Genomic DNA, 144179 nt, shown 5'->3' on the forward strand with positions numbered 1-144179 from the left:
TGGTACTGATAGGAAAAAGACATCAACATATAATTGAAATAATTTATTTACCACTAGAGCACCACAAAAACAGACATACATTGTGTTAAAATACAGCGTAACTGGTCACCAAAATACAAACAACTATTCTTATATTCCATTTTTTTTAAACCATGCCAACCATAAAATTGTACTGCTGCTTAACACATAAAAACTGCTACCCCACACCCATACTACCCCCGATTCCCCCCCACCACCCTCCCCTACCACGGCAATATTTACTTATGGGAAATAAAGACCTTATAGAACCCCCAAATTTTAAAAAAAAAAAAAAGATTCAAGAAATCTTAAAATAGAGAATTTAAAATATAATCAGTGCATTCATGAGGAAAGACAAAATAATACAAAACAAAATGTCATCCTATCTGAGAGGAAAATACCTGCAGAAATAAAAGTGATTTACACAGAATTAATAGAAACGTGGAAGACAAAAAAAAAAAAAATAATCAACAGGCACTCAAATCTGGGATTGGGTTACATCCAACACAAGGGCTGTTTAGCTGGCTTTTCCAGTTTTCAAACTTGCGAATCCAATCCTTCACTTTAATTAATGGTCAGAAAATTCCAAAAAAGAAGTACACCGTATCAAACAACTTCACTTTGGATTCACACCTCACTATGTTGCTGTTTAGGTGCAACTGCAAATATTCCATTGTTTTACCTATTAATTTTTATCTTAAAGCTAAATAAGTGACAGGTGACAAAATGACATAGCCTACAAACCCCAATGTGAGGATACCTCCCCTGCAATGATGTGGCAAATTATTTACGAAAGCAAAGTAAACTCTAGCCTCAGATTTAGATAACTCTCAATCAGAAGAAAGAAATAATTTTTTGATCATAGGAGAACTTCGCTTGTGCCTTTTCACCTTCAAAAAACACTTATAAAAACCTTAACCTCAGTGAAATAAACAAAATGACTTGTGCTGACCTGGACTTCTTCCCCCCTTTGAAAAATCATCTAAAATGTATATCTTTCAATTTTCCCCTAAACACTAAAAACCTGCTTAAAGGAAGAGAGGTTTCCTATGAACTGTCTACTTTTACCAACAGTAGAATTATGTGAAAAACTCATTAAACCAAGGTAGAGAAAACTTTCTTAACTCAGTTACCAAGATTCTGAGTTTTAATCAGATCCTTAAACTCTTGCTAAAACTAAAACAATTCTATGTATAGATAACATTTCCCGTTTTCCTAACATAGAAGCTTTTTAACGTCTGACTTGATTAGTGATCATGAATGAAGGAAGACCACTGAACTCGAATTTATCCTTTTTGTAAAAGAAAAAAAAAAAGGACAAGTAGGCCCAGGTAGCTTATGTCATAGAAATGGACAATACACAAAGCACAAGTAGAGAAAATACTATAAAAAATGTATTTGTAGTGCAAGTCAAAATATAGGGGCTTTATTCAAAAGTACTGGCCAGCTAAAGGAAACATACAATTGTGAGTGATCATTAAAAAGAGCCCAAATTTAAGTCCAATCTAAATCATAGTTGACATTATTACAGAATATAAAAAATATGGTAAAAATTTACACATTACACATAAAGTAGTTAATGTTTTCATTTAATAGTTTGCAAAGGAGATCTGCAGATGTGTTTTCAATTATGCTGGCTTCTATACCCATCGATTTTAATAATATAGGTATGGTTACATATACCAAAACAAAGGGAAAAACCTAGAGCACAGCCATATAGCAATACTTTAAGGTCCAAAGTTTGATCAGTACATGTCAAAACATTTCAACATTTCACTGGTTTACTACACTGACAAAGAACCATTTATAATTAAAAAGGAAAAAAAAAAATCTTACAGACTTATTCTGACTGAAAGTTTCTTTTATTAACAGGCTTTTTAGTTTTTGGACCTTACAAGAAGCTTCCTTGGGCAGTTGGTACATAACATGTGTTTTCAGGGTCTTTATCTTAATGCAGACTTACTTGGTCATATAATAACTCACTTGGGTTTTCATCCCATTAATATGACCTCTTTTTTTTCTGGCTCGTTTGAGTTCAAGTTCCTTAAGCCATCCATGAGTTTCTGGCAAGGTATTTGGTCTCCACTTTATACACCTGTTTTATTTTCCAAGGGCAATGAAACGTTCATTATATAGTAACACACAATAAATAACTCACTGTTAACTCTAAGAGTAAGACTGGGAAGGGTGCCTATTGCATAGCAATACAGAAAAATCAAGTGAGGCGTGGGATAGGAACGGTACATACAGCAACTCCACTTAATGGAATTTTCCTGTTTTTTGTTGTTGTTGTTGTTGTTTGTTCACATAATTAACACTAACAAATTCTTCCAGTGTTTATTTTTTCCTTAAAAAAACAAAAAGATTTTGCTTCTTGTCTCTCTCACTTACAAAGTAGGTGAAATGTAGAATAAGGCCTTCGACTTTTTTTGTTTCAGATGCCAGTTTTAACAAACAGAACACAGACTTCCGAAGTGTTTGAACTAGTACCGCTTTTTCAAAATTTTTTAACACCGATGAACCAAGGCTCTCTTAGGTTTTCTCGTCACAAACATCATCATTGTCGTCGTTGTCATCATCATCATCATTGTGATTTTCGTCTTGCCAGTTTCCCAAGAATCTTAGCTGCATTTGCAAGACTTCACGATCATATTAGAAAGATGTTCGATCTTGGGGGTTTTGCCGATGTAGTAGAGAATGGTTAGTGGATCTAAATCTTGGGGCACGCAGCAAGGAGATGCAGATGCTTCTGGATTTATGCTATTATATATGCTAAGGATCTGAAAGGACACAGGACAGGAGAGACAGCATAGGGAAAGAGCAGAAAAAAAAAAGGCAATCATTTTTTTTTTTTAAAGAACCATTCCATACTGTTGTCAGTCACAGCACTAAATAAGCAATTTAAATCATTTTTGGTTTATAATTTCCTTTCCTTAACACTAAATTATGGTCAAGTTGTGAAATTGGGATGTGTCCTTAGCAATCACCAAATTCACCCTTTTCCCACACAGAATGCTTTTTTTCATACATCTCAAACAAGTGATTTTATAAAAATCAGATTGGACAAAATTGCTCATTCAGCAGATTTTCCCAATTTTTCCAATTAGTCTTTACTCTGATCACAACTTCCCAGGCCCTTGCAAAACTCGATCCTCTTAGTATTTAGCCTTTTTTATATTCTGCTCTGTAAATGAAGTTGTTTCATGAGTATATATTTTCAATTCCCATCTAGATTAAGAATTCCCTCAAGGTCAGGGATTCTATAGAGTTTGTTTTGTTTCGACCTTATAGCCCTAGCAAGTCTTCACTGGAAAAAAATAAGATTCATGTGCTATGTGAAGAAATGAATAGGTGGATATGTAGAAGAATCAAATGTTTTACTGAAGCTCTCATCAGGGCTTTCATCTACCCCTGGGTATAGAAAAGGACATCTGTCTGCAATGTGAAATCTTCCTATATTAAGTGTCTTCTCAGGCCAATTTAGTGTCACCTAAATATGTATTTAAAAAAGAAAAAGTCTTTTACCATGACTTCATAAATACAACAATGCTAAGAATGACCAAAAAAAAAGCAATTTCTATTCTTAATTATTCACTTTCTCACATTTTACTTAAAACAATCATCATCATCATCATCATCATCAACTGTCCGTTAATCTTCCATGTGATAAATGGTAGCAGCTGAGTTGGAGGAGTGAATAGCAAGCCCTAAACCAGAATGAAGAGAAAGTTCTGTAGTTAATCTTGTACCTTTCACCCCATTCTCTACCAGAGGGGTGTGTGACTTTGACTAATGGAAATATGTAGGTTCCCTGCTGATGATACAGAGACATTTCCAAGGATGCCATTAATGTGTTAGTCAAACAGCAAGTGACCTTTTCCTCGAGATTCACTGCGATTTTTTCAGCCTAAGACAGAAGATCTGTTCAGCACGGCAACACTGACTACTTTATTAAGCTACCTCTGGCTTTTTGGGTAACTGTCCAAACCACATATTTGTGACCATGACAGTTATTCTTCCTCTCTCCTTGAAAAACAAGCATGGTCTCAGCCTTCACACACTCCCTCTGTGTATCAGAGAGGAGAATTATGTTTCTACTTGGCAACGGGGCCTTGCCCACATTACAGCTACTGCTGCCGCAGCCCAGATGAGGCAGCCTGGCCAGAGAGCTCAGACAAAGGGACAGGCATGAGCAAGCTTCCCTCACATGGCCAAGCACATGGTCACCCCGGAGTGCCAAAGTCCACAGGGGAGTCAGGAAAACAGCTGAAGGAAGGGGAGCCATATTTGTCAATTTAAATTCCAGCCTATGCAGGCATTTATAAATAAAAGTACTTCGTATTCCACTAACACATGATTTTTCATATGAACTACAGAGGCATTGTCATAATACAGATTGTCTAACATAATTGATAACCCTGAAACTCTTGAATTCGGCTGAATGCATTATGTGATCTTTTTGGCAGCAGATTCATTTTCCTACCCTGCAGTGAAGGCAATTTTTCTAATGCCTCTTTAATAGGGAGATTTACAGAGGCATAAATAGCAGAAAAGAAACCCCAATGTGTAGCCACATTTTAGGAATTAAACCCACTAAGACAGAGCAAATGGAGGCCTGGTTATAAAACAAGGAGGCCTGCATTCCAAGCATTGTTTTGTCACTAATTTTCTGTTTCATCTTGGGCATCATGTACATGATCTACACCCCAATTTATTTAGAAAACTGAAAGATTTGCACAAGATAACTTATGAAGTCCTTTCCATTTTTAAAACCCTACATTATGAGCCATCAGGAGGAAGCATATGAACAAATATCATTATTACATAGAAAAAATCTTCGCTAATTGGGGCTGGGAGCCTGTAACATGCAGTCTAGGACCTGCCTTCTGAATTAGCCCCCTACCCTCATTGAAGGAACTTGATAAAATAGTCAGATTCTTGTTTGCTTCCGGTTACTGTTCATAAGACTTAGAGATCCCAACTTTCAAGTCATTTTAAAATATATCATCTTTTTGTATTTCATATCAACCCTTGAGTTTGGCATTACTATTTTAATAATTTTTAACGTATACGTTCCCTTTTACTGATAAGAAATCGAGGTTCAGAGAAGTTGAATTACTTTCTAATTGCCATACGCTAGTAAATCACTATGCCAAAGCCATCAACTGAAGTCCCAATGTCCTTTCTAATGTGACAGTACCTGATGGAGGTGATAACAGATCCTTTTATTAGATGGAGTCCTGGGTCCCTTCACACTTCAGCTATATATGACACTGTGTGATATACTGATTGAAAAGGTTTGGTTTTTGTTTTTTGCTACCTATTTATGCTTATAACTTTGAAGAATGGAAACAGAGGCTAAGCGAGGTGGCTTATGCCTGTAATTCTAGCGCTCTGGGAGGCCAAGATGGGAGGATCCCTTGAGGCCAGGAGTTTGAGACCAACCTGAGCAAGAGCGAGACCCCATCACTACAAAAAGTAGAAAAATTAGCCAGTCGTGGTGGCAAATGCCTATAGTCCCAGCTACTCGGGAGGCTGAGGCAGGAGGATCGCTTGAGCCCAAGAGTTTGAGGTTGCTGTGAACTATAATGATACCACTGCACTCTAGCCCAAGCAACAGAGAGACACGCTGTTTCAAAAAACAAAAAGAATGGAGACAGAGAGCAGGCTGGGACTGGAGGAGATGAAGAGAGGTTGGTCAATGGGTACAAAAATATGGTTAGATAGAAGGATTAAGTTCTAGTATTTAATAGCACAGCAGAGTGACTATAGTTAACAATAATTTATGGTGTATTTCAAAATAGCTAGAACAGAAGATCTGAAATGCTGTCAACACAAAGAAATGACAAATGTTTGAGGTGATGAATGACCTAATTACCCTGATTTAACTATTCCATGTTGTATGCCTGTATCAAAATATCACATGTACCCCATAAATATGTACAATGATTATGTATCACTAAAAATTATTTTTTAAAAAAAGAATAGGAAATAAAAATATTAAACAAGACTTCCTTCAGGTTGCCTATGATCTAATCAGGAAGGCGCGACCTATTGTTCCAAATTGATCAGTGTTACCTTCTGATTTCACCTGCAGCCTACATTCTTCCTCCCCATCTGAAAGGATTTCTCCAGCACCCATACATGTGTGAGGGTGAAAGGGCAACAGGCTAATTACAGTTCATTTGGAAATACTACCAGCAGGTGTACACTGGTCACCTGAGAATAAAAGTAGCAAATTGGCCCAGCACGTACCTTACTGTGCTGAGTGTCTGAACTCCATAAATAGGGGCATGCTCCCGCACAGAAGTTAGCATGGTACCCCCTGGGTTCATGTATCCATTTCCAGCCAAGATCTTTCTTGAAATCAATGTATAGTGGACGTAGGCAGCAATTTTCCTGCACATTTCTATTCAAAGTAAATAAAGAAAGAAAGAGCGGTGGAGATTTTAAAGCTGATTTACCAGGCCACCCCATCCCCACCTCACCCCAAACCAGAAAAATGACTCATTCATTTATTCAACAAGCATCTAAGGAGCAAATATCATGAACCAGATCTGAATGGTTTTATTGTAATCTCAAGTGACTTTCATGATGGGGTGTTGGGGTGATTTGCTGGGCTTCCTTCCCTTATCTGCCCTATGCCCTGACTCCCTCGTCTGTGACCTAGAAAGTCAAACCTTTACCCTCAAATGACTAGATACAAGCAGAGAGTGGCTGGGAGAGACCAAAGCCTTTCCAGTCAATGCCAGGCAGGTCTACCATCCAGCCTCTCTTGCCTTTTCAAAGATAACATTAATAAAGGACAATGGCAATTTTCAAAGAATCATTTTACTTTGAGAATAGATCCTTTATTTCACTGCATGTTCCTTTATTTAGAATGAACCAGAGATTAGGAAGTATGCAGTCTTGCTGAGTGCAGCCACTGGCTCTGGCCACCAAAAGCTGCCACTTTACTCATGACCTCTGACACTTTGAGCACTTTACCAGTGAGGACCCTGTGCTGCCCCACAACTCTCAAAATAAAGAAAAAGAGAAACCACACAGGAACATTCACACTCTCCCTCCATGAACTCCTGTGGCAATGGGAAATAAATTCTTCCTGCCTTGTTCTCCTACTTCTCTCACATCCTGTAGCTAAAGACTCGGCAGATGGCATCCTTCTGCTGTCTCATCTCTGCTACTATGAGAGAGGGACAACCATGGGCGCTCAGTAGTGGGGGGAAGGCTTCATATAGATGCTGGGTCTTCCTTAATTAAAGAGATGCCATCACACACCTCCAATAAACTTATATTTGTTCTGGGGAGCAGAGAGCTCATTTTCTTCTTCTGCACCAAGGCACTTCAGAGGGATTTGGGGGAAAAAATCAGGGGGTTAGTTTTCTCCCTTCACAGTTGGTTCATTGCTAAAGAGCTGATACACACAACACAGCAATAACTGTTTTAAGCCTCTGGGAAGAATGAGGTTATGAGATACAAGAGCTCCCCTGTACCATACCTGGCCTTAAACAATGAGCTCCATTCAGGTCATTATGTGATAGAAGAAAAGGAAAAGACAGTACAAGAGTTAACAGATGCAATCACTTTATTTTTACTTCCTTTACCTAAAGCAATAGGCTGCATCCAAAGCACGCTTCTTCCGCCGGTTGGTCTGATGTGACTCAAGTCTGTAGGAGGGCAATAACATTAGCAGGAGATGTGGGGTCTTCCCACTGTTTTTTTTCCTAGTGGACTTTATAGTTTTCTGATCACCACTGGTATATGTGGAGGTGCCATCAATACCTTGAAAAAATGCATTTGGGTAATAAACATTTAGCTTTACCTTCATCAAATATAATCAGCCATATATTTTTTTTTTCTTTTGTATATTGTCACAAATAGCAGTGATGACCACCACGGCAGCATCAGCTAGCTCTAGTCAGTCCCCGTGGAAATTGACATGGCACAACAGGACTACCGCACATGACAGCTAACGCTTCTAAATGGGGCTCTTGTCAGAAGGCAGTTCAGTGTCAAAGGCAGGGCTGTTGGTTATGAAAGTCACTACAGAAGAAGTCTTTGACCTATAGTCCAAGGGCAAGCTAGGTAGTTTATTTTAGTCAATCCTCAGTTTAGGCTGTGCTCAGACCCTCAACAACCGAACACATGGCAATAGATCATGCCTTGTTACCCACTGGTTCACACTCTTCTTAAGACTACTAAACTCAAAAGACTTTTCCTAATGAACATAAACTGAGACTTAGCTAAATTGCAGTGCATTAGGTTCAAGTGAAACAGAAGTCACCCTTACCTAATGCTATTTTGGGAAGCTGTGAAGAAAGGGCTTTTTCATTTATTTTATGGCATCCTCAACACTTTCCTGATTCCATCTGAGATTTAGAAACTTGAGCTCCCCGAAGCATGCTCCAGAGACTGCCAGTTTAAGCATTTAATCTCCACACTCCAGAGAATCCCGACTCGGTTAGAGACTTAAATAAATCTCTAGGCCTCTGGGAGTATTTTTCCATGAGTGAGGGCCACTGTAGCCTTCTGAAAGTGGATGGAGGTCCCGGATGATGTGAGCAGGGCAGGGAAACCAGCTCCCTGACCTGGCATTGCAGTCCCGTGAAGCACCAGCATATGGGCACAGACTTCCCTCTCGCCTCTCCTCATCCAGCGAGTCAGTATCTCATACCTGAAGTGACTTGTACTCTTGGCATCTCCTCATTCTCTCGGCCTTTTACCTAATTCACTTAAAGGTGTGCATGGGGGAAATTAGAACTTTTTAAATGTGTTTATAAACTAGCATAAAAGTCTGATAAGGAAGCCACTTGAACTGTTGGGTACAGGCTAGAAAAGGTGGAATGTTCCAGTACAAGGAAGGTTAGCTATGGAAGCCATGGAACAAGGGGATTCCTTTCCTCTGTGAAATATGGTTGTCAATTCCTGCCATCTGGTTTGGGGGATTATCAATGGATTTCCTTGAATGCATGCCATCTTCTTCTATAATATCAGCATAGATGGAAAGTTGGTTTGCTAAAATGAACAATAAAGGTCTCAATGGACTATTTAATAGTTTAGAGGGTTAATGAGTCAATGTTGACAGAGTCATCACCGGGTATCTTGCAGTATAAACTGGGAATCCATCCCTTTCTTCCAATCCTTTTTCCCTTCATATATCTTTATCCTATCATATCACTGTCCAAACAAATGTCCTCAGGCCTCACCAAACAATCCCATTTTCACATGCAAACCAATTTTATCCCCCATGACATTATCAACATAGGCCCTTCCCTGCCCCATCTCATATGACCAAGTTCAGTTACCTGCAAATCTTGCTTCTAGTTCTTCGCTTTTATTTGGGATGATGTAATTATTCGATGGCACAAAAGTGCAGCAGGGACAGTGTAAACTTATTTTAAATCCCAGGTTCCTGTCTGGAAAACATTAAGTCAAGGAGGTCATTTGTATGTGTGTCTGTACCCTTAAATCTGCAATCAGTTTACAGTAACTTAAAGCTACTGAACATCTAGGGAGGAAAAAAGAGAGTGATCTGTAACCTTTATGGTGAAGCCATTCATGAACGGCATCAGTCACATCAAAGGACAGCCACTCGCCTTCCGCTCTGGTTTTCACGACTTTGCTGTCGATGTAGCGCTGGGTTGGAGATGTCAAATCTTTGGATTTCAGAATCTAGAAGTGGAAAGAGCGAGAGAATAAAGCTCAGTTGGCATACTGACAGCATGACTAAACCAAAACCGTTGACAGTATTCCTATTCATTATCTAAGTTTAGCTCCACTGTAGTATATCCATGCATTGTTGTCGCAATAGCATGGCCACATGCATGAAAACATAACACCAGGCCATTTGCCATGAAAAATAGAGCTACTAAATCAGCTGCATGTTATGATAAAGGTGACAGGAACCATAAAGCCAAGTGCCTAAAAGAAAGTGACAGTAATTATTTTACTTTGCTGATGTAAGCTTTGTAAGATGTCAGCCATAAATTCTATGCTATTAAGTTAATGGTTTTGTTGTTCTGCTTCCCTACGTATTTAATTCGGGGAGCTGGGGTGTGGGGAGGGACAGGAGGAGAAGTCCAGTTCAGAGGACCATGCTCACCCTCCAAGGCTCTGTATTATAAATCTCCTTCTGATAAAGATAGAACGATCCTAACCTTGGTTCCTAAAGCCACTGACATTAAAATATGTGCCATTCCTCAGCTTTTGAGGTAAGCTGGGATTTTTACTCTCAGTGTGACTTGTTGTGATTTATAAAGATGTTCATATCCTGCAGACTAAGAATGAATTTGGGTGGGAGCAGTCTGGCACGGTGTATAGATGAGTGTCTCGAAGCAAAGCAGCCTACACACTGAGACTTTAGAAAGACGCATTTATTTCAAGTAAGTAAAGAGCAACTGTATCATATTCTTACGTTTCTGTAAGTGAACACTTTAGGTCGCTTTTTAAAAATTCTATATTGAGACAATAGTGTTTTATGAACCAAACCACAATCCTAAGTCTCCTAGAGCTATCGTAAATCCCTGTCCAAGCCCTGTATCCTGCCTTTCCTCAGTACTTGGGGGCTCAAGCCCTGTCATTTTATACTGTTCTTCCTGATATTAAGCCTAACTGTTTTGTGGTCATTTTATACATATGAATTTGGTCTCTCCAACAAGTTCATAAACTTCCCCAGGTCAGAGATCCTGTCTTCAATTTGATGTCATTTCAAAGCACAGCACTGAATTGAATGAATGTCTAGTAAATGATCATTTGACTATCTAGATTTATTAACTCTCCTTTAAAGCTTGTACAACAAAAATGCATAATCTTCTCACTGATTTTAAAATGTACTTTCCTTCCGTGTGCACATGATTTGTTTCAGGTAATTTGGCGACAAACACTTCCTGAAATATTTGGCATGATAGTAGACTTTTTTTCTGTATTAAGTACAGAAAAGGAAAGAGATTCATACAACTGGACTCTCAGGGCCCCTTGTGAATTTTAGACAAAGGATATTTTACAGACCCGCTCCTATGGTTCAAAGTACGGCACTAAAAGAAGAGAATGTAGAAGTAATCGGGATTCTATCATAGGTAAGAAATGCTCTTTGTGAATTAAAGAAAGCATTAAATAGACATGACTTGAGGGCTGGGCACTCTGGGTTCTGGGCTTGCCACACACTGTGTCCTTTAATTTAATGCTTAAAACATTTCTGTAGGGCAGATTAAGGAAACTAAAACTCAGGGAGGTTAAGTAACTTTTTCGAGGCCTCCCAGTGAACAAGTATGGAGAGGGGATTCGAAGCAACCCCAAGTCATCTTCCCACTCCAGTGTTGGATTTTTGAAGGCCAAAAAAGTTGTGGGAGTCAGAATTGGATCATGATTCACTCTTAACCCTTTCCAGATGGCAGAACATATCCAACGATAGAGGCAAAGATTTTTAAATAAGATGAAAACAAATATCAGTACAAGATGAAACTGTAATATGGTAGAATGCATACACAGGGAAGGCTGACACAGAGCTATAACTTTAAAGATACAGCTTAACAGCAGTTGATCCTCTGGGAATCAAACCTTGCCTTGAAGATACTCCTAGTTGGGCAAATAAGACATCACTTATCCAATTCAGAATAAATGGTATAATTAACCTAATATGGGATAACAATGATAAAAATAATGGTTGAGAAGAAGTTTTCAGGAATTTCCATCTGCTTCATTGGTTAAAAATTAATAACACTCACAGTACTCATTTTTCTGTCTTTCAGTTCTTCCTCTAGCTGATCTTCTATAATGATGCCATATTACATAATGCTCTACATATCTGCCATGCTCCCAAATAGTGTCTATCTTATTCATCTTCATACAGCTAACCCCTAGACACACTACGTAGAACAAAACATTACCTTCATTGTTGGATTAACTATATATAATACACATGTCGTACATCAAGTGTCTATGACATCTATATACACACATGTATGTATGTATATTCAGTCTCACTGAAGATACAGAATCTTTTAAAAAAAAATCATGACTGTATTAAACCAAATGGGCAGAAAAAACACAGACTATCAAATCTATGGAAATTCTTTACCTTATAGAAAAGGAGTAAATCTAGATCATCTTGCTTTAAAAAGAGACCAAAGGGAAGCAAAGAGACTCTGAAGCTTTTTCTCTATTATCTCACTGCAGCGGTCCGCAAACTTTTTGGCACCAGCGACTGGTTTCATGGAAGACCATTTGGGATGGGGCGGGGGTGGGGGGAGGCAGAGCTCAGGGGGTGCTGTGAGGCCCAGTTCCTAACAGGACGGGTACTGAGCCTAGGCAGGGAAGTTGGGGGGACCACAGCACTAGAGGACTTAGAGATAAGGGCTTTCTCAATCACAGAGCTCTGGTGGGCTCAGACAATGGACAACTTTATACTCTCACATGGGTAAAAGGTCCTGTAGATCTTTTTACCATTTTAACACATTGCCACACTAGAAAAAAAAATTTTTTTTTTCTTGGAGCAACAGTGTTTTATTATAAATATAGAATAAAAACTTCTAAAACAAAACGATCCTTTCAAATTTAATGAAAAATTTGTTATTTTTTTATTGTTTTCTGTGGATGAGTTATATGTAACTTGAAAAATAGTTCACGCAGTCCCAAGGTGAAGAGACTTTGAGTTACCTATGCTTCACGAGGCCCCGGGCTCAACACTAGCATGAGTTAAATACAACTCACATGACAGTTAATGTGTTAAGATTGAAGAACAGGGCACCCATAACCACCCAAGAAAGACAGTTAGTTAGCTACAGAATTCTGAAACAGAGAAGTGACTTCGTCTTGTGGTTTTGTCGTCTCAAACTTTATGGTCAAGGAGTTCTTAAACCCACTGGTTACAATTTAACCCTATTCTTCTTATCCAAGCCTTGCTGGAAACAGGAAACAGCTCCTTTCCATCCCTCAGAGAACGTCCTTCATACTCTTGGAGACTATTATTAAGTCCCCCTCAGTGTGCTTCCTTGCTCTCTCTAAGCTAAATAAACCTGGTTCTCCTTTAGACCATGTTTAGAGGGGCAATTTCGCAAACCTTCAATCACCTGGGTCACTAACAAGGATGATGCTATATAAAAGTATCCTCCTACCACTTCACGGATTTCACTTCAGAACTGTCTAGAAACCCTTCTAATCACATCTCAAAGTTTTGACTCTTAACTTGAAAGGTAGCTTCTTCCTAAGAATAGACACAACCTCCCTGGCTCCCTGTTTATCTCCCGTTTCTCACCCACACTCAAGTGAACTGTAAGCGAAGTCCTGGGAAATCGACCTGCTGCTAGTGTCCGTTAGTATTTTCTTCAACTGAAGAGTTTATATAAAAAGTTTGATCAGATCAGTCAACTTCCCATTCTATTTTAGCCTTTGCCGTCTGCCGTTCTCCAATCTCTGAACAATAAGGGTATTGAATGTTAACGGTTGGGGATATGCAGCTGTTTTTTTTCCCCTAGATCCACCAGTCATTTCCTTCTAAATTTCTTTATACATCTTATTATGGCAAAGATAAGTTGGTTGAATAGTAGAAGCTCTCGTAACAGGGCTCCACTTAACTGGCTGGGTGAACCATATTCAACATTCGTTCCATGCTTTGTGACACGTACTAGCCGATGCCCACAGCACACTGGGGATCCTTGCTGAAACTCACTCTCCAAGCACTTCTGGTCTTACTAGTTGAGCTGTATGCTTAGTAAACATCGATTGTATACATATGAAAACCTGTTTATGACACTTGGACTTGTTACTGCAATTATAAAAGATATTTAAATGGTTAAGAAACTGATGAAATACAGGACTAAAAGAGGACGTTTCTTCTGTTTTTTTTTCTGTAAAAACTAAGTTGAATGTCTTGCAAAGTCTTCATAAAGATGAGTTGCTACAAGAAGGAAATTGTTTTGGAAAACAGTTTGGCAGTTCCTCAAAAAGGTAAACATAAAATTACCATGTGATCCAGAAATTCCAGTCCTAGGTATATACCCCAAAGAACTGAAAATAGGGACTCAAACAGATACTTGTACATCAATGTTCATGGCAACATTATTCACAATAGTCAAAAGGTGGCAGAAACCTGTGTCTACCAACAGATGAATGCATAAACAAAATGTAATATATACATACTGTGGACTATTTCTCAGCCATAAAAAGAATACTATTCTGACACATGCTACAACTTGGATGAACCTTGAAGCCAGTCCCAAAAAGACAAATATCGTATGATTCCACTGACACGAGGTACCTAGAATAGGGAAATTCATAGATAGATAGCAGAATAGAAGTTACCAGAGATTGCGTGTAGAGAGTAATGGGGAGTTATAGTTTAATGGATACAGAGTTTCTGTATGGGATTAAAAAAAAATGTCCTGGAAATGAATAGCAGTGATAGCTGTACAATATCGTGAATGTATTTAATGCCACTGGATTGTATACTTAAAGAATGGTTAAAAGGTAATTTTTATGTTATGTATATTTTACCACGATAAAAAAGTTTTCTAATTTTAGGTGTGAGAGAGATAGCTATAAAAAAGAATATAAAAATCTAGAAGGATCCTGCACTCACATTGCTCAGCAATTGTCCTTAAACTCTTGCTATTTCAAAGAAAGTAAAAATTAGAAATCATAGATGATGTTTGGATGTGGTTTATGTAAAAAATATGACATGGATTGGCAACTGGCAAAGCCATGTCAAAGAAAAGTTCTTGGCCATTCATAAAGAATTCTGCCTCCGCGTGTGAATTTGTGTGTGTGTGTGTGTGTGTGTGTATACATACATACACATATATTTGTTGTAAGTTTAAAAAAATGTAAGGTTTGCATCTTTCTCTCTGTTTCTCTCTCATGTTTATACAATCCCCTGCTTTAACTGATTTTTTTCCTTTAAATAACTGATCAACAATTGAATTAAAAAGGAGGGCTTCTAAAGTATTGAAAATGAGATTTAGCTGTCTCTGGCTTAACAACCACCCACAGTGATGTTTGAATACCAGCTTCATTACTGATATATATACATTATACATAGTATGTGCAAAATACCCACATATCGCCTTTAGCAAGACTCTAAGCTCTTTACTGAATTACAAAACTCCCTACACAAAAGCATCCATTCATTTCTCTGCCTTTGGAAAGCAGCCAACCAGGGAGTGTATAAAGGTGAAAGTCACTGATGTTACCCAATAGTTTGAGGGGGGAAAACAAGTGGAAGTCTAGATGCAAAATTAGAGCCAGAGAAAATCTTAGTCTTAAAAGAATAAAGCTGTAAATCAACTCAGGATTTGGCTTAGACACTAAGAGCGACATCTCTTGCACTCCTATGAGACATTGCAAAGAGTTGTAAGAAAGTATTGAGAATCCAATGTTACTTTCCATATTCAGACATCAACAGACCTACAGGACAACCAAGGGACCAATTCAATCGGAGTTCTTCCAGAGGAAAGGGAATTTAACTATAGGGCTGTAGAGAAAAACGGACACCAGGTTAACTAGTGTGGGCCCATCTTATTTTCAAATGCATTTAGTGCTTTTACTGCTTTAATTGCATTTAATGTTGAACTGTATTTAAATGTGTTAAATGTTTGCAGTGACTCTCAAGAAGTGATTAATAAATGCTGCATCAAACATTCACTCTGCTGGCTCTGAGCATGATTCTCTCAGCTCTGCTTGACCCCGTGTCATTAACTTAAGTATTTTGAAATACTAGCATTGGAAAGGCACTTAGAGGCCATCTGCTTCAACCTGATACAATTCATTCTCTAACAGCTCTCTGTCTAAAGACCTCTCATGACATTGACACCACTGCTTTATGAGAAAGGTCACCACACTTTTGCACAATTCATATTGTTGGGATTTGTCTTTATCTTGAACTTAAAATTTCCATCAATAGTCTTAGCTAATAGTACCACTGTCTCATATTTGTACAGTCATTGCAGATTTTCAAATATTTAAACATTTTTTCCTTTCATGTTCTTTAGTCTTCACCAAATGTCTGTGGAGTAAATATCATGGCCTTGATTATCTACACTCTGTAGCTAAATGAAAAGAAGCCTGAAGCACTTAGATGTGTTACCAAAGCCCTGTAGGAAGAGTGTGGACTACTGTCTTGCCCTCTTAATTACCACTGGAGAAGGCTTTCCAATATTGTATTTTGCTCTCTTGGAGAAGGTGTAAAATTCTTTCTTTTCCATGTCAGATCTCACTCACAAGAGGTGGCTTCTCTCAAATGTTCCCTTTAGGACAAGGTTCAAGGTGCTTCACCATCCTTGTCAAGCCCCTTTTCAATGTCCCTCTTCAAATTAGTTCCTCGACAAACTCCAGATATGGTCTAGCAAAATATGGAGAATATACAGAACGTGTTGAACATGGAGAGGGGAGTAGCTACTGCCACCCTGTTCTGGTCACTACTTTTAATGCAAACTACTTTGGGCAGCAGCCACATCATATATTGAGTCATAGTAAATTTTTTGTAAAGTAAAACCTTTGTTCTTATACACAAACTATTGTTAAGTCAGATTTTCCATGCCAAATCCTTTCTGGAATAAGGTGGAATAAAAAGAAAGAAAGGAAGGAAAGCAAAAAGGGAGGGCAGGTTGGTTTTTCTAGCCCAGTGGTCTCCAGTGTTAGCCTGCATCAGAAACATCTGGAAGGCTCGTTAACGCAGACTGCTGAGCCCTCTCCCCAGAGTTTCTGATTTAATAGGATGAGGTTAAGGCCCAAGAATTTGCATTTCTAACATGTCCCCAGGTGATGCAGAAGCCACTAACCAGGGACAATGCTGAGAACCATTGCTGTAGTCTATGTTTATATAATTCATTCTTTGAACATAAATGCAAATTGCACATGTATATATCTGTTAATTATGAACTTTATTATTCAATCCAGGTTTTAGCCTTTTGGAATCTAAATCTTAAGTTTGCTATTCAAAGTATAAGCTATTCTTCCAAGCTACATAGTACCAAAAACAGTGCATCCGATGTCTTCATCAAGCTGGTGATAACAATGTTATGTATCATAGGGCCAAACCCAGAACTTGTTGCTAGATCCTTAGTTACTTCCTTCCTGCTTGGCCATTTCTTTAATTAACACTCTGTGCTATGCTGTATACAGTAGAAAAAAGTGGAATTTCACTAGTTCAGGTGAGCTATGAGGCCCAGTTTAGGCCAGGAGTCCTGCCTGTCTGGGCCAACTGACAATCCATGCCATTTCTTCAGTGGTCACTTAGGGTTCTTTGAAGAAGCCTAAGGGCTGTGCCAAGTACCTTTGAAAACCATTAGTGTAGTGAAAATGTCCAGAGGCTTTGGAGTCAGATAAACTCAAACTATTGCTCACTGGGTCTATGATTTTCTCATTTAGAAAAAGGGAAACTAAAACCCATCTTGTATGCTTGTTGAGAGCATTAAGTGTCACAGAGTAGGAAAAGCACCAATCACATTGCCTGGTATTCAATAAATGTGAATCATTATTATAATGATGTTCCTTACCTGTTCAAAAACTTTTAGAGGCTTCTAACGTCTCGTGAATAAACTCTAGATGCCTTAGTTTGGTATTTAAGACACAACGTGCTACCAGCCTATCATCCTAGACTCATGCTTCATCCCTGGTAGCCTAATCTACATTTAGATATTTCTCTAAAACCTGTAATATGTATTCCAAACTCTGTCTTTAGATTAGTAACTCTGCCAGAATACCTTCCCCCTTCTATAATTAGATAAATAAATAAATAAATAAAACAGAAAACCCCCCTCCATTCTTCAAATCCAAACTCGAAGTCCAGCTTTTCAATGAAATGCTTACTTTCATGCTAAAGTCAGACTTCTTTCCCCAGTTCCCGTGCAATTACGGGTAGGCTGAGCATGTGGCCCCTTGCACACAGCAGATTCAAGGGGAACCCTGGATGCATGGAAATGTCCATGTCCTCCAATGGGATAATAAGCTTCTAAAAGATAGAGGGAAACATAAACTTATTTACATCTCCACAAACTCTAGGATTCTAGTTTGATGACACTCGTCACTGAAGGAATACATAGTCACTGATTAATTTTGGAGGAATCAGACTCTCTGGGTTGAAATCCTGATAATACCACTACTTTGTCTCAGGCAGACAGATGCACAGAGCACACTCCTGAGAACGTTTCTTGGCTTATCCACAGGAGGAACTGATTCTCCAACAGATCACTCCAACATTCACACTCTGGAAGGCTTTCCTGGACTATGGAGGGGCCTTTTCCCCTTCATGCCAAAAAATAATAATACTAATAACTAGTGGCATTGAAATACTTAATATGATCAGTTAACTTGTTTAGTCTTTCACATATTCATTGAATAATTGCTGAGCATCTTGTATGCAGCTAAGTCCCCATTTATCCATTTGTTTGAATTTCTTTTATAGCTCACTTCCTCTAGTTTAGTTCAACAAACATTAGCACTGGCTGTGAGCAAAGCATTACACTTACATCCCAGGACAATAAGATGGTCCCTGTTCTTAAAGGAGTTCTTTGCATAAGAAGGGAATACAGACATCTAGACAAAAACTTCAAAAGATCTGTTCATGGGGCACAATGAGGTGACAGAGGCAGGACATCTACCCTAGCCCAATGACATCAGGGAAGGTTTCCTGGAGAAAGGAGAGGGTAGAAAAATAACTACAAACATCTGAAAAAACAGCAAGGACACTGGGCATTGAGGGAACACAGGCCAGGTCATAGGGACATGCTGGCTTGTTGGAAAGAAGAACAAATAAATGCACCCTCCTTTCTAAACTCCACATACTTGGATTTGTGGAGAGTTGACAGGCATATTGGTTTCCTAGAACTGCAGTAGCAAAGTACCACGAATTGGATGGCTTAAAACAACACAGATTTATTCTCTCACTGATCTGGAGGCTAGAAGCCTGAAATCAAAGTGTTGGCCAGACCACGTTCTCCCTGAAGCCTCTAGTGGAGGCTCCTTCCTCGCCTCTTCCAGCTCCTGGTGGTTTGCTGGTGATCTTCGGTGCTCCTTGGGGACAGCTGCATGACTTCAATTTCTGCCTTTGTCTTCACATGGCATGGTCCCTGTGTTTTGATGTCTTTACATAGCTGTCTTCTTATAGGAAACACCAGTCATATTGAATTAGAGACACCTCCCCGCCTCCAGGATGACCTCATCTTAACTAATTATATCTGCAATGTCCCTATTTCCAAAGATCTCAGTCTGAGGTACTGGGGATTAGAATTTCAACATTATCTTTTATTGGTGGGTGGAACACGATTCAACTTACCACAGTAGGTGTTCATTAATTATACTGTGTCGAGCATCTTCTAAACGCTGAATCTAACTATGAGGTCCTTCAGCGCAAAGAATGTTCTTTCTCTTTCTTATTGCTACCCTCCCACCCCCCGAGTCTTCTCCACGGCAGCTTACACAATCCCTACTTGGTAAATCGTATTAACCAACAGACTTCATCAGAAAGACACATTTGATCAAGTAACAAATCAGTCCCTGAATAGTAAGTCTTTTATAGTGACAGACAAAACCCACTTCTTGGAATTTTATACACACCCACAAACCCACCACAGAGATTATATATATGAAAAAGGACAGAAAATGCATCAGTGTAAGCAATTTTATACCGCATTTTACACTTTCTGCGTAATATATTTCATTCTGGGGATGAAAACAAGGGAGAGAAAGCAAGAAACAGAATTTCCAAGTCATAGCAAATGGAGCATTCTAGAGAATCCGAACCGGGTAAAATGGCTTTTATGTCACTGAGGCGCAAATGGAGTCCACTCTCCTATTTAACTGCAGCCTGCTTGATCACACTGGGTCACTTCAGGGGTGCCTAGCACACCGACACACTGCATGATTATCCTTCAGAAGTGGCTTAGCAGACCCCGTACTTATCTTGTTTCTGCCATGACCATGTCCTGTAATTGCCATGGCTCCTTTGTAATTGCATCTTTGTAAGAGGTTGTGAGTCATGTGTACCTGGCAAGAGTCTCGCGAGAGCCTGCAGAGTCGGCTCCCGAGGAATACACATCAGCTTCAGAAGAAAGATGCGCATGAAAATGCATTCTCTTTTCAGCTCAGATAGTTACATTATCATGCCCCTGTATTAACTCTTTCTTTTTATGCTACATAGTAGTGTGCAGTGATATGTGCCTATATAACACACACTCATGTGCAATTATGATCAAGTATGGCATACGTAGATCTTTGGTGACCTTTATGGAAATGTCACTGGAGATGCCTTCAGCTAAACACATACACACACACACACACACACACACACACACGCGCGCGTGCACGAAAGTCTCTCCTCTGTGATGAAAACACCTTATAAGTCTCTATTGTTTCCTTCATTTTTTTTTTACCTTCTACAGATGGACCTTTGTGCTGACTGCACATGTGCATAAACAAGTAAATTCATTTCTGCAGGTCTAAGGGATGAAGGAGCCCTTTGTGTGAACGGGAAGTCTTTCAGATGCTGCAGCTCAATCGCATTCATGAGACCATCAGGCATAAATCACACAACAGAGCAGAGGATTCAGCTGGACCAAAGTCACATCAGCTCGGACCAGGAGAGAGATAGGTGCGGTATGACATTTAACAGCAGAATTTGGAGGAAAATGAAGTCAAGACCATAATATCTTTTTCTGGGCTGAATTCCTTCAGTCCCTGAGGCTGCACCATGTAGCCTGCTACTATGGATCTTGACAAGTGTCCAGTTGTTTCCTGCCATGGGAAGGGTGGAAAGAGTCTCCACAACAAGACTGTGAACTCTCTGGGGCTGCATCTTCTGATTTTCTTATTTGATCTCCCTCTTCCAATTCCACTCTGACCTCACACTAACACATGTGTACTTGGGGAATGCACTTCTAACACGCTTTTCCTGCCTCCTGGCACCTGCAACGCATAAAGGCTATAATATAATGTAAGTCCCTACCTATATTCAGCTGAGCACTTTAATTTAGGGCATGTGACTATACAGTAATGGGTCTAAATAAATAAAAGTAATAAATTAATGAGCGAACCTAGTTTTCCTAAAAACAAAAAATTTATGGGTTACCCAAGAATATCAGTTTCATTAATTTATTATATAGCTTTATATTTTCTAACCTACATGGTTATTATCTGCTTCACCAGAATGAGCTCTGAATAAATCACAGAAAATGGGTTGATAAATACATTTCTTCCTTCATAAATATTTAGACAGATATGTTTAAAACAACTGTAGCAGAATTTCCAAATCCAAATAAATGAATGTTTCTGAGAAGAATCCTCTCATGAAGTCACATACTTATTTTAACAGTGTTCCTTGCACTTGGATCTTATTTTGACACTTTTCTTCAATTCATTCAAGAGCATTTATTGAGCACCCACTGTGCACCCGGCACTGTCCCAGGAGTTGGTCTCTAGAGGTGGAGATAAGATCACAAACAGCATAAAGATGGAGCAGGTCAAGCGTGGCAGATGACCAAGAGTCTCAAGGAGAAAAGTGCAGTCGACATTGGGGCCGAGGACATGCTGGGAAGAAGGACCCTGAGATGTTAGGCAGGGTGGCCAGGGAAGGCCTCCCTGAGAGGTGACATTTGAGGAAAGACCTAAAGGAATGAAGGGAGTTGAGCCTTATGGATAGCTGGGAAGAGCATTGTGGGTGGAGGGAACAGCGGCCACAGGCCTCAGGAGGGAGAGGGCGCAGAGCGTTCGAGGAACAGCACAGAGGTCAGCATGGGGGAGCCACATGCTTGAGGGGCAAGTTATGGCTGAGGGGTGGGTGCGGGAGGCACAGGTCAGAGCCAGCGTCATAGGCATGGTAAAGAGTTTAGCTCCTCCTGGAATGAGGTAAGAAGCCATTGTAGGGCTTTAAACAGGGGATTCTGAGCTAACCAACATCTTATCAGGGATCACTCTGACCGCTCTATTGCCAATAGCCTCTAATGGGACCAGGTGGGACAGGGAGACCAGCTAGGAAGCCACCGCCAGAGCCAGAGCCAGAGGTAAGAACTGCTTGGGCCAGGACAGGAGCAGCAGAGATGGGGGTGGTTGGCTTTTGGATATATCATAAAAACTAGAAAGCCAAATGAATTACTTATTTTTCTCTTCTCTAGAACTTTAGCAGTTTCTAAAAATCAGCACTACCTTTTGCAAATCCAGATCTGTCCCCATTGAAGGAATTCTTAAGTAGATGTGATAGGCCTGACCACAGTTCTAGAACAGGAGTTCCAAAGAGTATTCTCAACCCTGCTGCTGGCATCGGGAAATAAACATGCATCCTTCCTTGAAACAGTTTTTGTCCTAGTGGAAGTTACGGAAGAGTTGGCATACTCAACATTTACAACATGATAAAAATGGAATCTTATTAAAAATCAATTCAGGGGCAGGCGCAGTGGCTCACACCTATAATCCTAGCACTCTGGGAGGCTAAGGAGCGAGGCTCGCTTGAGGCTAAAAGTTTGAGACCAGCCTGAGAAAGGGCAAGATCCCAGTCTCTACAAAAAAATAGAAAAATTATCCAGGAGTGGTGGCATGCGCCTGTAGTCCCAGCTACTCGGGAGGCTGAGGCAGGAGGATCGCTTGAGCCCAGGAGCTTGACGTTGCAGTGAGCTAGGCTGACGCCACGGCACTCTAGCCCCATCAATAGAGCAAGACCCAGTCTCGAAAACAAAAACAAAACCAAAACCACAACAACAACAACAACAACAACAACAAATCAATATTCAGGAAGCATATATCAAGACGATTAGTGTGGTGATGGAGCAGGGAGAGGGAGTAATGGGGTGGGGGATGAGATAAAAAGACACCCCCATTGGGGTCAGTCACTCTATAATCATTCTCCAAAAAGAGAAGCAAGGCACAGGGCAGCCCCCAGCCCACCACCGCTGCCCTTACAGTCTTGATAAGGCAAATACACAGCTGTAAAACGGTGACTGCCCCATCACCCTGCTCCGTCCCACTGATGACAGGAAACAGGTCAGACCTCATGCAACCAGAGATGACTGACACCATCATGGAGTGGTTCTATAATCACAGGCCCACTCTAGGGGCAATACGGACCATGTCCCAGATGACAAAAAGAACCCTGATAATAATCTGCTCCTTCTGCATCTAACTCACCAGACACTCAACATATGTGTTCTCCCCACAGTAACTCATTAGACAAGAGCTGCTATCCCATTTCATGATGAAAAACTGAGGCTCAGAGAGAGGAGTGATTTGGAAGACCAGAAAGCTAGTAAGTAAAGAAGGTGGGAGGTGGACCCAGGGCCGACTGGCTGCACCTCTTCCATGCTGACGTGCTCATCAGCAAGCAATAGAGACCACTGCAAGGAGAGGGGGAGGTAAATATTCTTGAAGGAAGTTGAGAAGCAAACTCCGGGCACAGCAACCAAGGACCGAGACTCTGGGGCAACAAGGGGAAGGGATGGCTTTCATTTTGAAGAGATTTCGAGTGTGTCATAAATTGAAGAGAGTGTTCCTTTTAAAGGTTCAAACTCAATACTTTGGAAACTATAATGATAATAATCGTAACTGTTGAGGAGACAGTGTGCTAGGAGTTTGCATTATCTCTACGTCTTGCAAAACCTTTTCCAAGTGCGTGCTTTTATCTGCATTTTACTAACGTGGAAACAGCCTCAGTGACATGACTTCCTCAGACTCCCCAAACGGACAAAGCCATGCCTTGAACTCAACTCCAAAGTCTGTGTTCTTTCTGCTAGGATGGTAACATAGTCACAGGCACAGCCCCCGGGGCCAGGCTGCCTGGGTTCAAATCCTGGCTCTGCCTCTTCCTGGCTTTGTGGCCTGGTCACTGTGGTCCAGTTTCCCCATTTGTAAAATAAGGATAATACTAGTACCCACCCATACCGTTGTTATAAGGATTAAACGAATCCATATACAAAGCATTTAAAATAGTGCCTAGCACACAGTAAACACTGCATGTTTTAGCAATAATTATCAATATTGTTACTGAGTCACATTACAAAAAAAAAAGAACAATAGAATTATTAGTTGCTATTGCATAATCATTAACATTTCTTTGCATACCGTGGGGAAGGACCACTATTCACACTATTTTTGGGGGTGGCCCTGTCTGCTCACGTGGTTAACAGACTCTGGGCAATGTCACAACCTAATGTAAATGATAACAATACATTTTCCTTGTGAGGCGAGCACGCCACTCGATCGGTCTGAAAAAACCTGAGATATTAATAGTCTTGTGCAAACAAAGTGTTTATTATACCTCATGGCTTTCTTTTTTTCTAGGTGGGTTACTATGCCATGTACGTCTCCAATGCGGCGCCGGGGCTAGGATCAGTATTAAGGAGGTTGTATGCTGTAAAATTCTGTACAACAGGAGCACAGTATAACATTTTTTTTTTGCAGTAGCACTTTTTGCAAGTCTAATTTAACAGACAGTCAGTTTTTTTGGCTGACCTCTTTTTATTTTACACCCCCTTGGGCAATATGAGAAATGAAAGCTGAACTCTGTGTGTGTGTGTGTGTGTGTGTGTGTGTGTGTGTGAGAGAGAGAGAGAGAGAGAGAGAGAACACACAAATGCAAGCACACACATGTGTTTAGGGTTAGGAAAAAGGGGCAATTTTCATTAACCCCATTAGTGCTGTGTTCCCTGCTACGATAGGAATCCCACCTTTCAGTTTTCAGCATTAGGATCCCTTAAAAAGTAGGCCTACGCTGTCTACCTTGAACTTTCACTACAAAGCCCCAGGGATGTATGTTTTAAGACCTTTTGCAGAAAGGCAAAATGTCCATTAAATGTAGCTGATGATTCACTCTTTCTTACCAAAATCTTTGCTTACTTATTTTGCTCCATAAACATCAATTCACCCTACCATCCTCAAATCGGAAAAAGCATTTAATATTTACTATACAGCTTGAAGCCAAAAATAAATGGATATAAATGACTTAGGATTTAGCCACTATTTTATACACACACACACACACACACACACACACATATTCTTGCAAATGATCTCCTCTAGAAATGAGATTTCACCACATTTAACAAGCTGGTTACTGTTTAAAAGAAAATTCAGCTAGGCATTAAAACCCAAGTATTAAAGAAAGATGTCAGAGAAAGCAAGAGGATAGATTTTATTTTACAAATGCTCCTCCACTTATGATGGGATTCTGTCCTGATATTGTACATATGGACATAGCCCCATGGTAAGTCCAGGAGCATACTGAATGCTATCACTTTTGCATGATCGTAGTGGAAAAATCATTAAGTCAGGATCATCTGTACTCTAATTTGTCAAAGTTCTGATAGAGTATTCTGTAAAGAGGGGAGTTCCGTTGCCAAGCTAGTGGTGGCTTCCCTGAAGCTGGGTGCCCTAACTCTTTATAAAGAATATGTACAGTGTCAGCGCCATCTAAGGCCACAGTTACAAAATCTAAGGTTTCCTTTAAATCCACTGAGCTTATTCCATCTCAGCACATTGATCTTCCACTGATTAACAGGGACCCCTCAGCAGATTGTACTCCACCAAGCTAGCCAGCACCAACATTTGTGGCCTCACACTCATGTTAGTGCCAAGAGAGAAGGCAAGATTTTAGTGGCTTCTTCCTTCTGCCTCTGTCTCTTTCATTTTTTCAGAGACATGGTCTCACTCTGTCTCCCCAGGCTGCTCTCAAACTCTTGGCCTCAAGTGATCCTCCTGCCTCAGTTTCCCAAAGTGCTGGGATTACAGGTGTGAGCCACCGCACCTGGCTTGGTGGCTTTTCCTCCTGATGCTGTCTGATGTATAAACCTAGTACATCACTCTGCTTCCCCAGGGAGTTGTTTTTGTATGATTTTATTGAGTAGCCTAAAGCTAATAATTTAATCTTTTTTTTTTTTTTTTTGAGACAGAGTCTCACTCTGTTGCCCAGGCTAGAGTGAGTGCCGTGGCGTTAGCCTAGCTCACAGCAACCTCAAACTCCTGAGCTCAAGCGATCCTCCTGTCTCAGCCTCCCAAGTAGCTGGGACTACAGGCATGCACCACCATGCCCGGCTAATTTTTTCTATATATATTTTTAGCTGTCCATATAATTTCTTTCTATTTTTAGTAGAGATGGGGTCTCGCTCTTGCTCAGGCTGGTCTCGAACTCCTGAGCTCAAACGATCCGCCCACCTCGGCCTCCCAGAGTGCTAGGATTACAGGCGTGAGCCACCGCGCCCGGCCTAATAATTTAATCTTAAAAATAACCTGGCAATTGACTTTCATAGGTAACTCAGTGGAGGGCTCTTCCCCTTGGAGGAATCAGAGACATAGAAGGAAGGGAACTAACATACGTTGAATACCCACTCTCCACCTGGCACTTACACATACTGTTTCATTTTACCATCACAATAAACACCAAGTGAATCAGGAAATATTAAGAAAACTTAGGTCACCATGGCCATACCATTGAACCTATGCCCTGAGGCCTCATAAAAGTGAATAGGAAATACAGACGTAGTCACCAAATCCCAGGATATTAGTGCACATATTAAAACACAGTGCAGGTAGTTCTAACATAATACCATGTATACCAACTAACCAAATTCACCCTATCTCAATCTCCTCTATCCAGATATTCCTGCAACAAATATTACTGGGCTCGAAGGAATCTCTTGATTCAGGCAGATGGCTCAGTCCCTTGGAATTATGTGTCTGCCCTCTAAAAGAGCCCAATGAAGATGGCGGGTTGCCCCCAAATTCTCACAACTCCTTCTTTGGCAGGAGTGAGTGCTGAGGCATTTTTCTGGATTTTCCAGATTTTGCTGTAAGAGTTCCTTGGTATATCTCTATGAGTGGAAAGAAACTGCTTATATGCATGTTCCTCCACCAGACCCTGAGTAACTGCAAGGCAGAGGCTGTTTCTGTTCCCCTCTAGATGGCTGGCACCACGGATGGTGCCAACACTAGGAGGTGCTCACCTAGAGTTTGCTGACTGTAACTCTACTTTACATGGTGGGTTAGTGTGGCACGTGGCTGCAAATTCTTTGACACACCTCTTATTGAAATATGGGGTCTGCTTCCTTTGCCTTTAAAGCTGGGCTGCGCTGTAGCTCATTTGATCAATAGAGTAACATGGAAGTGATGCTGTGTCAGTCTGGGCCTAGTTTTTAAGAGAACTGGAAGCTTCTACCTTGGACCCTTGGGCCCCTGAGTCTCCATGTAAGAAATCTGGCTACTCCTCTGGGAAGACCCGGTGCAGACAACTGTGACAATCTGGAGAGGGAGAGGGGCCCAGTGGAGCCCAGCCTTCTAGTCATCCTGCTAAAGCTCTGAGCATATGAGCAAAGTCATCATAGGTCCTCCAGACCAGCCCAACCGCTCTGTGACTGAAGACTATCGGGACCTCCAAATGGCAGCTGAAGGCAAATGGAATGCTAGAGAACAAGCCAAAAATGAGACTCGAGATAAAGAGGCCAGAAGCAGAAGTCAGAAGCCAGGTAGGGAGCCAAGGAGATAAATAGTGGGGTCAACTATAAACAGGGTAAGATTTGGGAAAAGTGTCCACAACAGGCATGGCTTCTATGACTTGATTTTCTGGGCTAACATCACTGTGGTGCACTGGCAAAAAATCTCTAGCCTAAAGGACCATCTGTTGCCGTCAGGATGTGTTCCTCTAGCCTTCTCCTTCTAATTTGGTGCTTCTAACTTTTTGTGGTCCAACTCAGAGGGGTAAAGGGCTGAAGGCTGCCTTTCGGATGCTTTGGCTTCTCTTGTCTTCTCTTGGGGTGTTGAGGGATCTCTTTGACTTGCTTCCTGGACCTTGGCTGTGTTTCAGGAAGTGAAATTGCTGCATAGCTGAGCTCCAGATAGATAAGGAGGTGCTATTCTTCCTTATTTTTCTGCTAGAACTTTCCAGATAGTGAATATGCCCAGGCTTCTCCAACCTAAATGCTTCCATCCTGGGCTGTACCTTTGCCAACTGAGGGACCAATCCATGCAGATCTTGTTACTTGTGTCATGGAGCAGCCAGTGCTGCAGAAATCTCTAAGACGGACACACACACACCAAGAACTCACTAAAGTCCTGTGAGTTACCAGCACCATGGGGCACATCCCTTCCTGGAGATGAGGTTGCCTCTGGGAGGAAGAGAAGTTATCAGTACATCTGCTGGCAGAGGCCAGTCCTCAGAGAACAAGGTCAAGGAGTCACACAATAGCAGTGATTTAGTAGCTCACATTACAGGCAGCAAGACCTAAGAGACCTTGCCTTTGATTTACTGAAGCTGTGTAACTAAAACAGGGCCTAAGAGAACAGCCCATGATGCTATTGTCAGGACAGAAATAAATGTGATTTAATTGGGGAAAAAAAAAAAAGAAAGAAAGAAAAAAAGATGTAGGAGATGCAATCATGTTTGTTTGTTTATTTAAATCACCTTGCAATTTATTTGGCTATGCTTTATCTGGCTTCTTTTTATAGGGACCAGTCATTGCTTTCCCTGCAAATCACTCCACCCTCTGGCCTAGTTTTTCTTATTTCTCTTCTATCCTGGCTGATATGGAAGGACAGAGAAGGGAAAATCTGCTATGAACAGCATAGTACATGGCGAAGAACAGGAGGGACTTGGGACTCAGAGCTGGATTCACATCCCAGCCCTGCCACTGTCTAGCTGTGTGACCCTGGCTAAATTACTTAACTTCTCTGGGATCTGGCACCATTCTCTGTAAAATGGAGAGAGAATATAGCAGTAGAAAGGATACCCCACAGTGCAAATTTCATAGCATCACTGCACCACCTCAAGCACTATTTCTGAAGTGCTTAGCATTGTGTGGTACACATATACAGGCGCCCTCTCTATCTGACACTGCGGGGTGACAGAAGCAATGGAGGTCCCCATTGGTGCCACCCTCACAGTGCTCTCAGAACACGAGTTACGACGTAAAGTTTCCTGTATACGACCCCTGATGGCTAAATTTGACTGGCTTAAAAAAAAAAAAAGATTAAAAAATTTCTAAGTAGCAGTTTTGAGGACTCATTTTAACAAGTAAGAATTAATCTGCACGAACATGCGTAAACTAGTACATTAAAACTACTTTAAAAATGTTAAACTTATTCTTGAGATCCACATACAACACCTATTTGTATGTAATTCTCCATTTTCATGATGAAGACAAGGAAAATTCTTATCCCAATTATCAAAATTTCCAAATAATTAGAATCTCCAACTGGAGGTCTCTTCATACCTACGCCAATTTCTATTTTTTTCTCAAGTAACCCACTTTTTAATCATACTGTCATACATATCTACTTCTTAATATTGGGGTTCCCAGGGGTCTGTCCTCAATCGTCTTAGTCTCCCTCTACACCCTCTCTCTGGAGAGCCACCTCCTCCCAAGTCTCTCCTTACCTCCAGACACTGAGCGCCATGTCCCAGATGCCCCCAACAAGCCGGTTCAAGACTCTGTCTTTGAGCAGTTTGCTCTTTCTGCCAAGAATGACCACCCCTCATCTTGTTTTAACAGATACTTCTTGAGGCCCTGCTCCAATGTCAGGTCTCTGGTGAAATCTCCCTAACTACACCCTACATGCCGGCACACACGGTTCGTAGGACGCGATGAGGTATTTAAGTTGTTTATTTACGTGGCTACCCCTTGCACCAGACTCAAGGCTTTTTGAGCAGTGCTTTCTTGTGCATAAGCATGAGCTGGGAATCTCGTTCAAATGTAGATTCTGATCCAGTAAGTCTGGGATGGGGCCTAAGATTGTGCACCTCTCACAGCTCCTAGATGATGCCGATGCTCCTGCCCTGTAGACCCCACTTGAGTAATAAGCTTTGAAGAACATCTCTGAAATCTCAGTTACTCAGCACTTCATCATCATCGCCACTTTTTTGACACAGCTGCCCACCAACTCTACCAGGAAATGAGCAAGAGGAGATGTCAAGGCTGCTCAAGTCATGGCGGACAGAGGTGGACAGGGGATGTGTGGGTGTGTTGGCGGGGTGGATTGGAGAGACTGGGTAGAATTAGAAAGGAAAGGAAACAGGATGAGGTTAATGAAAAGAGAGGAGGTAGTAAAAAGTGAGAAAGACAGGGAGAGAGAATACAATGGGAAGGAAGAGAAAAGGAAAGAAAAGGAGAAAAGGACAGCCATAGGGTGAGAACAGGAAGGACGGCTCAGGATGGAATCAGGCCTACAGCATCTGACTTTTCAGATTAAGGGCTTGACTTCTGGACTAACCCTCTCCCAAGGCTGGATACTCCAACCATTCATGCCACTCAAGAAGTCTGCTCATAGCTTCAATGCTTCATTCAAAAGTGTTCTTCCTTCCTGGGTGATTAGGAACGAGCTATTACTATAATGGTAGTAACAAATTGGGAATTAGATCATGATTGTGAATGTGTAGAATGGCTGATACCAGCTAAGAAATCGAAGACAGTAGAACTCTCTTACTCTTTCACCTCAACTGCCCATTAAAACCATCCAGATGGAAGTTACCTGATACAGCTCAATCCGTTGTTCATGCACTCTGGCTTTTGGATTCTGCATACGAAAGACTCTGAACTCTGCTTTCACCAAATTGGAAGCATTCTTCTCCATGGCTGAGACGTCAAATCGGACAATTCTGAAGTAGGGTCTGTAGAAAGTGGGCGGGATGGCATCTGTAAAAAGTTAAGGCAATCATTGAAAATGATAAAATCCATTGTGCTCTCAAAAGAGACTGTGAGATAATCCCGAGAAACCATAAGGGAATTATCTACAGAATGATTTAGTTTCCAATGGCCAATTTAATACCATTAACAATTTAACCAGAAAAAAAATTAAAATAAAATAACCATGTGCATTTGGTTATAGGAGTAGCAGAAAATAGAGATTAACAAACCACTTTCAACTCCATTTGAGGACATGCAGTTAACCCTGTCCTTTGAAGGTTGACAGAATGGTGGAAAATCCTGGATGGTTATGAATTGGAACAAGTTTATGACAGTTGATGCCTGGAGAGAGCCATTGGGTTTGCACACACTTTAATCAGATGTGCCAAGAAAATGGTTCCTAATGGCAAGCAGTTTGCCCATGTGTTTTTTTTTTTTCTTGAAAGTTTGGCATCTGAATAATCTTCTTTTATCCAGACTCATGTATTGCATCTTTTTTGGCTTCAATATTTTGTTTTTTCACACACATATGACCAAAGGCACTCCCTAGGCAAGTTATGGTGAGGAAATCTGAATAAACAAAACTATATGCACATACTGGCTATATATACCACATCTAGTCTTAAAATTCATGATTCAGGATAATGTCTGTTGGTGGGAGGTAATCCTAGCTAATGGGGAGAAAGAATCAGCACAGATTCCGTCAGTTCTGAACCACGTAAAATACAGAGTTGCTGATCATTTAACACATTGACCGCCACACTAGAAAAAAATTTCTTTTCCTTGGGGCTACAGTGTTTAATTATGAAAATACAATAAAAACTTTGGAAACAAAATGATCCTTTCTAATGTAATGAAATTATTTGTTATTTTTTATTGTTTTTCTGTGCATGAGTTATATGCAATTAAATCGTCAATATTAACTGTAACAATAAGAACATCAACAAGTAAGGTTTTCACGAACCAACTGCAGGGTTTTGCCCAGGGGGCCACCCATCACGTAACATGTGTGCTACAGCATGGCAGCGTGAGTTGACTGCATACCATGTGGCTCCCAAGGTAAAGAGACGTGTGAGTTACATATGCTGCACGAGGCCCCAGGCTCAAAAGTAGCATGAGTTCAATCCAACTCACATGACAGTGTGTTTAGAGCTCGTAGGTTGCTCAGGGTTTTGCTGCTATTGTTTAGTAATCTGTCTTTCAATACACAACCAAGGCAACACAAAGACCAAAGCAGGTCCTATTCTCTCCCCTGTGCTTTCAAATACAACGTTCACTCACCGAGCACCTGCACTGGGCACACCATGTGTTGTTACAGGTATGTTTTCTACAATCTTCTTCCAAAACCCCCTGCAAACTTTCTTCCCCCCTTCCAGAGTGCTCCACCCACCTCCGGGGGCTGCCTTTCTTGCTACCGTCTCTTTAATTATCTGACTTCATGACAACATAATCATTCGCAGTTGTTTATGTGTCTTTACAAATGTTTTCATTACTTCTACATTATGTTTGTTGATTTTGTTTTCCCCCATGAAATTTTAAGAATCTTGAGGGCAGAGACTGCATCTGCCAGGCCTTTCTTCTCTCCCACATCTCTAGGACAAGGCTCTGCCCACGCGGAGTTTACCAAGTCCCCGCTGTTTGCATAGTTGGTCATCAGCGGGAGTCTTGAAAGACACAGGCATCTGGTTATTGGCAACACTAACTTCTTGTTAAATAAACGAGCCATCTCGCCAATCTTAAAATAGAAATAAATACCTTTCGTGATTTCTTGGGAAATCCATGCCCTGACGATTACACTGAAAAAAAACAAAAATGCTAGGAACACACCAATATTTTCTCATCTTAAGGGCCCTGAATTTTTTCCCTCATGGGGACTTTCCCTCCCATTCCTTTCCCTTTCCCTGTGTACTTGTGACTCTCAGAAAGCAGGCTCGTGGAGAAGTGGGGAATTCTAAGCCATGCCTTGCGCCATGCTGGTTCATGAAGGGACTGCGTGAATGGAGGCTTTGTAGCCCATGAACCAGAAGTCTCAGAAACAAACAAACAAACAAACAAACAACCCCAAAAATCCAAAGCATCCAGGTTTCAGAGACAAGGAAGCATTCATGCAGATGTAATGCTGACCTGCTACACCACCGCTGTGAAGTAGTTAGCGGGCAGTTTTTGGGCCGGCAAACCCTGGTACACGCAGAAAGGTGTTTGGAGCCCCCTAGCATAGCAATTGGAAAAGGTAGCTGCTGAGAAGAAAACAGATCTTTTTCTCTTCTGGAATATGCCCACCCCAAGTGATTGGCAAGGCTGGTACTAGCCTGACGAGCTCAGCGGAAAACAGGGCCATCGGATGCCCAGACAGAGGAGCCCGAGCAGGGCTGGGGCCAGGCGCTCTGGCTTTGCACGTGCATTTGGCCAGAACCTTCCGCAAGCGGATGGCTGCATTCATCTTCACATAGCCTCCGCATTAGACAGCGAAAGCTTCCAACATCCTTTGCAAGAGCATCCTGGAAGAGCAAAGCTAATGTAGTGCGTTTCCTGTCATTAGGAAGAGTAAACATCTCGTTCATTTTTCCTCTTCTTCAGTGGAAACCCCACAGGCCTCTTCCCCGTCCACAAACACGCATCTTTCACACCCACTCGCCTCAATCTCATCCTTCCATCAAGTTTGTAAATAAGTGCTCTGGAGATTTATTTTTATTCTCTTTTGTGTTTATTAAACTTTGAACGATTTTTTTTCCCCTCTTTCTGGTCCTCTGCCCATCCATGCTCTTTCTTTTTATGGCTGCCTCTCGGACCGTGAGGTTAATTTTGTTTCTTCTTCTTCTAAGCAAATCCTCCAATGATCCTGTCCCAGGCTTTTGAGCTTTGAAGGGGCATTTGCAAATATTTACAGGAGTAGCTTGCTAGTTAAGCACAGTTGTTCTGCTCTGCGGCCTATACGTTGGCAAACAGCCCTCCTCCCCCTCTGACTCTTATAACCATTTGGGGCTGTTTATATTTCAACTGCCTGATAACACGAACGTGCATTTGGGGTTCTTGTCTCGTAAGCAGAAGCAGTTCATGCACGAGGTGAAAGGACGGGTGAGCGGCCCCCTCCGGCGACTCTGCTCTGGTCTGGTGACCACAGCAAAGCCCCAGGCCAGGGGGAACCAGCAGCCTTCCCTGTGCTTCTGCTCCGGCACTCAAGAGCAAGTAAAAACTGTTGACCGAAGAACAGACTGCTGCTTGCGAGGGTCGGTGCCAGCTGTCCCCTGCTGTCATCCGCTATGGGTCACAAGCCCCCTGCCTGGCTGAGGAACTTGAGCAATTTGCCAAATGTCTCCTCATTTGGAAAAACAAAAATCGCTGTAAATTGCTCTGGCCTAGTCTGTGACCCAGGCCTTACTTCCTAAATGCATCTAGATGCACCGTACAGGGGACCAAAAGGGGCCCTTCTACGCCCAGCCCGGGACACGGCGGCTCACTCCCTCAGCTCAGGGAGCGCAGGGTAGGTGTTTAATGGCTTGAGCAGCCCTGATCCACCCACTTAGTCTTGGAGGGATGGAGCTTTTTCCTCTGCTTCCTCCAAGAACTCATTTCCCCCTTTGGAATGGGAATTCTCTCTAAAGTCCTCTGTAATTCCCATCCCAGTTCCTGGTCCGTTGCCAGGTGGTCAGGTACTTGCGCTTGACCTCTGCCAGCTTACCCACACTCACATCCTGGCCCGCTCCATCCTCTCGATTTCTGACCTACTTTTTTGGTTCAATCAAATCGATTTTCCTTCAGCCCCGTGGCTCTCACACCAGCCGGCTGATTCGGCTCCTCCCCACGGGCTTTCTCATGCGCCTTCCTTGCAGGGAAAATCTTGCACACAGAAGATTCCAGTATATCATCTAGTGAGTGGTGTCCCCCTCACCACAACCCTGGCCACACATCCCTGCTAAATCATATTTTGGGGAACGGAGGTGGGGAGGAAACCAAGGAAATCTAACTAGTCATTAATTTCCATCAGTGTAGAGAAAGCCCACACACAGCACTTAGTCACATACTACTTTACAAACTTGTATCTGTTACATGTTGACTTGTATCTGTTCCAAATCACTTATTAACTTATTTCATATTATTTTCTCTCTATGTAAGCACCGTGAGCTCAGAAATCTTTCTTTATGAGTTTTTCTCTGGGGCGCAGGGCTGGCTTCACGGCTGTGTGACCAGAGCAGGAGCACAGGGTCCCCATGCTCAGAAAGGCCTCCCACGTGAGTTTAATGCTGTGTGATCACTATCCTGGAATCCTCAATAATTTTATCTTTGAATTTGTGTTTTGTAAGTGAAGCCTTACGGGATAACAGAGCATGCACAGAGGGCTGGGACCCTCGGCTTCTGTGCCGTCCCACCTCCTGTTACCTGTCCACTTCCCCAGGACGCTCCAATGTCCCCAGTCTCACCCAGCCTTCTCTGGCCCACCCTGTGACCACTGTTGTCCTCTGCCCCTGGGCGAGTGGGGTCAGGCACATAACCCGGGCCATTTCAGGGGGCCTGGTGGCAGCTGTTCCTACCCCAAGCTGAGAGTGCCACAGCATGTTCAATGAGCAACACAGGTGGAGCATGGCTCTCACCCACTCTTAATCCAGGTGCCAAGCACATCCCAGAGCGGGACTTGTAATCCTACGACGGGTTGGAGCGGCAGTCCCACAGGAAGGGAGATACCTGCCTCAACGTGGCATCACTCTGGGGGCTGGTGGCAGGGGAACCCCAGCAGCAGGCAGGCTGCATGCTCCAAGTTGCAGGGCAGGGCCCCAGGTGCCTGAGAGAGCCTGTTGTCACTGGTAGTAGGTCCGTGCCCAAGCAAGTACAATATCAAATAGCACATTTAAAAACCCACCATGACAGCTGGAGAAAGAAAGCGAGCCATGGAACAAAGGGAAAAGCTTTATATTTTAGACTTTTCAGCAGTAATTTTTTCTTGCTTTTTGAACAAGAGGCCCCACATTTCCATTTTGAAAAAGGGTTCTGCAAATTCTGTGGCTTGTCCTGCCACAGCCCCATCTAGTTACAGGACCTTAATGCACTGAAGGACCTTCAGGGCTCTCAGAATTCTAATCCCAAATCAACCAGTTCCTAGCTGTGTGGCAACAGGGACATTATCTGTTTCTTCATCTACATAATGAAGTAGATAGTTTCCGACCTCATATGTATTGGACTGTGCTGTTAGGATCACATAAGGAAGGAGATGGAAAGTTGGAGCCCTGGGTCTAGCACAAATTTCCACTCAGTTCCCTCCCTGCCTCTCTTCCCATCTTGCAACAAAGCTGCCAAGCGGTCACTGGGCCTTCCATGAATGCCCCCAGCCCCCAGAGAGCTCTTACTGCCAGACAGGCTTGATGAGGAGACGAGAGAAAGAACAGGAGTAGCTGAGTGTCCTGGGGCAGTTTATAAACGACTCTAAATACTCTAATTCCTCTCCCCCGCAAAGGGAGGAATTACAGTCACCAAAGTTCCCACAGACTCCCCAACACCATCCTTTGCTATTTCACCTGTTTGCCTGACCATCGCAAAAGGGAACAAGAGAATTTTATTTTCCCCCTGAACATCTCTGCATCAAGCAAAAAATTCCACCTCCCACTACAACGCTCATAGTAGGATTACTTAAGAAAAAAAAAGGTTAGTGAAGAAAGGACTTATAACATCACCCACGTGTGACGAGCTATGATACGGAGTGTAGATTTGGAGCCTGCAAGAAATGCCCTAAGGATGTCCAGAGCTCAGCCCCTAGGGAGGGCAGTGCTTCAAACAGCTATCGTTCATTCTCTGTTAGGTTGGTTACACCACAAAATTGGCAGGGAAAAAAAGTGTGTGACATGTTGAAATGCTTGGGCTCGGGACTTCCAGGTATTTGCTGCATTTGCTAAAGCAGTGGTTCCCAAAATGGGGTTCCAGACCTACAGCATCAGCCTCACCTGAGAATCTGTGATAAATACTAATACGAATTATCTACGGGAGTCCGATACACCATCTCGTCAGTTTGAGAACCACTGTGAGAAAGATACCGGTTGACTTCTAGCTGGTGAAACTTGTGCTAGTTAACAACAAGCGGATTAGCAGAGTCGAGGGGATGAGAAGAGACCTTAGTATATTAACAGTAGCTTTCTTGCTTTCAGCACTGACCGGAACCCCCAAGGGAAACCTGGCACTTGGGGTTTCCAAGATAAGCCAGAAAGATCAGTAGTTCAAAGTGAAACACAGAAGGCGTTGGTGTGAAAGGAATCATCAGTGGCCTGGGCGTTTTCTTTGTCCCCTGCCTGGGGTAGTCATCATTTACCTGAACTTCCAATCCAAGCTAGTCCCCCTCCTAGGAGAAAAGTTTCAAAAGGCTTACAAAGCAGTGCCATTTCCTGTGACTGCAGTGGGCACATGGATCCTACGCAGCGATGCTGCTCAAAGACCGGAGGTGCTGGGCTACACTTTAGCAAACTCCTTGGGTGATGCTTATGGACCCTAATGTTTGAGAACCACTGAAATAAAGGACAGAAGAAAAGAAATCCACAAAGAAGGACAGAAAGATCAGGCCTTATACATAGGAAAAAAAAAAAAAAAAAAAGAGTAAGACAGAGAAAAGAGGAAATTGCAGCAACACAAGAGCTATGAAGCTCTGGAAAATGGAAAAACAGAATTTTTCTGTGATTAGCACTAGTGGTCTGCCTGGATTGCACACTTCCATGCACCGGGGAACTTGGAGAATCCCGATGCCTGAGTCAGACCCCCTAAGAGTCTGGTTAATTGGACTGGGGTGGACTTAGTTCTAAGTGCCTCAGATGATTTTCATGCACAGCCAGGACTGAGAACCTCCCCAGTGAAACAAACTGGTAACAGCCTGGAAAAGAGAAGACTTGGGGATACCAAATCCTTTAAGGGATTTTAAATATTTCAGGGGCTTGCATATAGAAAGTTCTTACTTTCTGTGGAGCCAGAGAGTCGTATTTTGGCTCTCTCTATATAAAGAACTTTCTAATAATTTTGAAGAGTGAAGGAAAATCAAGAAACTCACTCTCAAGGTTGTGAGCTCCCCCCTCACCAGAAGAAATCATGTATTAACAAGATTCACTCTGTCTCAAAGGAATCAGGGGCTTCCTGGATCTGGGGGCAGGACGGGCTAGATGGCCTCCCAGCTCACTTCTGGTTCCACAATTACATCATTTTCTCCCCTAAATCCCACTCTGTTAGTTACCTGCTCACGCCCCACCTGCATCAGAATCACCTGGGGGACTCAGTGATATGTTGGTTACTTGGCTCCACCCTAGACCTAGCAGGTGAGTATCGGTGATTCTTTTTCACATTCAAGTTTAAGAACTTCTACTCTACACTATGATGGTTTAATCACAATGAATTTGGTCAGGCTTCTGTTGAGGTTACTTGGTGTCATGAACTAGCTAGGGATAAATAAAATATGTCCATCCCACCATCCTCACCCTAAAAAGAATGCCCTGATCTCAACTGCAGACTCCGAATTCTACTTCATGACCTCTTTCCCCTTTTATAATAGCTTTACATACTCCATCTCTGCCAAGAAGGTGTTTTTAATGCCCATTTCACAGATAAAGAAATTAGGAACAAGGAAAGTGAAATAACATTTGGCTAAGGTCAAGGAGAGGTTGGCCTTTAAATCAAAAGCCCATGGCTTTTCGCTACAATATCCTGCCTCTGTGCAAAGGAGCCCCCTGAGTCGAAGGCATGAATATCACCCCAGGCAGAAATACCAACACATGCATGAGAGCAAGGTTGCAAAAAAAGACACACACACACACAGAATACAAAGAAGTGGATCCTCCTGTATTAGAAATCAGCTTGACCTTGTAATAAAGCTTGAAAAATGTTAATGCAAAGCTTGCTATTTTCACTGATACTCCTTAACAAAATGGCCCTGATTTGGAGACCGGGGAGCTCACAGTGTGAAAGCTCCCCCACAGAAGGTATTTTGCTCATACCAGTGTTGCCCAAGGTCTTTCAGACCCTGTATATTTGTGCCTAGTGCCCCTGCCCATCCCAGTGGCATCCCCTGGCCCTTATCCCCAAGCTCCTCAAATAAACAGAACAAACTCCCCGCTTCCCTTTCCAGAAATGACTACACTCTCCCTGCAGCTCAGCAGTGATTGCTGTGGACTTTTGACACGCTTAATGAGTGTGTCGTGGCCCCTCATTCCTGACATCCCCAGCTTGGAGGGAAGTAGTTTGGGGTTCATTAGACATCCCCCAGGGTGCAGCAAGACAAGCAACCCACCGAATGGTTGGAGGGTAATAAACTAGCTACTATTTGTGTGTGCACAGACTCAGCCAGCAAGAAACCAAGACAATTGTGTTTTGGGGTTTTCTGAAATTTGTCTTGGCACACGGGCTATGGATTTTATTCCACTACCACATCCCAAACACCGCTGACATTCAAGTCACAGCAATTTAACTCCAAATGACTGAGAAATAAACAGCGCATCAGCAGTGGTTTCTGCTTTTCTCTCTGGCCATCCCACCTATTAAATGTAACAGAGCACCAGAGCATCTGCAACGTAAAGTGGGGGTCTCCAAGAAGGGGATGGTGTCAAACTTGACAAGCTGTTGGCAACGGTGAGTCTAATTGTGTCAGCATCAGCTTATGTGACTTGGCCTTCAGCTAACTGCTATTTGAGACTGTGCGTACTGTCAGCACGAGTGTTTGGGCCCCCACTTACACGGTGCAAAAAAAGTAAAATAACAGTGGTGCCGGCCCATGGTGTTTGGTTTTCTTGAACTGTGTCAGACATGGGGTTTCTAGTTTCTATTCCAAAGTTTCCAGCATCCCCATAAAACCCCATCTACATGGAGACACCTATTTTGCTTCAGTTCTTCTACAGTTCTCATCAAGCTCAGGGCTGTGTAGATGATTTGTAAAGGGCTGTACTGGGTTTTGGCAGTAAAAGCTTTGGGTAGGCTAACTGCTGCTGTTGAGAGGCCGATGGCTAACTTGGAGAAGTCACAGAGACAAAGAGCATGGAAAGTGTATGGCCGGACCCACTTTTGTGGGCAGGTGACCTGTGAATGTGACATACCCCTTCCCAATGACCTCACAGTGGCAGGCTGCCCTCGAGGTTGGAATAGGCCATTGAAGGAGCTCTTCTCTGCCACAATCTCATTCTGGAAAGCAAATAAATATCTCTCTCTTTTTTTTTTTCTCTCTCCCTTCTTATCCTCTTTCCTTCCCTTGCTCCATTTTCTTTCTCTCCTCTTTGTCTTACTTCCCTCCAATCTGTGCTTTTGTTTTCTAGGATTTCCAGGGTCAAAGCAGTCATGTTTTTGCTCCACTGATGGCTTTTAAAGAGGCCAAGAAGCCCATGACATAGTTATCCATACACTATTCTAGAATTCAGCAGTAGCTCCAAATGAGGTCAACAGAAGGAAGCCAGTCTGTGTTGATCTCTTTAATGAATCAAACTTGGAAATTTTGGATCTCTCCTTGATCTCTTAATAGATTAGAAGCACACTTTATTTTTATCCCCTTTTATAGACTAAGAAGCCGAAAAGTAAATCTGAGCAAGATTACACCAAGCATTGGCAAAATAGGGCTTAAAAAACACACAGCCCTGAACATTCTTGCTCAGTGTTGGACATTCTTGCTCATCCTTGCAAAGAAAGTGTTCTTATCCCAGAACAAACTCCGACATTCCCTTTTGCAGAAACTAATGCACTTTCCCTGCAGCTCTGCGATGACTGGTGTGGACTTTTGACGTGCTTAATGGGTGTAGTGGCTCCTTATTAGCCTGAAAATCTTTCTCTAATCTTCCCAAAATTATAGCAGTGATGCATATAATGGCCAATGGGTGTCTTGTACGTGAGCTTTTCTTTGTGTTTTCTGTAAGCTTCTTGCTTGTGGCCTAATTTTCTTGTAAGGCAATCACCTAATTACTTTGAGGCACTGCGCTGATTTCTTGCTCTGCCCTAAAGCTTAAGCTAATAAGTGGCAGGGCACACCCTGCTAGGATTGCAAGCTGTTTACCAACTTAACCAAGTGGCATGGGCTGTTATTAACTAATGTATTAAATTCATGGCTTGGGAGTGAGTAAATATGAAGAGAAATGGATGGTCTGAATTATCCAGTTTGAGAGAAGTAAGCAAATACAGCTGACATTCAGTCTCTCTGCAATTAGAAATGTTTCATTGCAATTAGAAATGATAGCACATGAAGGGATTGCCTGGCACCCATTAGATACTCTCTCCATGTTATTGGTATCTAACTCCGCTTACTGCAATTTTCTCTACAAGACAAGACAAGACAGTCTCTCCCAGAACTCTTTCAGTGACAGAGAACTCAGAACTCAGATGACCCCCTCCATCCAGCCTCTGACAGTTCCAACTTTACAGGAGTCCTTCCCTACCCTGGGCTGAGAGCTGCTTTTTACAAGAGCTACACAATGGGTCTAGTTCTGCCACACAAGATGATCTATTCCCTTTCTATTCCACCCTACTTAGAAATTTTGAAGGCAGTTTTCATGTTTTCTCTTTCTCATCTCTTTCCCCTATTTCCTTTCATTGTTTGTCATGAAAGCCATTCATCTGTTCTGGTTGTTCTCTACTTTCCTCCAATCTAAAATTGGAACCTTAAATCCGAACATAATTCTTAAGGCAGAATAGGATAGAACTATCACCTCCCTTATTGTGGAACTTATGCTTTTATTAATGAATCCCAACAGTGAATTATTCTCTCTCTCTCTCTCTCTCTTTTTGACCTTTGCACTCAAGTCCTATTTTCTATATGCTTTGAATGCCTAATAAATTACAAGCATTTGGTCTTTCCCATGCAAACCATTTTACAAATATCATCTTATGCTTACACCCTGAGGCTTCTTTGTGTGAGATTTACAACATACCCCTGTTCAGTGTGTATTTATTTGATTTGATTCCTCATTTCAAATATGCTAAAAAGGATTTGAAGTCTGACATGGTAAACCTGTGCATTCACTTTTTAAATGATATCGTAGGGGACAGACTCACAAAATCAGAAGGATCCTTAGTATGTATTTCAATCCCCTAAGTTCACAGATAAGGAACAAAGTTTCCAGAGTTTGTTTAGGTGGATACCGACTTGGATCCCCACTAGAACTTCCTTTTTTCTGAAGTGCTTTCACTGCACCAGGCACTGCCCAAGGTGCTGCTTGACTTCAGGGGGCACAGCCAAGGCTACCAGCAGGGGGGCCTGGAGCTATGCAGGCACACGCTGCCACCACGATGAGATTTCTGCAGGCCACCTGTGTCCTCCTGCGAATCATCAAGGAAAATGGCCAATGGGACAGGGCTGAGGAAGGTTCCAGAAACCACTTCACCCCAGAATGCCCATCCTTTCCTAATCAGCACCCTGAGGGATTGGTTTCAAAACACAGCTTCCTTGAAAAGCTGAATGGAAAGTCTGAATTTTTCTTTATGCCAAATGGTAGCCCTCTATCTTGAATCTAAAGACAGCAGGGAGTAAGAATTGCTGGGAAGCAATGTTTGGTTAGCAGATATCCGTTTTAGCATGTCAGTAGATGGCCGTGTAGTGTCTTACGAAGAATATCAGAGTTTCAATGGATGGTGCTTTCTTAGGGCTGGTAGATGTGTTCATTAAGGGTGTGCACTCTTCCCTCATCCTGTTTGTACTGGCAACACAGCTACGGGCAATTAAGATACGGGAACATACAGGAATTGGAGGAATCCAGATGAACTGTGGCATGAACGGATTCTGGAACGGAGCCAGGGGTGCTATGCTTGTTCTAAGTAATCGTGTTCATTTGGGTGCTAAGCGGCTTTCTGTTAAGGTTGGGCCACCATTTGAGAGAGAAGAAAAAACAGTCTTTAAAATTAAGAATCTCCACTGCAGAACTACTCCATGGCTAAGCACTTTACAATGTTGGAGTGTGTGTTATTTTTATTCAGTTGAACTAGCGCAGAGCAAGCCCTACAATTTCACTTCAATCTCATTATTTTCGCGTATAGGGGCTATAAAATGTCCACATTTAAATCTGCTCTCAGGACACTGGAAGAGAAAACTGACTGGGAAATAGCACGCACGGTGTCCGAAGAGTTAATCCAACCAGTCCCAATGTAACAGAAGGCACTATAATTTGGAGAATTCTTTAAAAAAAAAAAAAAAAGGCCGGGCGCGGTGGCTCACGCCTGTAATCCTAGCACTCTGGGAGGCCGAGGTGGGAGGATCGTTTGAGCTCAGGAGTTCGAGACCAGCCTGAGCAAGAGCGAGACCCCATCTCTACTAAAAATAGAAAGAAATTATACAGACAGCTAAATATATATATAGGAAAAAATAGCCAGGCATAGTGGCGCATGCCTGTAGTCCCAGCTACTCGGGAGGCTGAGGCAGGAGGATTGCTTAAGCCCAGGAGTTTGAGGTTGCTGTGAGCTAGGCTGACGCCACGGCACTCACGCTAGCCTGGGCAACAGAGTGAGACTCTGTCTCAAAAAAAAAAAAAAAAAATTAGTTTTTTTCTCTTTGGGGAAGTTAAGATCTTTCCTATGGCTGTCTCCGTTTTCTTTAGGATCTTTCAAGAAGTCTTTGTGACAGGGGTCAAAACTCAGGTGGTTTCTGAAGACTTCCCTGTTCTCCCTTCTTGCGGGCAGTTGTATAAACGGGACTTGACAAATGCCTTTATTTAGTCCCAAGTCAATGGCTCCCCGATGCTTCTTAAGAAAACATGTACTAAGTCCTCCTTAAAGAAGAGTTCTTTGGATAAAGCCGGTGCTTTGTAAATGTGTGCGGGTGAAAGCCATAGTGGAGAATCAAATAAACAGCAAATGAAGGTACGGAGGTGGAAAATTTACACAAAGCTAACATAAGGCTCATCTACAGGGACTCAAGACTACCTTAAAGTCAGTGGAGTAACTTTTAGAACGTCAGGGAACGTGAGTGATGTCACTGAAGATGTTCATTTCTCGAGTATTACATTGGTTTCATTAGACTATTTTTAAAGGCTATGCAATATATCTGAAAGATTCCCTGGTGTCCGAAAAGTGAGAAAATACCCTGTTCTATAATGTCATCCGAATAAATTTAGCTGTTCTGTGTGCAGTGCATGAAAGGTTACCAATAAAGAACATATCTTCCTCCAATAGTTGATTGGTGCCCATACACACTGCACAACAGAGCGCCCATAAGATACTGTCCTGAGTACACTTACTGGACAGAGGAGTCGTGACCAGGGAAACTTGATAATGCCTCTCAATTCTTTTCTAGGGCTCTTAAACACCCGAGAATTCTCTCTAGCCCGGATTGAGTTATGCTACTACTTGGCTATAGGCCTGGATTAGAGATCGCTGAGGGCCAGGAAGAGGTCTGCGTCACCCTCGAGCTCCCTTTGACACCCTCCCGCCCAGGACGTGCCTGGGACCAGTCCTGGGAGTGCGGGTTCTGCACTGCGCAATGCACAACGGCGCCTTTGCAAATTTCATGAGCACAGATGCCGAATCTGCCATCTTCCCATTCCCGTGTCCTAGCTCCAAGCCCAGGACAAGGCCTCTTAGTATACAACAGGTGCTCAATAAATATCACAAAGCAAAAAGAAATTAATCCTTCTTCTCAAACAGCTAAGCCACATGACAATGATGAATGTTAACCATAATCGCTCAGGTCTGCACAGGACATTAGGTTTCACGAAGCACGTCCACATACACTATGTCATCCTAGGCTGATAATCCCGTAAGCCAGGCCATAGGATGCCCATTTTGCTGTTGAGGAAACCACAGTTCAGAGGCCAGGTGGACTGATTTAAGTGATTCCCTGGACTTCTCAGTGCTAACCCAAAGCTCTTCTAACAACAGGCTCGGGAATAGGCTCCCCTGTAAGACACAAAGCAGCCGGTGGAAGAGCACAACCCTTAGGGCATTCTAAAAGGGGACACATGGTAGGCTGAGAAGGCTAATTTTGAGACCGTTGTCGTATCCCAACTTGAAGAGAAACAGCAACACTAAACCAAACAAGCCGCCTTTCCGACTGGCTCTGACACTCTGGTGAAAGCGGGTTTTCTCTTCATTAGGATCATGACTAGTTCACTTCTAGTGCCAAGAGCAGAAGCATCTTCCCGAAACGCACAGCAGCCTGTGAGTGACAATGCCTGGAAGGGACCAGGATGGAGAAAGTGATGTACGTTCAGGCGCCACCTCGGGGATCAGCTACTCAGTGGCTCCCGCATGACACACGGTGACCTTCTCTGTAAATGGTACCTTGGGAATGACCTGGACATGAGAATCAGAGAGGGAGGAGCAGTGACAGTGCCGGGTCCCCCACATGTCAGCAGGGATAAAGATGCTGCAGAACAGCCTGTCCTTGGGGGAGACTGTTGCTCAGGCAGGTGCGGCAGTGGCATGGCAGAGACTCAGGGGAGCCATCAGCCTCAGTGACGAAATCACTCTTTAGTGCTCAAAGCCATCCATAATCGCCCAGCGATTTACTGTACCTTTTAAACCTCCCTCTGGATGTGGGGAACCAGCTGTGACCTCTCTTCCTTCAAGATGGACTCACACATGTCAGTCTGCCTTGGACAGGCAATCAGTGCGGCCCAAACACAGACAGACTTGCAAAAACTCCAGTTGACCCCTTTGCTTCCTTTTATTGAAACCAACTGACCGTACATTACCCTATTTTACTGTAGGAAGGAAGCCAGGGAGCTCCAAGAGCTGAATGTGGCTTCTCTATCGCTGTGCTATAATTACACACTCTGTCTAATTCCATGGCCATTCCTCTGTGGGTGCACAGGTCCTCTAACCATAGCTTCTATTCTTGCAGAGGACACAGATGTGTGCTCTCGCTCTCCGTGGGCCCTCCAGGTTGCATTCATCTCCATGTAGAATAACACCAGGAGGGTGGGGTGACACAGACAGAGATATGAACTTCATGGCATGTTTAGCACCTTAAAATATCTCACAGAAGGATCCCAGAATCCTAAAAACATTTTATGAATCTAATATATTAATATAAAGATAGTCAACACTGAATCAATTCTATTTCCCTAGCCTTCAATCAGACCACCTTTTCTTCCAAGTCTAGTGTGGGTCTGCCTCTGCTTCTCAGTTTGTAACTATTTGTATCGAGAACGTGTGGGCAGGTATGAGCTTGACTCAGTGGCCATATCTTAGAAAAACACTCTTGGAGCCACTAGATTTTGTTGACCCATTGGATTACTTGATAAACCAGGTATACATGGAGACTTCTAGTAGTTTTACTATGAGCAGTACCCACATTGGAAAACAGTTTACAAAGTGCTTTCCTGTACATAATCTCATTTTTAACCTTAGTGACATCTGGCTGTCTCATATACATGCTATCCTATTGACAGTGCCTGCTAGGTGTGCCAGAGAATTCCTAACCCCCACCACTCCCATTGTATGAATGAAAAGACTGAGGTTTTCAGTAGTTGAGTCACTTGTGCAAACAGCATAAAAGAAAAGACACTGGAAACTGCAAACCAAGTCTCCCTGACCCCAAGTCTGCACTCTTTCCACCGTGCCATGTCCCCTCCCCTCCCCTCCCCTCCCCTCCTGGCAAAGGTTTGTTCTGCAGTACTTCAAGGACCAGGGGGTGGAAAATCCCAGAACGAACCAAGCTCAGTACAATGAAGAGCCTTCTTACAGAGCTACTCACAAAAGCAGCTAGCGACATCCCTGTGAGTAGCCAAGGTCTTATGACAAGATTCAGGGAGAAATGACAGAACTAGATGGCCTTTAAAATGCAATCACCGTGACCACCTGCGACACTGTACTGAGGCTTATTAGACAAGTCTCATTCTAATAATTTGCATCTTCCATTTTCCTCTAAGAGGAAGGATGGGGAAGGAGCCAGGCAGCATTCAGAATTCTGAGACTGAGCTCATGAAAAGTCTAATTTAGGTTTTGAAGGAGACACTACAAGGTCCCCATTGCCACTCCTTCTCATCAGCCCCGCTCCAGCCAGGGACACACTTTGTGAGTCTCTGGCTCCTGATCCAGCGCTGTCTGGTGCAGCTAAGTGAGGAGACTTTCATCTTAGTCTTTGCCATGCAGTCATGTTAAAACCCTTCAGTAAAAATCTCCCCAATCTCACGGTTAAAGGGATAAAGGGTTTATGCAAAGGACTGACACTTCTGAATAAAGGTTCCCGTTTGCCTCTGGTCACGTTATTCTGGGAAAGGCCCATAACCTCTTTGTGCCTTGTGAACTGGTGATCGCTTCACAGGGCTCCAGTCAGGCTCAGATACGATGATGCGTGCCAAGGTGCTTTTGCTAACGCAAAATGATAAATAAGTGCAAGGTAGCATTGCTGTATTAAACCTACTCCTAACCGTCACTGAATAAAAATATGCTGTCCACGCATTCCCAGAGCACATTCAGTGATAACAAGCATTTGCTTACATTATCTTATCTAATTCTACCCCATCTCCAAAACACCTTTTGAGATAGATCTCCCACTTTACAGATAAGGAAACTGAGACTCGGAGCCAATAACAAGAAAGTACTAGTAAGTGGGGGAAAAATAAAGTCAAGCCCAGATCCTAACTCCTAACAGGTGTTCTTCCCACTCACCATATCCACCCCAAACATGAGAAAGGCCCATTCGGATTTCAATGCATATAACCCAAGTCACGCTCAGGATGGCTACGTGAGATCACCGCGACGTCAGCACTATGAATGACAGCTGCACGCGGCTGCAATGTGCTCTTGGGCAGCCTCTGATGCTCCTGCAGCCAGTGTGTCCTCAATGGTCAGATACGTCCTGGCTTCACTGACCTTCCCTCTCCTCCCCTCCCCCCACGAGTCATCCTCCAGGTTTCATGTAAACCATCCATTCTTAGCGGATTCGAGTTTTGCCTTCTGTCCCTTTTTGGCCAGACCCTAAGGTGTGAATGAACTGTCCACAGCCCCTGAGCTTAAGGAGAAATGAGATGAAGCAAATGCATGTTAAATCCGCTGCCTGCAAAGCCAGGCTTTCAATACGCGAGGAGCCAATAATATTACAATAACAGCAGCTCGGGCTTGCCCGGATTATCTTGTTTAAGCCTCACAAGAACTGTACAAGGTAGATGCTATCTTCATTTCCATTTTACAGATGAGGAGACTACGGTTTAGGAGGATTAAATTATTTCCCTAAGGTCACAGTTAGTAAGTGATAGACCCAGAATGGAAGTAATTTATAATAGACTATTTTTAGTACTTTACTTCAAAAGGTCAGATAGACCCTTACTATATTAAAACATAATCTTCTTTATAACACATAATAGTATAGACGGCATTTGATGTACTTGCTTTTCTAAGCCTTTCAAATATCCCATATATCTGCTAATGTTTATTTCCACCATGATATTCCCAAATTATTCCAATTCTATGTCAATATACCTAGCTACTTTGATTATCTACCTGAAAAATACTGTAATTTCTAATCCCATAAAATAATGAGGGACAAGATAGAGTCATTAAAAAGAAGACACATACCCAATGCATTAAAAATACTTATGCTATTTAGTTACTTTTTCTTTTTCTTTTCAATGAATCTAGTTGTTCTGGAACAGGAGGGGGAAATATACTGTTTATTATTTTATATTATTTAAATAAACTTTTTCTATATCTCATTTTTACAGAACTGTTACAACAACCACAAGATCGTCAAAAATGACAAACTGTGATGTGGAAAGGAAGGAACGGGAGGAGGGGTAGCATTTTTGTGTCATTTCACAATTATTTTCGGGATCTAGAATGTGGTACTTTTTTGTCAGTACATGTTTATTCTCTACCTTTCTAGATGGGGAAATCCAAAGCCAATGTTTCTTGCTCGAAAATGCCTTTCATGGAAAGTTCTTTGGAAGCCTGCAGTTGATTTTGTTGCAACTTCCAACCCCTTGAAACCTGACTCATGGGCTATGTCACCAAATCTTGCAAGTCCTCTGACACGTAGCTGTGTGCAAACTCTTCAGTAAAAATCTCCCAAACATTGTGGCTGAAGGGATGAAGGGCTTATGCAAGGACTGCCACTTCTTGGTAAGAATTCCTATTTGCCTGGGAAGCCAACAGGGGCCTGTGTGACATTGAAGGCCTGTAGACACTACAGGTCACTTGTAAATCCCATAGGATTACGCACTGACATAGAGAGGCTTCAGATTCTGACTAAATGTGCGTCCATGCATGCTCACAGTCTTCTAATGACAACCCTGATTACAGCACAAACCCAGAACTAGGGTTTTCCTGTAATATCCAACAGGCAGAAGCCAAAAGTTTAAGACTCTATTGCAAAATTTTCTTTCCTCCTGGTTGGAAATTGCCTTTCTTTTTGCCTTTTATTCTCCCTTGAAACCTTTCTTCATCACCTAGTGTTTAATTCAAAAACCCAATTATTTTCAAAAAGACTCTAAAGACAATTTATAGTAGGCTTGTGTCCCATAATGACCTCCCCACCCCCACGAACACTTATTTTCAACAGTTGAGATGAGTAGCCAAAAGAGAAACAGCACCTCACTCCTCCACACACCATCAGCGCGTGGAAAGCCACGTCCATTACAGATTAGAGCTCCGAAGGAAACTAGAGGTGGCATCTGAAGATGGCCTTAGCATCATCGTGTTGGGAACAGGAGTTGGTGACTTTGGTCCTCATTTCCTAATCGTGACTCCTTTACCCAGACGCTGGCTAGTTCATTACAAGCAAGTTACTTCTCCTGTCTTCCACTTGACGATTTCAAGTGATAAAACATCACCCTGTGGGCCGGTTGTGGTGGCTCACACCTATAATCCTAGCACTCTGGGAGGCCGAGGCGGGTGGATCACTCCAGGTCAGGAGTTCGAGATCAGCCTGAGCAAGAGTGAGACCCTGTCTCTACTAAAAAAAAAAAAAAAAAAAAAGAAAGAAAGAAATTATCTGGCCAACTAAAAATATATATAGAAAAAATTAGCCGGGCATGGTGGCACATGCCTGTAGTCCCAGCTACTCGGGAGGCTGAGGCAGGAGGATTGCTTGAGCCCAGGAGTTTGAGGTTGCTGTGAGCTAGGCCGATGCCATGGCACTCACTCTAGCCCGGGCAACAGAGCAAGACTCTGTCTCAAAAAACAAACAAAAACCAAAAACAAACAAACAAAAAAAATCACCCTGTGGATTCACTTCCTGTCCCCAAATGTCCAACATGACACAGTGCCACTGTGAAGCCAGCAGAGAAGCATCTGACTTTCCACAGAGAAAGAACCTGACTACCCACTTTAATAGGGAAGTATGACCAACGGCTGCCCACCAGTCACTTTATCAGTCCCACATCAGCAAGCACCTTGAGCAACAAGTGGCCCTGCTCAAGTGTGAATGTGTGTCTTGGAGCACAGACGCTCAACGCTGGGGACGGTTTTTCACCCACGGACAACATTCACCAAAGAGCTTCACTTCACACCTTTGCTTTTATAATTTTCCACCTTCAGCCAAAGGTGGAAAATTGGGACTCAACCAAAGCATAGTCACCCGAAGCCAAGGGACCAGTAGCTAAATAAGGGTCCTTACAATGAGGGGGCTTAGGGCAAGAAGGTTCATCTGTTTATATCTCCAGCTTCCTTGGAACACAGCCTTGAGCACCGTGAGGCGGGGGGTGGAGAGAGGGGCCTTTAGAAGTTGTGGGAGAGCTGTTTCCAATGCTATGGCTTAATTTGCACAAAGACACTTCAAAATAAACTTTTTTTTCAGATGAGTTGAGGGGGTTCGACGGGTGACCCCCATCTGGTAAGCACAGGAAAGAACTGGAGCCAAACCTCGCTGTGTGTTTTTGCTGACCTGCGGGAATCCCTCTAACAGTCACTCGTCAGATGAGGTGATGATGAAAGTAAAACATGGGACGTGGCACATGTGCTTCTCTGGCCACTTCTAATTTCTTCAATTTGAAAATAATTCATCCCTGCTCCAGACCGAGCTTGCCCCACTACGAGCATGTGTACAAACACACACACACACACACTCTCTCTCTTCTAGTAACACCATCTCATTTACTAGCTCTGTTGATTGACATACAAAGTTCAGTACCGTCTGGAACTCTGCCTCCATCCCCCTCTCCTTTAGGAACACCATGGAGAGCTGAGCTTTCGCAGAGTTAGGGTTTGGTTTTGTTTGTGATCTTGTCACTGGCACCTAATTATGACATCATGTTTTAACACAAAGAGACTTGAGATTTAGGATGCAGCAGACCCAGATTCTACCCCTGGCTCTGCCACATCAAAGTGTGGCCCTTGGCAAATGCCTTAAGCTCTTCGGCCCCCAGTTTCCTCATCTGTAAAATGTGAACACCACCTAACTTGCAGGGCAGTTGGGAAGATCAGAGAAAGTGAGCAGCAGCAGAAGACATGGGAAGTGCCTTGGATCATTTGGGCTTTACTTGATGCACTATCATTCCTTGCTCTAGGACGGTTTTACCAAAGTAACAATCAAGAGAGACCCTGGAACAGAACAGAACGGAGATTGGACGATCCACCGAACTCTCTAAGCTGGGCTTTCCCCACCTGTAAAATGGGGATAATAATAGCATCTACCTCATAGAAACGTGAGGATAAAACAGGATGGAGAAAGTAAAACATTTAGCACTGTGCCTGGCCCCCGGTAAGCACCTCGACATGTCAGCCTCCTGTACTTTTTCCTAGACTCCAAGTTGCCAGCCAAAGAGCTGTTCCCGGCAAATCTTTGTTCCCCGTCCCAGCTCCCCACTCATTCAGGGATTCCTCCGAACGCTGAGCTCCTTTCCCAGCAGCCTGGCCTGCCCCCACTCTATTCAGCTCTGCTCTCCATCTCTAGATGAAGCAAAAATCTGGTAAATATTACACTTACAAGGTAACAGGTCTGGAATGCTTGGCATCCCAGGCGGAGTGCAGTTGCTTCTTGGCACCCAGACACATACACTCTGCAGCCTAGGGCCAAACTACATTTGGCCGCTGTGTGCAATTCAAATAAAGATATTAAAAATCCTCCAACTCTATAAACATTTGTACTGTTTGCTAATCAAAGGGGTTAGCTTTAAAGAAAAAAAAAACCATCTAAAAGGAACTTAGCATGCTGAATACTCTCCCCAGGTTCAGATCTTAAGGAACACGACATACATGTGTACCACGTAGGTGTCTAACTTGGTATGATAGCACAGTGATTTACATATTTTAGGCTAGGTGGAAGCTACTTCTAGAATGGAATGCCTGGCCCCAAACATACAGACCTAGGTCATTTTCATTCTGGAGCTTGTGCCTTTAACCATTATACCACAGCACTGCTCTGGGGTCACGTGGTTGGTAATCGACTTGAACCTCTAATTAATGAAAGCAATGATGACAGTGGCAGCTTTGGTGGGTGGGTGTTCCAGCTCTACCACTTAATGGCTTGGGCAAGTTATTTAAGCTCTCTCTGCCTTGGTTTCCTCATGTGTGAAATGAGAAGAATGATACTATTATTGCCAGGATCAAATAATTCAGTATCTCCAAAAATGCTTACAAGAGTACCTGGAGTATATGAAGCACTACGTAAGTATTATCATTAATGACGTTCTTGTTGTTATTGGCCAAATAACAAATATAAATGAAAGGAACTAAAACACGGGTACTTCCCAAAGGGTAACTAACTCCTTAAGGAAAAGAAGTTAAATGCAATTGGACATTTTTAGACCTATCTTTCTCCATTAACTAAAAGCATATAAAGAAAAATGGTAAAATGAGATTATATCACAGCCAGTGGACTTAAACTTGATCTTCCCTGACTCAGATGTCAGGATTCACTGAATTTTTCTCGGGCATAAGAACGGAAAAAAGATACCATTTTTAACTGGCTTCATCTGACCTTCCAGATATTTAAGCTCAGAACTTTTAAATAAAACCTCTCTCTAAATGGCAACCTTGAGAAAAAAACATGAAAGCTGAGTTTGAGCATTAGGTACAACATTTTCATAAGGTTAAAGAAAAGGTACCACATTCTCTTGGTCTGCTTTTATAACGAAGGTACTAAGGAGGCCAGATTTCTCCTGTGGGTGGCAGACGGTCATGTTTCTAGGACTGCTGGGACGACACTTAGAATCTGCTGGCAGGCACCCTCCTGGACTTAGCTGGCCTGGGAAGGTCTGCTCGGGAGGGTGACGGCCACAGACCCAAAGAGGAGGCTACTTTCACGCCATCTCCACACCTCTTCCTATTACCTTCCTTTCCTCTCTTTTCCTCCCTCTGTGTGCACTCACAGCTCCTGCTGTGGCCTCGGCTCCCTTCTGTGCAAGAAAAATTAAAAACAAAACACTACTAAATAATGATTAAAACTAAGGAGGGGCGGCCAATGGGAGGCTTCATCTCAGGATCTTGCTCATTTTAAAGAAGATACAGCAAGAGGCCAGAATTAGTAAGAGACAAGAATAGTTTTCTCACTCAGTGAGGCCTTCTGGGACCTCAGATGGCATTCTTCAGAAGCATCTATCCTGCCTCCCAGTGAAACTGGGCAGAGTTTCTCTCCAGCCACAGCCCCCCAGGGTGCAGGCAGGATTGGCTTTTCCCGGGATCCGGGCTGGGACAAGGCTGAGCAGCAGAGGGGCAGGTGACCAGCAGAAGAGCAGGCCTGTTTGCACTTCACAGAGCATAAGTATTTCCCAATGTAAAGTGCATTGTGGGAGGAGCACTAAACTGAATGAATCACAGTGCTGATTGGGGGTGAGGAGGGATGTCCCTGTGGTTAACCACATTTTACGGGGGTTTTTTTATTGATTGCAGTTGTATTGAAAGAGACATGACTCACACATACCATATTCCAAGCCACGTAAAGTGCTAGGTTCTAATGGAATTTCAATGTATGAAAATGTCATGAACTATACTACAAAATCTGAAAAGTTTTGCTATCAACATAGATATCATTTGCTTCTATCCTCAAATAGCTAAAGAAGAGGCTGATTTTTCTATTTCCCCTTTTTAGTTTAAGCCTGTGGCTATTCACTGCTCCGGATACACATTGTTTTGTGTGTATTAGGGATCGCTTCTCCTAAAAGCTGGTTTGATTAGCCAACCACCTTCTTAAGTGTTCTGATTGCACTTGGCTTGTAAATGCCATCCAGTGATTTTTTTTTTTTTTTTTCTGCTTTGTGTAGGGTAGTTTACAAATCTGTCTCCACAAATGGGCTATAAACTACTGGAGGGCAGGGATAATATAATAACAACAATAAAAACAATAAGAATAACAACAACAAAAGCAGCGTCCCATTTAGATAGGGGATAAGAAACAGAGGCTTAAAGAGCTATGTAACCAGAAAGAGTAACACCTCTACTTAAACCTAGTCATGTGACCTGAGTTCCTTCCCTCTGGGCTGCTGGTGCCGATCCTTCCAGAAGGAATCCATCCCTTACTTATCTCCTTTTTATCCACCTGCATAATTCAGCCATCAAGCCCTGGAGGCAATATATGCTCAGTGAATATTAACTGAATTACATGGAATAAAACAAAATTTTCCAGGTCATTGTCTTCAGGAAGCACCCAGGCAGAGCTTAAAGTGAGATGACAAGGAATCAAGATGGTTGCTGTACCATCCCTTTGTAGAAATAGTTACTAACACACATAGTCCTCTTAGGCTAATTCGGAGGGAGTTTCTGGCTCTCCTAAAAGACCAAGAATGCCATACTGTCTTGTTTACTTCTACCATTTTTTTTAATTTTATTTTGTGGTAAGAACACTTCACATGAGACCTACCCCCTTAACAAATTTTTTAAGTGTATGATATATTATTGTTGACTGCAGGTACAACATTGTACGATAGATCTCTAGAGTTTATTCATCTTGCTTAACTGAAACTTATGCCTGTTTATTAGTAACTCCCCATTTCCCCCTCCCCCCAGCCCTGGCAACCACCATTCCCCTTTTTGATTCTATGAATTTGCCTACTATTATAGATACCTCATATTTTTTAAAAAACTATCTCCAGTATTATTTTCCTCTCACAGAAATTGGTATTACTTTATATTATTTTTAGACTTTGGAAAAAAAAAAATCACTCACTGTTCTCAATGTATGCCAACATGACATTAAAAACATGGACTGGAATTTCTAGTTTTTCTATGGTTCTCAGAATAGAAAAGCAAAAAATTTAAAAGCTTCAAGGATCACCTTAAAATGAATAAACGAATGAATGACAATGTATTCAGCTCCTACCATGTGAAAAACATTTTTATGTTTAGATAATTCTTTCTTTAAAGAACCATTAAGGATTAGGGTTGGGTTTTTTTTTTTTTTTTTTTTAACTAATTCTCATTTTTCAGAAAAAAAAAAAAAAAACGAGGTTCAGAAAAGGTAAATGACTTGCCCAGTGTTACATAGTCAGCATTTTACCCAGGTCTCCTTTATGCAAAGCCTGTATTTTCTTTCTACTATAGGATAGACTAATTGTCACCCTCAAAAGTCATTGTTGGCTCACATGTGAGTCACTTTCTTGGCTTATCAACAGCAGGTTGGGATCAAAAAAACCAAAGGTTGACATCTTCACAAAGTTTAAAGGAAGGGACCACCGTCTGTTACACAAAGCAAAAGGAACAGAAAGGCCCATTATATGAACTCGTCTGTCTAGACAGATGACTAAACAGGGGTCCCTCCAGGGTTAGACTTGAATTTCCTCCATTCAGCCTGCTGGATATTTAGCAATAAAAAAAAAGAATTAAAAAAAAAATGTTTAAAGGCTGTAGTACTAATCCAACCCCTCCTACACTACCCAGAGAGTAGTTTAAAAGTATTTCAGGGAAACCTACATGTGCTAAAATTTTAAGCAGAAATCAAATTGAGACAAGAAAAGCCCTAAAATACTTGTGCTGTCTGGCTACAGACCCAAGAGCACAGGCCTAAACGTCCTTTTATAACTCCAGTGACAGCAGTTTGAACTCACAGAGGGAACAGGGTCTCATCCAGGTGTCCCTGTAGTAGGGGACAAGAATGCATCCAAGTTGGGCTTCTCATCTTTCACGTGGGCTGGCAATCAGCTTCTCTCCCGTTCCTTATGTGCCCTGGGGATGCTGAACTTTTTCTAACTTATAATATGAAAAATGCTACTTAGCGTGGAGAAAACATCAGCGTCCTTTCATCAAGGCTGAGAGATATAAATGGAGGCTGGTGATGATACGATTTCTCTTACAAGCCTACTAATATTGCTATGCTGAGTATACAAAAAGCTCCTCCAGGTAGGCAATTAGGAGTTGGCTAGCAGACCACAGGGCGCCCTGGAGAAACTGGAAGCACGCCAGTTGACTAAGACTGCTTTCATTTCCCAAGAAGGCCTTAGCAGTATGCAGGGCGCTATTGCTATTATGGCCCATATTTGCAAAATTTCATTCACTCCCTCATTTGACAAATACTTATTAGATGCCTCAATAGGCAAGCTTCCTTCAAGAATATAAGGACTGACAGGGTGCTGCCAGGAATGGGCTATGGAATTTCTAGGGTCCTGCCCACTGTTAGATGCTGATACCATTCTAATCTTTTAACGGGCATTAGAGAATTAACATGGTCGTTTAAGTAAGAAGTACTCAGATTTACCAGCCTGCACAAAACAACAACAACAAAATCAGTTGTCCTATTCAGGAACACAATTAAAAACCATGAGGGTTTTATATTGCACACTCTAATTATCACCCAGCCTGGGCAAGAGGAGAACTGCAAGTATGCACTCATCCTCTGTATACATTCATATGAGAAGAAACTACTTCCATTCTGCAAATGGGGAACACAAAGAACATGCATGAGCTAAGCTCAGAGGCCCCTGCTTAATTCCAGGACCAACCAGTCTTCAAGCCTGTGGGTTCTGCAGCCTGCCTTAAACTTTCACAGGATTGTAGGAGAAAAAATACTGCACTTAAGAGAAAAAAGAAACACATCCAAACCTATCTTTTTCATTTATGAGAAAAGAAGAATGATTCCCTAATGTATGTAGATACATATGATTCTCACTCAAAAAAGGATTCTCCTTTTTTGACATCTCATTCCTTCATCCACATTTTTCTTATTTAAATTTAAATGTATCATCTTCAGGGAGTGATTAATAGGATGAGTTTTGGAGTCAGACAGACTGAGTTCAAGTTCTGGCTCTGGCACTTATTAGCTGTGTGACTATAGGGAAATCACACATGATGTCTGTACAGCTTAGTAACAATATTGATAAAATGGAGAATAATAATAGCGTTTATGTATAGTGCTAATATGGGGATTGTCCCAGAGCCTAATATAACCATTCAGTAACTGATGGTTAGCGTTACTATTAATCATATTACCATTAAAGACAAAAACCACCCTCCCCATCCATCAACAACCCGACCCAAACAGATGCCTTTTCTTCATGCAGAAATTCACTCAGAGTATAACATGGATAGCCAGACAGAGCCACACAGTTTTACTGAGAACTATGTAAGCCCCCAAAACAGAGGTTCTCAACTCTGGCTGCACATTAGAATCTCTTGGGGAACTTTCTAAAGCTAAAGATGCCAGGTCCCACTCCAGATCAGCTGAGTCAGAATTCCTGGAGGTGGGCCCCAGCCTAAGTAACACAAGTAATACGTTAAATGCTCCTCAGGTGATTGTGATGAATAGAGAAGTTGAGAACCTCTGCCCTACAGCTCTCAAACAGAAACCACAGCCCTGACAGTCAAAGCTCCCAACCAAGGACCTAAGCAGTTTGATATCTGAAGCCTAAGTCCAAGTTTTTGCCATGGGGTTAGCTGCTAAGCGTTGCCTAGTAGGTTAGCTGTTCTTGGTGTTTCACCTGTTCCCTTCCTAACAATGTCACTAGAGTTAATGATCCTTGCAGTCACAGTGGCCGCAGTACCTTCCTGGTCTCGTGAGCATGGACAACGGACAAGATAAGTAGCAGTCTTGGGAAAACAAGCAACGAGAACCAGAAAAACAGAGAAGCAACCCCTGCTGCAGATGTGAACACATACGAAGTCAGCTCCACTTCGGAACAAAGATACAATCCAACTGAATATTAGAAAAATATGGTCTGACCATTTAGATTTCAGAAGGATCCAAAACCAATTTAGACTCCAGCCGGTGGACAAAGTTCACATTCAGCAAAACAGCTCCAGCAGTTGCATCATACACACAACAGGGCAATTCAGAAATACAGATGTCCAGCCATGTGCAAAACAATGCTTTCATTTTTTTTTCTTCTCTTTCCCACCACTGACCCTGAGAGCAGGCTGGAAAAGCTCAGCATCTGTTGCTACTAAGAATAGGCTGTAGAGATGACTATTTATGAACTTGCAAGCACCAAGCTACCTAGCACACTCAGGGGCGGTCAGAGTGGATCGCTGTCACTATGTTGAGAGTCACACAGCAGATGTCCCATGCCAGGCAGGGTTCCTTTCCAGTTTGTTCACAGGATACAACAGGTAGGAGCACGACTCTAAACAGACTACCTGCTGGGCCACTGTCAGGAGACCAAGGTTCAGGTTCGGCAGGTCGAGGGAACTACAAGGCACACATTGTTTACACTGGCATGGAACTCACACAAGAGAGCTAAGAAACAGGAAAGTCATGCTCCTTCTAGCAAATAGTTAAGCATCTACAGACTCTCATGGAAACTTAGCCTGAATCCTTACTGTGGACAACATCTACCAGACACTGCTGGGCAGGCAAGGACCACGCTGGCAACCTAGGACTCTAAGGCTCAGGGATGTCACTACACGTTTCAGAGGTAAGCCTGAGTTTCGGAGTTTCCCTGACAGATGTAAACTTCATCTAACACATCAGAACTTGCTTTAGAAACTTGGTACTCCCAACTGTACCTTTTACACCAGATAAACCTGTCTCCATTAGAGGAGTATGCCACTGATAAAAATGGGGAGAAATAACATTTATGTCTGTCTTATAAAATCAGCCTACTAAGTATTCAGCAAATATCCACGATAAAGCCCTCCATGTTTCCACAGTGACAGCAATAGCGTGGACCCAATCATGTCATGCCCACAACACAGAAAGTTTTTAACCTGGGTGAAATCTTTCTCTCTTTCCCCTCTCCCTTGTGCCCCCTTCCTGCCCTACTGAGATGAGGCATGGTCAAGTGACTTGCTTTGGCCAGTGGAAGGTAGAGGAGGGTGACTGCTATGTCTCCCGGTTCTGCTATGAAGTCAGTATTGCCCGGGTCCCGGAAAGGAGAGCTCACAGAGCAGAGCCACAGCCAGCCCACGAGGCCATCTAATACGAACGAGAGATAAACCTTTGCTGTATGCCATTGAGATGGAGACAAAAGCTCTATATGGCACTCTTGAGTTTATAAATCAATGCCATATTGCACAAAGTCCCATTTATACCACAGCACATCATTACATGGATGTTTATATACAACAGATCCACGATGTCTTCTGAATGCATCAACTTTGACTGATAAATACTTGATATGACAATATTGTCCTATTCTCCTGACTCAGCATTTCTAAGCAATTCTCTTATAAGAAGATATCAATTTTTTCAAAGGCCACACTCGCATTTCTTGCTGTTTTGCAATTCATTGAACTGGTAGTCATGCAAGCTCACAAAAGAAGAACCAACATGAAAGGGGAAAATCTTCTCCTTCCAGAAAACATAAATAACTTCCTATTGCTGCTAGACGACTGCCAAACAACAATCTCAAAGGTTATCTTTTAAGTGGCAAATATCATCTCTCAATGAGGTTTCCTTCACCTCTCTGGGCCAAGCTAAGCAACTCTTATTCTGGCCTCTCAGATACCTTCCTTGTAATCAACCACATGGTGTTGGCTTTTTGTTTTCGTTTGGTTGGTTTGGTCTGCCTGATTTCCTAAGTCACAGGCTCCCTGAGACAGGATCTCTGCCCTCTTCTTACAATTACCACCTAGCACATAGTAGATACAATTGATATTTCTTGTAGAGATGGATGAAGGAATAAAATCAACATACCAGTGTAAAGCCTTGCTATTCAAAACTGAAGAGTTAGAAAGCAAACTCTGGTCCAACTGAAATGCTTTTTGAATGATAAGAGACATAGCTTTAAAAATTCTATTATGACCTCATTTCAAAGTTTAGGCAAACGTCCTTCTATTTCATGCACAAGGCACAGCTGGACAGATCCACAGATCCTTCCAAGTCTGACTGTCTGTTTCACACAGGCAAAGGTAGTTTGTCCTCCTCCTAAGGCCAAAGCATGGCCACCTATGAGTTTAGTGCCATATGTTCCTGGCCACCGAGTTGAAGAGGGTCATGATGAGGCATCATAGCAACTACAAACTCCAACAGCCGCCATTCCACACGTGTCCACACAACATGGGAGACCCAAGGGGCTATTTTCACACACAGAAGGGTGCAGAGCTGCCTTGTTTTCAGAAAGGAAGGGGATGAGTTGCCAATAACTCAGGACTACTCATTAAAAACAATCAAACAGAAAAACATATTCTACATATAAAACCCACTGTAACCTGCCTAGCAAACTATTTGCTAAAGAAGAAACTCAGCACAAGGCAAGTCTGTTTGAGATTCTTGTTATGGTGCAGTGTCACCTGGAAATGCAGTTGCGAAGTGCCATTCCAGCGCATTACAAAGACCTCCTCACTGGACTTCCTGCTCCTACCTTAGCCAACCTACATATGTACCCTACATTCTCAACAGCCACAGCGATCCCTTGGCTTAAACCACCCTTCTCTCCATTTTCTTTAGAGGAAAAGCCACAGACCTTACAAGGGGCTACAAAGCCCCACATCACCCATCCCTAATTATTTCTCTAATCTCCTCCCCTAGGACACTTGTGACAATCCTTGAACATGCCAGTAACAGCACTAGCTGTTCCCTCTGCCAGAATAGAATAGAATAGAACAGAATGCCCTTCCCTAGACAGCCCCGGATTACTCTGACCTACTTCAAGTCTCTGCTTAAATGCCACCTTCTAAATGAATTCTTCCATGCCCAGCTTATTTAAAATTGCACCTCCTCTCCCCATCCCCCTGACCAATCTCTTTTTTCCCTCCTTAACATTTATAAAATTATACCGTTCTCATTTAATCTTTATTATTAATTGTCTACCTTACACCACCAGAATGTAAGCTCCCCAAGGGCAAAGATTTTTGCTATTTGATTCACTGATGATATCACCAGAGGCTAGAATGTGCCTGATGCAAGCTGATAAGCCATAAATACTAGTGAATGAACTAATATATTATAAGAATATCCCCTCTTTACCTTTGTCTTCCCAGGATCTCTGCATGCATTTGACTTTTATTTTAAAATTATATCTATATTTATAGTTAATGTAGCAATCTTTTAACTGAAGGATTTGCAGGAAATAAGATTAACACTATCCAGTCATTCTCATATGTCAATAGCCATGTGGGCTGTTTAGTGATGCAGAACATGTAGGAGAACTAGGTATTTCCCTCAATAGTTCAATGGCCAAAACCACGACAGTGTTACAGACTATGGTCAGATTCAAAATATTGGGCAGTTCAAAAATAACATCAGGAAACCAGGAGGCATAGGGTTGCACAAAGAAAATACCAAGCAATTTATCATTCACTTTACTTTTTAATAGCTTGGTCAGATTCTCACCTGCTCCAATGCCTCTTGAGAAAAACACTATTTAGAAAGAGAAACCTGCAGTTACCCGAAGCTGAGTTTGGCTGAGATAGTAGAGTTTACATTCCTTTGTTGGCCGGGTCCTTACCCCGTGGAATGTCACAGGATGGGATTCAGGCCATGAGGAGGTCAGTAGTGCTTTGACCAAGCGCTACTTCAGGGGATTCTACACTACCTTATACATTCTATGACATACGCTACTTACACATTAAACATCAGCTTCGAAACCCCCTCCCACTCCACAGTTGCCCTTGAGTGCAGGAATTCACTCCCATCTGTAACTTCTAGACTAGGCATCTGCCACCCACCCCGACGTGATTAATTCACTTCCTTGCACACTCATTGTCCTCCTCCGAGGTGAACAGTGAGCAGGGGCTATGCGTGATGCTCTTAACGACAAGTGTACCTCAATATTTACATGCATTTGGGAAACTGGAACGCACGGGGCATAAACCGCACTGGGGCTGTGGGCTCAGGGACCCGCACTTGGAGGACCAGCTGAGCAAACAGGCCCCACTGGATCTGAACCGCTCCGCGCGGGCTGGCCGAGTAAACAGACCCGCATCATCAGAGCATCCGCGGCCTCGCGCAGCCGCGAACTGCAGCGAGGTCAGACGCACCTGCCTGCGGCGCCTGTGTCAAGCGTGCAGACCCCTCGGCTCCACCCAGCCGGGCGGTTCTGACCCGGCAGGTCTCAGGGAGGGCAGGGAACCTGCGAGACGTCTCGGGAGACACAAATGCAGACCACACTTGGAGGAGCACCATCTCTGACTCTTAACCGATCTACTTAAAAGCCTCTTACTCAGGAAATCCTTTTTTAAAAAATGAAATTCACCTTCATGACTGTTAATCCATGCCATCCTAGAGAGGCTGTCTCCATTGCTCATCCTCCGGCTTCTTACATCTCATTAGCATAACGTGTAGGCAGGCTAAGCTCCTCTTAACCGATATCATTGGGGATAAATGAATTTAAAAAGAGAAAAAGTGGGCTGTGAGGAGCATGGGCTATTTCATGCTCCAGGGTATTGGATTTGACGCTGATGAAGCATCGGCCGCTGCCAGTCCAATCACTGGCGTCGGAACACGTCGTTATCAACACCGCCCAGGTTAGACAGCGAGAAAAAGCAAGAGGCGCCACGGGCCTCACGCTCCCTCCAACCGCTCCCAACATCTCCTTGGAATGGAGAGGCGGTTCACGCAAGGTGACAGGGATGGCCCCGGAGCTGCTTGGCACCGGCTGACTCCACTTAACGAGTGCTCAGAATCACACTCAGCACGGAGAAATTCACCCTGACCCTGGACGTCTGCCCCCTGGCATACGCTCACTTACATTTTTACTCAATTACTATTTCTAAGAACAGAGACAAAAAAAAAAAAAAAAAAAAAAAATGCAGAGCCCCACTGCTCAGCAGCCTTGCGTGGAAGGTCTGCAGGGGTCTGCAGGGGTTTCACGCAGCCCGGCGGCGGGGTGGGGTGGGAGAGCCTCCCGCTGCATGGGAATCTGCGTGGAGCCTGTGCCTTACCTCCCCTTCCACACCCTCGGAGACACTCCTGATTTTCCCAGGCTCGCTGAGGAGCAGGGTGGGTTCCCAGTGTTTTTTCACCAAAGGAAGAGAGAAGCTCGCAGCGATGAAGTGACCGAAAATAACCCTGAGCGAGAAGGAGTGTCTGCAAAGAAAAACCACCCGAAGAACCAGGGGCGGCCTCTCCATTTGCTTATTTCTATGGGAGGAAAAGATGAAAAGGAAATGAAAGGAGTAGGTAAGAAAGTTATAAAATGAATGGGAGAGGATTCCAAAGGAAAAGCAAAAAAAAAAAAAAAAAAAATGGGGGGTCTCAGGGGTCTGTGGTCCAAGCCAGATCTGAATTCAGAATTTTGCTCTGCCCCTACCTAGCTCTGAGACCAAGGACAAGGTATTTACCTCTCCAAACCACAAGTTCCTGAAAAATGGAGATCATCCTCTTGGCCCTCCAGATCAACCAACGTGGGGAAAATAAGGATGAGGTGTCTTAAGTGCCAGGGACATATGGGGTATTTAATAAATGTTTTCCTTCTCTCTTTCTCTTCTCTTTTCCTTTCCAAATAGCCAGTCAGCGAGTGGGAAAATATCGGAGATTGACCTCCTTGGTTTAGATAGTGAAATCAAATTAACATTTAGAGCTTAAGAACAAAACTATAAGGTCTCACAAAAAGGAGCTTTGAAAGTATGGGTTAAACCTTTCACTCTTGATTCCCATTGCAGCTACTAGCCACTTTGAGGCTTTCTGTGCTAAAATAAATGTCTACTCTCAATAGAATCAGTCCTTTTTGAGGAAACCCCAGCTTAGCTGACTGTAAATAAGTTATACTGATTTCTAAGAAGCAATGTCAGGCACAGTAAATTGCAGAATAGGACATCCAGCTTCTCCTAGGATAATAAAAAAATTCCCTTTGTCTCTGTCCAGGACCTCCACCCAAATTTAGAATCGACATAATCCAAACCTTCTCAGAGCCTCAAAAATATGTAGTGAACCCATGCCAGGATTACAAGTCTGTTTCCTTTCTTCCTGAGCATGGTTCAGGGCAACTTTAGCCACTGAATTCCTTGAGTGTCAGGATCAAGGAGACTCTTTGATCCTGTTCTTTCTGTGGACTCATTGCCCAGCATACAGCAGGCATTCGTCAATGCTGGCTGAATTGATCAATGTTCCAAATTAGACAGGGGTGGAGACCTCTGGCTTTGGTGCCCCTCAGTCTAACATGTGGTGCTGGCTCTGAGGAGCTTGCACTTGGTCTGAGGGTCAGGACTAAGTGGGTTGAGCAAGTGGTAAGCTGCCAGGTGTAGTCAGCTGAGGGCCCGACCCATGACAGTCCATTTCCTCATGCAACCCAGGCATGTCAATACGAAGGTCACAAACAATGGCATCAGCATAACTATGCCAAGAGTCTCCCTCTAGATTCTAGAACCTTAAAGGAGAGAAAATCTCCTTTCACTTTAGTTCAATACAGAATACATTAACTGAGCAACTACTATGTGTCAGAAATAAGAATATAGACACAAATAAGACATAAAAAAAAGGAACATTCCCTTGACATTCAGGCCATACTGGTCAACCCTCCAGAGAGTAGCCTCTGCGAGGGTCAGGAAATCAATATTTCAAATCATTCTGTGACTCCTGGAACACATAGCTCATTCCCCCCATCATTCTTTCACATACTGCAATCAAATGAATTGTATTACTTCAAAGCTCTTCATCAGTTTTGCTCATATAAACTCCAACTAGAAAATTCCAGGCACCTTTGTGCTGGCTCAGCTACAAGGCTGCATGTTAGAATCCTATTTTGCCTTTGACAAGTTCCCCACAGGAGACAAATACTAAAGATGGACTCGATACAACTATGTCAAACGAGGAATAAAGCAGACAAGTGTACTCACCAAGGTACCCACAGAGCACCTGGGACTGTCTGGTGCACAAGCTGCCCACTGAGCCAGAGGGTGTTGTAACAACTGGGCAGACAGCTAGGAGTTTTAAAAAGCACAGTCATTAGCTATTTTACTGAAGAGATGCCTGGCACAGAACTATACAAAGATTCAAAGCAGAAGAGGGACTCACTGAACGTTCTTATCATTCCCCCAGAAATCTAAGGTGCCTGCTACCTGGGGCCAGGGGATTAGACACCAAGGACCAATGGAGGATTCTGGATTCTAGTCCCAGAATTTCTGGAATCCCTTAGTCAGCAGTCAGACTTCTGAATTCGGTTTTCCCTTTAGCATGCTCTAGGGTTAAAATAACAATGTACAATTCATATACTGAAATGGTAAAATAAATACCTTGATTTATATTCGAGATGAATAAGAAAGGCCATGCCCTCCTTTGACAAAAGACAGCCTACCTATTAAGAATAAAACTTTGTTTTTCGTTTGGCTGGCCTATCAGTGTTCTTAAAACCACCTGTCATCATTTCCAACCTGCACATGAAAACTCCTTCTCAAATGAGTCAAAAATACAAGTGCATATTGGTTGGAGGCTACTTAGCTATAGTTTAAAGAGGTGGAGCTCTTTGAAATGGATTAAACATATCTTCCATAATAATTCTGATATCCAGAAATCCTGACCTTTGCTTTCTTTAAAGTAACACCAACCCAATGTGTATATTGCCCACCATATTCTTAGAAAAGAAAATACACAAAAAAATACTTCAAATTGAAGAGAAAATACGCTGAGTGTTCAAAGGCTTTCCTATCTATGGTAGGGTCAATAAATACAGGATTTTTGCATGAGAAGATGGGGATTAAAACTCCCATTCTGTCATTGGTTTCCGGTAAGTCCTTGGACAAGTCCCTGAACTTGCCCAAGCCTCTGTGTCTAGAAGGTGAAGCAGACACAATGCTAACCCAGAGACTTGTTATAAAAGTGAAACGAGATGATATATTTAAAAGAGACTGACAAATAAAAGGTGATCAAGGAATGTAATCATATTAGTTATCTAATGTATGTGATAAAAGAAGCCCTGATTGCCTTCTAATCCTGTCAAGAATATAGTTCTTTCCTAGCTACTTACATAAATTTAGAATCCATGCACTTTCTAGTCATATATATAGATAGAACGTGTCTTCTAGGAGTAACATTGCCACTGTTCAGACCTGACTTGACAACTTCTTTTGACAAAAGACAAAGGCCATATGGACTCCTCTCTCAATTTTTTTTTTTTTTTTTTTGCCAGATTTGTGCCTGCCACTTAATTTTAAAATGGATAATGAAGGCCTTTTCCACACCCTGGAACTCACCATCTCCACCATTCAGCCCACTGACAAGATCCCAGTGACACAGACTTGTCATACATGTGTGGATCACACCTTCTAGTCAGAATGCTCTTTAATTGAGATACGGGGCTCTGAAGGGCTGGCGTGGCACGGAAGACGAAGAGACCCAACACCGGGGCTCTATAAGTACACGCTGCTGTCATGTTGGCACCATATGCTGGTTCCAGCTGACATCTGCTCACATATGTCCCCACCAATAAGCAACCATGTTGTTTATTTTTAGAGCCTTCTCCACAGTCTTACAGGAAGAAATCCCCTCAAATAACCAGTCAGCAAAGACAGGAAGCGACACGGGATATAAACTGTTTGTCACAAGATTAGCAAGTCAAACAAAGTTTGCTCCTTCCTACCTGACCTTTAAAAAGAGATGCTGAAAGTGATCGTACATAAAAATCTCACAGACTACAACCAGGGAAAGGCAGGCTAGGCAGAGCAAATCACTGGGTTAGCAATACTTTTTCTTCACACTATGGCCCTATGCATTTCTTGGGGGGATTTAAGTCCTTTTCCTGGGAAACAGCACCTTCTTCAGGCCAGTGTATGCCGTGGTGCAGAAGAGGGACAATTCCATTCAACAGATTTCAGATCTCTGAAATTGCCCAAGGTCACCCAGGTCCTAGGAGTTCATGTGAGAACAAGGTGATGTAACTATTGTCATTTGCCATTTCCAGCATGCAGCCCTCAAGTAGGCACCTTTGGTTTGCTTTCACTCTGCTCTAAAGTTGCAGTATTAAAATCCTTTCTTTTCTTTCTTTCTCTTTCTTTTTTCTTTTTAAGCAAGGCCCAAGGACAGGGAGCTCTGGTGCTAAGGCAATGCCTCAGAAGTTAAGACCATGAATTGGATGGAGATATCAGGTTTCTAACGGTGATTGTTCAGGCCACAGAAAGTAGTCCCTAGTTTTAAATAATCAATTTTCAATAATCTACTTGATTGAAGTGGCACTGTGGTATGGATACACTTTATTTAGAACAGTGAGGCTTTCGATATATATGAAAATGCTTGTAAAATATAACCCATTATGAAAATCGGAGACATTTATAGTCTCAGAAACATAATATTTTTTAGAAGAACTTGGGCACTCACTAATTGATAATGGGGAACTATAGGTCACACAAGTCGTAAGGTAGAAATCAGAGCTAGAATTAAATTTCACATGGGTAATTTACAAAATAAGTGACTACGAAGTTAACTATAAAAGTGTTGGGGTTCATTTTTGACACAGCTAAGAAATAAAGCAACAAAATAAACACACACAGTGTTTCCAGAGTATGTTTCTGAACTACCCATGTGAGAATCACCTGGCCTTCTTGTTAAGACGTAGGTTTCTGAAGCCCACCTTAAAACTACTGAATAATTATCTAGATGGAGGTGAGGGATAAAGGCTTGGGAATCTACCTTTATAAAAGTACTACAGGTAATTCTTCTGCATGGTAAAATTTGAAAACCACTCGTACAGGCCTTTGTGACTTACAGGTTAGAAAGGAGCTTTACAAAACCTCCTTTGATCTCAAAACCATCCAACTAGGTGGATCAAGGAAAAATTATCCCCTCATCAGGGTGATTTGTTCTGAGTAAGTAGTTGTTTTGTGTACTGTGTAGGTGTCTGTATGACAGAGATAAAGCCACTCTTGTTGCAGTGATATTTTAAGCAGAATTAGATGTCATTAAAAACAAAGTTAACTATAAAAGTATTTAGTTTCAACTAAACTCCATATCAAATAAACTCCTGCCTGCCCCAATCCCTCCAACCCTTCTGCAAAGATATACAATGCATCTCTACTATAATACAGCAATTCTATAAGTGGGTACTATCACTCCTCCCAACACTAAACTACAATGAGTTTCTACTCTTCTCTAGAGAATTCCCAGCAAATGTTACTGAGAAAGGGCAAACTGATCCAAATGTATAATGATTTGGGGTCAGCTTGGATCAAGATCCTGTTTTGAGAATCCGAGTGCTTGTGACAAAGAGTTAATGAAATTAGACATGACTCTACACACATAGTTTCGTTATTGATGGTGATATTTCCTGACAGTGGAATTCTTCTGAAATATCTCTGTCTCCAAAACAAATTAGCACCAGTCGCCTCATTCTATGGAGAAGAAAAGCACATGTTTAATAGGTGGAACAGTGGCAGTCCAGGAGTTCCTTCATAGATCTGACCAGTGACTTTAGTTAATACACTACAACCTAAGGCTTAATACTATGAAGAGGTACTAGGGAGTGACTAAATTACTATTCCAATCAATTTGATTTTTAAAAAATGCCTGAAGATGTCTCAGATATAAAACAGGGTGGAGAGAGAGAATAGCAGCCCAACGTGGTAGAGTTTAACAGACGTCTCTAAAGGTAGGACCAGCTGTTCCAGAACTTGGGGTGATGGCTATAATTCAGCTTTGGTTCTGCCCAGCTGCTTTCAGGTAAGGGCCAGGAGGTTTGGAGCACTTCTTCCTCTATCTTCCCCTCCTTACCCTACAGAACCCAAAATGTCAAGGGATGAACTTGGACGTAGAAACATTTGCCCACAGAAAGCCCTCACTGACCTCCGAGGAGATAGTTCCTTGACCAAATCACCCATCCTCTGCCAAGAAATGTTCTTGGTCTGTGATTATTTTTTTCTCCTTGTAAAGTAGAATCAGAATAAGTCATCCACACCCTTTTTGGACTTTCTGAGCTAAATTACAAGACTTCATTATAAAGCAAGTAGAAAGAACTTTAGCCGCATTGCCATGAAGATGTCAAGGCAAAAGTGAAAATGAGATTAAGCCAACAGACAGGGAAATAATGACTACATAAAAAAGAAACCCCCCAATGGAGGGAAAAGCAAAGTTACTGCTACATCTGGTGTAGACAGAACAATTCCTGATAAATTTGGTCTAAGCAGCATTGAAATTACCACCACTGAAATGAATCCAAAACTTCAAAATTAAATTGTATTTCCCAGAAAATTCCCATTTATGTTTTGGCAACAATAAATATTTTAGTGGTTTGAAAGTCCGCTAAAAAGTACACAGTAATCTTTTTCAGATAGAGAGATCTACAAAGACCAGTGGACTTGTGGTCATTTCAGTGTGTCTCTCAGAACCAAACTCTGCATTCTTGTTCACAGGATGAAGTAACAAATAAGGATTCTGACAACAGCCTAAAGTTATGAATGGATAGTTATTTGCGAACCAGCTTGTCAAGACAGATGTGGTATTTGTCAGTGCAGTGTGGGCTAGATAGGAAAAGCCAAATGAACAGAGCCAAGGTCTAAGTCACAACATTTTTCTTTTTCTTTCATGAGACCAAAAAGATGCTACAGTACTTCCTGAACAAACAACAACTCCAAAAGGGCAGGCTTCTTCTCAAATCGCTACCCCATGACTTTTCTTTCAGAAACAGTGCCTTTCTTCAGGAATAACCTGCTTCGTAATTACCAACACGTAGGTAGCTAGGAAGGCCTGAGGGAACAGGGATGCCCTCCCTGTGTGCAAAGAGGTGTGGAACATGCTGGTGTGAGAGAGACCACAGCTGCCCGTGGAGGGATGGAAATGCATTCAAACTCTTTCCAGAAGTCTTGAGCTTCCCAACATCCAGAAATCATTTTTCATTTGCCTGAAGTTCCTCAAGTCACTGTGGTTACAGGAACATCTAAGGCAAACCTTTCTGACTTATCAAGCAGCAGCAAACCCAAGTATTCATTTGAGAGAATGAAGGGGTGGTCCTGGTCCACAGCTTTCTCAGCTCCACGAGGCTTTCTCTGCTTCTAACAGATGCTAAATCCAGTAAACCCAATTCCTCTTGGAAGGCAGTATCTTCTCACACCAATGGTGTCACTGGGTTGTCCCAGGAAAGCCAGGATGTCACCTCACTGAGAGAACATCTTCCACTGTTAACCAGGACCCAAGGCCTTAGCATGGCTTCTCCTCTCTGTTTTCATTTCTACCCCTTAAGCACTTTGCGGTGACTCCTGATCAGTCCCTCCTCTTCATCTCATCCACCTTCTCCACCGGGACTTCTACTGCCTAATGCGATTCCATCATTGAAACCTTTTTATAAATGATCCACCTGACAGCTAAGAGGCTGCCGCGGCCAGTGCATGGTTACGGCGATGAAATGTGCTCTACCTGAGTCCCACCACCGCTGCCTGACCTGCCTCTGCCTTGACTTCCAACATCCTGGCTTCTTTCTCAGTCTGTCAATCACTGGGGTAGGTAATAAGGGACAGGGCACCTGTAAGGAGAGGTGGCACCAGGCCCAAAAGCACATTGCACAGAAGCCTACTCTGCACCTTAGCTTTTTTTGAAACCCCCCCTTGGTCCTTTGTTTGATTTCAGACTTTGTGACCCGAGAAGATAAAGAGGCAGGTGCTATGGACTCATGCGCACATTTGGAGAGATCAATGAAAATAATTTAAACATTTTTTTCCCTAAAAATTTACATAGCCTTTGAAACAGCTGGTAACATCTTAGCTGTCAAAAAAAAAAAAAAAATCAAAACCGGAAATTTTTCATTTTCAAGACTCTCTGGCTGGGAGGAGCATATCACGTGGACCTCCTGCTTCCTGTTCCCCAGGCAGACAGAACCAGGTGGAGGCTCCTGAGATTCACTAAACTGAAAAAGATTCTGAGGGTACATGTCACGCCTCCACTTAATTTTCCATGTGTTTCCAGTGCAGCTTCCGAACCATGTGTATACACATTGCTATTCTTTCATTCCACACATATTTAAGTGATTTCACTGACTCTACATATTTTTCACATTTTAGTATCTCTAAAAATCCAGGTCCTCTCTTATAATCAATGGCACAGGAGAGTTAATTGGTAGTGATGTCTCTTTCTTAGTGGCACATAAAATAACAGTGCATTTTAAAGTCAGTGGCGTCTGAGATTCCATGAATAATAGCTGCGGTGCAAAGAAGGCCTACTAATTGCCAAAGACAGCCACATTAAGTGCTTCACACACCTCATTCCTTTACAACACCCAAGGAGGCAGGTGTTAATTTCTCCATCTTTACAAATAAAGAAATGAAGGCCAGGTTTCAAACCCAGCCACAAAAAGCCAATAATGGCAGAGCCAAGATCTGAATCCAGTAGGAAGCAACTTAAATGTCAATGAGGCAGTTTTTAATAACTTGCATTGAGAGAGCTAAGTTGCTAACCAAAACAGGACCACTTTTTAACAATTGACACAGGCCTGGAGTAGGACTTCTTGTCTTTGATGCTACTGCTTCCCTTTCAGCCTCTGAGATTCCTTTGGTGCAATTCCCTTTTATTTATTCTCTTTCCTTTACTTATTGGGTCTGTTTGGCTCCAAAGTCCATGCTCATTGTACAACACCATCTTGCCTTCCCAAATAAATTAATCCTCTGAAAGAGACAAGAAGACTGCCCTATCCATCAAATTCATCCCAACTTTTGTAAAGAAAATGGTTGCAGTCAAAAGCCAAAGCTAGGGACTTGAGATATCACAATTTTTGTATCAACCAAGTGCAGAGAGAAAAGATGAATGTGTTAGAGGCAAGAAAAAAGATTCAAGGTTGTGTGCAAGACTTCAGAGTTATATTTCCTTTTCTGCAAAAAGAATTCAGAGTTTGTAAATGTAATTTTTGGTAGCAGAGGAGGTTTACCTTTCTCTTGTGGATGTACTACATCGTTTTTCAAGAGGGCAAGAAAAGTCATGTTCTGTATTTCCCGGGCTTGGTACTAGGGCTCTATTATCCGTGGTGACTGAAAGCCTTATTTCAATAAGACATCACTGATAGAAAGAGCTATATCCATGTCCTCAGATGTCAAAGGGAAAATATTAGTACTGACTTTATAGGATTGCTTGTGAGGATTAAAGAGTATATATATGTAAAATATCTAAAACTATGCTAGGCATATAGTAAGTGCCCAATAAAGTTTAGCTTTCATCATCATCATTATCATCATCATTTTCATGATTATCAGAAAAACCGGAAACAAGAAATGTGTGACTGTCTTAGCATAGCGATATGAGCCATCAGGGACATTTTCCCTGATAATGAAGGTGAAGAGATTTCATCTCTCCACATCTCTACACCTCCTTGAACTCACAGATCTTCCTTCCAGTGGTTCGATTTTACTCTCTAAAGAGAATGCTCATTCATCTGTCAAACATGTATTGAGCAAATACAATGTGCTAGGTCCCATAAGACTATAAATAAGTTAGATTCGGTTTCTGTTCTGAGGAAGTTTACAAACCAGTGAAGAAGACAGCCCGGAATAGAGCTACATGTTACTACCACTAGCAAAAGAGAATAGGCAGAGATAGTAGAGACAAACATCAGTATAGTGAGAGTGCAAATTAAATGAGACTAGGAAAATCAAGAAAGGTTTCTTAAGGAGGTAGTATCTGACTAAGCCTAGAAAAATTTTTAAAGGTGTCAAAAGATAGAACTCCAAGTGGAGTAAAAAGCATAAACAAAGGCCCAGAGGCATGAAAATTAATTGTCTAGTTGGGTAAAGGCAAAAAGGGTGATGTGACCAGAGTGCAGTTTTCATGCAGGGACTTCGTGATAGGAGGGGCTGAGCAAGGAGGAGAAGCCAGACCCTGAAAAGTCTGACTCAAAGAAGCCTAAACTCTCAGGGCCTTTTCATAGGACCAGATGGAAACATGGCAAATGACTGGCCTTGCCCTGAAGTGACAAAGGCCACCTAAGGAACAATCTGAGTGTGCAAGGGAAATAGATCCATTGAGTGGAACTACAAAGTAAAGAATGAGACAAGACATCCCAGGCTAGTGAAAATTGTTCACAGGGCATCACTTTAAATCGAATTTTCATATCTCTAAAAGCCAGACTCTGTTATAATCAATGGCACATTGGAGTTACTTGGCAGTGATATTTCTTTCTTAGCGGCACATAAAATAATGGTGCATCTTAAAGTCAATGGTGTTTGAGACCCAGTGAGTTAACAGCTGCCAATCCAAAGAAGGCCTACTAAGGGCCAGAAGCAGCTGCATTAGGTGTGTCTTCATACATATGATTGTCACCCTTTATATCCCTAGGAAGGAAGTGTTATAATCTTCATCTTTACAAGTGAAGAAACTGAGGCCTGGTTAAGTGAAGGGGCTCCTGTCTCCCGCACACTCAGCAGACTATTGAATGGGGACATGACGTGTGAGGCTTCGACCACCATATATGCAGAGAGTGCATCACAGTGAAGGGCAAGAAGGTACTTCAGAGATTGCAGGGAAGAGGTCAAGGGGCAGTTTTCTTCAGGGTCAAGGCCACCGAACCAATCCAGGAAGCAAAGTGGTGGTTTAAGTGCAGTGCGGTTAAACACCTACTTCTGGATATCTGAGGTTAGAAAAGAAACAAAACAAACAACCACCAAAAGCGCATGATGCAAATGTCTTCTAAACAGATGATGGAAGCAAACTTTCCAGTCTAAACAAACCCGTCCATGAATCCCTAACATGTTATTAAATTTAAAATAAAATACCTGGACAACATTGAATCCCTAAGTTAAAAACTATCTTTGTTTTTAAAGGATATTAAAAAAAAACCCAAAAATCAAAAAATGAAAGCACACCATATGCTTTCAAAATGACAATGGAAACAATTGTTTATCTCAGCCAGAGCCACATTTCATCAAGCTGTTCAGAATCTGCAAAGTGGAATACACCCTTGAGCAGAAGAGCTGCTGAAGTAGAGCAAGCACATCTGGCAAATCCAAATCCTCTCTCCAGGATCCTGGCAGCACCGGAAATGCTACATCGGGCTGGCTGGAAGGGCGATTTGCAGAGCTCTTCCGTGCAATCTCTTGCTTACCGCTCACCTTACCCCTGAACATATGGTGGAGGACAGAAGTAGAGGTGGGCCTGCACACTTCTCCCTCGGCCAGGCTCCTCCACTCTATTTTCCCGAACCTTCTAAAAAAGCAGCCTGAAGTGTGTTGTAATTTCTGGGCAAAGGCCTAGGAGTCAGTGACCTCCTTGGTTCTAACCCAGATTTGATGTGGGTTTAACACTGAGTCATTAGCTCTTTTTTTACATCTCCGTTTCCTCTAGGAAAAATGATCTGTCATTCTTTCATATCTTTATATGAAAGATGCTGCGACTAGGTTACATCAGCATCTTTTCACCAGGGAGAAGTCTTAATTCAAAAAATGCAGCTCCTTGAGTGGACCACAGGGGTCGCTGTAGAGACATGGAGGGCTCCCCCGCCCGCTTCCTTCTGGGAGGTCAAGTGGTCCCCAACTGCCCCTCAAGATTCGCAAAGCCCAGCCTCTACTAGGTGGTGAGGAGGGGTGTCCTCAGGAGAGGAATAAAGCAGGCTGGCCTCAGTTGGCAACAAAGACTCCTGAACTGCTTCAGTTATAAACAGTCTATTTCTTTGAGAATTTTTTCTCGTCTTTGAAAAGTAACAAAAAAAAAAAAAAAAAAAGGAAATCCTGAAGGAAGAGCATGTGGCCCAACTTAAATGTAACCACAATTAGGCACTAGAATTAGAACAAGCAATGATGCAATAAAAAGGGGGGAATTAAAGTTTGGTCTGTTGTGTATTAATAACTCAAATCATTCTGGAAGTCAAGGAGTTCAAGTCTGTCTTTGCTCAATCTCTCTCTTTCTCTCTCTGTCTGTCTCTCTCATACACCCACATACAAACAAACACACACAGAGAATCTTAAAAAATAAAGTAAAGCAAAGTACTTCTATGATCCAGCAATTGCTAATATTTTCCTCCACTGGGCAACTCGTCAATAGACCAGCAATTGGTATATAGAAAGACATATTCATGAATTGAATGCTAAATCACATTTCCCCAAACCATAGTGTCATTGGTATGCCATTCTACATTCCACAATGTCACTTGGAAAATTACAGAGGAAATAGAAAAGGAGATTGCTTGGTATTCAATATTTCACATCCATGTGAAACAATTACAAAAGAAATCTCATTGTGATTTTTCAGTCTGTATGTTTTAGTTTTATCCAATTCAATATGGTAGAATAAACCAACATGATTATTTACTTTCTTCTGTTGCCTAGCTTGGAGATTCCACTCTTCATTAACACAAACTGCTTATTTTCACTGCAAGGAAAACCCAAGATAATTCCTCACTTCTTTTTTCTCTGTTCTAACATCACACTGCTGCTGACTGAAGCTACTAATGGATGGGTCAACACCATTAGCCACACTAAATAAATGGGAAGTTTTGATGTCTCTAATTTAGGTGATTTAAGATTGCAATAATAAAGAATATACCATACAAAATGGTCTAATCCATACTCCATTTAATTAAGATAACCTTCGAATTATCCTCCTATTTAATGCTCTCATTTTAATATCCTTTGTTCAAAAAGATATTTTATTTTTATTATTACTTTTGAAATAATATTACTAACAGAATTCAGTTACACAAAATAAATACCAGAGCTATCAGGGCTTCTCAAGATTGGCATTACTGACATTTTGGTCTGGGTGATTCCTTGATGGGGGAGGGGAGGTCTGTCCTGTGCATTATAGAATGGTTAGAAACATCCCTGGCTTCTGCCCACTAAATGCCAATAGCACCCCTCTACCCCCCAGTCAACCAAAAATGTCTCCAGACTTTGCCAAATGTTCCAGTGGGAGTGGAGGGAGAAGAAGGGCATACCAAATCACCAGGGTTAGAACCACAACATGTGCTGATTGTTATAATGAAACAGGGAGAGGAAAGAAAGAAAATGAAACTTTTTGTCTCTTCCATTTTTGATTGTCCAAGCCACTACAGATTTTGCAAGTCAATTATTTGGATTCTTTCTGCATTTAAAGTAATCACTCTTTCTAAATTTCTAAAACTTCATGCAGTGTCTTTTGAATAGATATGCCTTGAACATCAAGTGGACTGTCAAACTACTAGAAGTCCACTAATTCCCAGTGGGCAAACTATCGGTAAACCTTAGCATAACTCCACTTTGAGCCTTAAACTAACAGCATGTGAAAAGATCAATATGAATAAATTCAAAACTAATCAGACCCCTTCTTTAAATGTTGACACAGTATTATTTATATCCCAGAAATACATTCTTGACTAAAATTCATCCTAGAAGACTGGCACCTGGCCAGTTCTATTCATATTTACTGTATTTATATAGTACACTTGGCCAAGGATAATATTTAAGACAAAATATTCCTGAGGGCATATACAATATCTCTTATATTTTTACTTTTAAATCTCCACATTGCTAAAAATATTTAGTCTGAACTTTATAAAATGTCCCATAAAGGGCTATCAGCAATCTGTAATGATATATAGCTCATTGAGTATAATTAGAGCATATTTGTAATACTTGAGCTGAAGTCACTCCCCGAACACTAATAAGTTGGTGGTAAAAAATGAACCAGTGATCTTTCCCATGCCTTCATCTCTGGGGCTTATGACCCTTGCCGGATTCACTGCAAGAAATGACAGGCACACTCCCTCAGTGACAGCCGAGTTAAAAGTTAAGCAGAAAAGTCCTAAAGAGGGAAAGTTGGTATATAAGCCAATGCTGTACTTTCAATTTGCTTTTTTAAAAATATGGGTTTTTTTCTTTTCTTCCTTTTCTTTGGAAGGATTCGCTATATTCCAGTATAACTAGAAAGTGCTGGAAAATCAGTTAACCTACTTTCTATAAAATTATCCACAGTCCTTGCACAGTAGTATCGAACCTGCTATTAATATGGCTTTCTGCTCCTAAACTTAAAGCCTGTATTTTCTGTATGAAAACTGGTAGTATATATTTTATCCTGGACTTACCAGAAATTTTAATTTATTTGGCAGCTAGGGATGAAAGGGAGAAGAGAATGCACACAATGATCTTAGATGCCATATTCTGAAACCCTCCTAATAATCTAGGAATTTTTCTAATTTGTTGATGACTGTGATGCTGGGTTGGACCATCTCAGCTCTTCAGACCAAAGTGTGCTTGAGAGAACAAAAAATTAACGCCCTCTTGGGTTACTTGCTCTCTCCATACCTATACAATAATAAGATCAGATCTCCTCTCTGTGTTATAAAAGTACTAGTGGTTTATTAGAGCTTCTGCATGTACACATTGAAGGATGAGTTATTTCAAGTTCTGCATAACATACTTGCCTGTCTGCCCAAATACCAGTAGAACCGATGCACGTGCTAGAGAAAGCAAACTGACTCAACTCCCTGCTCCAACTCAATGGTTTTGGACTAATTACAATGAACTTGCTCTCCTAATATCTCCTTGGCTCCACCCCAGATAGAAAGCTTTACTTCCCCAGGGGGATAACCAGGGTGGAGTATATTTATCACCATTGCTGTGGATAGTGCCATAATTACAATAATAAAATCATCCTGCTTGCCAGAATTCCCTGCCTCTGTTCTGCTATTGAACAAGAAGAGCAGAACCTGCAGCAAAATAAAGGTCACCAGAACGACTGGGGTTAGATGCATGGGCTGACATTCTGAGACCATCAAGTACAAGACATGGCAAGTCACAGGGCCAGGACTTGTCCAACTAAAAATAAATATTAACAAAGAAAAGCACCACCCTGCAATTAGAATCTCTAGGATAAAATTACCAAGATGGCTGTATTATCTATTTAGGCAAGACACAGAGATGTTGCAAAGGCAGCCAGCAAGTATATAGGGCATGGAAAGGGGAGGAGAGGAATGAGCAACCAATGAAAAGTTTACAACTTGGGATTTGGAATACACAAATGTACAAGTGATTTTTTTTTTCCTTTTCTTTTGCTTCTTCCTGGTATTTAACCCTCTCAGGTATCATAAGTTAACTGCTTCTCTGTCTCTGTCTCACTCTTTTTTTTGTTTTGTTTTGTTTTGTTTTAAGAACTCTGAAATAATTCTATGCTAACTGTCCTCTCCCTTGCCCCAAAAGAGCTCCACAATAAATCATTTCACTCCCATTGCTACTGTATGCCAGCTGGTTTTGAGGACACTGTTCTCAGAGACGCCAGAAGCCAGTTTAAAAAAAAAAAAAAAAAAAAAAATCCGGCTGTCTTCTACTCTGAGTTTTAGGAATGCACCGAAGTAACTATAGAAAGCCTATGAAAAGGCAGGAGCACGGTGCTCAAGGTTGAACAAGACCAACAATAAGCCCCTAAGAAAAATGAAAAATGATCTGCTACACCGGAGATTTTAAGAAGGCAGGTTTGGGTGAATTCTGAAAAATAACGTAAACTGAAACCTTTTTAAACGCAGTCAGAAACGAAGTTGTCCTTTCTGTCACTCCAGGTGAAGTCAAAAGGGGACGTGGTTACGAGAGTTTGCCATTGGGTAATTACACGCCCAGGGATGGCAATAGATACATCACGGATTGAGGGTTTCGAGGTAGGTTTCTCGAGGGGTCTCCACACCGGGTTTTGTTTCCGCGATGCTGACATTTTTTTAGGGGAGTTGGAGACAATAGGGAAGGCTTGGGGAACCAGCTGATAGGTCAGCACGGAAAGGGGGCGCCTTCCGGAGAGGCTAGTTTTGAGCCTCTTTTTTTTTTAACCCTTGCTGCACCAGTTCGGCGCGCTCCACGTCAATCGGAGCAAAGAAAACAAACCTACCAAGATTTCCCGGTTTAACTCTGCCCCAGGGAGCGCCTCTGGTTTGACAGGGGAGGGCTGACTCCAGGCTGGTGGCCGAGTAAAGAATTTCAGGGACGAGAAAAAGAGCGTAACGTCTTAGACAGGACTGAGGCGTTGGGGGAAGGGAGAGATGGAGAAAATAAAGCAGAAAGTTCACGTTTCAAAACCTGACGGTCTCAAGCACGCAAGTGGAAAGGAGGTGGACGGGAGACCGGGAAAAGAGCGACGGGCAAGCGGGGGAGGGAAGGGCGATCCCCGGGGCTGCTGCGGGTTTGCGAGCTCCCGGGCAGCGCTAAACCTCGGGGGATGGAAGCGAAGATCGGTACTTACTTTCGGAGGGGAAGAAGGGCGGCATGTCTATTTTGTAAACCTCCTTGGCGTAGTACTCCTCGTCGCTCCGCTCGCGCTCGCAGGCGGCCGCCCTCCGGCTCGCCTTCTCCTGGAGCAAGTCCCTGGTGCTGTTGTAGATGGAAATCACCTCCGGGGGGACTTCCTCGGGCTCAGGATAGTCTTCTGGGGGGCTGGTGAGCTTCAGCTTGCTCAGGATCTGCCCGCGGATCGCCTCGATCCTCTTGCGCATGAACTGGTCCATATCGAGTGTGCTGCAGGTAGACAGGCTGAGCGCGACCGTGACCAGATGCAGGAGCAGAAAAGCGCTCAGGACACAGTAGTGCATTTTTTAAAAAGGTGGAAAAAAGTTTTGGTTTTTTTTGTTTCTGTTTTTACAAAAAGTAAGAAGAAGAAAACAAAGAAACGAACAATTCTCTAAGTACAGACCAGGGAGAGTTGTTTGTTTGTTTGTTTTTAATGCGAAACTTTTGCAAACAATCGAAAGTCAGTGCCCAATAGAAAAATGTATCTTGCTTGATTCCTTTAAAAAAAAAAAAAAAAAAAAAAGGAAGGAAGAAAAAAGAAAAGAAAAGGCAAGGAGTTCCCAAAGTGAAAATATTAATACGGGATGGGCAGGGGGAACCCTGACTTTGGGGAGTAAGAAAAATTTTTCTTGGAGCAACCAGACGTGGGGGAAAAAAATAGACGAGTGGCTATTTAGCAGAAATAAATGTAGGAGGAGGAAATGGAGTTCAGTGTGTCAGTCTCGGGTGCGGAGTGGCGGATCTGAACTCGGCTCCTCCGGCCAAAAGGGAAGAGATGAAAAGGTCCCGGGGCTGGCAGCTGGCGAACTGACGGGAGGGGCGCCGGGCGCTCTGCAAGGGGGGCCGCCGAGGCTGAGCCTGGCAGTAATTTATATATTTAAAGAAGGAGCGGTTCGGCCCTGCCTTCCACTGCGGCGCTGGGAGCAGGAGCAGCAGCAGCTCGGGAGCGGAGAGGCGCACACGTGTGTGTGTGTGTGTGTGTGTGTGTGTGTGCGTGCGCGGGTGTGCGCGCGCTGGGGGCGAGCCCGGCGCGCCGCGGGGAGGCGGGTGCGCTTCGCACGGCGCTGGGCGCTCAGGACTCGGTCGGGTGCCGCGGAGGCCGCAGAGGCTGCGACGATCCTGCTCCGGGAGCTGCGCGCTGGGGCCTACACCCGGGCGGTGCGCGGACCCGCTGGGTTACTCCACGTTGCTGCTGCCGCCGCCGCCGCCGCCGCTGCTGCTGCTGGCAAACGCGTCCACTCTCCGGCTCCCTCCTTCTCCCGCTCCTCCTCTCGCTCGAAACGCCAACCCCGCCGCCGATCGGCCGCCGCAGCCGTTGCTCTCACCCCCTGCGGACCACAACGGCAGCCCCTGGGATGCGATGGGTGGGGAGTTTTATTCCTAAGGGGGTTGCGTAAGGGCTCCCCTGGACTCCCACCCTTTCCCAGCCTCTCCTGTTTTCTCCCCCACGTGGACTGTCTCCCTTAGGGCAGGTAGGCACTTGCCACCCAGAAATAGACCCTCTCTTTCTCCTCTTTTCTGCAGCCGGGCAGCCCGAGTTTGTTCCTGAATGACTCCCTAGACCGTTATACTAACGTTCTCCATCCCTCTCCCCCTGCCTCTTTCACTTGCTCTCTTGCTCTGCTACCTCTCTCTCTCTCTCTCAGTCTCTCTCTCTCTCTCTCTCTCTTTGGGAGCTTCTGGAGCCCCGATCAGAGCGAACCTTCTGCTGCCAGCAGATAACATCACGATCTTGCCGGGGAGGAGAGATTTATAAGTTCTCTCTGAACCACGTGTTTGCCTTCAACAAAGTGACGTGCTAGGATTACAGTCAGAAGTCCTCTCGTTACTTAGACCACGAGCTCTCCCCAAACCGTTGAGGGGGTGTGGAAATGAGGACGGCTGCGGGGAAGGGAGGAAGGAGGTGGAATGTGCGCCCTGACAACGGTGATTTACGGTATTTACTTTCTACGGTCATTTTGGACAGGTCTGTTGAAGGACAAGCTATCAAGTCTCCCGTTTTTACTTAGTGTGCCTCATTCACGGTCCCCCAGATTGAATCCCTGGCTCCGGAATGGGAGTGTTCCCTCCTGTGTCATGTGTACACGCGCACACGCACCTATGGAGGGAGCACCAGTCTACTCTGGGCCAGGCCAGTCCTGAAGTCATGCCTTCCAAGCTAGGATTCATGTCCTACCTTTTTAATTCTTCTGGGATTCCATAACAGGTTGCCATTCTAGAGCTTCTTATATTTGTTTGTTGTTTACAGTCTAATTCTCTGTGAACTGCTGGGAAACAGATCTTTTTTTTTTTTTTTAACCTAAAGAATAAGGCATATTTCTTTGTTTTACTGTTTTGAATGAATGAGTGGTCATCTTTATAATTTGCTGCCTAAGCCATTTCTTACATGGTTTTGTCTTCACCTTCTTCCTAGGCTGGACATTATCAACCAACTTCATTGTTTCCATAGCATTTATCCAGGAAGCTGGAATTTTAAGTGTTTGATGTCTACTATTATACACTCCTCAGAACTTGACATTTTTCTATTTCAACCAAGTCCAAATTAGATGAACACAAGAATAATTCTTACCACTGTTCAATTTTCCCTTTTTATTTTACCTTTACTCAAAGTCAACATTTTCATTTCAGCATGACTCTCTAGCCATACTGACCAGGCAGATGATTTAAACTGGAAACTCTGTTGAGCTTCCCCCAAACTCAAGGTCTTTGTATTATTCCCTAGTTCAGATGTTCCCTAGTTTTGACTTTTCACAAAAAAACTTTCTACAACTTTTAGAACTTACCCTTTAGATGTGTATGGAGCCTATATCATTAGTAAATAGAGGGCTGAATAAATAGTAATAACAATAGCTAACATATACTATAGTTAGTGATATTGTATATATATATATATATATATACACAATGATTTAATCTTCACAACCACCCTATAATGTAGGTATCATTATTATCCATATTTAGCAGACAAGGAGACTGAGGTACAAAGAAGTACTTTGTTTTGCAATCTGGATCCATTGCCTATGTTCCTACCTACTATATACTGCTAAGAAACCCAGGTCCCAGAATATGTTCTAACAAACAGGGCTTCTGGGGTCAAGTAAGTCTGGGAGATACTGGGTACTCTATTGCCATCTTACAGATGCGTAATTCCCATTATCATGTTAAAGGCTCTGGGAATCCTGCAGAAAACTTTTTAGCTTTTTTAACCCAGCATTTTCTCAATTCCCTTGAACATGCAATTGTTTTCCCCTATTAACATACATTAAAAAAATCTGGAATAAAGGAATTGTTCCAACTCATTTCTGAATAATTCTGAAAATTATGTATAACTCAGCATCAGCAGGTTCCTTTCCTTGAGGCCAGTTTTGAATTGAAGCAACTTGAAACGAGTTAGACCACCAGCTACCATCCCAATAACCAAAGCAAAATAAAATCACGAGGGCTACTGTCAGACTAGTAGTTCCACCAAGTTAAGTTATCCCTTTGAGTTCTGTTGGAGAACTGCAGTAATCTAGCTCTACAGAAAGGACAAAAGGACATTCCTACACCTGGGGCAATTATAGAACATAGAGCAAAAGGTACAAAGGAGAGCTACTGAGTGAAGGTGTTGCTTTGAAATATGGCTGGTTACCTGAGTTAGCTATTGCCATATTTGACATAGGTTCAACTTCCCCACAAGCCAGTGAGTATCTCTCAGTGTTCACAGACTACCTTCTCGGTATACACACAGATACATCTTAGGCTAAAAAGATTCATATTCAAATGTAGACTGAGCAGCAAAAGTCCACTTACATCACTTCTAGGAAAACAACTTAAGCCGTAAATTCTTCTGATGATCATCCTCCTTCCCAACATAAACACTGTTGTTCATAGTACTCAGTCTGTTGAACACTTACTGTTTACTTACCAACCCCTTAGACCTGAGACCCCTGACCTATGCATAAGAGGATACTTTATGGGTAAGTATAGTAGCATGAGTATATCCAGAGAGGAGGAGCATCTTTCCACCTCTCAGGTGAGCAGTTCTCTGAAGATGTAATAGGTAAGACTGCAAGAGCTGTCACCCTGGTAACCAAAAGTGAGTCCTTTCTTCTATTAAATAATGCTTTTAAGGCCTTTCCATCTCTATATTGAAGAAACATTCACTACATAGAGATTTTATTATATGCTAGGAACTCTTTACACTCTTCGTGGTAAAAAGGTATTTAAACTAATATACCTACACTATCTTGATTACCTCAAGGAGACAGGGGAGCACAGTGGTCAAAAGGGCAGGCTCCAAAATCAAGACCTCTCTCCTATTCAAATTCCTATCACTTTCTGGCTTTGTAATCCTAACCAAGTTACTCTGTATTAGTTTCTTCATCTATGAAACAAGGGATAATAACATAGTAACAACCATGTAAGATTATTGTGAGGATTAAATTACACAAGGTACAGAAGGCACTTATAACTAAACCTGGCACTTAGTATATGCTGATTAAATGTCACTTACCATTATCTTATCCTACCACTTGTTCATTTCCGGTAAGGAATCTATAATAAAGCATATCTGGTCTCTACTCTTTCTCAAATAGAATTTAAAAACCAGGGAAGACCCCAAGAAGAATTTGCTTTTGGTCATGCCTCCTAGCAGTTTCTGTAGGTACATGTTTATTATTTTAAACATTATGGTATTATGCTCCCCCAGTAATTGCAGGAGGAAAGGACAAGAAAACACACTTTGGGTAAATAAAACACTAAATGACTACCCAAGTTCAGTTAAGCATTCAAGATTAAGGTCCCTTATTATTTAACACCCTCAAATGAATTCTTTGTTTCCAGATTAGTGAGGCAGAGAGTGCCTGCATTACAGCCATTAGCCATTCTATACTCATTAATGGGTCTATTCACGTAAGTAACATGTAATTCCTATAAGAGGCTGAACAAAACAGAACTATCATCCCCACCCTGGAATTTTACCCCTGTGGATCCTCAGCACAAGCTTACGATCTAATAGGTCTTTCCTAATTCTGATTAAAGAATAACTTCATTTGTAACAATTTCGAAAGCCTCCCCAATTATTTCAAGCATGAAAAACAAGGTGAGGAAAAGAAATAAATAGAATTCCTGTAATTGATTACATTTTTCTCCAAATAATGACAATAAATGCAAAATAACCCTTTAATATGAAAATATACCAAAAAGCCTTTTAAGTTCTTACTTACAATTTTATCTTTGATACCACAATTCAAAAACAATGTTTGGTGTATATTTTGTCTCATGTTCTGTACATATTTCTATAGATAAATTTATGTGCTTAGAATAATGAAATGGAAAGGTTAGTGATTTCCTCATGAAAAGTAACCCAATTATTGTTTTCTATCTATCAATTAATCTAAGGAAAGAGTGATAATGAAAAAGGAAGGAAGAATGGGCAGAGAGGAAAATAGGAAGAGGAGAGAGAATAAGGGCTTAAAGAGATTAGAGTTGGTAAAAGACAAAGGGGTAAATGCAAGAGAGAGGTAGGGCCAAGAAAAAGCAGAGCATATGCAGCTTTAAAGAGATAAACTCATCACACTCTAATGATACACCGTGGGAAGATTATCTCACCCTTTGGAATTATGATTAGCTGATTGGTTACTGCCTGTGGCTTCTGGGCCACTCATATCTCTACATTTTCAGCTCTGGGTGAGACTTCCAACAAGAGGAAAATCTTTCTTTGGGAGGCAGTCTCACAGTGGTCTGGGCAATGTCATCCCCAAGATCTACTGAAATTAGTTACAGCCTCTGGTTTCTCGCCCCTGGTGAAATTCATCCATTAAGATAGCATTTAGGGACTGATATAAATAAATGAATATATGGCAATAGTTAGCATATAGCAAAACAGTATGGATATGTGCTTAATAAAATGCTGTTAGAAAAAGAAGCCAGCAGGAGAATTTTCCTTAGTTTTAAGGGCAGTGTGTGACACTGTAACAGAATCTCTACCCCTACTTCACTTACCCCACCATTGTAGCAGTTCACAGATACACTCACAAAGCAAGAGGCCAGATTGAGGTGCTGGGGAGAAAGGGAGTGTTTCAGCCACATAAAAATAAAAGTAGACGATGAGGAAGGAAAAGAGAAGGCAAATGATAGAGAAAATGCAATTATGTTCTCATGATTAAAATGAGTATGACATTATTTTTGTTTTTATTCAATCTCACTTGTGTATGAAAAGTAGAATTATTTTTTAAGATATACGTGGTCTTTAAATGAATTTGTCTGTCATCATCTCAGTGGGCTTCCCAGATTGGATAAAATTCCAAATGTGTAAATAAATTTCCACTAGCAAAGTTACCAAACTATATTTCAAACAACTTTGCCTTTTTACTGCCTAAATTAACCTGCAGTTAAAAAAACGAAAACAAAACAAAAACCAAAGGGCAACAGTAATTGTATAAAAAAAGAAAACCTCAACATAGTTTTTTATGATAGAAGGAAAAACTAGTATTTTAAAAAGCAAAAGTATAAGCATACAACAGTATTTTTAAAAGCACAACTATATAGATGGTTATGATTTATAAAACTAGAAACCAGACCACAAACTCTCACTGATGATTATTTCAAGTCTTAGATAGAAAAGAAAGTTCTAACACTTAAAGAAAGTTTTTATAACTAGAGTAACCACATAATTTATCACACAAATCCATGCATTTGTGAGAGTAAAGAGGATGTCACTCATAAATACATTAAGATATAAGGGGTAAGCCACAACTGTTCCCAATAGTTACCCTATTTAAAATGAAGCCACTTTAAAATCTAAATCTGCATGAATATATCAGTTAGACTTTCATCTTTTTCTGTTTACTATGGTGATACTATATTTTGCATACTGTCAAGCCTTTTTTTTTTTTTTTTTTTTTTTGCTTTACCTATGCAGATTTTAAAAATCACTATTGGAGCTATATTTTGAAAATGTTTACTTGCACAATTTTAGCATTAATAATATAAACCTGTACTACCACAAAAAATGAAGCCTCCAAGAGGTGCTAGGTCAATATTCTCCTGAGCTCCATGAAAGGAAGGATACACAGACAGGAAGGATAAATACAATCATAATTGGGGATCAACACAACAAGCCTTTCATGTATTCTGTATACAGCCAGAGAAATTCATTTTTAAGTTTTGGAAAATGAAAAATAGACAAAGAATCTCAAAGGTAAAATATGAGTTCTGCCCCCTTCCCATTTTAGTGCCAGTACAGAAAAAAAGAACCATGTGTTTCTGTTTGTTATCTGGTGCTCACAGCTCACATAATACTGACTTTTTACATGTTGATCTTTCTGGTTTCATAAACAGTAACTGCATCACAAACCCAGGGACAACCTGAAAAGCTAACCTTACAAATCAAAGGGTTGTTTCCTGTTAACTTGAAAATTTTTGTGATCAGGATTCCTACAGTTTGTGGTTTCCCTTCAGATTATTTCAGTTATATCAATATGTGTCCTTTTAAGTGCAAAGGCAATATCCTTACAGTCCCTAGCAAGTGGCATAAACCTAAGAAATAAATCCAAAAGTGAGTATGTCACTATGACCTGAAGATCAGCCCTGCACAAAAACAATTTTAGCTGCTGGGTTATTATAGACAAGTTTTTGGTATTTGTTCCTTTAAGAAGTCTTTGTCTTATAATTTTAAATTATTTAAGGTCATTAAATGACAGACTGATACAAGGTCAATCTGGTTATTTGATCAGTTGTAACAATTAAATCTAATCAACGTCACAGTTATGCTGATTGTTCAGAAACTAGCCACTTATGGTTATGGGGGAAAAAAATTTTATCAGTTGATTCAATGATAGCCTAAATCATGCCACCTAGAGGAGAGCAGTGGAATGTCTTACAACTTCATACTGTAACATAAATTGATTTGCAATTCATTGATTTATAATTTTCCATTGATTTAATGTTAAGGCACATCAAATAAAAATTATACTTTCAAATGAATATTGTAAAACATGTATTTTTAGAAAAGATGCTAGAGCAATAATAATGGAACATCCTTAATTATAAAATTGTACTTATCTATGATCTAGACAATGACATTCTAAGGTAGAGTCTAGTCCTCATTTATAAAGCATAATTTGAACATCTAAATTCTCAGTAGCAAACATGTCAGCCACTTACACTCTTGAGTCATCTAATGTCATTAAGTGACAAACAGAACCATATAGCCAAAGTATTATCTTAGTAATAAAAAAAACCAATGTATAATTTCCAATAGACACAATTATTGGACACTACTTCAGCAGTTACAGTAGTTCCATTTCTACAGCATTTAGATAATGAAAATGTAAAGTTTTAATTATCAGACATGCTCAGGCAAGACCTATAATGAATTCTCCAATAACACAGTGTATAATAAATTGACAGCAGCAGTCAAAATGAGCCCCGGGGTGATACGTTCACTCTAACTTACCACTGCCAGGAATATTTTCACCTTTTTGATACAGGGCATCTACCTCTATCTTCCACTGGGCATAGGTTCATGTCAGGCCTAAACGGGCCTGAAAAATTGAATGCCCTTTTATTTTTCCAGAGCAGAGTTCAATTTCTAGAATCTCATTTTCTATAAAACGTTAATATCATCTAAAATGTGAAGAATCATTGTTGTGTATAGCAGCTCTGTGACTTCAGCCTGGATTTAGCTATACTACCTGTGTGACCTTGGGCAAGTTATTTAAAACTATTGCTGGCCGGGCGCGGTGGCTCACGCCTGTAATCCTAGCACTCTGGGAGGCCGAGGTGGGCGGATCGTTTGAGCTCAGGAGTTCGAGACCAGCCTGAGCAAGAGCGAGACCCCATCTCTACTAAAAATAGAAAGAAATTATATGGACAGCTAAAAATATATATAGAAAAAATTAGCCGGGCATGGTGGTGCATGCCTGTAGTCCCAGCTACTCGGGAGGCTGAGACAGGAGGATCCCTTGAGCTCAGGAGTCTGAGGTTGCTGTGAGCTAGGCTGACGCCACGGCACTCACTCTAGCCTGGGCAACAGAGTGAGACTCTGTCTCAAAAAAAAAAAAAAAATAAAACTATTGCTTGCTTCCTCACATGTACAATGAGGACAGTTAGAGCACCCACCTAACAGGGTTATTAGGAAGACCATGAGTTCAAGGGCATTATAAGACCCTTAAATAGGATCTGGCATACAATCAACGTTGTATGACTGTATGCTGTTATTATTGCTTGTCCTATTCCAACTTTTACTTGAATAACTGATGGGACTATGCAAAATTAAGATGGTTTAAAATGGCAATGACATTTTTTAAACAAATAAAACAGAAGTTCTCATTTAAAAATAAATTTTTATTAATCAACAAGCACAGGAAACAGGTAACACATGAGAAGGGAAAGAGTCAAATTTTTATGTTCAAAATTCATTGTAGGGTAATTAGAAAAGAACATGGTTTTGTATATCATTAAATGTCAGGATCATTATATTCAATGTGAGACCTGTCAAAAATTATATTCTTTTAAAAAAATATTATATTCTTATATTCACTTCATGCATTTTTGGCATTTAAAAAATTTACTTATACTATCTGTAATGTGTTTAACCTTGCTTTTTAATATATCCTTGACATGGGGTTTTTACTGGTATTCACAGCCACCATTTTAAATGGTGGTAGAAAAGTAGAAGTACCATAGTTTATGAAAAATGTCCACATATCACTGAACCTATACATTGTTTAAAATTTTCTTGCTATTAAAAACAATGCTATAATACTATACACACGGTATTTTCTGTAATCAGGAGCTTTTCCTGAAGAGGATTTCCAGAAGTAGAATTAAAAGGTCTCAGTAAGTATCTACCATCTGACAGACTTCAAGTTTTTGTGAAAGGAACCCTTTATCTAGAAGGATATTTACAATTACATAGATCACAAATGAATGACAAATCTCCTGCCACACACCAGGTCCTCCAAATGCCATAATGGAGAACATCTCTTAACATCTATGTATCAGGCACTGTGCTAGACACTGTGCATACGCTATTCTAATCCTTACAATATAAACCATTTATCATTATACTGGATTTACATGTGAGCTTCAGGAGTTTAAGAAATTCGTACAAGGACACATAGCTAATAGACTCCAAACTGAACTCAGTTCTGATCCCAAAATTATGCTGTCTTTCATCTAACAATGAATGCCGATATTTCTTAAAGTGTCCAATATAAATATAATTTAACTTACTGTTAGGATATTTGGGAGCCCTAGTGAAGACCAAGATATGGCAGTTGTATGTCATGCAATCCAATTATTCCTACTGTTCCTGCCATTTATAGAGAAGAATATCATCACAGTAAACCCCTTTCAGACTATGAGCTTTTATATTTATAATACACTTAACAGAACCCAGTGTTATTGTACAAAGACAAATATTATTGTGTAGAAACAGCCCTGATGTTATGCTTGGTAATACTTAGTATTTCAGAGCAACTGCTGTGTCTGGCTGCCGCGCTGATGTTTTCAGAGCTGATGTCAATCCATTGTTTATGTCCTTTCCATTGGAGGGGATATATTTTTACCTAAGATTGAAGTCTGGTTCTGCAAGTGCAAAGAGGCAACTGTCTAGTGGCCCGAGGGTGAATCAACAGCTGCAAGGCCACCCACACATATGGACACAGCTCTCAGCTGTCTCTCCATTCAGAGCCCCAGTTGGTCCTGACCCCATACAAATTTGGTGTTTTTCCTTTGATGTTTATGAACCGATTGCATTAAAAATGCAGGATAATGATTCAGGGGTTAGAGAAACTGTTATTTATACAAATGTGGTTAACACCTCATCATTTTAAACTGGCCATGCTAATAATGGTCATTGTACTCTTTGGGTTTTTTGTTTTGGTTTGGTTTTTTTTGCCCAAATATGCAATCTACAGTTGCTCTGGCAGTATGCTGAGTGTGTGCTGGAATAGACTGGGACTATTTGACAACTTGTAGGGTCCTGAAACTAAAGGCACTTCCTCAGGAAACCTCCTAAATAAGTAGATTCCCAGATATAAGTCCAAAATATGAGAATTCACTATTTACATGGTATCTGTTGTTCAATATGGCCTTTTGGTACATCATAAACCTATTTTTTTTTAGAACAGCGTTAAGATTTAAAGTTTGATATATTAATTCTAAAAGCTTCAGATGATAATAATGCTAAAAAAAAAAGCCCAACTACTATTTGTTATTAACAGCAGCCTAACATTTAAGGACAATAGTTACCCCAGGATATAACTTAATCGTAAGCAGCTACAATTCGACCTATAAAATTGTACCGATATTTGGATATGCCTAAATTGCATCTAAAAGCTCAGGTAGATTTATGATCCCAAAACTTGCTGGTTTTTTTATTAGACTAAATATATGATCTATAACTTTATTCTCTTCACAGTCAGCGTAGATCCGCCAGCTACATATAGCTTTTAAATTTTAAAATAATTAAAATTAGGTAAAATTAAAAATTTAGTATGAAAACTGTCAATCAGTACCAAAAAAATTTTTTTTTTTAGTTCCTCCATATCACTAGTCACATTTGAAATGCTCAGTAGCCACTTGTGCTAGTGCCCACCGTACTGGACAGCACAGACATACTAGTTCTATCATCACAGGAAGTCCCATCAGACAGCACTAATTTACAGAGATTAAAATTATAAAGAATTATGCCTACTCCTCTGACATATATCCCTGCTTACCTTATTCAGTTGAAAACCAAAGAACATTTAATAGGAAGCTAAATGTGTGTTCCTCCTATTGAGAGGGAGGGCAAAAAGGAGGGAGAAAGGAGATGAGCAATTCTAGACGAAATATTTTTAACAAAGAAATATAAAATTAAAAAGGTTTGCCACACATCCAGATAAAAAGCACTAAATCCTAATTGTCTGAAATTATGTTTAGCTGACTAGATGAAAAATCTGTGGTTCTTTAAGCCAGAAAACACTCCTTAGAGAATCCAAGATTATTTAAGAACTGTTAGCATATATCTTACATCTATATAATTCTAATTAGATTCATTAAAACGCAGCATTTTGTTAAAACATCAACTATAATTCTAAATGTCTTATCATCCAACTCAAACATCACTCTATTTCTAAGTCTGTTCATGGGCCCCCTTGACTAATATATTTAATCAAGTTTCAGAAAAGCTCACCCATTGAAAAAAAATCACCAGGCCTACCTCTGCTGCAAGTCAGTAAGATTCGTCCACCCAGCTGGCCAAAATTCAGACTCCTGTTTTCTTGGGGAAGGAATAAGAGAGCTTTTTGTAGGCACGGAGTAGTTCTCTCTCCTGTTTCCAAAATTTGTTCTTACTGCCAATTCACCTCAAATAGTCTTCGCAATCATAATATCTACAGGGCTTCACAGCCTCTATACCTACCACTGGCACGCAAAGTGGAAACGATTATCAATCACATTGATCCTAATAGGTGAATCTGAGGAAAGAGCAGAATGAATTCTGCTTCCCTCAACTGAAAAAAAAAATTCAATAAATTTTTTTTTGAATAAATAAAAATGAAGCTAAAATATCAATAAAGTATTGAGAAATTATAATATTCACAGCTCTAGACAAGCTTCATTATTCTAGGACCCCTATTAATGTGCAACCCAGATTCCATTATAACAAGTTTTTTAAAAGCTTATCTTTTAAGATAAGAATTTTTTAAGTCCTGGTGGATTTATTTCACCATTCAACTAACTTGTCACACTACTCTCAAAGAATACAGTGAGAACTTACTGCAGGAATTTTACTTTAAAAGGGAAGAGAAGAGTCAACTTTTTGGTCTTTATAGGTTTCAAATGATCCCTTATCTTTCCATAAACAAATCACTGAAATAATTCTAGCTCAATCAATGCCATGTGAAAGTTTCATTTAATTTTCTAATTCTATTAAGATATTTAAGTCTAGAAGCCAGAGTAGCTAAAGTTACTTCACTCCTAAGTAAAAAATGCACAATTTGCTATTTTATAACCACACACGTGCATATTTCCTTAAGAAATCACAAATGTTAAAAATACATAAAAATACAGTTGACCCTTGAACAACACGAATTTGAACTGCATGGGGGTCAGTGCCCCTAATCCGAGTTGCTCAAAGGTCAACTGTATATTGAATTTTCAAATGTTTATTTTAAAAATGAAACTCATGTTGCACAGACATCAACATACTAAGTATAATAAGGGTACTCTGTAGTTATTAAAAGACCCTGAAAAAATAAAACTTCCTTCCCATTTCATTTATGACACTTTTATCACATATTAATAAAAATCTGAAATAAAAATAACAAAAATCAATACATATAAGGAGGAAGAGAGTTATTTAAAGGACGCAGAAGTTCCAGCTTATTTGATCTACTATCTTTTCTATAGAAATGGTTATGCCTTTTACAGGCATTTTCTTACAATTTCTTTAACTCTTTGGCAACATGATTTATGTTTTCAATTTGCCCGTGTTTCTGTTCATGTCAACCTTATGCCTTCTCTGCTATTGTACATTTTATTAGGACATCTTTAGGCATCTATAAACTGTAATCCAATGGCTTGCTTTATAATGAAGTACTATACTCACATGGCCTCAAGACCAGCATAGGTAGCAGGACTGGTTTAGCTCGTGGCCACTGAATATTAAGTATATCCATATGTGCAAAACACATTGATTAAAAAGCCCTCAGAGGTTTCCCAGAATTTATACATCCCTTTCTTCACCCATCTGCTTTAAAAGACACAAAATATTTAAAGACCTTGAACTTGCCCTCAAATAAACTTTCCAAAACCTCCTTCTAGGTCACTTTAGGCTCTAAGTATTGATGGTAAGCCTCTGAACTATCTATCCAAAGGGTTTCCAAGGTATATTTTGCAATCAGTTCAATAATTGAGCTTGAGCAATACAGAATTGTAGGTAACTTGAAAGTAAATTAAGTATTCTAACTCCAAGCTAAAGGCTAAACTACTAAGATAATTCTAAGTCATTTTCAAGTCCAAAACAAGTATTATCTTTGTCCTTCAAATTTCAGCACTTAATTAACAGGAACACTTATTTTATTTTACGGAATGAAGTGTTGCCTGATTTTAGAATCACAAATAAAGCCAAGTGAAATTTTTAAACTACATTTGTTGACATTTTGTCCTTTTTTGCTATGTTGCCCAGGTTGTCCTTGAACTCCTGGGCTCAAGTTTGACACATGCTACAAGACGGATGAACTTTAAAGATATGATAAGTGAAATACCCCAGAAATAATAGAACAAATATTGTATGATTTCACTTATATGAGCTACCTAAAGTAGTCTAATTCATAGAGACCAAAAGTAAAATGGTGGTTGCCAGGGGTTGGGATGAGGGGTGCAAAGTGGGGAGTTATGGTCACAGTTTCAGAGTATGGGATGATTAAAAAGTTCTCGAGATGGATGGTGGTGATGATTGCAGAAAAATGGGCATGAACTTAATGCCACTGAATTATGTAGTTAAAAAATGGCTAAAATGCTAAATTGTATGTTATGTATATTTAACAATAAAAAAAGAGGTCAGCCCAGCACCTGTAGTCCCAGCTACTGGGAGGCTAACTGGGGATGACTGCTTGAGCTCGGGAGTTTAAGGCTGCAGTGACCTATGATCGCACCTGTGAACAGCCCCCGTGCTCCAGCCTGGGCATCACAGTGAGACTTCATCTCGGAAAAAAAAATTTTTTTAAATAGACTTAGCAGGCATTGAGGGAACAACAGAGGGGTGTGATAAGAGTCTCAAAGAATAATTATTTATTGATTATTCTATCTGCATTAAAGACATTTTTAGTGATGTAAGAAAAAAACAATTAACAACTAATGCTAAACTATGCCAAATACTGAGAACATTCACCCCAGCCATCCAAATACCTAGAACATTCTAGATATTTGGAATAAGGGAATAAGATAATACTTTTAAATTATTGGTTCCTATTTTCTGTGGTTCTCTCTTAACAAAGAAAAGCAACCTCTTTACTACTGTATTACCCTAGTTATCAAAAATAAAATCCTAATATTATGCTTAAATACATGAGGGAGGGAGGTTACAGGTTCTTTCTCTCACCTCTTCTTAAAAAAATCAAAAGACAGTGTAAAAAGATGGAATAGATGCAGATTATCTGATTGATATCAGAAGAATTTAAATGTTGTAGGTAAAATATTTAGGATACAGGTGATAGAGCTAGACCACTTAAAACGTTCATCTAAAGATAGGCACTTGGTGTCTCAAATATGCTCATCCTTAGATTTACATTTATACACGATGGTATTTTGCTTAAATATTTTACAGTCAAGATACAGAAATACTAATACATAGGAGACATCTCATCTAGATGATAAAAATTATTCCATATGATTTATGTATACTTCATGCCTACTAACGTAAGTTATACTATTTTTTTCCCTTATGATGGCAACTCAATTTTACTTTGGAATAAAATAATTTCTGAATGAAAAAAGTACGCAAATATTCCCTTCCTTACTTTCAATTTAAAAATCTTGTTCAATTTTTCTAGATTAAAGGAAGGACTATAAAATAAATATATGTTTCAAAACAACCTTTTAGTAAATAAGTTGTTTATCCATTTCTAACACCTGAATGTAGTATTCAAAAAAATTTTTGTAGAACTTGCATATAACCCAGAAACAGATTAATAACAAAAAATAAAGTATAATCTTTAGTTCTGGGAATTTAAAAAAAAATGGTTAGGTGCTGCACGTATTATTTTCTCCAAAATTATCTATTATAAATAAGTTATATTGGAATATTTTTCTGTGTTAAGTTATACTGGGATATTTAGCACTCCTGTATTACTACTGAGGAATATTTTTTCACATTTATTTATATTAAAATGACAAAATGGCAGTTCTGTAATTTAATAAGACACCAAAGTTCAAAAGTTAGGATAAATCCAAAAAATGTATTTTGAGCTTTGCTGTTTTAACTACTTGATATCTTAAGTGTACACCTTCATTATATAACAACTGCCAGGCCATGGACTAATTTAACTTTAGACATGTAATACTGCAACACTCAAATGGGTTTGAAAATATAAACATCTCTGCTCTAGCACATAGTATTTGGGGGAGCATTATCCTTCAATACGTAACAGATGCAAGTATATGCCACTGGATGGTAGGAGGGAAGTATTTTTATTATGGAAAAATGGAGAAAGGGATAGATCTTTTCAAAAAGAAACATATCACATTTATTAAATAATTCCCTTAAAAACATTAGATCTGGGGCTGAGTTTCAAAGAAATTTTGGAATGATATTAAACAGTCTTACTTTCTCTCCTCTTTTTAACAACTAGATGCTAAAAGTCACCCAATTTAATAAGTTTTAAGGCAACAATATAGAATCAAGTCTCAAATCAGATGCAACATTCTGACGCAGATTACTCGCCTAACTCCCTCTTTTCACTGGTGCGGCAGTCCATAAGAGAATTTAAGCTACCTCCAATATTCAGAAAAAAGAAAAGAAAAGAGAGAGAGAGAGACTAAAACATGTCTAATATGCTTCCTAAGAAATTATGTCTCATTGTATAAGTTAAACATGAGAATTTCCAATTCAGTAAATCTCTCATGCAAAAATAGCCTAACACTTAAAATAAACCTATGTCATCATTTATATTACTTAGTAAATAAAAGGAAATAATATAAAAGTAGAAATCTGGTATTTTTTTATTTGCCAGATTAACTGAAATTAAAATCACCACCCAAAAATCAGAAATACTATGATTTTAAATTTCACTACATAGATTGTCTTAATAGCTTCCTAGAACAAACAAAAAAACATTAATTGCTTCCCAAAACTATAGAAAGATTAACTTCAGAAAGTTTAATTATAAATTGGTACTGCATTTCTAGAGGCACTGATGCTCCTGAAACAACACAATAGACATGACCAATATGTAAACACGTAATGATCCTGGCAAGAAGCGTATCTCACTGGTCAAGCAGAAATAATTTCTTTTTACAAATGTTTTGAGGAAGAATACTTAAAACTATACAAGGGTTTAATACATAATTTTAATAAGATTTACATGAAAAGGGGGAATACTGATATTCCCTCTTCACCAAAGCTGGTAAAAGTCTTTTGGCTTTCTTACAAATGGTAGACTTTTAATTCCCCAACTATGAGAGAATGAAATATTTTTCTAGGAAAAATAAAATGGCTGCAAATTGTGTCTCCTACGTTGCTTTATGTATCAGAGTCACTTGCAGATCCTGGTCTGCTGTCATCTGGCCCATTACTTTCCTTGTCACTTTCCTTGTCCCAGTCCTTCATGGATGCTCCCATCATGAAATCATCACGTAGGATAGTCCAACCTGGGCCCTCTTCTGATTTTACCTCAGCCTGAGAATCAAAATATTTCAAAGTCAATTCAATCATAAAGAAATAAAAAGGCCCAAGCTACAAAACAAATTTTTCAACACTTAGTTTTACAATAGGGGTGAAATCAAGGCGAATTATAAATTGACTGATTTTACACACTATGATCATATATGTACAAATGTATAACAAAGAACTATACATTAATATTTTAGCAACCACATAAAAGAAACATGAAAGCAAAATAAAAAATTTTGGAGTGGGGGGGAATATAGTAAGATGTAGGTTTGATGTTAATTTCTAAAATCTTTGATACAACCAAAATAGACTTACATTATTTACCCTTCAGTGATAATTTATTAGAAAAAATTTGACAAATTATTTCAACACAAATAGAAATTTAACAAAAGCTTTTAACCCAAAGTAAATTAAAGGAGAGAAAGGAAACTAACCGTGGTACTGTGCTGGATGCCATCTCATTTAACATTTTATAAAAACTTAAACCAAACGTTTATTGTTTAGGTTATGATCTCACTGCCTGACTCAATCACACAATCAAAGACTAATCACATGTTAAAATTATAAATAAATGAACCAGGCAATAAACATAATAGGTGGTCAATTCGTTTCATTTAGTCATAGGAGTTACGTAGCACTGTATGAGAGCCTAAGAATTACAGGCTCTCATTTCATGGTACAACAGTACCACCTTGTGGTTTTAATTAAGTAATACAATAGATGCAGAACTCCAAGCTCTGAAATTTTTCTTTCATTCTACAAATATTTATTCATAATTAACTGTGTATTGAGCACTGTTCTTAGGGCTGGAAATATACTGATGAACAAAACAAAGTCCCTGTCTCTTCAGAAGGCTAACAGTCTATGCATATATATTTATCCCACTGACAGAAATACAAAACTTTGTAAAACTCTAAGTATGTAAGACAAGAACTCAGTAACATTTGGTTAGAAAACAGTGTTATCTTTATGGGGTCATTAGCCAAGTAAAAAGCAATTTTAAAAGAAAAGATAGTTACAAGAGATTACTTAACTCTGAAGCTTCCCTTTATTTTAAAAAATATGGCCCTTAAAACACTCATGCAGCCCTTAATCTTTAGAAGCTGAATAAGAACATCCATGGTTCTCTACCCATGCAAGAGATATCCCAACGACCATAAATGATTGAAAATGTTCAATCTGGAATTCACAGGAGTTCCAATAAAGAGTCTACAGATCAAGATTATACGGAAAATTCCATATTGATACTAATTCCATTTTTCTGATTATCAATGAATTCCTAATAAATGATTCTCAACTGTCTTGATCAATTTTGGCTTTTTCCATCACTCCATAAACTTGTTTTAATTAGTTTTAACTAATTTTCTAGGATGGTATTGCTAGCAATAAGTCTACTTGGGCTTCCTGTTTATTATTTGTATAGTTTCCAAATTCATGTGGTTTCCAGATTCAGATAGGTGATTTATAAGATCCAAGCAAACTAGAAAAGCATTTAGTAGCATATCTTGGGGGGTGGGGTGGGGTGGGGATCAAGATGTAGAAATTATGTCATCTTTAATTATAGTTCAAGCACATATTAAATGTAGAGTTTTCTAAGAAAACCTAATTGTATCTTTCCAAGAACTCAGTTCTGATACTCCTGAAAAATATACTTTATTGATTCATTTTTTTATCATCCACTGAATTTTTTTGTTTTAATCCTTTGCTGCCTTTGGTTTTACTCAAAGTGGTTCTATTGGGTGGCTTCTATTCCATCTCGCTATCCATAGATCTAGCTCCACAGTACTGACTTTTAGGAAACATTATTCAGTAATGATTTTCCTCATTATTTAGATTCTCTTAAGAATTGCTAATAAGTTTCAGTTAACTAAACTGCCTAAAAAGCCAAATGTAACATCTCAAGGAGACTTCTACACAAGTGCCCTATACATTTTCACACTAAATTAGGAGTCTGAAATGTTTAGAATATACCATGCCAATTAGGCTCTTAAAGTACATCCTTGCTATTGTATCTTCTATATTATATAGTACATAAATGAAAACCCCAGATTTATAAATAAATAAATTAGGAGAGCTGTGAATTCATCTGGAAAACAGACACCAATGTCTTCTTAATATTACAAATTTATTAAAAATCTTAAGAAAACAACTAAAAGTGCTTTGTAAAACTATGAAATGCTATGTAAACAGAACTAGGCTATATCTAGTGAAGAATGTGCATACTATCAATCTATCTATTGAACTGAACAAAAGATTTAAAAATAAATGTTTTGCTCCCACCAGACCTCCTTGGAGAAAAGGATGATTCCAGAACTGGGCCACAAGCACAGAACAAAAGGAAGCACTCAAAGAAAAATGAGGTCATGCCAAAAGGGCACAGGAGCCAGTTTACACAGGTTCCCATGGCTACATTTGCAAATTCAAGCATCAAAAAGTGTAATGACTGTAACTAATTGTAAACATTGAATGAATTAAAATCCCGACATCCATATTTTCAAAAGACAGATATAAGGGAAAGGAGGAAGGCTCATTCACCAGCACTGGAGGTGACTGTTAACCCAACTCCTTACTCTGTAAGGCTATAATTAAAAGGGATGAAACATCAACTCCCATCTTTAGGAACTTTAATTCACCCCCCCAAAAATGTAATAAATTAGAAAATCATCATTCTGTAGCTTCCAATGACATAACTATTTTAGGCAGGGATCACTAATTGATGCTAAAAGACAAAAGATGATGGCAAAAGGTATACTTGTTTCTGCCAAAGTATTCATCCCAGAAATTACTTTCTAACTGCAGAGGATGGCGAGGTGTGTGTGTGTGTGTGTGTGTGTGTGTGTGTTGGGGGGGGGGAGGGGGCTGTGCCGTTAACACAAAAAATGTATTTATTACCACTTTAACCAAGTGAAAAACTAGCATCACTAACACGGGACATTCTGATAATGTGTCTCCTGATGTGTTACAATAGTAAGTATACAGCATCTAACTAAGTATTACATCTATGAAATAATTATGCCAAAAAAGTTTAACCTAAACTTCATCAACCATTTTAGTCTTAACTTACAGCTTATAGGAAAAGGGCATACAGATCAAGTTAAAAAGACACTATAATGAAATAATCAGAAAAATTAAAAACATGGACTCATTATTGATTCTTCAAGAGAACTAGCTTGTCTCTTTAAAAAGTCAGTCTTCAAAGAAACAAAAAAGCAAGGGATTGGTCTAGAATAAAAGAAAAAGATAACCAGATGCAATGTGTGAACCTTGATTAGATTCTGGTTCTCAAAGTTAGGAAAAGATCTCTTGCATTGTATGGTATGTGAATTATATCTCAATAAAGCTGTTTAAAAAAAATAATAGAGAATCTTTGGTGCATATGTAGATAGTAGCTTCAACTATCAACCAAAACAAACAAAAACTAGATGGAGAGAAAGGCAGATAGCTATACAGAACAAACACAAAGAACAGTTAACAATTTTTGAACGTAGGTGATAGAAGTACAGGTGTTCTTCATACTACTGCTCTTTAAAATTTTCTTCCTATTTGAAAATTTTCATAAAAGAGCTGGGAAAAAATGTGATTCTAAAGTTTGTACTAGACACACAATCATTAAATACAAGATGCATTTGGTTTCTGGTAAATTGTATTAATAGTTCCTTGGTAAATGAATAGAAAGTCAATTCTGTCAGTGAATGTATAGATAATTTTTTAGTTGAGCTTCATGATTCTGAAATGTCTTACTATGGCAATATTTTATATTACATAACAGTTTTGAGAAATTAGATTTTAAAATGTATCAGGCTCCATATGCTGTGCATCAAATGAAGAGGATGTGAGAGCTAGGAAAAACCAGACTACAAGCTGCCTCCCTCACCATTCTCTCCCTCGTCTTGGCGGGTGACACAGTGGCTCATTAGCCAGCCCCAGTTCTTCGAGCTCATCTGGGTGAGAGAAGTTTTCTGTTTTGAGTCTCATTACTGTAAGTACCTTGGATCTTTTTAAGCAGCAGGCACTAATGGCTACAACGGGTTTTGGAGTCATACAGACTGTAAATGAATCCAGATTCTACCAATTACTATCAGTGTGACCTAGGATAAGTCACTTAACCTTTCTGACTTTGGGTTTCAACTCTAAAATGGCGGTTCTACCACTTCTAAAAATTATAATTATGTAAAAACATCTGGCATAGCATCTGGCCCAAAGCAAACACAATGAGCGCCCTCCAGCCCCTCTACCCACTATCTTTACTTGCGGATGCCCTGAGTGGTTGTATGCACAGAATCCCCCACGTGGGATATCCATAATCATCTAATCATGTTCTGTACACTATTCACAAAGATGAGAACATGCAAATAGCATGACAACACCCATGTGAAAACCAAACTTCTTTTGGTAAGTAAAATCTTGTAAGTAATTTAGCTAGTTCAACCATAACTTGAAATGGGGAACAAGAAAAAGTGGACATACTTCTTGTTCCTCAAAATCTAGTTTTAGTATTTTACAAGAATTATGCATTACTAGACCCAACACAACTAAAATGAGTGAGACTATTTCAAATCTAAACATAACTTTTATCAAATTATTGGAGAATTTTTGGATTATCCAATAACTCAGATAAGTAGTAGTAACAGTTTTTTTTCAAATTGGTTTCCAACTTTAGAATTCAACTGTGACTACTACTTGTTAGGGGAAAAAAATAAGCATTAAGTATAAGGAACTCATTCTAATGACGTGATGCAAAATAAAATTAATTGCAAACATATACATAGTGCTTACTATGTGCTAAGCATCATTCTAAGCACTTTATGTATATTAACTCACTTTACTCTCACAACATGCCCATGAGGTGAGGATTGTTATTACTACTATATATAACAGGTGTTTTAAACCCAGGGAGTCTAGTTCTAGAATCTGTGGCCATAGTACTATGCCTAATACATCCCCATAAATGGTCTTAACTGCCTACTACTCAAAATGATTTTTAATTTTTAGCAAGACATAAGAAAATATTCTTTTGATTTTTAAAAATGCATTATAAGTACAAACGTATGATAAAAGACTCATTTGTGCAGGATTTTTTTTTTTCTAAAGCCTCAACCTCACCAATGAAAATACCATGCAGCAGCTTCAAATAGTGAGAATATTTCTTCATATAGGGCCAAAAGATGTATGGCACCATTTTAATTTAATAGTAACTAAACAATTCTACAACAGTTCTGTAATAATTCTTCACTTCTAGCTATTCTTATTCTTCACTTATATTTCCCCCAAGTCAAAATGCTACATACATGTACCATACTGCCAAACAAGTTCATATTGATTACAACTGTTGTTCAAATCAGAAACTACCATACCTTAAAACCAAACAGCATATTTAAAAGAAGTGAATATAATGAGAAACTAGCTTTAAACTGTTCCCATCGACAGCAGTATGTACAATCCTGCTCACTCTCATTTCAAACTTGGAGTCTCGCTTTTGTCTAAACTCTAATCTATTTAGGCATTTTCAGTAAACAAACATTAAGCTGAATTATTTACAAAGTTAGGATTCCACACATTCCTGCTAGAGCAGCTTTAACGTGAGAGTAAAGAGACTGCTGCCCTGCAACGCAGGGGCAATTTAAGGACAGTATGTTTCTCCACCCTTCTGCCTGCCCTCCACACCCACAGCTCCATTTAAAAACTAAATCTGAAAATTCAGCAGGGAGACCACCAAGGGACCTGTGTAAAGAAGCTTCATTCCTAAGCTTCTGTCGTTAGAAGCAAGAACTCAGTAGCTACCCAAGAACCAGAAGGAATGCACGGTTTTAAAAGTAATAGCAATTCAGAATTATAAGATACCAAAGAAGCCAGGTATTTCAAAAGTATTCCTACCGCTAAATACCTAGCTATGAAGAAATTACGAGGGTGCCATTTATGAGAAATGTGTGAGAAACAGAGCACCCTAACTTATCTCTGTGTTTGACATTTAGTTTAAAGTAGTCATATCACAAAATCAGAAAATACCTAGCCTCTTCCAGTAAGTTTTTTTACCTAGAGACTTCTATTAAAATTTGTCCTGCAATCACTATGGAATTCACTTTCTAACAGAAACTAGCTAGCATTTTCCCCCACTACAAAATCATTATTACAGTTTCATTAGAAAAAAACAAAACCTGAAATTGATACATTGGCAATTTGAAATAAATGAAAACCTTGCAGAAAGTCTATAATTCAAGAGTACAAGTAACATATAGCCAATACTTTCCGAAAAGCAGCCAATACATTCCCCTTTGAGACTCATAGATTTCAAATGTATCACGCTCACTTCTGTCCTACTTTTAGGGAAAAAGAATTAAATTCCCAGAAATCCAACTGGATTTTAAGCTGGCTTTTCAAGGAAAGAGCAAAAGGAATAATTACAACTTTGAGAGCTAAAGAAAAAATTAATGCCTCTACATTTTTTTAAAAACTTGATTATTTTAACAGACTGGGAAAAATCACTCTGGATAGGTACATACATGTTCTAAATGTTATTTCTTAAGAGTTAAAACTTAGATTTTTTTTTAATGAAACCTTTCTTAAAGCATAAGCTTTTGTTGTTTCCTTAATCAGTGCCATAAAAACAATTTAATCTTTCTAAAAATCACTCAGGGTCAACATCAAGCTATCAGTCAATATCCCTTGCCACATGCTGGTATGTGGTTGGTATGGTACTTCCTTTATTTGGGCCAAGGGAGGGATTATAGGTTCTGGATTAGGGAATTCCTTCCAAATAACTAAAAATTAATTCTCTAAACCTAAAAACTTTTAAATTTAATCATTTGAAAAACTCGCTGAAATACACTATTCATCCTCCCTGACTCAGTAAACAGGTTAACTCTTCTTAAAGATTCAGGGACCCTACTGACACACACAGGACGCATCAGCTCCTGCCTCAAGTGTCCTCTCCTATTGGTCGCCTCCGCCTTTGTGGTCATGCTGTTTCCTGCAGTAACCAAGCGCTTCTCCCCACACTGCGGCTTTTAACCTGATCTTTACTGTTATCACTCTCATTTCTGATTACAACCTGGAGTAGGCATTGCCTCTCAAAAATTCTTTTATAGTCTCAATTTTGGTGAAAGCTGTCACCATTTCTGAGTCTTCCAAGTTGTAAACCTCAGTTATTCACAATTCCTCCCTTATCCCTCTATATCAGCAATGGCCAACCTTTTTAACACCAGGGACCAGTTTCATGGAAGACAGTTTTTCCACAGACAGAGGGGCAGGGGCGCGGGGGTAACGGAAGCAAAGGAAAGCAGCTCTAAATAGGCTCGCTCACCTGATGCTCACCTCCTGTGCCCACCCCCTTTCCTAAGTTTCATGCCAGATAATTTTTCCATGGATTGGGGGTGGGGGTGGGCATGGAGCTTTGTGGCTCGGTCCGTAACAGACCATATATTCCAGAATCTCAGCCCAGGGGGTGGGGACCACAGCCTACATCATGTCAGCCCCAAAACAAGTAGGCAACATGTAACCTAGACATACTAATCTAGAATTTGTACATTGTCAAGTTAATCTTGTTAATTTATTTATTTGAAGTCATTTATCCATCTTAACTCTAAGACTTTAAAAAGACACAATGATAGCATCTGGTATAAATAGGCACTTAAACATTTTTACATCAATAACTGATCTAATCACAAATAAGACAGTACTTTATAGTTAATCAGATGCATACAAAAACATAATTTTTTAGAAGTATTTGTTTTTCCATAAATATGAAATCAAAATGAAAACAAACATTTTTTTTTTTTTTTTTTTTTTTTTTGAGACAGAGTCTCACTTTGTTGCCCAGGCTAGAGTGAGTGCCGTGGCATCAGCTTAGCTCACAGCAACCTCAGACTCCTCGGCTTAAGCGATCCTACTGCCTCAGCCTCCCGAATAGCTGGGACTACAGGCATGCGCCATTATGCCCGGCTAATTTTTTCTATATAGATTTTTAGTTGTCCATATAATGTCTTTCTATTTTTAGTAGAGACGGGGTCTCGCTCAGGCTGGTCTCGAACTCCTGACCTTGAGCAATCCACCCGCCTCGGCCTCCCAGAGTGCTAGGATTACAGGCGTGAGCCACCGCGCCCGGCCCAAACATTTTTAAAAGAAAGAAATGTGTCAGGGTATTGGTGGCATGGGGGCAGGTAGTTCTAGAAACAAATTACCTTTAGAGCAAAACCACTTTGGCTTAAGTCTCAAGCAATTTTTGACCTTGTCCTAGATTAATACTATGACTGTGATCGTTGAAGTAGAAAAAAAGGAAGGCAAGGGAAAATGCACATAAGAAAGAAAATGCAATGCCATTGAAAATAAATGCTTCTTTAAAATGTTATTTTGAAACCAACAGGAAAAAGAAAAAAATAAATCTTACTTTCTATCTTCCCACTAGTCCCCTCTCATCTAAAGCTGCTGAATCTTTCTCCAGTTCTTACAGTAAAATGCTGCTAACGAGAACACAGCCCTTTAAGGCTTTTTAACTATAACGTACAAATCCCCAAACATAGCGTTCATGTGTTTCTGATTACTTCTGATAGATATTTTAAAAGAACAGCATAATTATTACATAAATAAATCAGAAAACTTTCATCAAAATTTGGTAAAATGGCAACTTAGTCAAGGAAACTGAAAAATACTCCAACTCTAGGCTAGCATGAAATTCCTAAATACTCTTCTTGCCACAGTTTCAAATGTTTTCCCAAAATACAAACAAAAAATTTGTGACAGAAACTGTCATCTCCTGACTGATTAAAGTACTTTTTGTTGGCAATGGAAATCGAGCCATCAAATACAACTATGTACTTTATTTTTTTCTAAAAACCAGACCTTACCAGATTAAAGCACATTTCAAAACCTTTCACCTGGTACATAAACAAGGAAACTATTGATGTCCACAGGTCAACAGGGCTGGAGAAGCAAAGTTATCAAGCCAAAGACCAAGGAAAATATTTCTGTTCTTAATCTCCCAACCAGCCAAACATTAATTACCAAAGCTACCTTAATGCAAAGATGACTTATTACCATTTTTTCATAAAGTTCTGACTCTTCATATTTTACAAGTCACATACCAGCACAATTACTTCTATGGTAAAAGTCTCAATTAAAGCTGTGGCCCTCACTGAGGCTTCTATTCCCCAAAATGCACCAATGGTAGGATTTCAGATAGGAGAAATGAAAGCCCCATCTCTAAAAAATTTATCTAAATCTATTTGGTTCCTGAGTTCTAACAGCAGGGGTACAATGCCCATAATTGGCAACTTCCATAGTGAGTAAATCATCATGAAACTAAAGAATGCAAACTTTTAAATTAGATTGTGGGTATTATAGGGATTTAAATGAAATCTGAAAAAGAACTGTAATCATATAGTGCTTTTCCATCTCAAAACTCTTGCTTGAGAGCTGAAAAGTCTGATACACTAAATCCTATATAAAAGTCTTACCTGTTTAGCTTTTGGGTTCTTCCCAGTTGAACTCGTTTCATTTGTACTTCCATCCATTCCTCTCAAAACACTGATGAAATCTTTCTTGGAAACAGCTGATATTAACTTAGCACGCTTTCTAATAGAGTTTCCAGCTTCTTTAACCTTTTCATCAACATTCTTTTGATGTTTCTGAACAGCATTAAATAATTGCACCACACCCCTATAGAACATAAAATGACCAGAACAATGTAGTTGTTCAATACGATAGATAGAACACAAGCTCTGAGGATAGGAACGATGTATTTTCACCTCCTACTAAAGAGGCAAGTACTTAATAGTCACTCAACTGAAAGAACTGGATAAAAAGTTAAACACATCTATAAAATACATTTATTTCAATAAATAAATATAAATTTCTGAATGGAGAATAAATAAATGTGGATTGGTATTTTTTTTTAACAGCTTTCATCTTTCTAAATCAACTTTTGTGCAACTAGAACTGAGAATTATAGCTCTGACTTGGGCAGTGCAAAGGTAATTTTTGTAACCAAACTGTTTATACCCCTGTAATACTCTGAAATTTAAAAAATACATAAAATTCTAAAAATTTAAAAAAAGGAATGGAGAGTTACTCTTAACAGAAACATCTATTTCTCAGAATATAATTATACAATGGCAAAATGCATTACAGTGTGATGGAAAGAATATAGGCTTTATAGTTAGCTGTCTAAGCATTTGACTCTACAAAAGAGTTTCTAGATCTCAATTTCATCTGTAAATTAGAAAACTAATGTCTGAGTAGCTTAAAAAGTATTCAGTTATATTATCTGCAACTTTTGTGTTATGAAACTAACTTTAAAATCCTACTTTGAAAAGTATTTATTTAAAGACTCTGTTCTATAGTTAAGTTCATGCCAGGATGAACTCTGAAGACTAAGGCCAGTAGCATCTAATACGGGGGCCACACATGGCTAGTGAGAACTTGAAATGTGGCTGGTTTAAAAGGCCATGTGCTGTAAATGAAAATACAGAGGATTTCCAAGACTTAGTATGAAAAAGAGAATTTTTAAATCTCATTACTGTTGTATTAATATGTTGATTACATGTTGAAATAATATTTCTAATATATTTAGTTGAATAAACTATATTATTGGAATTCATTTCACCACTTTCATTTTACTTTTTTCCATGTGGCTACAAGAAAATTTTCAATTACATACACAGCTCACATTCTGTTTCTACTGAACAGGGCTGATTAAGATCCCTTCCAGCTTTAAAATCTATAATCTATGAATTCTCTTGCTATAATAATTGCTGGAAGAGGCAATCCATCATGGCCCCTAAGCATTCCTGCACATTCTTGCTAGGTGTTTCAAAAATTAAAGGCCCTTTACCTAAGCGATTTTTCAGGGTTGTATCTGCAGTAAGCAACTCTGAGGGATTGAAGTAACATCTCCCCGGCCCGGGCAAAGACCAGGCTTGTTACCAATCACTATAAAAGCAATAGATTCCAGTCCAGGGAACCTGCATTCCCTCTGTGGGACAAAGGAAGCCACTGCTTTTGCCATGAGTAATAAAGTCCTTTATCTTTGTCCCAAAAGTCTCTTGTCTTCCACCAGCATCCAAGAAACTTTAATAGGCTAGCTTATTAGCTTTTAAGGACAATGAAATTCCAGACCCTTCACAGCAGTGCCAGGACGAGGCAAGTGAGGTGCCCAGAGTACAAGATTTAAGGAGGTCCTCACTCACTCGCTCTCATGAGCTTATGCTGTACTTTTCTAATTACTTTATATGTATTAAGTCATTTAATTCTCAGAGAAACCCTATAGGCTAGGCATAATATTATCTATCGTCTTTTTACAGATAAACTGAGACAGAAAGAATTAAGTAGCATGATCAAGGACACACGAGCTAGTAAGTCAGTGCTGGAATTTGAACCTCGCAGTCTGGCTCTATCACCCATGTCCTTAATCACCACACCACACTATATCACTGTGTAACACCTAGACGGATTAGAAAATGACCAAAATAATTTAGGTAACTAAGAATTTAAAAGTAATTCCATTAAATATAATTGCTACATTCTTTAAGTAGCAGCCCAAATATTATCTCCTCTGTACTGCCTTCCCCAGCTCCCCCAGACAATCTCCTGTTGTATGTTCCCAACATACATGACATGCTTCTATTTAATTCCTACAGATAGGTGGGCAAGGGCCACCCAACAGCCACCATATTCTATTTATCTTTGGACACAGAAGGCATCAAATAAATGGTTGGTGCCGACAATTTAAAAAAAAAAAAAAAACCCAGAGTGAAAGTACAGCATGAAGCTCTATAATGTGTAATGCCATAAATATAACGCAAGATAACAAAAATCATCGTCAAGTGCCATAAATTTAGATAACCATCATAAGAGAAATGCAGTAAAAGGTCTGATTACACAGTTCTTATGACTATAAAAACAAGATGATCTGAAATAAGTTCATACCAAATATACACTTAGCACATTATATTCTTGCCTCACGAGACCCGCAAAATCTTTGGTTGAATTCAGTGTTGAATAAGACAGGCCTAGATATATATCACTTGGCTCTGAGACGACTGAGCTTAAGACTCACATCTGGTCAAAAATAGATCACTATCAAAGCTTTAGTATACTTACTTTTTAAAGGGCAAAAACATTGCCTTACCTTGTTGCAATTCTCTGAAGATTTCTCTCAGTTTCTTTGTCTTTGACAACATCTGGCTTTACTCTGCGCATCATTTCCCACTCCAACCTCTTATCACGCTGTGTTATAAATATTGTTATGTGAAAGAATATTAGATATTTTTGAAAGTGCAGCAAACATTGATATGATACTCTATGAAAGGACAAAGGTAATAAATCATTCTGGCTTAGTTTGTCATAGGGACTTTAAAAAAAAAACCATAATTTTAGGGGTTCAGCTCAGGGAGCCTGTGGTTAGCACTGTGTGTCATGTGAGAGGCACAAAGTGAGTTTCTGTCAAGCTCTCTGACAGCAGGGGCCTGGAGCACTGCCAGCATATTCAGCCAGGCAGTACAAGGTAGGGTGTGGGAGAGCCACATGCCTGATCATCAGACGAAAGCATATGGAAGACTCCAGACCATCCTCTCTGCTAATTATAAGCATAAATACTATTTATTTTCAGAAACTGACTTCCTTAGCAGTCAGAATTATTAAGAAATTCTATCAGCTTTTCAAAGAACAGCATCACATCCAGATATTTATGCAATGACTATTTCTCTTTGCACAAAATCATTTAAATCCATTTCTCCTCTCGTGGCACACCTGACCGACATTCTTGCCATACATGGCGTTATCAGTCGCAAACTATAGCAAACTCATTCTCTGCTATTGTGCAGAAGTAGAAGGGGAGCTGGGAAATAAGAAAATCCCATAGACAACATAATTTAGTTTGAAATTGTCTTTGAGTAGTATATTGGCCCCAGGAATCTGATTTGACATCAATACATTGCTTGTTGAGGTCTCCTTCTCGGGTTAACATTTAACCAAATATCAAATATAAGGATATGACGAACTAGTCACCAAGCAGCTAGCAAAACATCAAAACCAGAATAAAGACCAATGGGGAAAAAAAGTCACCCTTTAGCTCTTCCATTTCTCCACTCATCTCTCATTTTGTATTAATGACATGTCTAATCACTATAAAACCAAACTCCTGCCCTCACCATAACAATTAGCCTTATTTTGCTCAGATAATTAAAAAGGGAACATGCTCAATGGAGTAACTTCGACTAAGTTTCTGATAATCTTGGTTACCCACCCCCACATAAAAAGCAATTTAAAAACTAGAGTGTTAATTGGACAAACTGCAAGAACAATTTAGTAAAGACATGAACTAAACTAGACAATGGAATCTACAAGACAACTAGTAGGACACACCTGGTTTTTCTTCTCTAGTCTTTCTTGCTTTAACTTTTCTTTTTCCTTTTCCAGCGCTTTGTTTCTGAGCAGAATAGCGTATCTACTGTTAGGAACTTTTTTGTTAAGGATTTTAGCCATGGCATATGCCCAGCCCATATTAGTCTCAACATTGGATTCTGCAGTATTTTCATTTTCATCATCATCATCATCATCATCATCATCGGGTTCAACATCATCTTCGTTGTCAGCTTCTATTGCTTCATCATTGTCATCAGAAAAATGACCCTTTTCCAATTCACAGCTTCCTACAGAACCTAAGAGTAAAACAAATTAAACTTTAATAGCCTATGCAGAGGTTGCCAAGACTACAGCCAGACCCCAGAGACCATTCATGAAACTCCTCCTGCCTCCATTCTTGTAAAGGGAGACTTTTCCAAGTCCAACAGCTGCAGTAATGGTGGAGACCCATCTATCCCATTGCCATCAGTCCCTAGACCTGGCCCACCCATGTCAACAAGATAAGTCACAGCAGCTTCAAGACCCAGGACCTAGGCCACAGAAACAAATCCAACAGCCTCTACCACATCCCTGTTGTCAAAGTGGTGACAACTGCTGACATGGGGTCACTGCAGGGTGCATTCAAGAACATGGACCATAATTATGTCATTAAACTACTTGAAGAGACTACTGAAGAATGCTATAACCAAATAACAAAAAACCTTATTCTGTTAAGAAAATAGTACAGTATTATCAGAATAACTCTTTAAGAGATTTGACCCACATATTTAAAATTCAGGAAAAAAAACCAAAAACCAGCCTAATTTGAAAGAATTTGCACATAAGATTATAAAACTAGTCATTTTAACACTTTTGGGAAAAAAATTATCTAATGATGTGCCCAAGATACCCAAGATTCAATTGTACTGCTGGATAACTCAATGAAAATACCAAGTTCTGAGGTGAAGATGCAAATTTGTAAGTGTACTATTGAATTTTAACATGCAGAACCACCCAGAAAAGCATATTACAGGTTACCAAGAAACTAGTTCACCATTTAAATGCCAATGGCTGGGGTCAGAGGACCAGCAGAAACAACAGTCCCAGTGGTGACTTTGCTCGAAAGTCAACTTGCTGAGCAGCTCTTTAAGCTTTGCTTCCTTTCTGAACTTCGGAAGTTAATTGTGCTTTAACAATGAGCACACAAGCAGCCAGCACAGCTGTGTGCAGTCTATAAGCTCCAGATCCCTCTGGAGAGCTTCTATTCTTCAGAAACCTGTGTAACTTATTAGAAAATACTTTAAAGGAGAAAATGTTCCAACAGCTTAGTAACTTGGAATTTTTTTAATAAGCAGAAGAGCTAACAAGGAAGGCTGAGAAGTTAACAAACAAAAGGAAAACTCAGTGATACACAAACGGCTGCCACTTAGCAGTAATGTCTTCAGGTGACAAATGTTGCCTTTTTTGGTTGACTCCAGAACTGGTTGAATCTCAAAGATGATTATAGAAAATGTCATTACCACAGAAAATGCCTTTACCTGAAATTTTTCCTATCAAAATACCTCTACTAAGTAACAATATTAGTAATTTAAGTAATCTCTTAAATATTAACATTCTTGTATTAAGATGATAAAATATTAAAGTAACACTAAAGAAGAAGAAAAAGGTCTCAGCATACGCAGGTTTCCTGCTGCTCCTGTAATTCAGTTCTAGTCCTCCCATCCAAATCAGAACATTCACCTATATGTACAGGATTGGAAAGCAATCCACAGCCCAAAAGCACCATGGCATCTCAGCGAGTCTGCTCTGACTCCTCTTACCCTCACCAAAGCTAAGCATCAGAACCATAACTGCTGCTTCTACCTTTAGAAGTCTACTGATCCATTCTTGTTGTGACTTCAAAACTACCTATCCTTCAACTCGAAGCCTCAGTTTCTTCTTTAAATAATTTCAAAATAAAATGTGCGTATTTTGCTTTTAAATAGCCTCTCCTCCTTTTTATGTCAGCTTGGTGCTATGATCTTGTTGCTTGTTCCCTTCCAAAGAAAATGGAAGAGAATGCATGGTCAGCTATCACGTCCTGAGTGAGCCCCCTCTCATCACGTGACTTTCAACCATGACTCAAGAAAGTACTGCTGAACGACACCAATTGGACATCAGACTGAGGTGGGGGGTGGGAGAGGGGATGGGGGTATGCCTACACAATGAATGCATTGCGCACCGTTTGGGGAGTGGTAACACTTGAAGGTGCTGACTCGGGAAAGGGGGGGTGGGGAAAAGAAAATAAATAAAATAAAAGAAATAAAAAAAAAAGTACTGCTGAAAAGAGCTTTTAGCTAGTGACTATAATACTTGCAATTTGGGTATTACTTTTGCATAATACCTTTTTTTTAGTCCTGAGAATTCATGAAATGAAATGGGTCCATTTCAAATAAAAATTTGTAACAAGTTAGAAAACAGCAAATAAAACATACCTATATAAAAATGGACCTCAAGCGTGAGTAAAAATAAAGCATCTTCAAAAAATTAACTGAACATTAATAAAAAAATAAAAGTAACATTTCACATTTTAAAAAAGGATGATAAAATATAGTGTCAGTGGTATGAAAAAATATTAAAGGAAATGATAAAAGCAACAAATCATTTATAATTCTATCACCCTAATGAAGCTGCACATTTTTTAATAAAGAGAAAGAATTCTTAAAAATAAAAACATATTTAATTTGAAGCTTTTTCTATATCCTGTATGTTGGGTCAATTTAAGAAGTCAGAAGACACTCGTGACTCTAGGCTTTGACATACAAACATAGGTGACATCTAAGAACTTTATCATTACCCATAATATTTTAAAAAATGTTTCTCCAAAAAGCATATCGAGGACCAGTGTTCCCAGGAAAGTACACTGAGAAATGAAGCTTCGGAAAATGTAGTTAGCTGAAAAATAAATATAGTGTATTAATATTATATATGTTTCATTCCTGAGTCATTAGCACTACACAGACAAAACAAACAATTCTTGAGAAAAGTGCTTCCTCTAGTAAGCATTTATCTAAATGTAAGGAGGCGAGATGGCTTAAAAGTTTGTGTCAATGAAAATTATCTGGGTGATTAAAAGCAGAAAAATCTTTCCCAGCTCCTAGTGAAATATCAAAACTACAACACTGACATCTAGTGTTTTGTCCTGATGCATTCACAAATTTCATGTTTTTCAACTGCACCGTAAAAGGCAGCTAAAACACTTTATGATTGTGTAAATCTCTCCACCTCTCCACTTCAAAACCTTGGCTATTCGTCTTCGGTGCATTTCTTACCCACCTTGACTACCACAACATGCACATTATGGACACAATAAATCTGTGAAAGGTTTTATAGTACCATTTTATACAACCTGCACTCACCCTACTAATAAAAAAAAAAAATCCAGAAGAATTCCCTAAAGTCATAGTTTTTATTTTATTGTTTTCTAAAAGAAGTTCTTGAGATATAAAGGACATTGGAAACCAAGAAGTAGAGAGGGTCTAGGGGGTGGTGGGGGGGTTAGGAGTAAAAACTTACCTATTGGGTATAATGAACAAAAGCCCTAACTTAAGCATTACACAATGTATCCATGTAATGAAAACATTTGTACTCCCTTAATATTTTGAAATTTTATAAAGTTTAAGAAAAAGAAGCTCTAGCTCAGAGCTTTTTAGTCAGGCATTCACTGCTAATGGAAATTATGTTTTATACAAATAAATTAAAAATGCCAACATAGTGAGGTCTCCCAGCACACTAAAAAAACAGGATTTACCTCTAGGATACCAAAGATTATTAGTATGCAAATCAGAAAGTAAAACTGATCCTTAAAAATTTACAGCATCCTACTAAAATGAGATTTTCCAAATTTTCCACTAACTGATCTTCAACTGCAGAAGTAGATAGATCAGGGGTCTAAGCTCATAGATGGAAATCACCAGACAAGTAAAAAATTCCTTTGAAATCCTGTGTGTTATCTTCAACATTTATTTTGCATGCTACTTTAAAAATCTGGAAATTAAGGAAGGACTACAGAGGATACTTACTGAAGTAATGACTAAAAGTTCCAATCATGGCAATGTTCTCTATCAGAGCTGCCCAGCAGCCACCAGCCACAAGAATCTATTGAGCATTTCAAATGTGGCTAGCATGACCGAGAAACTAAATTTTAATTTTATTTAATTTTAATTACCTTAAATTTAAACAGCCACATGTGGCTAGTGGCTACCATATTGAACAGGGCAGGGTTAGACCCCTGAGGTACTGAGGTAGACAAAAGGCATTCTTTATCTCCTACTATCTTTTTCCCAAACCTCCAGCCCCTTTCAAACTTGCCATCTGTCCCTGATCCCAGATAAGCATGGTTAGCAGCAGGCAGGGAAGTGAGCCATTTTTCTTAGCCTTGGAACTGGGATAAAGTTAAGAAGTATCACAGTCCCTCAACATTTACTGAGCACCTGTGAATGATGGGCAAGGAAGGAGAAAATGAAAAATCTAAATCTAAGTTTCCTTCCCTGAAGAACTCATGAGTTTAGTAGGGTAGATAAATCCCATAACCAACTGCAATAAAATTTGTAAGTGTTCTTTAAAAAAAAGCAATGAAGAAAGAAAGGGTGATTGTTTGGGGGTACCTGGGATAGGTTAGGGAAAGTTTTACAAAGATGACAATCGTTTCTTAAGGGGCAAAGCAAAAGTTCAAAACATAATAGAAGGGAAGAAGAGGCTAAGGAAATAGGGTTCCACAATCCAGGTCAACTGATTAGGGTGCAAGATCACTGAACCTAGAATCAAGTACATGTGAGGATCTGAGTCAGTGCTCTGTATGAAAATAAAAATTACTATTGTAATAATATTACTATTGGCATTCCAGGCAGAAGAAATTAGCATATCCAAAAGGCATGGGGCTGTTAAAGAAAATAAGATATTATTTGAAAATATTTGAAAATAAGATATTATTTGAATATAATTTGAAAATAACATTATTAATGAAAATCAGTTGAGATTGACTAAAACAGGGAGATTTGAGGATTGGATGGTCAAAACTGGGCATAAAAGAGCAAAGTCAGGGATTTTACAAAAATCCACGTTAGGATCCAAGAAATAAAATAAACATTAACCCCCAAATTAAAAGCAAGTATTAAATAGTTTAGAAGTTCACACAGGTGTGTGCTTCCAGTAAGAAGTCGAACTGCTGGTGTTTTTTTCCCCTCTTAGCACAGTATCTTAGGTCTTTACTTTAAAAACATTCTATATTGGATTAAGGTTTTTCTTTTAAAATGTAAATACCACCTGAAAGCATTAAGCGTGCTAGTTAACCTTTAACTTACTTCACACCATTAGAATTTACCCTAAATCAAATAGAATTCCTCATACAAAGTTGACTGAGATCAGTTAGTAGTGGTTAAGAGTATGTACACAGAATTCTTGTTGCCTGGGTTCAATCTCAACTCCAGATATAAATCTAAATGGTTTTCTGAAGTTGTATAAGTGCTCTGCCTTAGTTTCCTCATCTATAAAAATGGGGATAAAACAGTACCTACACTTCACTGTTTTTTGTGATAATTGAGTTAACACATATAAAGTTCGTAAAAGAGTACCTAGCCCATAGTAAGCATTATTTGTTGATTACACACCACACTCACAAACACAGGTAAGCACACACGCAGATATACACTCACAAACAGACACACGCAGTAAGAATTTTTATGTGGTTGTGATAGAGAAGAAAGGAACCAGGAAGAAATACCTCTGGTATTTAGAATCTTTGGAATATATGTGAGGTGTTGAATGAGAAGCTTTAGATGACCAGTTATGGTATAGAAGTTAAGAGCTCAGATTATAGAATTAAACAGACTTGATATTAGGTCTTGATTCCAGTACTTTCTAACAGCATAGTCTTGGGCAAGTTGCCTAATCCTTCTGTGTCTCACTTTCTTCATTAGTAAAATTGGGATTAAAAACAGTACCTACCACACTAAGGTGCAACAACCATTAAATGAGATACATGAAAAGTGCTTAGCACAGACCTGGCACAATAGAAGGCACTAAATAAATGACAGTCAGTGATCAGGGGACAAAGATTCTGAGAACCTGGGGGACAGAGCAGAGGAGAATCCCAAAAGCTTAAAAAAAGATGTCAAAAAATAGAGAAGAAATGAATTTCACTTCCACTGTAATTCTGACTAAGGTCTTGGTAATAGTCTATAACCCAGGCATCAAGGAAACATCATCTTGATTCCCTAACAAGCTTTCACTTTGTTTCACAAGTGGTCAATGTCTCTGTCCTACAACTTTTCAAAGTACTTTAAAATGATAACACTAGCTAAAAAAATCACATTGAGAAGTTTCCAATTTATTCAATGAATAAATAGATATTGAGTACTACACAATGAATCAGGCTCTATGCCAAATTCTGAGATACAGCTGTCACCAAAGCCGACAAGGTCTTTGCCCTCACAGCAGAATTTAGGAAACTTCAGCAAAGCGTAAAAATACTTAAGAGTTTTGTACTCATAAAGGCACAATTTTCTACCTTTTTTATACAATGTGTCAAAAAAAATCAAAGCCAGAGATGAAAAATAAAGTGCAAACAACACATGGGTTATACCTGTGTGTTTTCTATGAAATTTGCTGAGGATGTATAAAGCAACACTCGGCCTTCTTGTTTCGGCCTTCATACTGTAAACAAATGTCCTTCCCACAGCAGTGCCACGTTTCACATTTCCTTGCTTTTTCTTGATAATTTCACTGTTTAAAATAACCCCCAAGCATAGCGCTAAAGTGCTGTCTAGTGTCCCTATGTACAAGAAAGCTATGATAAGCCCTACAGAGAAAATATATGTGTCAGATAAGCTTTGTTCAGGCACAAGCTAAATTGTTGGCCATGAGTTCAATGTTCATGAATCAACAATATACACTACATGTCTTTAAACAGAAACACACATAAAACAAGGTTATATATTAATAAGTTGACAAAAATACTCTGACCAGCCCTCACAGGAGCCTAACTCTATATTTCCCCTAAAAGCAATGGTTCACTATTCACTAATTCAGTGTTTTCTGCACTTCACAGAACATTACCAAAAATAGTGAGAATCGACTCTAAATTCATAAATTTAGAGTAAGCGTTTAGGAACTTTCATAGCAATTTGATATTACTGTGATGTCCAAGCATGTGGTCATGTTTCTGATCATTCTTTTTTTTTTTTTTTTTTTTTTTTGAGACAGAGTTTCACTCTGCTGCCCGGGCTACAGTGCCATGGCATCAGCCTAGCTCACAGAAACCTCAAATTCCTGGGCTCAAGCAATCCTCCTGCCTCAGCCTCCAGAGTAGCTGGGACTACAGGCATGTGCCACCATGCCCAGCTAGTATTTTTCTATATGTATTTTTAGCTGTCCATATAATTTCTTTCTATTTTTAGTAGAGACGGGGTCTCTCTCTTGCTCAGGCTGGTCTCGAACTCCTGAGCTCAAACAATCCGCCCTCCTCAGCCTCCCAGAGTGCTAGGATTACAGGTGTGAGCCACCGCGCCCAGCCTGGTCATTCTTTTTATTGATTTTTAAAAATACCTGTCCATAACAAATTGGAAATTAAAAAACAAAACCAAAAGTGGTCCTTCAACAGTGGTAGTTTAAGCAGCAATACCTAAGACATATTGCTGGGAGTAGGGCTTCACTGACAGGGAGAACACACAGGATCCTTCTGTATTGACATAAGCAAAAGAGGTGGAGGCAAGAACTAAGGTGGAGGCAATAGAAGAAATGGATTAACTAAACCAGATAGACATGGAAACAAAGGGAAGAGTAAACAATTACCCTTGTGTTCTGGCTTGGGCAAAGAGTAGATGGCGGTGTCATTCTGAGAGATAGAAGCAGCTTTGGGAAAGGAAATTATAAATTGTTTTGTAAATATTGAGTTTGAGGTGTCTATGGAACAACTAAGTAGAGAATCAACAGTTGTCAAAATCATATGATTGCTTGCAGACATTTTATTGTGGAAAAATAAAAATAAATCATTATCATTGATCTTGAATTTTACCATAAATACATGATTAGTTAGATTATGAAGAAGTGTGGAATAACAATATCTAGGCAATAGGAAATCAGGGACTGTCTGTAATTTCTTGTAACCTAAGAAGTTGGTGCCAAAATGATGGTAAAGAGGAGCAGCATGGACACATTTATAATGGTTGAAGGCCTCAACATACGTCCTTCATTCCTTTCATTATCAAGCATCTGAGAGAGATCATTATCAAATACTTTAATTTATTCCACCTTAACCACCTAACTCTTCTTTCATTCACTACTATTCAGTCTCTAAAACACGCACGCATCTACCTCACAAAAAAAAAAGCCATGTACACCATCCTTCTTCCTCTTACCTCTTTTAACCTTTTTCTCCTCGGTTCCTATGAGACCCATCCCATTCTTGGAATTTCAAATACCCGCTTCCCTTCATCCTTTGTTATGGTAAGTTTCTCGGTAGCAGCAGCTATCTCCCCCGTTTTCATTAATAACAGCGACCCTGAAAATACGTCGTTCCAAGAAAAAACCCAGCAGGCTAACAACAAATGCAGTCGCAACCCGTGCTTCCCGCGAACTCAGCCCAGCCTTTCCTCCCAGACGCCAAAGCTTGGCCCTGGCACATTACCTTCGCCGTCGGAAGCGTCTTTGACCTCATCTTCCAGCTCCGATGCTATGGCGCTGGCTTCCATTTTCATCTTCTTCTTTGGGGACTTTTTCAGCTTTTCCCCTGCACTCACATGTGAATCCTGAACGGCCGCAGCCATCTTTCCGCGACGGAAGCGTCACCTGACAGTTGTACCGGGTAGCAACGAGAGAAACTTCAGCGTCTAGTTCCGGTGATACACAGTTCCGGGGCGGGATCGCCTAGCCCCGGTTCCGGGGGGTGGAGCCTCAGAATGTGGATTGGAGGGAGGTCTGAATCTCTTGCTGTCTAGGAGTGAAGTCGGTTCCAGGACAAAAATCAGTCACTGAATGGTCTCAGTCGGCTCCTCCGCCAGCTTACCCTTGCCTTGGTCCGCTGCCCCAATCTGGCCGCAGCCATGCTCAGTCCACCTTCATTTCCTTCCCTCGGCCGCTTCCCTTTGTCCGTTGCTTTATTTGATATTGATTTGGGATGCTCCAGAAATGTCCCTTAGTGCGTACTGAATGCAGCAGCATCTAGGAAGCTAGGAAAATGCGTTCGAGATCAATAATTAGAATATGATATCATTCCCTCCCCCCCCACCACCACCAAAGATAACACTCGAGACCTTTCTTGAAATTTTATTAGATAATCTCCTTCTGATTAATCCTTCCTTTCAGTGGCTTCCAATTACTAACCGAACAGAATCTCACTTTCTTTTCCCGGATCCCACCTTTCTCCCTTGGACCTGGCTCGGGCCGGGCAGGGCTTGTGGTGCAGAGGGAGCGAATCCCTCGCTATTCCCGCGGGGCTCCTGCCTGCCTCTGCCGGCCAGCCTGTCTCTGAGGTCAGCTCTGTCACATGCTCTCTCACCCCGCATCCATCAAACCATCTACCACAATCTGCCCGCATGTTTTCCCCTAAAAGGTTGGCTCCATGAAGGGAGGGACCATACATGTCTCATTCTCTGTTGTCCCCCAATACATATGTCTCATTCTCTACTATCCGTCCGCCGCCCCCAAGACAGGAAAGCCTGTAGTAGGAGCTCAAAGATAATTTTGGAAGGCATGCATGACAGAATACAGCTATTGACAAGGTTAATGCCTCAGACAGATAACAGCAAACCTCTACAGGACAAGCATGTTCTAAGGGCTTTCCCTAAAGTTAGCGTTTAGAGAGATTCTTGGGCCGGGCGGAGTGGCTCACATCTGTAATCCTAGCACTCTGTGAGGCCGAGGCGGGAGGATCGTTTGAGCTCAGGAGTTCGAGACCAGCCTGAGCAAGAGCGAGACCCCATCTCTATTAAAAAAAAAAATAAAATAAAATAAATAAATAAATTAGCTGGACAACTAAAAATATATATAGAAAAAATTAGCCGGGCATGGTGGCGCATGCCTGTAGTCCCAGCTACTCGGGAGGCTGAGGCAGGAGGATCTCTTGAGCCCAAGAGTTTGAGGTTGCTGTGCGCTAAGCTGATGCCACGGCACTCTGCCTCCCTCTGGCAAGGCCCCTTGTGATTGCATTTAGGGTCCACCTGGACAATCCAGGATACTCTCTTCATCGCAAGATCCTTAATATAGTCACATCTTCAAAGTGCCTTTTGCTACACAGATGCTCCTCAATTGACAGTGGAGTTACACAGGCCAAAAATGCATCTAATACATTCGAACATCGTAGCTTAGCCTAGCCTACCTTAGATGTGCTCAGACACTTACATTAGCTTACATTTAGGCAAAATCATCTAACACAAAGCCTATTTGATAATGAAGTGTTAAATATTTTATGTAATTTATTGAATACTGTACTGAAAGTGAGAAACAGAATGGTTGCATGGTGTCTTAGTTCCTTTTCTTTTGCTTATAACAAATTATTTGAAACTGGGTAATTTACAAAAAAAAAAAAGGAATTTATTTCTCATTGTTATGGAGACTGAGAAGTCCAAGGTTGAGGGGCCACATCTGGTGATGGCCTTCTTGCTGGTGGGGACTATCTAAAGAGTCCCAAGGCAGCACAGGGTAAGGGGGCTAGCTCAGGTCTCTTTTCCTCTTTTTTTTTTTTTTTTCAGGCAGAGTCCCGCTCTGTCACCCTGGCACCCTGGCTAGAGTGCCATGGTGTCAGCCTAGCTCACAGCAACCTCAGATTTCTGGTCTCAAGCAATCCTACTGCCTCAGCCTCCCAAGTAGCTGGGACTACAGTCATGTGCCACCATGCCCAGCTAATTTTTTCTATATACTTTTAGTTGTCCAGCTAATTTCTTTCTTTCTTTTTTTTTTTTTTTTTTTTTTTAGTAGAGACGGAGTCTCGCTCTTGCTCAGGCTGGTTTCGAACTCCTGAGCTCAAACGATCCACCAGCCTCGGCCTCCCAGGGTGCTAGGATTACAGGCGTGAGCCACTGCACCCGGCCTCTCTTCCTCTTCTTGTAAAGCTACCGGTCCCACTCCCATGATGACCCACTAATCCATTAACCTATTAATTCATTAATACATAAATAATTCATTCATGAGGTCGAACCCTCATGACCCAAATTGTCTCTCTCAATACTGCCACGTTGGAGATTAAGTTTCAGCATGAGTTTCCAAACAGACAAACATTCAAACCATAGTACATGGATACTCTGAGTACAGTTTCTACTGTACGTGTATCACTTTCCCACCATCATAAAATCATAAGTTGAACCGTTCTAAACCTGGGACTATCGGTATAAGATAAAATTCACAGGTTCTGGGGATTAGGACATGGATACCTTTGGAGTATCCATTCAGTCTACTACAGTCTGTTTTAATTTACTCAATTTTAGGGACATAGTATTTAAAAAGCTTCTTTGGTACATCTTTAAAAAGGGGATAGTTTTCTTCTTTATCTTTACTCTCCTCTGTCACTGAACTCCTGTATGGATTATAATTAAGACCCAAGCAGTGGCCTCATTATTCCTGACCACACTGAGCCTTTTGTACTGTGTTTGATTATCTCGTTGGAAACATCCCTGTAAACAAGAAAGGGACAGATTACATCTTCTGGTTGGCGTTAAACAACGGATCAGGTGAATACTGGAAAGACTAATAGGCTTTATTTCATTTGAACAAATTACTCTTGGACTCCTGGTCTCAGAGCCTGCATTAGTGAGACAGGTACTATCATGCATCAAGGAGACATATTCCACCTTGCATAAAACCTTTCCATTAAAAATTCACCTCGCTATGGGACTTAACTGTGTCTTAGGCAGTATTCATCACCAATGACAAGATTTGCCCAGCATTTCTGAATGATCGAGCCAACAAAAGAGAAAAGTGGGCTATCTTGATCCTGCCAGACTTTCAGACTTTGATTTCTGCTGGTAGAAAGTACATCCGGAGTTGTAGATGAGGAACTCCTTTCATTTCATTTTGTAGATGAGGAACAAGGTTCCTTTCATTTTGACAGTTAAACCCAAGTTGTGTGTCCCTAATGCCAGAGACACAACTGAAAGAGACCTCAAGAACTCGATCTTTTTATTCCATCCTTCTGAAGTTGAGTGGCTGCATGCATCATCCAAGTTAGGTGATTATTTGTCAAGTGGTAAGGTATCAGGGTCCAGCCTTTCTAGATAAGCCATTCATTTATTCATTCAACAAATATGTAATGAGCCCTTATTATGTGCCAGGTTCTGTTTTAGGCACTGGGGATTTCAAGCAAGATAGACAAGATCTTTGTTCTTATAATGTTTACATTCTATGTGAGTAGGGCAACAATAAATAAGTAAATTTTAAAAATAGAATAAATAGCTGCAGATAACAGTAAAGTGTCAAGAAGATAGTCAGAATCTGTCTGTCTTTCTTTCTTTCTTTCTTTCCTTTTCTTTTTTTAGAGACAAAGTCTTGCTCTGTTGCCCAGGCTAGAGTGCCATGGTGTAAGCCTAGCTCACAGCAATCTCAAACTCCTGGGCTCAAGCCATCCTCCTGCCTCAGCCTCCAGAGGAGTTGGGACTACAGGCATGCGCCACCATGCCCGGCCAATTTTTTCTATTTTTAATAGAGACAAGGTCTCGCTCTTGCTCAGGCTGGTCTCGAATTCCTGACCTCAAGGGATCCTTCCACCTCAGCCTCCCAGAGCGCTAGAATTACAGGCATGAGCCACCACACTGGGCCGAGATCCATAATTATTATAAGGAATCTCCATAGCATTACTGGGATCTGAAATTATCTTATGTATTTGTTAATGTTATTCAGTCAAAAAATATTTGCTGGGTACCTTTTATATGTCAGACTCTCTTCTAGGTACTTAAGATACAGCTAAGAACAGGACAAACTAAGATATTCTTTCCATGGAGATTATATTCTTATGGGAGGAGGTGAGCAATAATCCAATAAGCCAATCAAGAAATAAACAAGAAAAATGCTAGATAATGATCCTTTGTAGAGAATTCGCATAGGATGATAAGACCAACAATGACAGGTAGGTAATTTTGAATGGGTGGGTAAGGACAGCCTCTCAAGGGAAGGGAGGTAATCACTTAGAGTAGATTGAGACATGAATGTTATAAATGATTCAGCCCTAAACAGAGCAGGGCAGGGAGGAGCTGGTGCAAAGGCCTTAATACAGGAACTGAAGGCATGTTTGAGACACCAAGCAGGAACCAATTTGCCTGGGGCACAGCGGTGAGGAGGAGAATGGAGATAGAAGGAAAAGAATGAGATCAGATGATGTATAGATAAGCTAGGGCATGTTTGGATTTTATTCCAACTGGATTGGGCTGGAAAGCCACTGGGAGGAGCATGAAACAGGGTCATCCTTGGGCAGTCTTCCTCCTGTGTGTCTCTATGAGGATAGAACGTTTGTCTGTCTGGTTCACTGTGCATGTCCAGCGCCTAGAACAGGTCTTCGTTTTCAGTGAGTGAGGACTTCGTGAATACATGCTGAATGAGTGTGTTACATCTCACTAACTTGCAATGAGATAGCAGCTCCTCATGACAGAGCTAAAGCATGATTCCGCAGGCTTAGGTTTTTCTTTCCTTTAAAAAAATTGCACTTTGGTTACTTTCAGGTGAAATTGGAAAGGGAGTAGATGTAGTTGAGACATCCGTAATTGCCTCTTCAATTTTTATGCACGTGAATGTTGCTAAAGATTTTTTAAATATTTAGAAATAGCTTATATACACTTTTAGGTAGGCTTAACATTTCACATATTTCTCACTTTATTAAATAGATTGGAATTTTATTTTCTTTTTGTGCAACAGTAAATGCATACATATTCTATTTCCTCTAGCAAATAAACATACCATGTTCTCCATGCTCTCTGAAGTTTGCTTTGTTAAAATGAGAGTAATTTGTTACTAGATCATTCTGAGAGGAAGGTATAATGCAGAAGAGAGAGATCCCTGTCTGGTGCACACAGCTGCCCCCAGAACCCAGGTACCAGCGCAGTGGCCCTTCTGTTTTGGAGGGATTTATCTTTTTACAATAGCCTCATACACCTGCTGTGTCTTGTATTATGTAAATCTTATCTCTGAAAAACAAAAAAATTAAAATAAAAGTTAGTTTTAAAGTGATTTTGTATCTCATTTTAACTTTATTTTTTTTGACAATTTTATGAGTAAAGATGAAAACTCTACACTAAAAGTCACATAGCCCATTTGTATCAGAACCAAAAGATTGGGATTTCTTAATTTGGGACTTTGCAGAGTCTTTTTTATTCAAGTTCTCTGGGGAGAGGACACTCCATTGTATGGAGCATTGCCTTGCAAATAGTGTTCAATAAATATGTGTGGTCTAAGCAACATCTACAGTAAGGGCTGCTCTTTGCTCCCTTGTATTATAGAACCTTAGGATGTGCCTCAGAGGAATAGGCCTGGACAAGTTCTGTCCATTTTTTCCCTCTGTTGTGTTTATGAAAGTATTATTTACATATACTCAAATTTACGAGTTTTAAATGTACAGTTTCTTGAATGTTTGTAGCTGTACAAAATTGTGTAACCACTACCATAATCAAAATATAGAATCATTCCCTCACTCTAAAGATCCCTTCTCCAGCCCCTGACAAAATATGAGCTCAGCATGAGGCACAATGCACCACTCAGACCTCAGACTTCTCTAAGAAAATAGGGTTTCTGTTTTCAAAATCTCTGATTCCCATGTGGGTAATAACAGGAAGCTTGAAGGTTTTTTTCTCACCCCTCCCCCCCCTTTTTTAAGGCAAGCATGAAAATGATGTTTATTGAGGAGAGAAAGATAGGATTATGGGGCAAGAGAAAAATATAGGTTTACAGAGCATGAAATATATTCCACAAATGACGACCAGACCCATTATTGCACCAAAGGGAGAGCAAAAGGAAGGGCGCAAAAAGGGCTTGAAGTTTTGATGATTGAGAAATTTGTTTAGCCTCCCAGTGTTGATCTGAACACTTGGTGCCTAGCAGTGAGAGAAAAATATTTCTATTTTCAGAAAGATCCTAGGCCTGAATAGAATGAGATCACAGCATGCAGCCAGTCTGGTGAGGGAGTTCCCAAGTTGAGAAAGAGATTAGGGAATTATTAATAATCACCAAAAAACTAACCATTCATTCTTAACAAGGGAATTTATTATTCTGTTGCCTCTTATGACCATACTGAAGTCATAGAGAAATAACAGATGTAATCTTCTAGATTTTATTTCTTTTAATCATGGAATTTGAATGTCTGAGAAAGCCTTAGATATATGAGAGACTCAGGTGAGTTGAGACAGACATGCCCAGGGCCATGTAGGAGGAAACGTCACTGCTCCCACGCCCAACTCTCAGCACCCTGCTTGTTCCTCTGCTCCGTGTGGCCTCTCCATGGCTAACAAAGTTCACCTCCTCAGGCTGCCTTCTAGCCTCTACCAAAACATTTATTTTCCAGTTTCTTGGACTCCACCACCTTCAAGGGTAGTTGGGGTAGTGACAGAGAGAACTTTCCTTAAGAAAAATGGGGTTCCTCGTGTGCTTCATCAAGCCTAATTACAGGCATTATCACAACAAATGGAAAATGGTGGGTATTGCAACAAACACTTTCAAAGAAAATTACAGCACATTGCTTTTCTAATTTTCTTTTAAGCTTTGGTCATTTTGTCATTTAAAATTGACCTATTCATATGAAAATAGAAAACATGACATTTAATTTTCTTAGGAAGGAAACTGGACAACATTGGGCTTTAACTTCATCAAACTCATTGCACTGGGGCCTTGTCGTTACACAGGATAAAAGAAAAATGGAAGAAAAATGTTGGGATTTGCAGTAGAATTTAGTAGCTAGCTTCCCTTCAGAGACGAAGGTGTCTCCATAAAGCCAGATTTGGATGTCCTGACCCAGGTGTGTACCTAGCTCTAGGTTGTAATGGGTACCACTGATTTTGTTACTATATGTGTATACACACAGGTATTTTTGAGATTGTTCTTGGAGCATGGTTAACTTTAAGGACACCTCAGTGTCCTTGCTGAAGGAAAGATTTTTTTTTGTCTCAGTGCCAATATTATTTCCTGAGTTTGCCATTGAATATGGTTCACTATTGTAAAATTAGACACTTAGAATGGCTCTGAATCAGACACAGCTCCCAAATGGCTACCAGGCCAATAAGGTTCCTTTAAATGAGGAATATTAATAGAACTTCTGGGGCTGGAATCTCACATTTGGAAAATCCGTCAGTAATATTCTTGCTACTTTTTGAATATCCATTAGTGATCTGTGTCTCACTCACAGGAAAACCAACAAAAATGAAATTATATATTTTTTATTTTGTAGAGGGATTCAGTAATGGCCCAATTATGTTCTCTAGTAAAGGGTCTCTCTAATTGGAGGGTAGAAGTTGCAGGGAGGCTATGACCTTTTGTTCCTTCTTTTACTAATGGAAAAGGCCTTATGCTGTGTGAGGGTGGGTATAATGAGATTGTGCTGAAACCCACTAAATAGGGCAATAAATATATTCTGACTATTGTTGATTTTTCTCTGAGATAACCGGAAGACCATTTGTTGACTTCAGCAGATGCTCAGACTACAGAAGACTTAACAATATATTTTTCCTTTAAACTCAGGATTGCTCCCTGATTTTTCTTTGTCAAATGAAGATCAATGAAATGATAGGAACTGCTTTGACAAGCTCCTAGCAGTCCTGCGCCCAGGAAAAAAACAGGTAGATAATCAAAAGGGACATGTTTAGCTTGCGTTTCACTTCAAGAGAAAATGCAAACAATGTCCTTCAGATCACAGACAGTCCAGGGTCAAACTTAATAAAAAGTGCAGAGTTTGAAATTACCCTCTATAAGTAATAAGCAAAGAAAGTTCCTGATTCTGAAAAACAGATGTGCTCTATTAAAGTCAGCAGTGGTAAGACAAGGAACCCAGCTCAAAGCCTTAAGCAGAGCAGGTCAGTGAAATGTTGTGAAACAGTGAAAGTGTTCATGAAGGTTATTAATGCTACTTGCATTCTAGTACCTAAAACCTATCAAATCTATCAGCTTTTCTCCATACTGTTGCCACTACCACAGTTCAAACGTCATCATCCCTCCAGTAGACTTCTGCAATAAACTCCCAGCTGTCTCTCTGCATTCACTCTGGGATACAGAGATTTTTTTTTAATGCAAATCAGATCATAGTAATCACTTATACTTTCCTCTCCAAACCTTCACGTGGCCTGCATGACCATGCAATGGCCGGGTGGCTCTGTGATTCTCAGTTCTGGAGAGATTTCCTCCACGCGGCCAGTATTTGGAGATGTTTCTCATTGACACACTGGGGTGTGTTATCGGAACCTAGTGGGTATGCTGCTAAACGTCCTATAAGGCACAGGATGGACTCCCTACGGAAAAGAATTATTTGGCCCTAAATGTCAATAGTGCTGAAGTTGAGAAACTCTGGGCCCTAGAGCCTGCCTATCCTAACTTCCTCTTGGACCACTATACTCCTGCCTTGTGCTTCAGACATGCTGGACTTCTTTCAGTTTCACAAATTTGCTGTCTTCTCTTCCATTTTTCATCCTTTGGACATGTTATCTTCTCTGAAAGATATACTCTCTCCCCTACAACTCTTCCTACTCATCATCTAAATGTTAGATTAAGAGTTTCTTCCTCAGGGAAACCATGCCTAATGTCCATCCAGCTTCTTACGTACATACAAACATTGTTGTGATTGTCTCAAATTCCAGGTAGGACTGAGACTATAGATTTAAAATCTTCAGTACTAGCAGCTAGCCAATGGGAGAGGGCTGTGGTGGACACCAGTTCTGGATGGGTCCATGTGGACATGGCTAATTGCTTAAGTTTTCTTTTATTTTCTTTTCTTTCTTTCTTTCTTTCTTTCTTTCTTTTTTTTTTTTTTTTTGAGACAGAGTCTTGCTCTGTTGCCTGGGTTAGAGTGCCATGGGGTCAGCCTAGCTCACAGCAACCTCAAACTCCTGGGCTTAAGCAATCCTTCTGCCTCAGCCTCCCAAGTAGCTGGGACTACAGGCATGTGCCACCTTGCCCAGATAATTTTTTTCTATATATATTTTTAGCTGTCCAGATCATTTCTTTCTATTTTTTAGTAGAGATGGGGTCTTGCTCTTGCTCAGGCTGGTCTCAAACTTCTGACCTCAAGCGATCCTCCCGCCTCGGCCTCCTAGAGTGCTAGGATTACAGGTGTGAGCCACCGCGCCCGGCCTCTTTTCTTTTCTTTCTTTTTTTTTTTTTTTTTTCTGAGGCAGAATCTTGCTCTGTGGCCTGGGCTAGAGTGCTGTGGCATCAGCCTAGCTCACAGCAACCTCAAATTCCTGGGCTGAAGGAATCCTCCCGCCTCAGCCTCCCAAGTAGCTGGGACTACAGGCACACACCACTATACCCAGCTAATTTTTCTATTTTTTTGTAGAGACAGGGTCTAGCTCTTGCTCAGCCTGGTCCCAAACTCCTGGCCTCAAGCGACCCTCCTGCCTCTGCCTCCCAGAGTGCTAGCATTACAGGTGTGAGCCACAGTGCCCAACCATCCACTTTTCTTGATATCAGTCAGGATTCACAACCCTAGATACTGTACAACTTGAGCATCCATTCAAGCTGTGTCTCCCTCAATGGACACCATCTCGATCAGAGCCAGCCTGCATCAATTTGGATTTGTATCTTGACTGTTGGCCTTTTCCTGTTGCTCAGGAGATGGGAGTGGGTGGGGTGAGAGGTGTGGGCAGACGTGCTGTGCTAGTCTAATCATTCCCAGCTCCCTCTCAGATATTATTAATTGCATCTGTGCTTTCGTCTGCTATCAGCAGTGAGGCCTCAGCATGCCTCTGAGCAATGGCTATGCCATTTACAAAAAATTTGCCATCATTTTGCATTCCCCATTTCCACATCTGTTATTCCTTATTCTCTATCACACTTATATTCAGACAAAAGAAAGGACAAAAATAACTACTCGCAACTAAACACTGATACTATCGTGCTTGATGCTGTTATTGCAATTCCTTGTATAAAGCATCGTTTTCTCTCAGTAATACTTTTCAAGACCATGAGATTCTGAAAGAAGGAAGAAAAGTTTTGCTACTGATTGCTGTATAAATTTGAAGCTTTCACCATTCTTTAGCATACAGCAGTGGCAGTCTCTAATATTAATGCCTGGTTCCAAGGGGAACAGTATACTAGTATTCCAGTGTTTCTATATTTTTTATAGTAATTGAGGGAGAGGGATCCCACTGTGATAGAAGCTGTGAATATGAGTAACTATATATATCAATCCTACAAATTCTATGCACTTTGAAATTAATTTAATTTAGTAACACCATAGTTTACAGTTTACCACGTAATCTCTATTTAATTTTTTATAAAGTCCACATTTTGAAGAAAAAAAAAATCTTTTTCTGCTGACATAGGAAAAACAGAAACAAAAATACAAGAAAATTATTCCCCCCAAACTGTATCTAAATAGCAAAAGGCAGGTAAAATGCTGTCTGCTTTGTTAGCTCTTCTATTCCAACTGCAGTTAAAATATTTTTGAAGAGAGAGTAATTTATAAGAAATCTTTTCTTTTTTTACACAAAATGAATTTCTAGGTATTAAAAAAGCATTTCTCATATTGTCTTTGCTAAAATAAAGGTCAGACGGAGGAAAAACCCAGGAAAGTCACATTCAAATTGATAGGGAAAACACCAGAGCCCATGAAACTATTTCCATTTTGCCAGCCTCCTTATTTGTATTGTGTTACAGACACTTCCTGCATGATGATCCTGTTATTGTCTTTGACATACAGGCATGCAAATCTATTTACACTAGCAAGTTCAAATACTAATGCTATTCAGTTGAAAGGAGTGGTCATTTTCAAATTAAAGACTTGGCAACTCGCTGCCCTTCCAGACCCTTCCGGAGCACAAAGAGAAGCACAGCCAGGTCTGAAATCTGGAAAAGTGTTCTGTGTCCCCCATGTGGTCAACTCTGTGGCACTCTGATGTAGAAAGAGGTTCTTTTCTCCCTCTCTAGGGGAATGCCATCGGAGGGCCTCACTTTCGCATTCTTTATTTGCATGCGTAGCCTTTTTATTGCAAATAGGGCTCTAAATCTTACTTTAGAAATGGATATTGCACTATTGCGAGTGCATGTGCGAGAGAAGCTATCAATAATGTTAGTTATGAAAACCTGATCATAAGTGTTTTTAGTCCATTAGCCATTTCACTTTATTTATGTCCCCTTTCAGGCAGGATTTGAAGCCAATATTCAAAAGATGAAGTTTGGATGAAGAGCAACACAAGAGTATAAAACACTGTCACATATTTTCATGCTTGAAGATATTTCTTCCTTATATTATTTCCTTAAACAGCTCCTAACAATAAGCAATCTCTGGGGGAAAAAAGGAGAGCAGAATGAGGAACTGGGCCAAGGATAGGTATTATTTAATATCTATCTCTCTACCGTCCTACTTACTTATCTACCTATTCTTTTTCTATTGTTATATTCAATTATTTTTAACGAGCATTACCAAACTTTAAAAATTACTTTCTATGCACCCGGTAAATGTACCCATAGGCAATTATGACAGATTTTGCTCCATTTCAGCTCCTAACAGAAATTCAGCTCATGATTTATTAATAAAATCCTGTTTGCTCTTATTTGCTGCTTTATCTTCCAAACAGCATGCAATATGAACGGTTGGACCTGCAAGGCTATTGCTCCCTGTGCCTATCCTGGTGTGCAGTGGCTGTCAACTGTTGAGACTGCCGGTGCATAGTTACCTATTTAATGTATCCCCGAAGCCATTGCTCCATCCTGCTGCAGGGAGAAGCATGTGGAAATGTCAGCCCATGGACTTCCCTCGGTGCCTCACCTGGGCTGTAGGTAGCAAGAGGGTAGCAATCGCTCCCAGAGCTTTGCTCATATTTCACAATGCCCAAGGAGAAGTAGGAGAGAAAACAGGACCGGCAAGGGAAAGAATGCCTCACATAATCTTTCTTTTATGTGGTATCAAAACCCATAATAATATCAATGCAAAGGAGAATGCATTTTCTCCAGTAGGTTAATAGGCATTTGGGGGGGTCTTTTAGGAGAAGAATCAAATGTTTAGTCTAATGTCCAAAAACAGTAAGCAATGTTGTAACTCAACCTTGGGCCAGATACCTCACTTGAGTTCTGCACACTTAATAGTTGAGCCTATGACTTTTATGTTAATTCCCATTAACGACAATGCAGATACCCTGTTTTAAATCTTCACCGCAGACCCCAAAGAAGGTGAATACTAGCTTCTCGAGTCACCTACTCCTTCTCTGTGGAATCATGTCTAATTGAATGTTAAGATCAAAGTTTAAGTTTATAAGAAAGAAAAACAAGTGCAGATAAATAGTTATTATCTGACATCCTTATGAAAATTCATGACCTGAAGTTTTATCAGAGGCCTTATAAGAATTCTAATTGTGAAGTATGCGAAGCTATTAAATGGCTAGTACGCTTCAGTCTCTTGATAAGAAGTGAGTTAAATAATTGTCCTGTTTAACTTGTGCTTGTTAACCTTTAAGGTCAACTAGTTTGAACATACGTTTAATGAAATCCTGGAGCCAGAATTTATGATACTGCTGCTGAATGTTAAATTGGACAATTTACATAAGCAGGACATTAACCTTCTGAGCACTAAATAGCATTTTAGCACTTAGCCGCTGGGGACAATACGGGACATGTTCTATATATTTGTGATTAGCTTGCCTGGAAACTCTCATGATGACCAATTGGCCTACCAAGTTTAGCAGCATAATTAAATGAATGGACTCAGCCTAAGTAAATTATCAGTGCTGTGTACAGTATATCATTATGGTCCAAAGGAAAAAAAAGATATGAATAATTTAATAATACATGACTAATTTATCAATGCTAAGTGACTTCGAGGAGGCTCTTTGTAGTTCATTGTTTTAAATTTGATATTTGATTTACTGCTCATGTGATTAAAATTGAACCTATTTCATTTCTTACCCAAAATATGTAGGAGCAGTAAATCTTCCTTTATTATTTCAAGGAGAGAGGAGTGGTGTTTTCTGCTTTGGTGATGTTACAAAATACCTACTACTGTGCGCTGATTAGCAGGTAAACTAGCAATTTGTCACAATCAGATGTATGTAGTCCCCACTACTTGGTAGCCTCACTGGAGGGAAGGGCGCTGACCCCTGAGTTGTTCATAAGCCCAGCTTGCAACACAGCAGCAATTATCATTATGGTTTGGAGGGGTCAAGCACCAGGGAAAGCAATTTGCACTTCACCTAGGAATGTTCCTGCTGATTGTGGATAATCAATCCCCCGGGCTGACTATCCTAGAGTCGCATTCTGTAAATGCAGTGTAACATTAGGGTGTACTGAACTTGAATGGCCAAGCACCTATTTGGGGAAACAGCATGTCACCCTAAAGTCAGCTGGGGCCCCTGCCCCTTAGACTTCTAAAGTCCACCTGGCCCAGAGCTCAATCCTTGTCAGTGGCAGTTCAATCCTCAGCCTTTTAATCCCTAGAGGCCCTGCATTTTTGCTTCCTTATGCTTTGCTCTAGCTCTCACTCTGATTCTCCCTCTGTTTTTTCTTGAGAGACCCTCTTCCGTTGTACCCTTTTACTGGCTTTCTTCAAAATCTATTCACCTCCACCATTTCGTGGTTGTAATGACAAGTGAAGTGGTGGGGTCACATGGCTGAGCCCCTGGTCTTTGACTGATCGATTGTCACCCTTTCTTCTCTCCTCTTTTCCTTCTTCTTCCGTTTCTCCCTGTCTCCCCCAGGCCCCTCTCTGGTTTACCTTCTACCACAAAGATTCACCCCAGTATGTTTCCAAATAAATATTTCCCCTCCATAAAATGATAGAGATCTTCACAGCTGGTTGTAAAACAATAGGATATGGTGCCAAGTGAGGTGGGTATTTGGCAAATATTCTGCTGATTTGCTTGATGTTGGAAGTGTGACTACACATGTTAACCCCTCCCTCTCTGACCACACGAACCAGAGCCTGCCTCACCGATAAATAACAATAACAACAATAATAATTCCTTTCATTTTTACACTTTAGAGAATGCTTTACTGTGTATTATTAATATCTCATCTGATCTTTAACAACCTGTGAGATGTAGGGTAGATACTCTTATACCAACTTAAGGGGAAATTGTGACCGAAAGATTTAAGTGTTTTGTACCTTGAGTAGGGCCGTTGCTGAAGTCAAGCGTTATAAAAATATCTGTTAAGTGTTATTCAAAAAATAGGCCTTATATACCTCAGAATAACAAATGAGGCGAGAAAGTTCTTTGTGAATAATAGAGCATGGGACACATTTCAGTGATTATTGTCATTATGGTCACTGTTGAGATTGGAAACAATGTTCAGAGAGTCAGACACAGTATCTGGGGACCCGCAAATGAAGAAGCCCCATCAGGTGGGTCGGAGATGGAACCTAAAAGGTTTCAAGGTATTACAAAAGGGCTAGCGTTTATGCAAACACCTTATCAGTATTTTCAGACCTCCTAGAGCTTTTCTATCAGCAGATCTTTTCTCCTACTCATGGTCCAGCTTGAAATTTCATATAGGTATGTGTTGACAATATCACTGAGTGATTTTCTCAGCGTTGCCACCATGTGCCGTGTCAACTAGCTCAGCCAATGTTGGAAAGTTTCTGCTTCTTTCTCATTAGGTCTTCCCACCATCACCCTCCTAGCCTGTCTGCCAGTAGTCTCCAACAAATCATTGTATATTCTGCAAATGCAAACACACCAAAACGATAGCCGTATCGAGATAAAATGAGAAAGGTAACTCCCTGCAAAGAAACCCTACAAATCTTATTCTTCTTTCAAAGCCAAATACTTGTGATTTATGGATTAGCTGATAGTTTGGATTTGCTAAACTGACATTTCCCTGTACTGTGTTTCATACTCAAGCATTAATTCTCCCAAAATGCTCAGTTGTTTAGAGTCATTTCTGGCCAACAAATGCAGCAAGATAGTATTTCCATCTTTATCCTCATCTTTCATTTGTGGTACACTTCGTCTTGAGAATGCATCTACAAATTCACATTTTTACAATGATTAAGAATAGAGAACAACTTGAGATAGGTAGAGCTTGGTGCCCAAATATTCATTTGGAGAGCCATAGCGCCCCCTAACGGTTACTATACTCATCCATTTAGAGTTAATCTGCTTTTTCCTGTAGCCATATTGCTTGCCAGACACCATAGAAACATTAGTTTCAGAACATTTTTTAACACATTGACTGCCACACTAGAAAAAATTTTTTTCCCCTTGGGGCCACAGTGTTTTATTACGAAAATAGAATAAAAACTTTGAAAACAAAATGACCCTTTATAATTTAATGAAAAATTTGTTATTGACTTCTATTCATTTAATCCACGTTTTTAGAATTAAATTGTCAATATTAATTGTAATAATAAGAACATCAACAAGTAAGATTTTCATGAACCAGCTGCAGGGTTTTGCCCAGGTTTTGCGTCACGAGGCTCCGTGCTAAAAATTAGTGTTAGTTAACTGCAACTCACATGGCAGTTAATGTGTTAATAAAAGATGCAAATAATTTCATAGCCCTCTTTTTTTTTTCCTTTTATGAGATAAGGTTTCGCTCTGTCACCCAGGCTAGAGTGCATTAGCCAATGTTGCCAACAATATCATTGAGCGATTATAGGTCACTATAGCCTCAAACTCCTGGGCTCAAGCGAACCTCCTGGCTTAGCCTCCTGAGTAGCTGGGACTACGGGCACACACCTCCCATGCCTGGCTAATTTTTCTTATTTTTTGTAAAGACAAGGGTCTCTCTGTACTGCCCAGGCTGGCCCAGAACTCCTGGTCTCAAGCAATCCTCCCACCTCAGCCTCCTAAAATATTAGGATTACAAGCATGTGCCACTGCTCCCAGTCCATAGCCCTCTTCTTATTGGCCAATATAATCTTAGCTTGAACTTCTTTTCAACAAGCATTGGATGCTTCAGTAAGGCAGGTTCCCTTGTCTCCTATTTATTTCTTTTCTGCCTTCCCTACATTTTCTTTCTTCTCTTGGTTTGGAATAAATTATTTAGTTGAGCGAGGGTAACCTTACATTAGTCCTAATCAACACATGGCTAGAAATATTTACAGACAGATTTTTTTTTCTTTATCTATCTGGAAAAACTCAAAGAATTTGAAAAATGAAAGTGTTGGTGAAGCCATCTGAAAAGATTTGAAGCATTCTTTCAACTTCATTGCAACCTACACCCACTTTGCAAGGAACATGCTTCCCGTTAACTGAAAGGAAAAGAAATTTCTCTGACATATTTTCCGCCCAGACCTCTTCAAGATAATTCCTTTCATTGCTTTGGTAAGTCAATCACACTAACAGGTACCAGTTATTCTCTGCCTGCCTTGGGCTAAATAGAGCAGGTGACAAAAACCCTTTCAGGTTGTCAGGTATTAATGTAAAATACCCCTAGACCTCACTGCTTATTCATCTTCATCTAGTTGACTAATGCTTTTCCCATGTTGTTACATGTTGGTAAATTAAAGGAACCTTCCAGACAGTTCTGTCAACAGTTTACTGAAATGTACCTCATTAGTGAGGTTGAGCTGTCACATGAGTGTAATTTAATCCTATTGAATTATCACTCAAAAATGCCTAAGTGCCTGGTTTTTATACACTGGATAGAAGGTTTGCTACGAACACTGTCACATTTCTAGTTGATGAGAGAGGAAACAAGCAAAAAATATGCAGGGTCCCCTCTGTTCCCACCTGCCCCCCTGAGTACAGTGATACTATGTCAACTCCTGAACAGAATATTATATTTCACTGTAGATCAAAAACATCCATCCCCATGGATCATTTTCTTTTCAATCCAAAATGTAAAGAGTGAACATTCACTGCTCCCTCCTTCATTTCCCTGTCCACTAACAAAAGAAATCACTGATACAGAGGCCAGTCTGAATGAGAAGTTCAGTTTCTCTAATGCTAATGGAACTCTTTATTGTAAGATAGTATGCGTGAGCTTCCCTAAGTGGTATTGTGTTTTGTAAATGGCAAAATAGCACATGAGATTATTTTTCAATAGTTGTATCTTCATTGTGATTTTTACACTATTCTGAGGTGAGCTGTGTTAAGGGAAGGATAAGAACTGATTATAAGAAGTGAATACAGGCTGTATGATGCACAGTGGGAACATTTTGTTCACTTCTCTTTTCCAGAACACATTGTAACTGCTGCCTCAGGTATTCAGATAATTGTGGTGATATGGTCAAGGTGTGAGTTTTTAATTATTGTGACTTGCCAAGTTGATTAGGCTAACTTACAGAAACTGAGGAAGTCTCTGGAAGTTAAAGGCAGAGAGGTGTATAGAATAATAATAAAAATAATAATAAAAACTAGCCTGACATCACAGTTACATCAGTAATGTATCTATCATAGTCATAAAAGCTAATATTTAGTATGTGCTCAATTGTGTTAATATGTGCCAATCTCTATTACGCATTTTACATGGATAAGATTTTTTTTTTAATTTCTCTCAATAACTCTAAGCATTTGGCTTTATTCTGATCACCAGTTTATAGTTAAGGAATCTGAAACTTAGAGGTTACAGTTATCTGGCTCACAAATGGCAGAATCAAAATCTGAACCCAGAGCCCATGCACTTCACACTTCTGCAGCACTGTGCTAACAGCTAGGAAGTCTCAGAGTCAGAGCCTGCTCATAAGTTCTGGATAGCCTAGCTTGTCACTGCTGTTCTCTAAATGAATGTTGGCAACTAAGCAATGCTAGTTCTATCATTTGTATTCGGCTTCTCAGTTATTGTTTTCCTCTTCTGTCAGAGCAGATTAGCTATGGGCCTAGCGTGGGACATTTGTGCGCAGCAATGCAGGTCATCGGTTAGTGAATTAGGGTCTTGCAGCTTTTGGGGGCCTGGCTGGTGCCCCTCTGACAGCACTCTCGACCTTACCTGCTCACCCTGCTTTTCATGGGCATGAGGATTGTAAATTACATGGCTGCTTTCTCGACCCTCCTACCTTCCTCCACGCCCCCCCCAACCTACTCTCTGTGTACCTGTCAGGCTTCACCGAAGATGCACTAAATTCTAGGTGGTGGAAAACTGACTCTGCATAACAGGTGGGTGGAAAAAGGCCATGGAGTCTTATGTTCCCATTCAGATGGCAGCCAACTTTGGGAAATAAAATCCCGAATGCTTGGGAGAAAATTTTCAGAAAGAACAAACATTTTCATACTCATTTTTTTTTCTTCTAAAGACAGAGCAAACGAATCAAAATCAGAGTAACATTAGGTACCCTTTTTCTGTTTTTTTCCCTCTGATGGAATAAAACCTATAATCAACCTCTGAAGTTGCTGTAGACACAGACTCTTATTGATCTCAGCAGCTATTTTATATGGGAGACGCAAAGACCTCTGGTGACTTTTTGAGGTCTGGTAACCTCATTTGGGAAGCAGCAAAGATGGTGGAAACAAGTTGGGTCAGGAGTACTGAGTTCTAGTCCCACTACTACTAAGTACGAAATGCAATTTAAAATTCATGTCTATTGATCCACTTTCCACAGAAATATATGTGATTATCTAGAAAATTATTACATGTTGACATCACCATTTTGGACAGACATATCATTGCTTGTCTTGGTACAGGAAAAGGAACCACCGAAAATGAGGCACCAAGGCTGTTGGTAAAGTCATAACAAACCCTGTAACTGAAGAGTAAGTTGCTAGGCTTTTCCAAGGAATGACACAGAGTGAAAAGCACCCCCTGAAAAAGTAGGCATTTCACTGTCATTCCTTGCTCCAAACCACATTGAACCAACCCACTATTAGTTTGAAAATGGTTGTAATTTCCAGATTTTGCATCTCTCCATACCCTTTAATAAAAATGAGCATGTCTTTTCTAAGAAATTGGGAACCAAAAAGTAAGAATTAATGATACCACGTATTTTAGATGACTTCAGAGTTAGTGCATCAGTATTATTTCCTCCAATGACTCTCCTTTGCCCAATATTTTTCTTAATAAACTAGACACAAATTACATGCACACAGCCAAACATCTATTCACTCATTCATTTCTTTATAAAGTGATCATGCCCATTCCCCATTCCAAACCTTTATCCCATTATGCCTGGTCAATTATAATAACCTTTTGCTTATTTTCTTACCCTCTGTTTCTTTGTCTTTGGTGTTCACCTCTTTTCAAATCACATTGTGCTTGATCTGTCCTCAGAGTCTTCCAGGTTTCTTGCATTAGAAGACTGAGAAAATCATAGAGTTCTTCACAGAGGTAGGAAATGTTGGAAGAGGATAAGAATTGGAGAGTGAGTGGGTGGAAAGAATAGCTTGGGACTTATTGTATTAGGTGCCATGAAGGTGGGACAGAAATTATGCCTAACATGCAATTATCTTTATAGATCTAGGGCTCAGAAGAGAGATTTCCTTTTTTTTTTTTTTCTGAGACTGAATCTCACTCTGTTGCCCGGGTGAGTGCCGTGGCGTCAGCCTAGCTCACAGCAACCTCCAACTCCTGGGCTCAAGAGATCCTCCTGTCTCAGCCTCCCAGAGTGCTAGGATTACAGGCGTGAGCCACCACACCTGACCACAGAAGAGAGATTTTCTGTGACAAAATAAGGATGCACATGATAGTTTAAACTCCAGATATAGATGAGATCACTAAGAAGATCAAGTAAAGGGAAATGAGAACTGAGCACAGAATGGATACTTAATAAATATTTGCTGTTTGTGGTGTCCTTAGTGGAAAATGTATTATCGCCCGTGTGTTTGTTAGGGTGGCTATGACCTGATCCTTTTAAGTTGTGAAATTCTTTCATTCCTGGTGTTCATTTTGGATTCCAACTTTCCACTTCAAAAGTTATTTGCAAGAGAGATTATTTCTTGAAACTTCCTCTCAGACGATCAAATAGCAGCTCAATGGATGAACAACTTCCTAAATAAATCTTTAAAATAGATTATAATCCTCATCCATCTTAAGGATAAGAAGTATGTGTTTTGTAGAAGGAAAACCCAATAGGAGCTGCAATCAGAGAAGAAATGCTGCAAAGGACATCAGAGATCATAGCTGAAGCATTTATTTACTATGAGAGAAAACTGAGGCAAAGGAAAAGGCTGAGAAACTAACTCAAGGTCTCCTGCTTATAACTGGCAGAAATCTCAACCCGTGTCGTCTGAAGGGTGGATTCAGAAAAAGAAACTTTACTAGAAGTTCTGATAATGCTTGCTACCTGGAGCCAAGTGTCAAAATAAAGACCCATTTCACAATCTCAAATCAAAACTTTAAAATTTCAATTAAATTTTTACTTAATAGAAAAAGAAAAGCAGAGACAGGTATAACCTAACCGACTTGGTTTCACTGTTTTTTTTTTTTTTTTTTTTTTTTTTTGTTGTTGTTGTTCATTTGATTTTGTTTTTTATGTCTTAAACTATTTTAAAAACAGAGGAGGATATGGTGATTTGGAATAGATAATATAAGGTCACTTTTAACTCCAAAAATGGCATTCTATAATTTTTTTAAATCCCAATATATTTGTAGAAGGAATGAGGGGAAACCCAGTAAACTAAATACTAGCCATATGCTAACATTTCATAATCATAACAAAGTTCAAAATTCTTAGTCAGTACAATTAGCTGGAAATTTAAGTTGTTGCTTGCTTTGTTTTATTTTGTCAAATCACACCAAATAACTGAATTTTTAAATTTAATTTACTATTCATTCTGATAATGTGTATATACAATTTGTTTTAAAACTGAATTATCATAGATAAGGATGATTTCAATAGTCTGAAGAGCCATTTTATAACTTGCAAAAGAAAAACTTCAGATTACTTTTATTTTAGAAGAGCAGGTAAAAATGAGTAGTTCCATCTTTCTTTATTCTCTATGCTTTTTTTTTTTTTTGGTAGATTAATGGAAGCCCAAACTTCTCAAGTACCTAATTTTTCCTTTAGAAAGAACCAACACTAACTTCTCCTCCACCTGCCACCACACAAATTAGTGGGGGTTGGGGGGGAGAAAGTATGAGAAGTTAAAGAAATGATCATCCCTAATAATCTCTTTCAGTTCTACATGTGAATAATCACAACTAATATCAATGAAACATCTTTTATTTATAGCCAGAATTTTATTTATTTATTTATTTATCTAACTATTATCCGATTATTTATCTTATTATTTATCCAATTATTTATTTATCTAATATTATTTTATTCATTTGTTTATTCACTCAACAGACATTTTTGAGCCCTGACTTCTGTGGTAGATAATTCAGGTTAAAAATAAAAAAGTGTGGCATAATGCTGAACAGTTGCCTTTGGTGAATTGAAAGAAAAAACTTTTTTATTAGGTAGGCAGCTGAGTTTCAAAGGCAGCTTAGAGCACAGTATGAAGTAATTATAGAAGTAGGCCACAAAAGGAAAAAAAACACAACACAGTTCCTTCATCATTTCCTTTGTCAATTCAATTTATAAAACCAGTAGGAATCCCTAAATCTTTTGATAGATTCACAAATCTGCAAACTGATTCACAATTACAGAATCAGAGAAAGTCTCACTGGTCAAAATGAACATAAAACAATGTTTTCATGAATTACAGTGGTCTTACTTAAGATTTCCTCCTCTTTTCCCATATAATACACACACACACAAACACCTCTTCTCCTGTAATCATGGCCCACTGCCCTTCACATACTCGCTGTGATTATACACTTTACCACAATTCTAGATTGTATCATAACGATGTTTTTGGATTTAGTGCTAAATCTTTTAGAAAATTCGGAGTACAAAAATTTTAACGGTGAAGGCAACATGGTACAAGTATAGTGAACAGAACACAGATCAAAGTTAAAAAGCCCAGGTTTAAATCCTTTTGTGAATCTTAGCTTCCTCATTTTTAAAACAGGCATAATAATTCCTGCCATGCAAGATTGTCATGAGAATAAATAGGTAAATAGATATATAGTATCACATATACCAGTGGTTCTCAACTGGGGATGATTTTGTCCACCACCTCCCTCCTCTGCCAGGCAACATTTGACAAAAACTAGTGACATTTTTGGTTATGACAACTAGGAGGGGTGTTTCCAGTATCTAGGGGGTAGAGGCCAGGGATGCTGCTGGACATCCTATAATGCACAAGACAGACCCCACAACAGAGTATTATCCAGCTTAAACGTTGACAGTGTAGCAAGTGGGCAGGAAATGGTGGTTATCACTATTAGCTATGGTGTTTCAATATTGGATCTTACGTAAAACAAAAACACTATGGGGGGAATAGATTAAATATTTCTCCATCCCTTATAATGAATAAAGTCTAAGTTTTCCTTGGAGACGTATGTATCCATTTATACAGCTTGAATACTATTCTCAGTAGCTCCAGTGATATTCAAAATAGTATCTAGGCTGAGACAGACATCTATGAATGATTAAAGGAATTTTCCCATCAATATTATTGTCTGTCAAATAGCAAACTTCTTGATATGCAAGATAACTAAAACCCGAGAGAGGCATAGGCTGAAAATGCCATTTAAAATAGTTTGTCAAGGTTAATTTTCCAGTGTGCTCTATCTTGGATCTCTGTTATGATAACTGGGTTATTCTTCCTATTCTCTCTTACCTGCATTACCATGAGCTGAAATCCTTGCAAACTTTGGGCCATCCTCACAATTCCCTTCCCAGGAGCCTTTAGAATCAGTGAGACATTGCACACTATTTATCAAATACATTCTAAAGCTTATGGACTCTTGGAAGTCTTAAATGTTTATTTCTGTGCTTTCCAAAAAACGTGACATTCCTCTGTCTTCTCTATTACGGAATCGTCCCATGATGTTCCTCTGGAGGAATTTTTTTTCCGTGGTAACTTTGAAAAATCACACAGTGGTTGTAATGCATTACACTTGGACTATTTTTTGACATACCAATAAAACAATTTCTTTTTTTTCTTTTAACTCAATCCATTAAATCAGATTCTGACATTTTCTGAGAAGGATCTGGATTACATTAAATCTAGTTTCTCACTCATTGTTTTTATGGAATTTTTTTAGATTTGACATCCTCCTGTAAAATTTTCCTTCTTTGTTTTGTCACAGGACAATTTTGAACACTATGTCTTTTATAACTCCTTTCCCAACTTGCCTCAGCCGCCTACTGGGCAGTTCGTCCTTTCTGCATCTCTGCAGTCATTGCCCTCGTATACATTTCTAATAGTGCTCACGCACGTTCTTTTACTATTACTCTTTCATACTCCATGTGATTATTTGTTCACACTAGACTTAAGACCGTGGTCGTTTTATTAATCTTTGTATTTCTACAAAGAGTCTAGCACAATGCAGATGCACTGTAAGCCCCCAATAAAGGTTGATTTAATGAATAAAGACTGACCCATGTTCAACCGAGGTATGTGTAAGCATTGTTGATTCCCAAAGAGCGGTTTGTTTACACATTGTTATCAATGCTGCCTTGGTTCTTTCTATTTAATGTTAGGAACATTATGAATGTGTCACAGGTGAAATTTATCTGTAAATAGAACCAGATCTTATAGTAGCTCCTAAGTTTTGTTAGCCACAGGAAGGATTCTAAGAATAAATATTATTAAGGGTTTATATCTATCTTGAGCCCCTTAAAGTCCATAAGTAAGACACAACATTTTATCTTTGGTACGTATGAAATGAAGTGAAGTGAAATGAAGTTAAGGAAAACCTTAATTATAAATAAAGGAAACCACCACACTGAGGTAGTGAATTTATTGTATCATTGCATACCCAATGTCACTGGCCTAAAACTTACCAAATATTTAATTTTATAGCATGCTTTCGAAATAAGGAATTTCAAGATTTCAAGGTGACTTTTTAATAAATGCTGTTAATTAAAACTGAAAAAAATTTTAGGCTTGCCCTTAACCCAGCGAGTATTTACTGACTACCTACTATGTATTACACACTATTTTAGGTACTTGGAACATAGCAGTGACCAAACTTTTTTTTTTTTTTTTTTTTTTAAGACAGCATCTCACTCCATTGCTCTGGCTAGAGTGCAGTGGCATCATCATAGCTCACTGAAACCTCAAATTCCTCGGCTCAAGCAATCCTCCTGCCTAGCCTCCCCAGTGGCTGGGACTACAGACATGCATGATCAGGCCCAGCTAATTTTTCTGTTCTTTGTAGGGAAAGGGTCTCACTCTTGCTCAGGCTGGTCTCAAACTCCTGGCCTCAAGCAATCCTTCCACCTCACCCTCCCCAAATGCTAGAATTATAGGTGTGAGCCACCATTCCTGGTCAAATATTCTATTCTTAAAGGTCACACTCAATCCATATTCATTTTCACCTGGAGGAATATGGAAGGAATAGTGGTTCGCTTCTCAAATGCATTAATAGATATGTTGTTTGCATTTTTCTGATATGTCTAAGCATTATTTTTTAGTTAGTAAGGAAAGAATGCATGAGGGTTTTTTTTGTATTCTTTCCAAATAGTTGAGACTGAATAATTTGAAAGATATTTCCTGGAATGCTTCAACGATGGTTGGGTGAATTCCCAATAAGGATGATTTTCTACTCTACTTTCTTATTTACTGTTCTAGTTACATATAATCACCATTCATTGTCTTATATAATATGTAGCTACAACAAATAGTTTTATCTGGTTAGATATTTAGGTGATATACTCAAATTTTAATCTTTTATTTTAAAATAAACAAACACAGAGAATTTGTCTGAGGAAAGGGGAAAACGGCAGGAAAAAAAACTTACCTCTGGTTATTAGTGTAAATCCAGTTGTCTGTACATTATGGTGAATTAGTCGCTTTTTAGAAAGAGCTTTTAATTGCTTAATCTAAGTAATGTGGGCAATGGCATACGTGTTTTATTTTAGGGTCTATCTAGCCCACTCAGAAAATGTAATGGACCTAATTTTCATTTAGTATAGGTCTGTGCAGTTCCTAAAACATCTAAATGGCTATTAATTTAATCAGGTAATTTAACTATAGCTCTAGAAAAGGCCACCAGCTAGTTGTCACGCAATGATTATGAGGATGACATTTCTATCCCATGATGCCAGAGGCAGACTTTGATACATCATTTTCTTTTTGAAGGTTAAACTCAGATAACCTGCCTTTGGCATTTAATTAGCTACATATTAAACACTCTTTTAATAATAAAATGATTAAAAATTTTATTGCTTCTCAAATGAGGCCCTTTTAGATAGATTTAATGACTTGGTTAGAGCTCTGTAGTTTGTGAACCAAACCTTACTTAGGCCAGTATGTAGTAATGATATGCTTTACAGCTTGCAAAATCTGTATTTTATTCAAATGATGGCCATAATCATTTTGGATAAAACTTATAATGCTTTCTTCTGTATTTTTAAGTCTCACTGTTAAATGTCATTGGAAAGTAACCAGAAACCCGTTGATTCAAATTTTTCAGAAATTACCAAGTTCAAGATTAATAAAGAGACTATGAAGTCTGTTTAATGTGCTGAATCTTATATACTAATTGTTTTTTCTTTGTAAAATCATTTGTCACCATTGAATACCTGCAAAAAAAATATGGTAGAAATGATA

The 144179-nt window shown here is 40.1% G+C and overlaps 2 protein-coding genes across 4 annotated transcripts; both read right to left on the reverse strand.

The window, feature by feature from the left end:
- Positions 1-2639: 2639 nt before the first annotated feature.
- Positions 2640-79150, reverse strand: TGFB2 (transforming growth factor beta 2). 2 transcript variants are annotated; one of them, XM_069459521.1, is made up of 8 exons: positions 78805-79150; positions 64545-64628; positions 30448-30611; positions 9558-9690; positions 9324-9434; positions 7623-7800; positions 6274-6427; positions 2640-2798 (listed from the first exon to the last, which is right to left on the reverse strand). In XM_069459521.1, exons 1-8 carry the CDS (start codon positions 79148-79150, stop codon positions 2640-2642), a joined length of 1329 nt encoding a protein of 442 aa, XP_069315622.1. The 2 variants fall into 2 exon arrangements, with proteins under 2 accessions (XP_069315622.1, XP_069315623.1); XM_069459522.1 differs by lacking the exon at positions 64545-64628.
- Positions 79151-95841: 16691 nt separating this feature from the next.
- RRP15 (ribosomal RNA processing 15 homolog) lies at positions 95842-118352 on the reverse strand. 2 transcript variants are annotated; one of them, XM_069459491.1, is made up of 5 exons: positions 118214-118352; positions 109570-109856; positions 108335-108432; positions 105663-105864; positions 95842-96219 (listed from the first exon to the last, which is right to left on the reverse strand). In XM_069459491.1, the coding sequence occupies exons 1-5, from the start codon at positions 118350-118352 to the stop codon at positions 96064-96066; spliced, it is 882 nt and encodes a 293-aa protein (XP_069315592.1). In that variant the 3' UTR covers positions 95842-96063. The 2 variants fall into 2 exon arrangements, with proteins under 2 accessions (XP_069315592.1, XP_069315591.1); XM_069459490.1 differs by having other exon boundaries at positions 109570-109865.
- Between the last annotated feature and the right edge of the window lie 25827 nt (positions 118353-144179).

The sequence above is a fragment of the Eulemur rufifrons genome, chromosome 27, assembly GCF_041146395.1.
Source record: "Eulemur rufifrons isolate Redbay chromosome 27, OSU_ERuf_1, whole genome shotgun sequence".
NCBI lineage: Eukaryota > Metazoa > Chordata > Mammalia > Primates > Lemuridae > Eulemur > Eulemur rufifrons.

Coding starts and splice junctions, on each gene's coding strand:
- TGFB2 (XM_069459521.1), bottom strand. CDS start 79,150: ATGCACTACTGTGTCCTGAGCGCTTTTCTGCTCCTGCATCTGGTCACG. Junction 9,435..9,557: donor TGAATGGCTTCACCATAAAG/GTTACAGATCAC, acceptor AATGTTTTCCAG/ACAGGAACCTGGGATTTAAA. Junction 7,801..9,323: donor ACTAGAAGCAAGATTTGCAG/GTAACTGAACTT, acceptor CATTTTTTCAAG/GTATTGATGGCACCTCCACA.
- RRP15 (XM_069459490.1), bottom strand. CDS start 118,352: ATGGCTGCGGCCGTTCAGGATTCACATGTGAGTGCAGGGGAAAAGCTG. Junction 108,433..109,569: donor GACTAGAGAAGAAAAACCAG/GTGTGTCCTACT, acceptor TTTATAACACAG/CGTGATAAGAGGTTGGAGTG. Junction 96,220..105,662: donor AGAACCCAAAAGCTAAACAG/GTAAGACTTTTA, acceptor TTTGATTCTCAG/GCTGAGGTAAAATCAGAAGA.